The sequence below is a fragment of the Eumetopias jubatus genome, unplaced genomic scaffold, assembly GCF_037043125.1.
Source record: "Eumetopias jubatus isolate StellerSeaLion01/CBP00866 unplaced genomic scaffold, mEumJub1_p1.0 scaffold_12, whole genome shotgun sequence".
Classification (NCBI taxonomy): domain Eukaryota; kingdom Metazoa; phylum Chordata; class Mammalia; order Carnivora; family Otariidae; genus Eumetopias; species Eumetopias jubatus.
In genome coordinates, this window is record NW_028274818.1 from 100652931 (window position 1) to 100769075 (window position 116145).

At 49.1% G+C, this 116145-nt stretch overlaps 3 protein-coding genes and 1 pseudogene across 5 annotated transcripts; 2 read left to right on the forward strand and 2 right to left on the reverse strand.

The window, feature by feature from the left end:
- Window positions 1–6404: 6404 nt before the first annotated feature.
- Window positions 6405–32806, reverse strand: RCC1L (RCC1 like). 2 transcript variants are annotated; one of them, XM_028110171.2, is made up of 11 exons: window positions 32422–32806; window positions 27563–27692; window positions 25286–25414; window positions 24146–24212; window positions 23044–23095; window positions 22157–22241; window positions 19693–19874; window positions 15215–15302; window positions 14158–14331; window positions 12219–12304; window positions 6405–7143 (listed from the first exon to the last, which is right to left on the reverse strand). In XM_028110171.2, the coding sequence occupies exons 1-11, from the start codon at window positions 32740–32742 to the stop codon at window positions 7066–7068; spliced, it is 1392 nt and encodes a 463-aa protein (XP_027965972.1). In that variant the 5' UTR covers window positions 32743–32806; the 3' UTR covers window positions 6405–7065. The 2 variants fall into 2 exon arrangements, with proteins under 2 accessions (XP_027965972.1, XP_027965973.1); XM_028110172.2 differs by lacking the exons at window positions 15215–15302; window positions 19693–19874.
- A 10107-nt stretch (window positions 32807–42913) lies between these two features.
- LOC114214549 (general transcription factor II-I repeat domain-containing protein 2) lies at window positions 42914–93601 on the forward strand. 2 transcript variants are annotated; one of them, XM_028110287.2, is made up of 16 exons: window positions 42914–42992; window positions 54030–54133; window positions 57532–57670; window positions 60262–60378; window positions 62925–63108; window positions 63282–63310; window positions 65032–65086; window positions 65415–65458; window positions 67068–67145; window positions 72777–72833; window positions 76555–76617; window positions 79987–80064; window positions 81182–81265; window positions 81881–82064; window positions 82306–82334; window positions 91331–93601. In XM_028110287.2, the coding sequence occupies exons 2-16, from the start codon at window positions 54035–54037 to the stop codon at window positions 92932–92934; spliced, it is 2844 nt and encodes a 947-aa protein (XP_027966088.1). In that variant the 5' UTR covers window positions 42914–42992; window positions 54030–54034; the 3' UTR covers window positions 92935–93601. The 2 variants fall into 2 exon arrangements, with proteins under 2 accessions (XP_027966088.1, XP_027966090.1); XM_028110289.2 differs by lacking the exon at window positions 79987–80064.
- On the forward strand, window positions 48575–48656 carry LOC114214578 (U6 spliceosomal RNA; annotated as a pseudogene).
- A 2293-nt stretch (window positions 93602–95894) lies between the features above and the next one.
- NCF1 (neutrophil cytosolic factor 1) lies at window positions 95895–112811 on the reverse strand. Its single transcript, XM_028109957.2, has 11 exons — window positions 112682–112811; window positions 107422–107502; window positions 104478–104553; window positions 104187–104352; window positions 102820–102869; window positions 101106–101228; window positions 100580–100687; window positions 99661–99778; window positions 98106–98213; window positions 97418–97563; window positions 95895–97061 (listed from the first exon to the last, which is right to left on the reverse strand). The coding sequence occupies exons 1-11, from the start codon at window positions 112751–112753 to the stop codon at window positions 96940–96942; spliced, it is 1170 nt and encodes a 389-aa protein (XP_027965758.1). The 5' UTR covers window positions 112754–112811; the 3' UTR covers window positions 95895–96939.
- Window positions 112812–116145: the final 3334 nt, after the last annotated feature.

A 116145-nucleotide genomic window follows, 5' to 3' on the forward strand; every position in this document is an offset into this window, starting at 1 on the left:
GGCTGACTTCGGCGCCGTTCCTGAGAAGCTCAGAGGAGAAAGGACGTTCCCTTAGGCCAAGGGCTTGTGTGAGCCCCACTCCCCACCTTCTCCCAGCATTGTGTGACCCTCCGAGCCCGGGCAGCCCACCACGGAAGAGCCGTGGGTCTGGATCCTTGAAGATGCTCAGGGCCCAAGCACTGATTAGGAACCCACTTCTTCTTCTTCTTTTTTTTTTTTAAGTTAATTCATTTTGCACAAAGCTCCAAAACAACCAAAACGTGTCCACTGTTTGCTGGCTCCAAAACGGGGGCGGCCGAACGGGCAGGGAGGGACCCGAAGCCCTGAGTCCCCTTTCTCTCTCCTTGGAAGGCCTTGATTTTCCGTGGCGCGCCTCTCCAGACTCCCTCCTCTCGGGTCCCCTGATGGTGTCACCTCTCCGCCTTCCCTCCCTGCCGAGCAAGTGTGTCGGCGCCGTGACCCCAGAAACGTGTGCTACCCAGACCCCCCCCCGAGAACGTATCTATTGTACACACCTATAAATACCTGTGTTTTATGTTGATATAGATATATACTGTAAATAGCATATATACTTGAGCAATATATATGTTAATATATGCTGTGTGGGCATGCACACGCGTGTGTGCACAGTACGTGGACGCAGACCCCACTGTGTGTGCGCATGTGTGGGCGTGAGGGCCTCCGCCCGCCGTGTCTGCTCCGCACACAGGCACGTTTTGAGCCACCGTATATTTTTAAATCAAGTATATAGGCAATACCTTATCAGAGAAGCCGTGACTTGAGAGAGAAACAAAACCAGCAGCCCAAGAGCGGAGCCCCCGGAAAGCTGGATTCAGCCCCATCCCGCACCCGCATTTCCATGGCCAAGGCCCCTGGACACCCTTGTTTGGTCTGGGGGATGGTGGTATGGAGGGAGGAGTGTTGGCATTTCTTCTGACTCCACAGCAGAAAGACCCTCTTCCCGTTGCCGTGAGCCCAAAGACCTAGGCAGGGAGGTGGTCCCGCTCCAGCTCTCCGCCCAGCGTCCCCCCCCCGCACCCCTACATGGTTGTTCTGCGTCTTTTTCACCTGCAAGCTTAGAAACCGCAGGGTCTTTTCCCAGGCCTCCTCCTGGAGACTGGCCCTGTCTAGCCAGGAAAAGGACCAGTGCCCTTGACCTTGTGTCCAGGAGGGGCTGGGCGAGGCCTGGGCCCGAGTGGCCACCTGGAGCTTCCCCTCCCCGCTCCCCTCTTGCTGTCTGCGTGCCCGTGAGGAGCGTAGTCACAGGGACTTGGTCTCCACGGCAGTTTGGGGGGAAGAATGTCCCGCCCCGGTTTGCTGGGTTGTGGGGGGTCTCCAGGCCCACAGGGCCGAGGCTCTCTTGGCTCTGGCTGGCCGGGCCCGTGGCGGGGGCAGGGAGATGGGGCTCCTGAGCAAGGCTGCCGAGAGGAGGAGTGAGTGGTGGCCCCGGGCCTGCCACCTGGGCTCTGGGTGTGTGTGGCTTTGCCTCTGTGTCACCCCCTGGTAAGAAAAGCCCACACCAGCTAAAGGCCACCCCTTGCCCCTCGCCTGCCCCATCCCTGCACGCTACAGAGAAGCGTGACCACCCCCGTCTCCGTGGCTCAACCCTCAGGGTGGGTTCCTCTGGTTCCTGAGAAACAGCTTTCTCCCTCAGCAGCCCATCTCGACCCAGCAGAGGTGGGCGGGGCCAGCGCTGCGCCTCCTTCCTCCATGGGGGGGGTCTCCAAAGCCCAGGGCACACATCCAAGCTAGAGAGGTGTGCGGACTTCCCCACCCCGGGATCCAGGGGGTCCAGAGTCTCCCAAGCACCAGCGTTCTCCCCCTCCCACCAACTGCAGGCCACGGGCCCCTAGTGGGACCCAGAGCCGCCTGCCGTGGTCTCCCCCATCGGGCAGCATGGCCTTGGTGACCAGTGTGGTGTCCGGAAGAAGATGCGTGGTCTGGCGAGGCTTGTCCCCTGTGAGGTGACAGAGGATGGGCCTGGAGGTCAGGAGAGAAGGTTCTGGTTTGATGGCTAGGGTGAGGCCCCAGTCCCAAGCCAAGGGCACCAGTCGCCTGATAGCCAAAGATGACCTCGCCCCCCACCCCCACCCCACCCCGACCCATCCCTCCTGGCTGCATTTCTCAGGCTCACCATTAGAAGTCCCTGGGCCACCTTTCTGGGCCTCTGGATCTGCACGTGGGAACAGCTTGGGCCCTTCCCAGCCAGGGCTAAGAGGGGCCTTGAGGACTTCCCAGCTGTCAGCAGAGCACTCCTGTGCTCTGAGACCCAGGATTTTTTGATGCCACTTCCTGAGCGAAACCTGAGTGGGAGGTAGGCGGAACCCCCCCCATAGATCTGTGTCCCCCGTAAGCAGGGGCAGGGGGGCAGCTGGTCACAGCCACTGGGAAATAGAGCAGGCATCTGGCCCGGTGAGCAGAGCTTGAGGGGGGAGGATAATGGAGTCTCCCCCCCCACCCCCAAAGACGCGAGTTTTGGCTTTTCAGGTTTTCCTAGATGCTGTGCTGGGGGAAGGGCTCGGCCTGGAGAGGGCAGTAGCCTCCCCTCAAAGGGGCTGCCAGGTGCCGAGCCAACCAAGGTGGCCACGGCGGGTCAGCCCAGCCGAGGGCGGGCTTGCGGCGAGAGGCCGGGTGGTCCTGAGGGGAGTTGACCCCTGTATACCTTTTCCTACATCTCAGAGCTCCTCTCAGCTAGTTTTCTCCCCTTCGTTTTCAAATTGGAGGCAACACCAGGGCAAGCTTCACTGTCTCTCTATCCTTAGACCCTGGGAGGAAGCCACAGGGTGGGCCGTGGCCTTCAGCTTTGACATCCACGGCCTCCTATATGAAACCTGCTCTGTTGAGAAGGCGAGGCCCAGGTGGGGGAGGTGTTGGCCAAGCAGCCGGCTGTCCTTGGCGCCGATGGCACCGGGAGTGGCCCTGGGACAGAGGGAGAGGCCTGCGGCCTGGCCCGTGGCATCCGTGGCTGAGGCTCTTGGATCAAAGGTGGGGGGAGAAGGCCGGGAGTCAGGACAGTGTTGTGTGCTTGGCCGCGGTGTGTTGTGTCCTACGCATCCGTGTGTGTGCGAGCGCCTCCGTGCAGAGCCCAGATCTGAGCCACGGGCCTGGCTCGTTCAGTATTTTGAGGCCGCGGGAGCCTTGTCACCCGTGGGCCACACGGAGTAGGGTTGACAGTGCGTGGATGGCAGGCCTCGCCCTCGGGACCACCCCACATCCCTTGACCTTGTTAAAGCTGCTCGGAGGGGCGGAGGTGCCCCCAGCAGGGGCCCCAGGGGGCCAGCTCTTCAAAAGCGTCCAGTCCTGAAGACAGTATTTGCAGGGAGAGGGTTCGGGTGCGGGCGCCCCCTCACCTGCTGGGGGTCCTCTGCGAAGAGCATCCAGTGAAGTTGGGAGACCAGGGTGGGGGATGAGGAATGGGCCCAATTCGGGTCCCAAGACAGAGGGCAAGCCCGGTGCATTTTCCTGTCCTCTGCCTCAGTTTACCTATCCAGAAAATGATCCAGGAAGAACTGAGCAGGGCTGGGTCCCCAGCTGGGCGGGATGGGGTGGGGGGAGGGGGCGGACAACAAACAAAATCCCAAGTCCTCCTCTTGCTCTATGCCAAAATTATTTCCGTTATCCTGAGATGGGGGTGAGCAGATGTTGGGCGCATGATGGGGCTCTGAGGGGACTCTGCCCTGCCCAGGGCCTCGCCTTGGGGGTCTGGCCCTCACCTGGCACGCCCCGGGTCACCAGCAGTAGCAATGGCACTTACATCTGTCCCAAGCTCTGGGCAAGGGGGAGCACGGGGCCACCCGACGCCCCAGGGCCCTCACGCTTCTCCCCTCTTTGTTGAAGACACACAAAACCCTCGAGATTCATGTACTGTATGACGGAGAGAAAAAAAGTACCTAATGTTCCCCCAAAAAAGACAGTATATTTTGTACTTTGTAAAGTGTTAATTAAAACGGAGACAAAAATGGATGTTGGCTGACCAGTGTCTGATTTGGGGCTGACCCGGGACGACATGTGCAGTCTTTCCTTTCCCTGAGCCGTGGTCGGGGTTGGGGGAGCTCAGGCTGGGGGGCTTGGAGGAAGGAGAGCAAGCCTTCCAGCCCAACACCCAGAGCCTGAGAGAAGAAACACCCACCCCAGAGCGAGAGGGGCTGTAATAGTTATCTGGTGCTGCGTAACAAGCTGCCCCCAAGCTTCACAGCTTTACAAATGACTGCGTGTGTGTCGCAGTTTACGTGGGTTAGGAATTCGGGAGCAGTCTGAGCAGTTCTGGCTCAGAGCCCCTCGTGAGGCTGCAACCATCTGAAGTCTTGGCCGAGACCGGAGGATCTACATCCAAAGGCGGTTTATTCACCCTGTCTGTTGGCAGGAAGCCTGTTCCTCTCGGCATGGGTCTCCCCGCGGGGTTGTTTCCTCGCTGTAGGGTGCCTGGCTTCCCCCAGAGCAAGGGATGGGAGGGCCAAGGGAGAAGCCAAAATGGTTTGGCCTCAGAATCCACACACCATCACCCGCCCCCCTACGCTGTGGCCGTACAGCCCAGCTCTGATTTGACACAGGAGGAGACCACTCAAGGTCAAGGTCTCAGGGGCCATCTCGGAGACCGGCTACTACGCCCACCATTCCTCCCCAGACCTCTGGCGGAGGTGGGCCTGGGGTTCAGGAGGACCCGTAGACCAGGACAGAGCCCCTTCCCCAAGCCTGGAGCCCTGCTGTGGACATCACCCCCCCGCCCCCCCCGGGAAGGGCTGCCTGGTTCTGGAAGCCCAGGACCTGATGCCTCCAGACCGGATCCCCTGGCAGCAGGAGCGAGGGCACCTGCCCAGCGTCCCTCCACAAGCCTCAGGCGTCTGGCTCCTTGTCCTCTTGGCAGGTGGGCATTGGGGCTGCCCCGGCAAGAAGGAGGTCCTGGACCTCTCTGGGATTTTCCACGGAAGGCAGGTGCGAGCAGGGCAGGGCTGAAGACCTGTGTCTGCACTTGGCCCCACCCTACCTCACCCCTGCCCCTGGAGACGGAAGGGGGTGCGTGTGGGGCTGGAGCACTCTCTTACCACCCTGAGCCCCAGGAAGCTCTGCTGCTATGAAGGCTTTTCCCTCCGGGGTCTGCAGGCTGAGCGCCCTCGGGCCTTCAGATGACACACTGGAGGCAGGACTTCTATGGGGACTCAGGGGCAGCCACGAGGGGACAGAAGTGGAGACACCAGGGTGGAAGACAGCTGTGGAGAGGGTCTGGCGTGGGGCAGATGCATTCCAGCCAGCCAGGGAGACCGAGACGGACTGCAAGACACTGGGTTTTAAGACAAATCCAAGGACATCCCTTTTAGTACCCTGGCTGCTGTGTGCAAGATGGAGGTAGTTATTGGAGCTGAATCTTGGGTGTGAGGCTTAAAACCACTCCTACCTTCAGCAGAGACCCTCCCCAGCACCATCACTTCCTGGCTTTGAACACCGCTGGTGGCACCCAGGAGGCATGACCTTGACCTTCTGGGGCACTCACGCTCCGTAAATCAGTAGGTGCTCTAAGATGCCTATTGCACAGAAGATGGACTTCTGTTCTTCACCGCTGGGGTGACAGGGAACACGGCCCAGCCAGGAGTTTTGGGAAGAAAAATGACAAATCATTTTCAACTTCGACCTGGCTGGTTCCTGTGGCCTCAGCCCACAGGACTGAGACTACTCAGTGACCGTTTCACTTTCTTATTTTAAGATTTTTATGGTGGCATGGAGCCCAACTCGGGGCTCGACCCCACAACCCTGAGGTCATGCCCTGAGCTGAGATCAAGAGTCAGACGCTTAACCAACTGAGCCACCCAGGCGCCCCCTAAAGATTTTAGGTCCTCTCCCCACCCAATGTGGGACTCGAACTGACAACCCCCGAGCACCACCGACTGAGCCAGCCAGGCACCCAGACCATTCCACTTCCAGCTGCAAAGCCCCCACGTGGCCAGCGCCCTGGCCCGGCTTTGTCTCCGCGGCCCACCAAGCCATCTACCATACTCTCCGTTTTGCTCGTCAGTTGTGTTCTGCCTCCTAGAATGTAAGCTTCGTGGGACCTGCTGACGGGGGTGTCGTCCCCGAGTGACCCAGTGTGATCCACAGTGGCTGGCACGCGGGGGGCACAGAGTATCTGTTGAGTGAATGAATCAGAGACGGGGGGGGGGCGGTGCAGCCAGGGAGTGAGATCCCGGTGGGTGACATGATTACCAGTTTATTTTTAGGCTTCGTTGTTTTCTCCCAACTGAACCGTGGGAGGGGACTGTGAAGACAAATTGTTTTCAAGCAGGACTGGCTTCTGAAGTTATCTGTCACTGGCTTCTAGCTGCCTCTTTATCAAAAGCCTTGTTTTTGCAAGCGAATCTCTAAATGATCAAGTAAGATTAAAAAAAAAAAAAGACCTCTTCAGTGCTCAAAAATAAAAAGGCAGAAAATAGACTTTATTCTAAAAGGGATTTTTCAAAGACATTTTTAAACGAAAGGCCAAGTTTATGTTACTACCTCAAATTGTTTTCCACAATTTCTGAATCTCTTCTCCGAGGCTGGCCCTCCAGACAAGCTTTTGCGGGGCGTGTTCGGTGCACGAGAACCTGGCCTCGCTCTAACTCCTGCAGGGGCTTCTCAGCCCGGCTCCCTCAGTCAGGCTGGGGCTCGCCCTGATGCCCACACACCCACCATGAGCTCTGCTGTGGTCGGAGGCTTACATACAAAAGCCCACCGGGCCACTTAAGAGTCCGTCGGGCCACCTTTAAGAACAAACAAAATGGCATGCCGGAGAGCTAAGCTTCCCCCGGACCAGCTGCTCGGGTCAGGAATAGGGATCCCTCTCACTGGTGCTTGGCCTGATGAGGACAGCCATCCCGCGGTGAACGCAGCCAGTCTCACCCTCAGCCGGAGAGGGACCCTGAGTCCCGGGACTTCCCGTCCGTTCTTGCTAAGGGCACTGGCAGAGAGCATCACGTGTCACCAAGGGCCCGGATCCTCTCTGACCCCTAGCAAGAGCCCCGTCAGGGGCCTCTGCCAAGCAGTCCCAGTGGTTCTGAGGCTAGGTTCCGGGCTCAAGCAGGTCAGGGAGGGGCTTCAGACGAAAGACTTGGCCAGAGTCACCATGTGATCCACACCACACGCCACATCCACGGGCTCCCCAGGCATGGTCACCTGCAAAACAAGACCCAGCACAGCGTGAGGGGACATGGTTTGGAGGAGGCCCAACCTGGGCCTGAGCCTGGCTCTGCCTCTTGGTGGGTGACTTAACCTCCCCGAGCCTTGGCTCCCTTCCCCAGAGATGGGGATGCTTCCACCCAGCCAGCAGGGCGGTTCCGATGAGCGCACAGTCACCCCAGCGTCCCACCCAGCCAATGGCAGACATGACTCTTCCTACCCACCCGTCGGGAGAGGCTGCTGGAGCCCGCAGCTCCCCCAGAGGCTACTCCCCCCTGTGCACGACCCCGCCAGAGGTCAACACCTGCTCCCGAGCCAGGGGCTCAGTGACCTTTCCTCGACATCACCCCCAGGGCTGCCTGGAGCGCCAGAAACCCCTGCTCTGGGAAGGAGGCCCCCGGCCGGCATCTATAGCCGCGCGCGCCATCAGCCTCAGCTCCGGGCCAGGGGTTTCCCAAACGATGTGCACCCTCGAGGAGGAAGGTCTGCTGTGTCACAGAGCGGGCCACAGGCCGTGAGAGCAGTCCTGCCAACAGCGCCCACCCAAGGGAGCAGCCCTCAGGCCGATGTAGAGGCTCCGGCTGGTTGGCCTTTAAAATGACTCTCCCCGTCAAACAGGCTGGCCCTGGCGACGGCAACCGCAGCCAGCCCCGGGTGTGCCCACGATGCAAGGACTTCCACGTCCCCAGAGCCTGGCCGGTTCTCCAGAGGAGGGGTGATTGTCTTCCTCTGGTTAGACTATTACTATCGTTATTTTCAATAGGTAAGACCCTCTCGTGGCTACATTATAAAACGACATTCAGTGAAAAAGAATTAAAAGATATTAAATCCCTTTCTTTCCTGATTTTATTTTTAAGTAATCTCTACACCCGCCGTGGGGCTCGAACTCACAGCCCCGAGATCAAGAGTCACATGCTCCGCCCACTGAGCCAGCCGGGCGCCCCAGTATTAGGTACCTTTTAACCCCCACCCCCGTCGGCATCTGCCCCTTTATTCCCACCTTCCCTCTGAACTGGAATCCCCTTTTAACTGGTTTCCGCCGTCGCTCCCAAGGTTCCCGATGCAAGCACCAGCAGCACCGGCGAGAACCGTGTTTCTCAGGGGGGAGTTTGTAAGTCACTAATCCTGCCAGGCCGAGCGCTCAGACCCTTGCCGGATGCTGATGCTGCTGTTCCGTCCGCGCAGATCCCAACTCGGCCACCCTCCCCTGGTGGCCCTGCTCTGCCAGGCAGTGGGAGAGCTGGAGCGGGATCTGTCACAGCCTGTGGACTCAGTGAGCGAAGGGGCGGGGCGGGGGTGGGGGGAGGCCTCATCCAGACGGCCTGGCCTGAACACCCACGGGCAGCGGCGATGGCGGCGACCCCAGAGCCCGGGGCCCGCAGCGCGGGGAGACAGGTCCGTTAAGGGCTCCGGGCCACCAGGCAAATGGACGCTAGCAAGCGAGCCGTGCTGCCTGCCCCTCCGTCCCTAAACAAACGTGCTTAGTGACACCTATCACAGAAACCACTGAACAAACGTGCAGCAGTGGCCCCCGGTTCCTCGCCAAGGCCTGGAGGTGCAGGAAGCAGTCCAGGTTGGCCATGGAAGCAGAAGGAAACGCGCCGCCTCTGTGGTGATGGGCCCAGGTGAACTCCTAGCAACCTCCCCGGGCCATTAGAGCACGCGATCTTGACCTTCCCGGGGAGACTGCCGCCCGCGGCGCTCCCCGGGCCCCACGCTGCTGCACTTAAGCACCCCGGTCCTCGTCCCCGAGTGCTCTGGCCATTAGAGCCCCCAGCAGAGTAACCAGCTGGCCCTGGTTGGCACACTGGGAGGATGGTCGCGGCCGAGGCTGGCCTCAGAGGCCCCTGGGCCCCCGTGGTCCCCGCTCCCCCCGGCGTGTGGGCTCTCGGTCTCTGACGGTCTCCGGGGTCCAAAATGACACTGCGCTTGGTCATGGGTGTGATGTGTCCTCATCCAGGTGAAATGAAGTGTCTCTTCTAAACCAATTTACACTCGCTACATTCTTGCAAAGGGAAACAGTTCCAAAAACCGCACCACATCCAGCCTTAACACACTCTTACAAGTTTGAGCAGCATCAGGAATGTCCCTCTTCGTGACGACAAAGTCTGAAACGCCCCCAGGAGAAAGGTGGGGGGCTGAGAAGGAGCCCTGAACTGGCTGCTCCCCGACTTGGTTGCATCTGCAAGTTCCTTCGCGGCCCCGACACGTCCGCTCCCCCAGACACCCCGCCTGGGGCCCGGGGCCGTGTGGGAAGAGGCCGGGCAGCCAGAGGGCCTGCCAGCCCGTGCGCCCCAAGCGGGCCAACCCGAGGGCGCACAGCGAGGGGCTGCAGAGTCTGCAGCCAGAGCCCCACGTTCACGTTGCAGCCCCACCTGCTGCAAGGCCGTGAGACAGGGCAGCCCGGTCGATGCCTGAAGTCAGCGACCACAGCTGCAGGCCGGGGGGCGGTGGGGGGCTTCGCAGACTGTCCTGAGGATGGAACGAAAGCAAGGCGCCCGGCACGCGGGACGGCACCGCTGCCCCCTCAGACAGGCAACGATGTGCGTCTGGAAAGAGCGCAGTTGTGGGTGGGTGATGGGGGAGGGCCATTCAAACGCTTGCCCCGGGGGCCTGATCCAGCGGGGCCGCCAGGTAGGTCGGAGGGGGCCCCTGTATAGACCTGGGGGGCATGTCCCCGCCTCTTCCCCACCACTGGGGACCTGATTCTCCAGCTCCGGGCCCTCACAGAGGAGGGCACCACAGTGAAGTGTCAAAGTCAGACACACCTGAGTCTGACTCTGGGCCCTGCCTCTTACGGGATGAGTGGCCTTGAAGAGCCCACTGACCCTCGGAGCTCTGTGTCAGTGTGCGGCAGGTAACCTTCAGGAAAGCTTCCGGAAAGAGAGGTTTGAGTGGGGGGCGGGGTGCGGGGGGGGGAGTGCAGGTGTCACTCCCTGGGCCTTCAGACTTTCAAAGCAGCCCGGGCTCTGGGAGTCTGAGAATAACTAGTTCAGTGCCATTGCAGGAGCTACAGATAGGGCTTTACTCTTTTTTTTTTTTCCCTTCTTCAAATACTTCTAAAGTGATATGACAGTCCCCCCACCAAAGATTAATAAGAAAATACAAATTTTTGAAGAATAAAAATCACCTGTCATTAAAAAAAAAAAAAAAAACGAGTGCAAAAGAACAGACTGGACTAAGATCCCACTACCCAATATGAGGCAAATCTGATCTTTAAGGAATCCAACCCCACTGATCCCAAACCCGGTTTGGGCCACCACCATCCCCCAGAGCCTAGGCTGACAGCTCTGGCCCCCAGAGCACAGCAAGGGCCAGGTCCTCAGCACCATGCTGGAAGGTGTTCTCCTCGGCTGGTCCTCCCAACCCCACAAGCATGGAGGGCTCAGCCAGTGTGCCAGGGGGAGCAGCCATCGGGGACACAGCCCGGGGTGTCCCCTCCCTCACAGCAGGGGTACCGGGAGTGACGTTCCCAGAGGGCCACTTGGTGAGTAAGGAGTCTGCAGAGGGGGGGCTCCGGTCTGGACAGCAAGTGGCCTCAGCACCCGGGTGCTTCCGGCCCCACAGCCGGGACCAACCTCCGGCCATTTGGACAGGACAGCGTGATCAGATTCCAAATCTGATTGCATGGGTGATCTTCCCTGTAATGTGGGGGAGAGGGAAGCAGGTGGGGAGCCCCCCACACCCGGTAGAGCGGTCGTGCATCCAAAACCCAGCCGCTCTGCCGCTTGCCAAGCTTCCCCTCAACGAGAAGTAAGGAACTACCATGAAAGAGAGTGGGGCCTCCACATCATCGACGCTCGTGTCACCTGCCCTGCCCCCCACTGTCCACCAAGCGGCCGCCCATTCCCTCCCCGTAAGGGGGATCCGGGCTGGGGACTAGCGAGCGAGCACCAACCAGCCTGTGCCCAACTCCGGTGCACAACCATTTCTTTCCAGCAAACAGAAAGCCCCCATTCTGACCTGTTTTCTTAGAGACGGCACCTCCGGTTTTTATAAAGGGGTCAGGGCCTACCGAGGTCACTGGGAACCAGGACAGCCCACGGCCAAGGGAAACAACCCCCCAAATACGGAGGTGCCTCAAAACGTCTTACAGAGGGTTTTTGACAGACAAATCCTGATTTTATTTAAGTTATACACTGCTTTTGCATTTTCACATGAGGTTTTAAAAAAAAATGCTTTACACGATTTCAAAACACGCTATTAAAATCCAACCTTCAAAGAAGATCACTTAAGCATGTGCGTGCACACGCCTCTTGATGCAGACTACGTCTGGAAGGAAACATAAGAAACCAGTACCAGTGGCTGCCTCTGGGACAAGAGATGGGAGACTTATTTTTTATAATACCTCTTATACCACGTACATATGTTCTGTTTGCAAAAATATGAAGAGCTTTTTGTTTTGTTTTAGGAGAACTTAGTAAACAATACTGAGATAAACTATAATTTAGGAAGGAACCTTTTTCCCCTTTAATTTTGAAATGAGCCTTTTTTTGTATAACTGCATCCTCTCCCTAAGGAAAGCTTTTATTTTTTTACTTTGGTGCCTGTGGTACTCTAAATATTAAACATTCTGCTCTCTTTTCAATTCGCTGTAAAATGTTCCTCCACACAGGCCTCTGTAAACAGCTCCTGGCACACCAACTTTGTCATTTCCAATCTCTCCCTCTCGGGGCCTCACGGCGCCCGGCCTGCACGCGGCCTGCTCCTCTCTGGGGCGCTGGCGTGCCTCTGTTTCCCCACTCCACGTACCCACGGACAGCCTCTGATGAGGCTTCTTCCAGAGCGCCAAGGGACTGGAACCCTCGGCCAGGCTGCTCCCCGCTCCGGCAGGCCGTTCACTCAGCAGGCCCCGGGACAGAGCTAAGGGCAGTGAGCCATGAGCTGGGCGCCCGCTCTGGCTCCTCACCATGATGGGGGCCTCCCCTGAAGCCGCGGGGCAGGAGGGAGCAGCCAGGACCTGAGAGGGGGAGCCATTCCCAGGGCCCTGGCACTAGCCCAGCTGCACGCTGGTGGAGCCCCGGAGCCCCGCGCCGCGGGTGCGCCCTCAAGCCCACCCTGCAGAGCCTTACCCTCCATGGGAAATACTGGTCTTCCAGGCGACCGATGCCCAGGCACCCTCGGATGTTCTTGCCCCACACAAACAGTTCTCCTTTGTCTGCAAAGAAAGGAAAATGGTAGTTTGGCTGGGGCTAGACCAAGAGCAAGTCTCTAGGAGGAGGGTCATAAGAACAGGCTTTCTAGAACCAGGGACCAACAGGGCCCTCTGTTCAATTTCAATTTCTACCAGGCCTTAATGCTTTCCTTTGAATGGATGCGCGCTGCGTCCGTCACGTGGGGCACTGGCGCAGGCGCGGTGCTCTGGGGCCAGGCGGCTCCACACACAGCCCGCTCTGCTCGCCCCTTCTGCACACCCCCTCCTCAAGGCCTGACAGCTGAGCCCCCCTCAAGCCCAGGTCACGCCCTGACCGGGTGAGAAGGAGGATGACCTGTCATTCCTTGTCTGGTTTCCGTATCTCGGAACCATTGGGTCAAGAGATACAGTGACCGGCGCCTCTATGTGGCCCATAGTCTTCGTCTTCGTCCGTGTGCTAGGAGCTGGGACAGGGCAGCGACTGAACGGGCATGGCCCCTGTACTCACGGGGCTGTGGAGAGTCAAAGAGCAAGACCCAGACAAGTGAGCAAACCTCACTGTAAAAATGGTGTTTACAAATTGTAAAAAGTGCCATGAGGTTGGAAGACAGCCCAGCAGACTGAAGGCACAGGGGGCCCTGGAAATGCCACCCTGCGGGATGGGCCCCCAGCCCTGGCAGGGCACCACCTACAGTCCCTTCGTTACAAGCTGTCAGAGCCCTCTGATCTCATCATCCTCCTTGGTCCTCCCGCCTCAGATTTTTATCTGTTCGGCAGAACAAATCAGTCTGCCCCCCCCCAAAAAAAACATGAACAGACCTCAGGGTAAACCAACCAATGAGAACCCCCAGCTGGCAGGATGCAAATGCTGGGCCCACAGACAGGGCAGAAACCCCAGCTCTGACGCTCCCCCTACTGAGGGGCAGTAACTGGCACGTGGAAGGTGACCACCGGGTCCTGGGGAAAATCAACGGGAGCCACAGCAGCCACACGGCATGACAGCAAGCAGAAAACAGTCCATCCCAGTCGAACACTTCGTATGGATTTCCAAGAATGTGACTCTGCACAGAGTTTAAGCCCGGAAACATCCTGGAAAATACATCTTTGTTGCCTCCAGAATTCGGCCATACGGATTCTCACTGGCTCAAGCAAACCAGCTTCAAAAAACTCCCGTGACTCGGAACGACCCAAACTCATCATCCCAGCCCAGATGTTTCAAAAGAAAACAATTACTTCCCATGAAATGAGAAGATTTTCTAATCGCAAGGAAACCACGAATTTACTTGAGAATCACAACGTGAAATGAATTTAGCTCAACCTGACTATTCAAGTCAGCGACAGAGCGGCAAACCGAACCAGCAACGCTCACCGAGGTGGAGTAAGACACAGTGGACACACCAGCCAGACGCCCGCGAGTCACGGGACATTTTATGGCTTTGTAATCTGGCAATGCTTTGCGAAAACCTCCACCTTGGCCTCTGATCCCTCTGGAGGACTCGGGCAGACTGGCCTCCGAGAAACCACAGGATGGGCTTCCAGACCCGCCTCCTGCTGTCCCACACATCACCTCCTGGTTACCCACCGTGGATTCGCCAGACCCCTCTACTGGCTTCCTCTGGCACCCATCTCCTACCACCGACTGGCGCCCTCTTGAGAAAACTCACTTTACCGTTAGCCTGACCACAAACCAAATGAACCAAAAACACGACTCCAGGATAAAGAGAAGATGCACATCATACGACCTCAAGGCCAAGCAACTCGTGGCTTAGCCGCTCTCTGGAAGGGTCCACACAGAGAAGGGAGAGTGCAGCGTGACGCTGTACCTGACACAGCTAAGCTCTGCCAGCCCCCAGGGTCGCTCGGGCTTGGCCACTTACTGGTCAGGGCAGCAAAGTGGCTGAGGCCACATCGGATGAGGGAAACTTGGACTTCCGGGTTGAACTCCGTCAGGCCGAAGAGAGTGGGCGGGATCACCTCGGGAAGTGCACTTTCCACAAGGTTCGGTCCTTTCCCAAGAATTCCGTAGCCCCAGACGAAAACATGTCCTTCTCCTGCATTATAGCAAACACAATGGTCAGTCAGGCGAACCAAGTACAGCCCGCCCTCACTGGAAATTCAGACCGCACCACCAAGATCCACTATATCCACGCGGATGGGTTTTTTTTTCCCCCTCCCTGCTTGGCAAGAACACACGGACAGAGATCTAAAATAATGTTTCTTCTCTCCTCTTTACAATTCTTGCCTGTGGAGGACGTCTAGCCAGCTAACCCATCTCAGGACACAAACTTCCCACATCCGGAGCGTAACCGGGAGGGGCCCAGGTCATCCGTCACCCAGCAGCCGGGCGAGCACAGGGGAGGCTCAGAAGGGCGATTTTTCCCACACAGATGTTCTGCATTTCACACCGATCACGAGAGCAAGCCAAGTACACAACCAACCTCTGGCCAGATTCCTAAAAGTCTCAGAAATGAGTATTTTGGTCATAGAAGGTTTAACGCTCCTCAGCGGTGCCAGACATTTGATCCCAGGGCCACGGGCCTCGGTATCCATACCCGACGGCCCTTCTCCTCTCGGCCCTGCGTCTTCTGGCACAGCCTCCCTGGGGAAGGCAGGGCTGAGTCTCCGGCCCAGGCGAAGGAGAGGCAGGAGCAGATTCCGGAGGTCTGCTATTATTACAGAGGTTAGAAGGACTCGGTCCCGTCACTGTCTGTTTGTCTACATCTGAATCATGGCTACTATCCTTCTGTCAAGAATGTCACCCTCCGTCACCAGTCTATGATAAACTGAGCCCAGTCTAAGCAGGCCTTCCCACAGCCACGCTCCCTTCCCTCCCTCGAGCTGAGGGCTGCAGCCAAGGCTCCGGCGCACCCTGAGCCATGCCCCCATCCAACCCACCTACAGCTCCCCAGAGAACCACCCACAGGAGGGTCTCACCATTTAACACAGCGCAGCCTGTACCGCCGCACGCAGCCTGCCTCACCTTCCCCACTCCTGAGAAGGGTAAGCACCGGGGGACGTTCACCTGAATCAAAACCAGAGCCACACCGTCAGGAAGACAAAACCAGTGAGAGCTCGGAAATGCTCTATCTCGTGTACAAAGTAGAGAAGTCCCGGTTCGTTGATTCAATCTGTAAGTTATTTCCTAAATGTCCAAGATACACTAAAGATCTAACCAGGTGCTGGGATTCAACAGGGGGGAAGCGACTTGGTCCCTCTCTCAGAGTGGAGTCCACTGGAAAAGGTAAGAGGCCAGCTGAAATTAACCCCAAATTAATTTGCACTGAATGCAATGAAGGAGAGTCCAGGGTCTCAGAGAGTGAATGTCGGGGAACCTGATCTAGTTTGCGGGAAGGAGCATCAGGGAAGGACCTGGAAGGCTTCATTTTTATCCTGAGACCTCAAGGATGAGCAGGGGTGACCAGGTAAGGGGAGAGAGGACATGTGCGGGAGTGGAGCTGGCCCATGCATGGGGCAAGGGGTGAGCGGGCCGCCTTCAGGGGGCCTGAACAAGGTCAGAGAGGCTGAAGCGGAGGCCTGAGGGGCAATACAGAGCCCAGGTCGGCAGGAGGTCGTGGGGCCCGTAAGGAATTGGTCTTTCTCCTGAACACAACGGGGAGCCAGCAGGGGTACTAAGAAGAGGAGGATTTCCAGAGGCCACATGAGGGGACCTGGGACACAGTGGAGGACCGGGGTGTGGGTGATGCGCAGTTCACCGCGCCCAGAGACGGCCGAGTGGAAATGTCTGGGGATACAGACGTGTGGACCCCTGAAGAGCAGTGTGGGCGGAGAGCGGGAAGTCCACACAGGGCGTCTGCAGGTGGAGGCCGCATGGGTCGGGTGGAAGGACAGATGGGGATGGACCAGTGGAGAAAGGGAGGTTGGAGCTGCGGGGAAGAAGGCTCAGCAGATGGGGGAGGGCTCCTGGGAAGGCGGGAGGAGAATCGCATCATGGGGGAGGGCCGGAGGGTGGAGGACGCAGAGTGGGAAACTGAGGGCACCCATATCTGATAGCATATGTTTTCTCTATGAATTAGGGGCCAGATCTGCTGCCGGGAATGAGAGACACGAGGGTCAGGGGTTTGCAGAATGAAGTGTGGCCAACTCAGCTTTCCAGCGGGATTTGGTCGTGGTGCCCCTACTGAGGGATAACTCTGGAAAGACAGATTTTAAGGGCTGCAGGGGCGGCCAGGAATCTTTATAGATAGGCTTTCAAATGGGGACAGCCGGAGGGTAAGAGTCCCGAAGTTGACGCAAAAGGAGTAAGGGGCCTCACTGATCCAGGAAATGTCCGCCTGGATGGGGTGAGGCTGTCAGAGCATCTTTACCTGACCGTGCTCTGGCACGACGCCCTCAGCAAGCACCAAGAAACGCTCTAGCACAGAGCCCGCTGTCCGAGACAGGACAAGGCTCAGGCCTCGGTCGAGTCACGGCTGTGGTGGGCTGCTCCTCACAAGGTCCCCGTGACCCCCACCTCCTGCTAGTCACACCCACGTGCCCACCCTCCGCCGCTCCCCCGGGCCCTGGTGTGGGGCTCGACCTCATGACCAGCTTCTCAGGAGCAGAATGCCAGTGAAAGCCAGGGGAGGTCACTGCCAAGATTAAATGATAAAACGCTCGCTTCCGTCTCACTTGCTCTCTCATTTGCTTGCTCCGATGAAGCCAGCTGCCATATGGAGAAGCCTACATGGCCAGGAACCAAGGAAGGCTGGGCCAACAGCTAGTAGCTGCCTCACCACCAGCGAGGAACTGGGGCTCCAGTCCAAAGGTCCGCGAGGACCTGCGTCCTGCCAACAACCACCAGGGTGGTCCTGGAGGTAGAGCCTCTGCCCACTGAACCCTCAAATGACCGCAGCCTTCGAGGGACCAGGGCCAGAAGACCCAGCTAAGCCACCCCTGGATGCCTGACCCACAGAAACTGTGAGATAATAAATGTGTGTTGGGTGCAATCAGGAAGGGCTGGGGTCATTTGTTATGCAGCAGTAACTGCCACGACCCTGGATCTGTCTGCCACAGAAAGGCTGTGGGACACAGGTTCTCAGGACTTGGGAGCAGGAAGAGCAACAATTTTCCTGAACATGTTATTTGTTTATCTTATAGAAACAATGAATCATTTAAATGGGCGTGTTTTCTTCTCTGCTTTGGCTTAACTAGGAAGCTCAGAACCGTATCTGCAACGGCTTCTAGCCACTGGGCCAGACCACAGGGAATGCTTCTCCTCATCCTGTTCGCTGACCTTTAGTTTCCCTCTGGGCTGATCTCTTTATTAATACATATTTAAGGGCTGCCTGGGTGATGCTGTCAGTTAAGCAACCGACTCTTGGTTTCAGCTCAGGTCATGATCTCAGGGTCTTGGGATTGAGCCTCGTGTCAGGCTCCATGCACAGCAGGGAGTCTGCTTGAGATTCTCTCTCTCTCTTTCTTTCCCGTCTGCCCCCCACCCACTCTCTCACCCTCTCAAATGAATAATTCTTTAAAAAAATACATATTTAAAACCTTCTGTATGTTGTCAGAAGTTTGATAGTATTAAGAAATAAAATGTATTTTTTAAATAGTCCTTATATTTTAAAGAGACATATGTAAACTTTTATGGATAAAACATGACATCTGGGGGTGCCTGAATGGCTCAGTCGTTAAGCATCTGCCATCGGCTCAGGTCATGACCCCAGGGTCCTGGGATCGAGGCCCACATCGGGCTCCCTGCTTGGTAGGAAGCCTGCTTCTCCCCCTCCCACTCCCCGCTGCTTGTGTTCCTTCTCTCACTATCTCTGTCTGTCAAATAAATAAATAAAATCTTAAAAAAAAAAAATATGACGTCTGGGGTTTACCGCAAAATAATCCAGGGCAGGGGCACCTGGGTGGCTCAGTCAGTTAAGCGACCGACTCTCAGTTTCAGCTCAGGTCGTGATCTCAGGGTCTTGGGGTCAAACCCCTGTCAGGCTCTGTGCATAGCAAGTAATCTGCTTGAGATTTCCTCTCTCCCTCTCCCTCCTCGTGTTCTCTCTCTCTAAAATGATAAATCTTTAAAAAAATACATATTTAAAACCCTCTGTATATGTCAGAAGTTTGACAGTATTAAGCAATAAAATATATTTTTTAAGTAGTCCTTATCTTTTAAAGAGACATATGGAAACTTTTATGGATAAAATATGTCTGGGATTTACTGCAAAATAATCCAGGGCAGGGGCACCCGGGTGGCTCAGTCGGTTGAAGTCCGACTCTTGGTTTCAGCTCAGATCGTGATCTCAGAGTCTTGGGATCGAGCCCTGCATCAGGCTCCACACTCCGCGTGGAGCCTACCTGAGATTCTCTCTCTCTCTCTCTCTCCCCCTCTGTCCTGCCCACCCCCCATGCACATGCTCTCTCTCTCTAAAAAAAAAAATCCAGGGCAGAGAAGCAGATAGCAACAAAAACTGGCCATTAGGGGCATGGGCTTGTTTTGGGGGGGGAGAGGAGGGCAAAGAAAATGTTCTGGAATTAGATGGCTGCACAACTCATGACTACACTAAAAACCACTAAGTTCTACACTTGAAAACGGTGAATTATGTCTTGGGTTTCTGGGGGGGCGGGGGTTGGTTTTGTCTGTTCTCTTAAACAGGCCCTTAGTTGAGAACTGTTGAATGCAGGTGAGAGATATATGGAGAGTCATCATGCAGTGAGCTCTACTTTTTGTTTTTATCTGCGATTCCCCTTCATGCTTAAAACCCTGCCATACTGTAGTGAGGGTGGCTCCCTTCGGTGAGAAGGCGGGGGCGGTGACAGGCCACAGGCAGCGGCTCCTGAAGTACTGTGCGTGTCCTGCTGCCTGGGGGGCGGGGGGGAGCCAGGTGCACACTTGTGACCTGCACACTCTGCGTGGCATGTATATTACACGGCAACAGGAAGTACATGGGGACACCATGGGAACTCCCACCCCTTTCAGACTGGGACGGGGCGCACAGGCGCACCCAACAGCCTGCTCTACGGCAGGACTACCGCATCGGAGGCTGGATAACCATGGCTTTGACCCCCGGGTTTCATTCCAGACTCTGAGACACTGGCCAGGAAGAGGCGGTCTTACAGGTGGTCGGGCCTAAACAGCACGTCCCACATCACACTTCGCTGAAGAAGCTTTTGTTTTCTTTAAAGATTTATTTATTTGAGGAGAGAAAGAGAGAGAGCACGGACCCATGCACACGCACACAAGCAGGAAAGGGGCAGGGGGCAAGGGAAAGAATCTCCAGTGGACTCCCGACGGAGCACGGGGCCCACCGTGGGGCTCAACCCCACGACCCTGAGACCAGGACATGAGCTGCAATCAAGAGTCGGACACCCAACCAACTGAACTGCCCAGGCGCCCCTGAAGAGCCTCTTATAAACGCCCGTAACCCTTTGTAATTCCACACCTCCCAGGCGGCGCTGTGAGCGACCCGTACCTGTGTGGAGTCGGTAACGGCGGCCAGCTGCAGGTACTCCGAGTTCCCCCAACCGAAGAGGCCGCCCTCAGCAGACACGGCCAGGCAGCAATCACCGTGGGTGGCCACCTGCACGATGTTCACTCCGGCCAGGTCCCCGGCCAGCTTGGTGGGCACGCTGGTGATACGGTAGTGGCCCAGACCTGCCACGACGGCCAAGCGTTACTCCCAGCTACTGACTCTGGGAACAGACACTTCCACAGGCTTCCTATGTGCCGAGCACGGTGTTAAATGCTTTACAAGTATCAGCTCGGCAAGGCTGATCTGGTCCTCTGCGCACGCTACAACTTCCTTCTCCACGCTTTCTCAGAGGAGGAACAAACAGAAGAGTGAGCGTTTATTTTTAAAACCCTGGAGGCTTTCTAAGTCTGATTCAAGTTAGAAATGTTTACGAGACAGAACAGCACGACACAATGAGGCCCGGGGACCCTATGAGAATACACACATGGAATGCTGCAACAAGCGATCTCCAATGCACCATCGCTGGGCTTACCAGAGAATAAAGGAAATCTCCCAGAGCCCATCCCAACCCCCACAACACCCCCCAAAATAACAGTAAGCTTAAACTAGCCCACTGGCATGGTAGACAGTGAACAGGGGAAAAGGCAGGGCGGGCCAGAGGCTATCGGGACACATGTCACCATCTGCATGTGACAGAAGGGGAGTCTCAGGCAGCAGACCAAGGCAGATTGCACACCCCTGACTCCCTGCTTTAAACCAGGCTTCCTCAATGGGACCCAGGGCAACGTCAGACTCGAAGCACCCCTTAGCAAGAGGCAAAAGCCAACCTGAACCCCCTCCGGAGGAAAGCATCTCCATTTAGGCCCTTCCAGTTTCCGCAAGTTCAATTCAACAAAATAGGAGCCCACGGTCAAATGTTACTCAACACACAAGGAAGGACGCCCCTGTGAGTCAGAGTAAACCGAACCAACAAAATAAAAAAAAGAACTGGGGGCAATGTTTAAAGAAACAAAAGCAGGAATAAGAGATTATCGAAAATGGCCAGGTAAATCTGAAAAGGAAGTGATAAGCAATGAAAAAAACACAGTTAAAATTCAAAACTGAAGCAGATGGACAAAAAGGCAAGCCCCGCTCTGGGAAAAAACACGTGTGACACTAGAATCACAAAAAATACAGGGAGAGGATAAAGAATGCCTAAAAATCAATAGGAAAAAGATAAATAAGTCAGCAAATGGGCAAAGAACAGAGTGCATGTTTCGGAAGACAGAAAACAAGCCAGATCTGTGAACTTATAAAAAGATGGTCACCTCACTGATATGAGGAATTCTTAATCTCAGGAAACAAACTGAGTGTTACTGGAGTGGTTGGGGGGTGGGAGGGATGGGGTGGCTGGGTGATAGACATTGGGGAGGGTATGTGCTACGGTGAGCGCTGTGAATTGTGCAAGACTGTTGAATCACAGAACTGTACTTCTGAAACAAATAACGCAACATATTTTAAGAAAAAAAAAAAGAAGAAGATAACAGGAGAGGAAGAAAAGGGGAGTATGTCAGAGGGGGAGACGAACCATGAGAGATGATGGACTCTGAAAAACAAACTGAGGGTTCTAGAGGGGAGGGGGGTAGGGGGATGGGTTAGCCTGGTGATGGGTATTGAGGAGGGCACGTTCTGCATGGAGCACTGGGTGTTATGCACAAACAATGAATCATGGAACACTGCACCAAAAACTAATGATGTAATATATGGTGATTAACATAACAATAAAAAAATTAAAAAAAAAAAAAGATGGTCACTCTCAGGGGCGCCTGGGTGGCTCAGTCGGTTAAGCATCTGCCTTCGGCTCAGGTCATGATCCCAGGGTCCTGGCATCGAGCCCCGCGTCGGGCTCCCTGCTCCGCGGGGAGCCTGCTTCTCCCTCTGCCTGCCCCTCCCCCCGCTTGTGCTCGCTCTAACAAATAAATAAATAAAATCTTAAAAAAAAAAGTTTGGTTTTTTTGTTTTTGTTTTTTTTGTTTTTGTTTTTGTTTTAATAAGTCAAATTGGGAAGGAGTACAAAAGAAAGGAGCAGGATACGGAAAATCTGCAAAAGGGAGGAGGCCAGTCATTTTAGGAAAGATGGCCCAGAGAGACTTCCCAGAAGAGATGGACACCCAAGATGAGCCCTAACGGATGAGAAGGAGAGCGAAGACAGGCACTCCAGGCAAGGTCGGCTTGTGTCAAGGCCCTCGGGCTACAAGAGGAGGCCGGCTCCAGGAAGTGACTGCAGGGGGCCTGCATGGCTGGACACCAAGCCCAGCAAGCAAGGGCAGGGAGGCCACAGAAGGTGTCACCTGTGATAGCTCGTTTCTGGAGTGGCTCCAGGAAACTGTTAACCGTGGTTAGCTCCAGCAAGTGGGGCTTTCACTTTTCACCCTACAGCTCCCAGCTCCCTAGGGCACCATGGCCGGGGGGAAGGGCCCACTACCTGTTTGCCCGTCGGCGCCCCAGCCGCAAGAGTAGACTTCTCCTTTGTCCGTCAGGAACAGGCTATGGTCCTGGCCACAAACCACCTGTCAGATGAACAGCGGTGAGGCTGAAGAGAAATCCTCGGAAGCCCAGTGTCCTGGTCGATCGATGGACCCAAAGCCCCCCACATTCCCTACCACTCCCAAGCGGTGAGCCAGCTGGGCCCAACGGGCCGCCCCGCGCGGCTCCCGCATCTTATTCCTGCTTAGTCCCCTCCTCCATAAGCCTCACCCCTCCCCGCTCCCCTCCTCAGCCCCCCTACTGGCCTCCGATCTTTGTCACTAGCTCCCCATCTTCCCTTCCAGGCCCCCAGGCTGCCCCACCCTTCTGCCGTAACACCTTTCCTACCACCCAGCCCTGGTCTATCTGATACACGCCTCCGCCATCTCCCACGATGCCTCCTGCCCCTCTCACTCCACCGCTGGGAGACTTAACAATTCTCCTTCTGTGCTCTCAGGGCCCTTCCTGTAAGCATCCGCTTATGTATTTAAGTATTTATTGTACGTACTGACCACGTGCCAGGCACTGCACCAGGGATGGAAATAAAATAGCGAGCGAGATATGGACAGCCTGGGACACACACACACACACACACACAGCTAGCTTAATCTGTGCCTCCCTCTTAGAGTGTCAGCCCCCCAGACCTTATTAAACTCTGTACCCCCATAACCCTAGTGGAAACCAATACCCTCCTGACCTACAGGAGGCAGGCAATACTTTTTACTAAAATAATTTATTAATTGAGAGAACTGCCCTAACCAATTTGCCATCACCCCCCCCAACCTTTCACCCCTGCAAAGGCACCCCCAAGGGCTGGATGAGTGGCTCTCAGCATGTGCCTCTTACCTGGACCACCTGCCCATCGAAGTCCTGCATTCTGTTGACTTTGTGACTTTCGCTGAAGCCAGGAGCAATTTAGGGAGAAGCAAGAGATATGGTCAAGGTAAGTGTGGTTCAAGTGTGGTTCTGCCCCTGCCCGTCACCCCTAACTGACAGACCCCAAATGCACACAGTAATTGTTAGGGAAACTCTCAAAGTCAAATATAGGGCAGAGGTAGGCCTAGGCATGAGAGCAAAACAAAACCCTTTGGTGATTTTTTTTTTTTTAAATAGGCTCCATGCCCAATGTGGGGCTCAAACTCACAGCCCCAAGATCAAGAGTCACATGCTCTACGGACTGAGCCAACCAGGTGCCCCCCCCCCACCGCCTTGGGTGATTTTTTTTTTTAAGATTTTATTTATTTATTTGTCAGAGAGAGAGAGAGAGAGAGAGTGCACAAGCAGGGGGGAATGGCAGAGGGAGAAGCAGGCTCCCCACTGAGCAGGGAGCCCAATGCGGGGCTTGATCCCAGACCCCTGGGATCATGACCTGAGTCAAAGGCAGACGCTTAACAGACCGAGCCATCCAGGTGTCCCCCACATTTGGTGATTTTTAATATGCTGCCAGAGGTGAGACTTGTATTTAGACCCAACAGCATAATGTGAGGAAGGAGAGGGGAATTTTTTTAAAGTTCAAAATAAATTAAGGGTCTGGCTCCACGGGTAGAGCATGTGACTCTTGATCTTGGGGCTGTGAGTTTGAGCCCCACGTTGGGTGTAGAGATTACTTAAAAATAAAATCTTAGGGAAAAAAAAAGACTGAAATAAATAAGAAAGGAACAGAGAAGAATTTTTAAAGTTAATCAATTTGGTAAAAATAAAAAACTAATTCAAAAGAAGTTCTACACACCACAATCAACACCCGACCGCCCTCCCTTCCACCAAGCTACCATATAGAGTTCAACCCGCAACGGAACAATACCCTCCACAGCTTTCCAGTGACTTCTCACCGCCCCTCTCAAGCAGGGGGAAGCATGCCATTTCCTGCTCTGTGCGTCTATCACTTAGTAACCACACGAGAAATGTTAAATGCTTAACACGATTTGGGGAAGTCCTTTGGGGAACTCACCTGTAAATTTCATTTTCAACCACGTTTCTTCCGCACTGCCCATAAGAATTGTTTCCCATGCTAAAGACTGAAGAATAACACCACCAATGAAATCAGCTCTGCAGGTTCATGGGATCCCAGAACGTGAGGCCTTGCAAAGGGGGTCTCGGAAGTGGTCTTAGTCCAACCACTCCCCCTAAGCACCCGTTTCCCCAACACCCCCAGCCTCTGCAGGCTCACCCACAGGCGCGCTGGGGCCTGGCCCTGCAGCAACAGCCTGAGCCACCTTGACGGTCCCCTCTGCCTTCCCCTGCAGGTCCTCGTTCCACCTCTCACAAATGCCACGTTCCGAGGCAAGCACCCCCCGGGGAAGGCCCCAGCACCCCCACTCCCTGGACCTATCACCAGAGGTTGCCCTCCATGCCAAAGGTTTTTGTTTTTTTTTTTTTTAAAGATTTTATTTATTTATTTATTCGACAGAGAGAGACACAGCGAGAGAGGGAACACAGGCAGGGGGAGTGGGAGAGGGAGAAGCAGGCTTCCCGCTGAGCAGGGAGCCCGACGCGGGGCTCGATCCCAGGACCCTGGGATCATGACCTGAGCCGAAGGCAGACACTTAACCGACTGAGCCACCCAGGCGCCCCGCCAAAGCTGCTCTTGAAAGAGTTCCTGAACACCACCTTTGCCTTTTCCCACAAAGCACACTTAGCCAGAAAATGAAATTGGAAACATTTAGTCAAGAGGGCCTTTCCCTGGAAACAATCGCTCTTCGGGAGAGTCCGTGTTATCTGGACTCTGAAAGCTCACCAGCTGAAAAAGTGCTGGCAAACAGGCTCCTTTCGGTACAACACAAAACATCGTCTACACGCACAGCCCGGCTCAGTGACTTCACGGCAAAGGCAGTGGGTGGGAGGCCTCGCTCAGGCGGCCTGGTGTGCACTGTCACATTTATTAATACCTGAGGTTTTCGAAGAATCGCAGAGAGCAGAGAACATAAAAGAGCTGGCAGGATCTGCCCAATGTGGTGATAGTGAGCCATCCTCCCGATTTGCTCGGGAAATGCCAGGAGCCTCACTATGTGTGGTTCCATCAAACAAACCAGTTTCAAGCCAAGGCCAAGGGCTCCCCGCTGCCCCATGAACCTGGAACAGGCCAACTCACCTCCTTCGCGGTCTGTCAGGATGAGAGAGTGGGCTCTGCCGCAGGAGACCTGTAGCACCTGGGTCTCCTGAGGTCTGTCCAGGGGCAGTGGGATGGGCGAAGGCTCCAGAACATACTCGTATCCCCTGGCTGAAAGAAGAACGCGCAAGTTCACGGTGCGTCACACAGACGGAGAGTCACAGCCTCATGCTGTCCAACCGCCACAATGCCCCACAGTCACAGATCAGAGTGACTCGTCAAGGCACATAAGCTAGTGGCAGAGCTAAGACGAGAGCCCCAGGCCCCAGGCCCGGACCCGCTGCACCCCACTGGCTCCAATGAGCCTTCCCGTGTCATTAACACCATTTGCATCTAAGGAGAGTGATGGCATTTTCCTCCTGTAAGACCCACTAACCAGTAACGATACCGCTTGTATTAAAAAGTGGGGAAAAGAATATGTAGAAGCATCTGCTTGCATACGCATCACATCTTTCCAGAAGGAGAAACTGGAAACTGTTAACACAGGTTGTCTTCAGGGAGAAAAACTGTGCCGCTGGGAGGACAGAGGCAGAAAGCAGCCTTTCCACCATATACACTGCACCTGTAGGATTCTGAAGTATGCAAATAAGCTCTCTAGTCAAAACAGAAAATTTTAGGGGCCCCTGATTGGCTCGGTCGGTAGAGCATGAGACTCTTGATCTCAGGCTCGTGAGCTCGAGCCCCATGTTGAATGTAGAGATTACTTTGAAAATAAAATGAAATCTTTAAAATGAAACTTTTCTTAATTAATTTGTTAATTAATTACAGTAAGCTCTACACCCAACGTGGGGCTCAAACTCATGACCCTGAGATCCTGGAGTTGCACACTCTACCGACTGAGCCACCCAGGCGCCCCTGAAAATTTTCATTTTTAAATAAGCAAGGGGAAAGTTTTTTAGAAGTCACTCTATGGACAATGTTGTTAGCGTACACATCTCCTATTGCTCTCTGCATAGACCCCTAAGGGCCTGGGAAGCAGTAAATACGTATCATTTAAGGGGAACCTGGCTGTAAATACAGCTGTCAGGAGTTTAAATAGAACCACAGCAAACTCCAGACGGGAGAATTCTACAGGATAAACAGTGTGATTTCTTTTTTTTTTTAGTTTTTAAAGATTTTATTTTTAAGTAATCTCTACACCCACTATAGGGCTCGAACCCACAACCCCAAAATCAAGAGTCGCACACTTTACCAACTGAACCAGCCAGGTGTCCCTCTTCTCTTTTCTTTCCTTTTTTCTAAAAAAAAAGTAAGCCTTTATTTCTTTGTTTCACAAATACAGTTGGCTGAGTTGGTTGCCAATATAATTTCTTCAGTAAATAAGCTTCAAGAAAAAAAAGATTAAATAGACTTAAAAGACTTTTAAAAGTCTTAGCAACTGGGGCGCCTGGCTGGCTCGGTCGGTAGAGCATGGGACTCTTGATCTCAGGGTCCTGAGTTCAAGCCCCATGTTGGGTGAGGAACCTACTTTAAAAAAAAAATAAAAAATAAAAATCTTATCAACTGATTGCAACGTCTGGAACTTATCTGGATACTGATTCAAACAAATTTTTAAAAAATAAAATAAAAATCTAGGGTGCCAGGGTGGCTCAGTTGGTTATGCAATTGCCTTCAGCTCAGGTCATGATCCTGGAGTCCCGGGATCGAGTCCCGTGTCGGGCTCCCTGCTCAGCAGGGAGTCTGCTTCTCCCTCTGACCTCCTCCCTCTCATGCTCTCTGTCTCTCATTCTCTCTCTCTCAAATAAATAAATAAAATCTTTAAAAATCAATCAATCAATCAATCAGGCGAGGTGCCTGGGAAGCTTGGACAGTTAAGCATCCAACTCTTGATTTCAGTTTGGGTCATGTTCTCAGAATCCTGGGCTCGTGCCCCACATCAGCCTCCATGCTCAGTGCAGAGTCTGCTTTGGGATTTTCTCTCCCCTTCTCCCTCTGCGTGCACACACACACACACACACACACACACACACACACTCTCCCTCTCTCTCAAATAAATAACATCTTTAAAAAAAGTTTATAAATCAGGCACAATAAGAGGAACATTTTTACTTATCACTAAAGGCTCTTCTGCCTAAAGGTTCAGTGTTATTACCAAAGAGGCTGACAATCAATCTAGTCCAGATGGTCCCAAATAATATCCGTGTAAGACTCCATCTCTTCTGCTCTGCTAGTCTGGTTTGTGTCACCATATTCTTGAAAACCAAAGGAAATTCCCTCATACCAATCACAGCCCAGAGAAGCCAAGATGAGCACACTCACTTTTATCTTTGCGGCTCCTGTGAAATCCAAGCTGGGAATCTTTGTTGAGCCCCATACCCCAAACTTTCGTCACATCCTTAGTTTTAGAGGATAGCAGTGTGAATCCATAGCCACAGGCAACAGATGAAATCTGAAAAAGAGTTCCCATAAAGCATGAATTGATTTGTGGTATCAAGTTTTCTCTGCAATAAATGACAGGCTGTTTGCCCAATCAAAGAACACATAGTATTGGGGCACCTGGGTGGCTCAGTCGGTTAAGCATCTGCTTTTGGCTCAGGTCATGATCCCAGGATCCTGGGATCGAGCTCTGCATCAGGCTCCCTGCTCAGTGGGGAGTCTGCTTCTCCCTCTCTCTCTTCCCCTCTCCCCACTTATGTGTGTGCACGTGCAGACTCTCTCTCTCTCTCTCCCCCTCAAATAAATAAAATTAAAAAAAAAACTGGACAAACTTAAAAGAAAAAAAAACCATTTCAGGGATGGAGAAATCAAAGGCAAATAAACTGAGAAAAGTTTATTTGTGAAAGACTGCTAGAACTTCAGGTAACAGGGAGGGGCGCCTGGCTGGCTCAGTCAGAAGAGCTTGCAACTCTTAATCTCGGGGTTGTGAGTTCAATCCCCAGATTGTGTGTAGAGACTACTTAAATAAATAAAACTTAAAAAAAAAAAAGCGGGGGGAAGAAGAAGGAGAAACAAGAACTTAAGGCAACAACAGCAGGAATCTGCAGACTTCCCGTCTGGGGTGCTCCATCAACTCCAACTGAGCTAGCACATGTGTTTTTTGTGTTTTTTTTTTTTTTAAGATTTTATTTATTTATTTGTCAGAAAGAAAGAGAGCACAAGCAGGGGAAGCAGCAGACAGAGGGAGAAACAGGCTTCCCGCGGAGCAGCGAGCCCGACGAGGGACTAGATCCCGGGACCCTGGATCATGACCTGAGCCGAAGGCAGACGCTTAAACAACTGGGCCACCCAAGCGTCCCAAGCACAAATGTTTTAAAACGGCAGGGTTGACCATGAAAACCATCAACTTTGTTGCCACTTACTTTGGGGTAGAAGGTGAAAACTCATGCCCGTAGTGAACTCAGTAAGAAACAAACAAGGAAAATCCACAACTTGGCCAGTCTGAGGTTATAATCCTGACCAGGGCAAGAGGAGAGGCAGACCAGGCAGAAGTATAACGGAAAGCTCCTAGAAGTAAAATTGCCACAGAAGGCTCTGCACACATCCATGGCTGACTGGGAAACTGCGAGTGAACACGGGAGACCTGAGGACCCTGTACCAAGTAAAGCTGAAGCAGACGTGAGAACAGCCTGATCTTTGAATGTGGTACCCAACCTTTACACAGAATCAAAGGTAGAAGGCAGAAACCTTATAAGCTTAAAGTGTGCACAACCTCTGCCCAAATCATTGGCTGACCCTAAAGGTATGCAGACAGAGGGCAACACTCAAGGAGCCAAGCTAAGGAAAGGGGGGTCTGGGGAACGACACAGATCAGTAACTTGAACAAAGATATCAGCGGCCACGCACAGCATGGAAGACTGATTCTATACGTGAAGTCCACAAAAGTTACTAAAAAAAAAGAAGGAAAACCAACAAACAAAAAAAATCTCAAGGGAAAAATATCAGATTCCAAAACTATAAAATATCACCAAAAAGTCCAGTTTTCAACCAAAAAGTACAAGGCATGCAAAGAAACAAGAAAGTGTGACCTACACTGGAGGGACAAAAGCAGCCAAAAGAAACTGACATTAAGTGGACCCAGATGTTGGATTTATCAAAGACTTCAATAAACTATTGTTCAAAGAATATATTTTTTTTTAATTTTATTTATTTATTTGACAGAGAGATACACAGTGAGAGAAGGAACACAAGCAGGGGGAGAGGGAGAGGGAGAAGCAGGCTTCCCACCGAGCAGGGGAGCCCGATGCGGGGCTCCATCCCAGGACCCTGGGATCACGACTGAGCCGAAGGCAGATGCTTAACGAATGAGCTACCCAGGCGCCCCCAAAGAATATTTTTAAAACCATGTTTAGGAGGCGCCTGGGTGGCTCAGTCGGTCAGGTGTCTGTCTTCAGCTCAGGTCATGATCCCAGGGTCCTGCGATGGAGCCCCGCATCGGGCTCCCTGCTAAGCTGGGAGCCTGCTCCTCCCTCTGCCTGCTTCCTCCTCTGCCTGCCACTCCCCCTGCTTGTGCTCTCTCTCTGACAAATAAGTAAATAAAATCTTTAAAAATAAATAAATAAAATAAAATAAAATAAATAAAAAATAAAACCATGTTTAAAAAACTTAAAGAAGGAACACCTGGCTGGCTCAATCCGTAGAGCATGCAACTCTTGATCTCAGGGTTGTGAGTTCGAGCCCCACGTTGGGGGCAGAGATTACTCAAAATAAATAAATAAATAAGATCTTTAAAATACAAAATTTATAGAGACCTAAAGGAAAATATGACGACAATGTCTTCACAACTATGGAATTTGAATACAGAAATAAAAACATTAAAAAGCTAAATGGAATTTCTAGAGTTGTAAAATACAGTAACCAAAATAAAGAATTCACTAACAGGCACAGAAGCAAATTTGAGATGACAGAAGAAAGAAGCAGTTAACCTGAAGAAATATCAACTGAGATTATTCATTCTGAAGATCAGGGAAAAAAAAAAAAAAAGAACAGTGACTCAGAGACCTATGACCTATGAGACAATATCAAGTTATCAACATCTATGTAATGAGAACCCCAGGAGGGCAAGAGAGAAAGGACAAAAAAAAAAAATGCTTAAAATAATGACAGAAAACTTACCAAATTTTTTTTAATGTTTTATGTATTTATTCATGAAAGTCAGAGAGAGAGAGAGGCAGAGAGAGAGGCAGAGGGAGAAGCAGGCTCCCCACCCAGCAGGGAGCCCGATGAGGGACTCGATCCCAGGACCCTGGGAGCATGACCTGAGCCGAAGGCAGACGCTTAACCATCTGAGCCACCCAGGCGCCCAGTAAACTTATCAAATTTTATGAAAAACATAAATCTACAGATCAAAGTTACTCAACAAGTCACAGTTAAACTGTTAACAAGTCTATCGCCATACAAGCCTGAAGGCGCCGATTCTCGTCTATCTCAGAAGGAGAAAATCTTGGAAAGTATCAAAAGAAAATGGACTCATCAAGGACAAGAGAACAACAATAAGATTAATAGCTAAGTTCTTATCAGGAACAAGGGAGACCAGAAACCAGAATGACATATTCAAAGTGCTGAAAAGATAAAAACTGTCCACCAAGAATTAATTCTGTAAGCAGCAAAGCTATCCTTAAAAGAAAAGAAATAAAGGCCTTCCCAAACAAAGAGAATTCAGCAAACCTGCCTTGACAAGTACTGAAGGAGTCCTTCAGGCTGAAAGGAAATGACAGGAAATGGTAACAAAAAAAGAAAAAAAAATCAGAAGAAATGAAGAGCACCAGCTAAAGTAATTATAAAGGTAACTAGAAAACACTGCATGAATATCTTTTGTCTTTTTGTCTCTTAAATGATTCAAAAGACAACTGCATAAAATAATAACTATAAAGTTGTAGTATTAGGCTTAAAATGTAAATATATATCACAAAAACCCCACAAGGGAGAGAAGAGAAACTGGAGCTTTATTGGAACAAAGTTGCTATAGTTTGTTTTTGTTTTCAGAATTAGGTCACTAATAACCTAACATAGACTGTGCCAAATTAAGATACATATTGTAATCCCAAGAAAAACCTCAAATATACGGCAAAACACCCAACGAAGGAATTTAAAAGGTACCCAAAAATGCCTATTCAACACAAAAGAAGGCAGCAAAGGACGAGCAGAGAAACCAAAGACCTAAAGAAATAAATAGCAAGATGGCAGATGTGATCCAACCATATCAGTAATTACATTAAAAGGACATGGATTGAGTGGTATCAGTGAAAATGGTGGAGCAAAGAGAACACTGGCCAACGTCAGAATCATTTTTTTCAGAACTCTGGAAATCAACCAAAGACTTAAAACAATCTAGGGAATGTTTACTCGAGAAAAGCAGCTGAGTCTCAGTAAGAAGAGCAAGCTTTGCAGCATTTCCCCTTGACCTATTCCCATCCACCTCTGCTCAGCTCTGCAGTAGCTCTGAAAGGCAACAGCTCACAATCAGCGCAAACCGGCAGCCTAGCAGCCACTGGAAGAGGCAGAAAGGGTTTAGAAGAAAAGCTCCATTCCCAGAGCATTCTCATCCTGATCTGTCTGGTGGTTCCCTGGAAGACCCCATGCACAAGGCTCTATTTATTTGACCTGACCCAGATATCACGCAGTGCAAACAGCCTTTTTCCCCAGGGATATTTGTTGAAAACAATCAGCAGCTAACGATGAACACTGCAGCTGCCTGAGGTGGTGGACAGCAGTTGGAGCAAATAATAGGTCCACCAAGAAGTTACTAACGTGACCTGACATCAACTCCGCCCAGCCAACAGCAGAACACACATCCCTTTCAAGCACACATGGAACATTGTCCAGAGAAGACCATATGCTGGCCTATAAAACAAAGTCTCAATACTTAAAAGGGCTGAAATTAAAGAAAGTATATTCTGTAACCACAACGAAATTAAACTGCGACTGTGGTGACAACCCCGACTCCGGGGGTGACGTGCGAATGACGCCTGTCTGGCCCGACAGGGGCACGTTTCGGCCACTCGTTAAATGTGAGCAGCGCCCTAACGCCCTCCCCTCCCGGGCCTGCAGCCCCCTCGAGGGTCCTCCTCCCCGACATTGGACCACCCAGCCTCCCAACTTCTCGCAGAGGGCCTCGGGGGGGGGGGGGGCAGCGGCGGAGGCCGGAGGGCGCGACGGAGGGAGAAAGCCCCGGCCCGCACCTTCTGGTCCAGCTCCAGGCGGTAGGGCACGGGCTGGATCCTGCGGGGCGGCCGCGAGCCGGCGCGGTGCTTGGGCCCAGCGCTGGGCAGCACGAAGGTGGGCACGCCCAGCGCCCCCGAGAAGCTGAAGCCCCACACGAAGATGCGGTCGGCACGGGCCGCCCGCTCGCCCACGTACTGGAACACGGGTGCGTCCGCCTCGCACGAGCTCCGCGAGCGCCCGGCCGCCGTCCGGTGCCCTCGCCCCGGCCTCAGCCCTGGGCCCGGCCGGCTCAGCTGCCGCCCCAGCCGAGCCCCGGCCGCGAGCGCCGCCAGCGCCATCCTCCGCTCCAGGCCTCAGCGCCTCCTGGACGCCGCCATCTTGGGTGACCCTTGACCCCACGCCCCGGCGGAAGAGCCCGAGGCCACGTCGACTACTGGCTGAAGGCAAAGGCGCAGAGGGCCGCCAATGGCTAGGAGCAGGCGGGGGCGGGGCGGAGCCGGGGAGCCGCGGGCCTGCGTGGGCGGGGCGCTGCGCTCGAGCGCGCTACCTGTCTCCCGGCTCAGCTGCCGGCCCAACGCCTGCCTTCCCCGCCCCGGCTCTCGGGGGCGCGGGGCGCTTTCGTTCCGAAGGCCCTTTGCTGCTTGTCAATCAGCAGAGGTAAAACTTAGGGGTGGCCCGCTCTGCGCGGCTCCCATGTGGTGCTCTCTCCCGTCCCGGCTTACCCTCCTTGCCACGGCCCCTCGTCATTTCTTAGCTGGCCTTGTCGCAGCTTTCCCATCCGCTTCCAGGCCACTCAGTCGTGCTCCAGCCACAGCGCGCTAGAGTGCAGCTCTGCAGGTGCATCCGCTGCCCCCGACCCTGCAGGGGAGCCCTGCTACCTTCCGCAATGCATTCTCCTTCCCAGCTCACCTCGCCCGCCTAGCCGCGCACTCCACTGGAGTCAGATGGCTTTCCTTGTAATTTCCAAATCCCGGGGCTGGTTCAGGCCTGCACACAGGGCTTCGAATGTCCTTCCCGCTGCCCTCCTGCCTGCAGGTGTCTAGCCAACACCTAGTCATCTTCTGAGATCCAGCACTAATTTTGAAGTTCCGAGAAGTCAGGAACTGACGGGGAGTCTGGGGGCCTAGGTCTAGTCATGGTCCTGCTACTGACTTGATAAGTGGCTTTGGCAAGTTGTCGCCTTTCTCTGGATCGTACCCCTAATGTGAGGAGGTTAAGGGGGAAAAAAGTGAAATGAATTTTTTTAAATAAATGAGCTAGATGTGAGATGTTTGCACTTTATGACCTGATCTCCTGCAGCCCATTATGATCCATAACCGACGTTCCCAAATACTAGTCCCAAATGCTGAGGACAGAGTCCTCTGAAACTAGGCTCCCCAGAGGCTGGTAGGGTTCCAGAACGCAGAGCCAGGTGGCTGGACTTGGTAGCAAGGGCAGGGTGGCAGCCGTAGTCCCCTGACACCAGCGATCTATGGCTTGGCTGTCTGACCACGGTATTCCGAGGGATGAGGTATAAGTGCTTCCTTGATGTGTATGACCAGAAAAAAAAAAATCTGACCTACTTCTCAGACCAGAATCCAGCAACTGTAGAGGAGGCAGAATCCACTTGAGGGACCCTGCAGAGCCAGCACAAATAGAGGCAATAAATATCCTAGTCACTTCCCAAAGGAATTTGTGGTTATTTACCAGAGTTCCTATACACTGGAGAAATGAGAATAAGCAGATCTTCCAAGAGCTTGATAAAGGCTGTGAGATGACAGTGACCCAGGGGACCTGAAACACTGGCAAGGACCCCAGTTAGACGAGGAGTTTATGGAGCCAGAACAAGCATGGCTGTGGGTCAGTGTGTCCATGCACCGACCCTGTGGAAATGTCCCAGGTTCCTGAGTCCACAATTGGGACAGACATGCTTAGCAACTCATATTGGTTCCCTCATCCTGTCCTGACCCAGCCAGTATTAAATCAGAAGACATACTGCAATCCCAGGCAGAATTGCAGACCTGAGTGCCATCTTCAGAAATGCAGAGGATGAAAAAAAAAAAAAATGCAGAGGATGCAGGGTTGCTGGTTCCCATCATTATCCCATTCAGTTCACTTGCTTGGCTCCTGCAAAACCCAGACGGATTATGGCCGATAATGGTAATAAACTACGTAAACTTAGCCAAGGGCATATCCCAATCATAGCTGCTGTGTTGGGGGGAGGGTTTTACTAGAACAGATAAACACAGCTAAGGAACTTACTATGGGATATCATCTGGTAGGTGGGTTCTTTTCGATTCCAATGGTAAAGAGGCTCAAAGGTAGTTTGGTTCTATATAGGAAGGACAGTATTATTCATTAACTCTCCCTACCTTTGGCTCCTGGTACCTCCCCAATTTTTTTAAATGTTTTATTTATTTATTCATGAGAGTCAGAGAGAGAGAGAGAGGCAGAGGCAGAGGGAGAAGCAGGCTCCCCGCCTAGCAGGGAGCCCGATGCGGGGCTCGATCCCAGGACCCCAGGATCATGACCTGAGCCGAAGGCAGACGTTTAACCATCTGAGCCACCCAGGCGCCCCTTGGTACCTCCCAAATTAAGTACCTGTGTACAAGATCATGTCTCCAGCTCTGCTTTTATTTATAAATCAGGGGCTCCTGGGTGACTCAGTCTGTTAAGCATCGGACTCTTGATTTTGGCTCAGGTCATGATCTCAGGGTCATGAGATCGAGCCCCATGCCAAACTCTGTGCTGGGCGTGGAGGCTGCTTGGGATTCTCTCTTCTCCCTCCACCCCTCCCTGCTCGTGCTCTCTCTCTTAAAGGAAAAAATCTGAGACATGTATTGGTAAAGAAGAATTACATAAATGCCGTCACAATCGTGAGGGTTCTCCAGAGAAACAGAACTGATAGGAGAAATAAGAGTCCCGTGATCGGTCTGCAAGCTGGACGCTCAGGAAAGGCAGAGTATAGTTCTAGTCGGTACAAAGGTCTGAGAACCAGGGACAACAATGGTGTAAGTCCAAGACTGATGTCCCAGCTCAAACAGCCAGGCAGAGAGAGAAGTCAACCTTCCTCTGCCTTTTTTGTTCTATTCTGGCCCTCGGTGGGTTGTACATGGCCCACACACATTGGAGAAGGCAATCTTTATCCGGTATGCCAATTCAAATTCTGATATCTTCCAGAAACACCTTCACAGACACACTCAGAAACAATATTTAACCACCTCTTTGGGCATCCTATAGCCCAGTCGAGTTGACATATCTACCAGCATAACTAACTGGTAACTAATAACTAATTATTAATATCGTTATGGGATGTTTATTCATGAAATGTGTATCCAGTTTTCAACCGTTCTTGCATAAACATGGCTTTCCTTTTATCTGAATTCATGGCCTCTCTGATTTTTTGGTTTTAAGGATCAGCTCTTTTATAAACTGGCAATGATGGTAGATAGGCTTTTTAAAAATCTTCACTTGTCAGAATGTTTGTCAGAACTAAAAAATTGAGGGGCATCTGGCTGGCTTGGTCAGAAGAGTGTGCAACTCGATCTTGGGGTCGTGAGTTCAAGTCCCACATGGGGTGTAGAGATTACTTAAATAAGTTTAAAAACTTTAAAAAAAAATTTAAAAATCGATAACCCTATGTAGGTCTCTTGAATTTATTTACTTATTTTTTTAAAGATTTTGTGTTTTTAAGTAATTTCCACACCCAATGTGGGGTTCGAACCCACAACCCCGAGATCAAGAGTCACACGATCCACCAGCTGAGCCAGCCAGGTGCCCCTGGTCTCTTGAATTTATAAAATATTTGACTTTTAACAGATATCCAAAAGTCAGAACCATTGGTTGGAGATTTAGGGGACAAAGGGTACAGTGATAAAATCTGTAATGTGAAACACAGCCACTGGGTGGCGATGCTTGCCCATCAATTTTGTGTCTTGTTCATCAAGAAATAGGATAAAACAGACTAAATCGGTTTTGGCCAATGAAGAGCTGGGTTTGTAGTGACAGCTGGGCTTTTATATTTTACTATCAAAACCTGGTTGTTTTCTATACTGGTTGTATGCTGGCTAATACTTGTGTTTTTGTCCATATTGTTACTTCGTAAAGATAGTCCCATGGCAAAATACCAGCTCCCCTGGAGTATTAAAATGTCTGCTCTCCTTAACCAAGCTCAGTTTTCCCCCCACCTGTAATGACATTTTCCTGCAGACATTCTAATTTCTTTGTTACACTGGGATAGCTAAAATTCTCTGGTCTGGGAAAGAATGAACTTAACTAGTCTTAATGTATTTTAATTATTAAACTTTTAGTTATACAATGAATATATGATGAAGTGCCTTTGTAAAAAAAAAAAAATACTTTTAGTGTTCTATATGGATAAAGGGAAAGGCTCCTTTAACCACAGCCCCACATATATCCATTGAGGTAGAAAAAACATTTAAAAATTTTTGTTGTGTGTGTGTTTAAAGAAAACCATGCATCTCATTCTACAACCTCCTCTTTTCACTCAAAATTCTATTGGAGACACTTTCACAGCAATTTGTTTGCACTTAGCCCATTCTTTTTCACTCTTGCATATTAGTATGAATAAGTCTTGTTTGACCATTCTTTTGGTAGACGTTTGGGTTGTTTTCCTTTTTTTGCTATTAAAATATTACAATGAGTGTTCTTGTACCTGTTTCCTTTGGCACCTGTGTGACGGTATCTGTTGGGTAGATACAGATAAACAGAACTGCCAGGTCATAGAAAATGCTCATTTTATTATTTTATTATTTTTATTTTTAAAATTTTTTAGATATTTATTTATTTGAGAGAGAGAGAACAAGCAGGGGGAGCTGCAAAGGGTGAGGGAGAAGCAGGCTCATTGCTGAGCAGGGAGCATGACAAGGGACCCGGTCCCAGGACCCTGAGATCATAACCTGAGCCGAAGTCAGCTGCTTAACTGACTGAGCCACCCAGGTGCCCCTGATACAAACTTTTGAAATGTTTGTCAATCCGATACCTAAAGCATACCTCTTGTTGATTTTTTTTTTTTTTCTGTTTCTATAATCTCTTGGGAAGGTAGAACACCTGATGGTTATTGGCATTGCATGTTTCCTCTACCAAGAATTGTTTGGCTACTCATATCCTTGGCCATATTTCCATTGAATTGGCTGTTATTAATTTACGGGAGTACTTGATATAATCTGCGTGGAAACCTTCTGTTATGTGTTGAACTATTTTCTCTTTTCTCTTTACTTAATTTATGGTGTCCTTTTTTCTACAAAATTTTATTTTAATGAGGTCAGCATTAATCTTTTTTTTTTTTTAAGAGGGAGAGCATGTGAGGGGAGTGGAGGGGCAGAGGGAGAGGGAGAGAGAATCTTAAGCAGGCTCTATGCCCAGCACCATCTCACCACCCTGAGACCATGACCTGAGCTGAAATCAAGAGTCGGACGCTTAACCGAATGAGCCACCCAGGCGCCCTAGTCAATGTTAATCTCATCCACTAGAGCTTTCCTTTTCCTTCTTGCTTAGTAAGACTACCTATTATACAAGATATAAAGGTGTTCTATAGTATTTGTAAAACACTAAATCTAATACTGCACTTTTATTTTTTATATTTAGATATGGAGTTGATTTTTATGAGTGGTATGATTGCATATTTATTAGTATTTTATAAGATATATGATTGTCCCCAAATAATTAACTGGCTATAACAGACTTTGAAGATTTTAAAATGTCATTTATAACATGATGCGTTTCTGTATATGGGTCAATTCTGGAGTCTGTTCCTTCTGATCTATTCTTGAGCTAACTGCTACAGCTTTATATCATGCTCTGATTTTTATTCAATCAGGTCTTCTTTGTTCTTTTACAAATTGCCTTTGCTACTCATAACATTTACTTCTATATAAATTTTAAAGTCATCGTGTCGATTGAATGAAAGATCCCACTGGGATTTTTATTGGAACTGCATGAAATTGATGACCTAATTGAGATAAATTAATAAATGACATTTTACAATTTGAGTCTTCTCATATCATATAAATGTGGTGTACTCTGATATTATTATCTGCTTGAATGAATTCAGCCCCCTGCTTGTAGATGAATTCTTCTATCGGTTTTCTGAGAACAGGATCTTCCAAATTTTTAGGGCAATAATCTCCAAATTATTTTGATTACACATCCATATGGGTAAAATTTGTGAGCATGAAAAAATATGTATACATTATTTACACTCATTATTATACTAATATGTACTTTATAAAATATACAAAGATATTTAAATAATGTGATAAGATTAAGTAAACAATAATTTTTAAATGAGTGTCCTATTTTGTTTTTTAAACTATTTGCTCTGCCCCGAGAGAGAGAAACTTAAGTAGGCTTGATCTCACGACCCTGGGATCATGACCTGAGCTGAAATCAAGAGTCAGGCTCTAACCGACTGAGCCACCCAGGCGCCCCTCATTTTTCTTTTATTTATTTATTTTCTTAAGTAAACTCTATGCCCAAAATGGGGCATGAATTCATGACCCTAAGATCAAGAGTCAGATGCTCTAGGGGCACCTGGGTGGCTCAGTCGGTTAAACCGCTGCCTTCAGCTCAGGTCATGATCCCAGGGTCCTGGGATCGAGCCCCACATCGGGCTCCCTGCTGATGCAGGAAGCCTGCTTCTCCCTCTGCCTGCCGCTCCCCTTGCTTGTGCTCTCTCCCTCTCTCTCTCTCGCTATCTCTCTCTGTGTGTCAAATAAATAAATAAAATCTTTAAAAAAAAAAGAAAGAGTCAGATGCTCTACCAACTGAGCCAGTCAGTCTCCCCAGTTCATTCACTTTTTAATGCTGAGTACTATTCCGTTATATGGAATACCACAATTTGTTTCTTGATTCACCTGTTGATTGACATTTGCCTTGTTTCCTGCATTCAGATATTATGAATAAAGCTGCTATGAACATTTGCATACACATTTTTGTATTCTCATATATTCCTTTTATCATGGGTAAATTCTTGTGAGTGGCATGGCTACATCATATAGAGGCGAATTCCTACCTTTAAAAGAATGTTTGATTATGGTAAAATATACATAACATAAAATGTATCATCTTCACAGTTTTTAAGTGTACAGTTCAGTGGAGTGAATTGCATTCACAGTGTTGGGCAACCATCACCACCTCTATTTAGGAAACTTTTTCATGACCCCTAACACTGTTACAATAAAGCTACCTTTTATAACTGCTCATGTATTTACTTTTTCTGAGATCTTTATTTCTCCATATTGCTTCAAGTCTGATACCTTTTCATTTCAGCTTATAGGATTCATTTAAACATTTCTTGCAAAGCAGGAGTAACCATTCAATAGGGACAGCCTTGGGGCACCTGGGTGGCTCAGTCGTTAAGCATCTGCCTTCGGCTCAGGTCATGATCCCAGAGTCCTGGGATCAAGCCCTGCATCGGGCTCCCTGCTCCGCAAGCAAGCCTGCTTCTCCCTCTCCCACTCCCTCTGCTTGTGTTCCCTCTCTTGCTGTGTCTCTCTCTGTCAAATAAATAAATAAAATCTTTAAAAAAAAATAGGGACAGCCTTTTGTAACATTGATTTGTAACTCTGTACCTTTTCTACATGATTTAAGAGAGTAATGGATTTATTTATTTATTTATTTATTTATTTAAAGTAGGCTCCGTGGCCAAATTGGGGCTTGAACTCACACCCCTGAGATTAAGAGTCACAGGCTCTCCCAACTGAGCCAGCCAGGTGCCCCAAGAGTAATGCATTTAAAAGAATTATGAGTTTGTATATCTGGGCACACAATGTATAAAGATGTAATTTCTGTGACATTGACAGTCAAAAGGGTGGGGAGAGAGCTACAAAAGAGCAGAGTTTTCATATGTCATTGAAGTTAAGCAGGTATAAATTCAGATTGCAGTGTTATAACTTAAGGATGCTAAATGCAATCCTCATGGCAACCGCAAAGAAGGTAGCTATAGAATATACACAAAACGAAATGAGAAAGGAATTTAAACATCTCACTCTAAAAAAGCAACAAAACACAAAAGAAGACTGTAATGCAGGAAATGAGGGACAAGAAAGCTGTAAGGCATATAGAAAACAGTGTAATGACAGAAGTAAGCCCCTCCTTATCAGTAAGTACTTCATTTTTTTAAGTAATCTCTACACCCAACATGGGGCTCAAACTCACAATTCCAAGATCAAGAGTCCCACGCTCTTCCCACACAGCCAGCCAGCCACCCCGCCGTTGGCATATTTGTATCACTTGAGAGGGTGAATCCAATCCTTGTGACTTCACCTTGGCCAGAAGCATTAAGTCAGGACCTTTACTTTTCTTCTGAGATGGAAAGTTATAGGACAGTTTTGAGCAGAGGAATAAAATGAGTTACAGGCTACAGAATTTTTCCCGTTGCTGTATTAAGAATAGTCTGAAGAGTGGCTCAGTCGGTTGAGTGTCCTCTTGATTTTGGCTCAAGTCATGATCTCAGTGTCATGAGATCGAGGCCCACATCGGGCTCCACGCTGAGTGTGGAGTCTGCTTAAGATTTTCTCTCTCTCCCTCTGCTCCTCCCCAACTCACGCTTTCCCTCTCTTTCTTAAAAGAAGAAAAGAAAAGAATAGTCTGAAGGGAGTTAAGAAGAGGATCAGGGAGACTGCATCTATTGCAGGAAATGACATTGGTTTGGACCAGTGCGGTGGTAGTCGTAGTGGTCAGAGAGTGGTAGAATCTTGGGAAATTAGAGCAGTCTGACTAGGTTGTCTGAAGGATCGGTGTCAGGTATGGGAGAAGCAAAAGGATTCTTCCAAGGTTTTGGCCTGAGTAACTGGAAGACTGGTGTTTCATTGAGGTGGGAAGGAACAACAGAAGAATCTGAGGAGATGGTGGGACCAGTCTTGCTTAAGATACCTCTTCTTCTTCCACATGAAGATATCAAAGTAGGCAGCTGGTTATGCAGACTGGGGTGGAGGTGAGTGGGCAGGGCTGGAGTACATACATGAGAATCATAATAACCATACCAAAGGTGTTTAAGGACCTGAGATTGGACAAGGTCATCTAAGGAGTGAGCAAAGAGATCCAAGACAGCCCTGAGCTACAGCCCTACTCAAAAGGTTGGGGGGAAAGAAGCATCTGCAACAGACCTCGGAGAAGCAGCCGGAAAAGCAGGCAGGGCAGCACAAATGTCCCAAAGAGGACGCAGTGAATGGTTATGTCAAGTGCTGACAGATCGAGCAATTCACAAACTGAAAAAGGACTGTCAACGTGGAGGTCATTTGTGACCTTGGAGAGAACAGCTTTAGTGGAGTAGTGGGGGTTACCTGGAGCCGGCTCGAGAGAGAATGAAAGGAGAGAAATCAGAGACGGTATGTGCACACAACTCGTCTTGATGTCAGTTGTTCTTTCAAACCAATCACATGTGTATTTTGACATTTTAAACAGTTCAAAACACTGCAACTTTTCATATGGAAGTTCTTACAGCAGATGAGAAGATGAGAAAATGGTTTCCAGGTTAAGTGGTCAAGTACGAGTTTCATGCGCTTATCGTTTTTGGCAACAAAATAGAGCCAATTCTCATTATTCATCAATTTCATGTTTGTGAATTCACTTACCCACTAAAATTGATAGGTAAACCCAAAACCAGTACAGTGCTTTCCCTGCTCATTCTCGGACATGTGCGGAGTGGCAAAAAGCTTACGTTGCCTGATGCACACTCTCCCGCTGAGGTAGAACAAGGTCCCACTCCTGTTTCTGCTCTCACACTATGGAAAATGTGTATTAGAACATAAAAACTTCAAGATAGTAATTACCTCTGGGGAGGAAAGAGAACGGTGCCTTCAACTATGTCTATTTCTTAAAAATATGAAGTAAATAGGGCATGCTAGGTAAAATCTGAGTAATGGGTAAATGGTTTCTATTCTATTCTCCTTTTGGCGTACCTAAATATGTAAGTGTTTAACTGGGATGAAATAACAGTATTTTACTATTCGACTGTTTGCTGGAGTGCCACCACCATCTGATGGATAGCTCATGATCCGCTGGCGATGTCACCGACCCCGCCAAAAGGTCGCCTTTTCAGTTCCTAATAACTCGATGGCTTTAAAGCACAGCCCCAGGTCACTCAAATTGCAACCTCACCGCTTTCAAGCCACAAGTTGCAGGCGTGCAAAAATCACATTGAGCAGCTGCATGAAAGGAGGTCCGCGTCCGGGGGCGGTGTGTCGGGGTGCGAGGAGACACGTGCCAGCCGCTCATCAAAGGCTGGGGACTGAGAAGCACTCCTGGCCTGCCGCGGACCCCGGCCCAGCGTGCAAACTAATCCAGCGTGCAGTTCCACTGGATTCGACAGCACCGGAAACGGCAACTCCCACTGGGGGCGCTGCGGACACACGAGTGGAGGCTGCCTTCCAGGAAGCCAAAAAAAAAAAAAAAAAAAAAAAGAGGGGGGGAAGAAAGAAAGAGAAAAAGGAGGGATAGTGGAGAGCCGGGCCCCGGCCGCCGCCCCCACGCCGCGCCCCCGCCTCTTCGCCGCCCGGGCCGCCGCCCTCGCGCCCGGCCGCTCCCCGGCGGCCCAGCCCTCGAACCCCGAGGCCGGCCCGGCGCTGCCCGCCGGCGGGGACCTCAGGTGCGTACCCCGCCCCCGCCGCGGCCGCCATTAGGAGCGGGCGCTTCTCCTGGTACTTTCTCCGCCCGCGGGGCTGGCGAGGGGGAAGCCTGGGGAGGGAGGCCGGCCGTCCGGGTGCACGGCTGGAGGCGCCCCCGTCGCCGCCCCGCGGCCCCCGAACCCCGTTCCCCGCGGGCCGGGCCCAGGAGTGGGGGTGGGGCGGGGAAGCCCCGCCGCGGGGACAACGGTCGCGCGCACGGACGCGCAGCCCTGTCCTCTCTGATTGGCTGGGCGGGGGCCGTGGGGGCGGGCGTCTGCCGGCTCTGGGCTCTCTGGGCCCGGTGCGCGTGAGGTCACGCTCCGCCGGGCGTACGTGGGGCTCGCCCGCTGCGTGCGGACGTGCTTGATTGGGTAGGTGAGGGGGCGGGGCCGCGGCTGTTGCCTGGTAACTACGGCTCCCCGGAGGAGGCGTCGGGCTCCGCCCCCCACGTCGCTCGGGCCCGTGGGCGCTCGGCGTGGGTTTTGGAGTAGGTCGTGGCAGCGGGGTGGACTCCGGGGTCTTGTTTGTTAGCAGAAGACCAATTCGGAGGCGGAAAGAAGAGCCTCCGGTCGGGGGCCTACGATTCCTAATGGTCGTGGCTTAGAGTTAAAGCGGAGAAAGGCATTCTCAGCCCGTCAGACCCAAGCTTTGCTGTGTTCGTAACAGCTTTATTGAGATAGGCTGTAGAATGCCCCCTAATAGTGTGTGAGCCACTAGTTTTTGGTTTACTGGCAGAACTGTGCGGTTCCATTGTCGAATCGCAGAACATTTCCCGCCCCCGCCCCCTGCAACCGCTGATGTCCTTTCTGCCTTGGTGGCTCTGCCTGTTCTGGATGTTTCCCATAGATGGGGTCGTCCTAAGGGATCTTTGTGTCCCGCCTCTTTCCTTCCCTTTTATGGCTGAATAGTAATCCGTTGTATGGATAGACCACATTTTCCCCCCTACCAATTGATGGATATTTGGGTTGTTTCCACTTTTTAACTATAATGAATACCATGAACATTCATGTACATTTTTGTTGTTTGGGGCTTTTTTTTTTTTTTAAGAGGGGGAGGGGGAGAGAGAATCCCAAGCTGGCGTCACGCCCAGTACGGGCCCACATGGCTTGATCTGACAACGCTGAGATCACGACCTGAGCCAAAATCAAAAGTTCCATGCTTAACCGGCTGAGCCACCCAAGCACCTCCACATACACGTTCTTTAGTGTGGACCTGTTTTCGACTCTCTTGGGTATATACCAAGGAGTCGAATCGCTTGGCCCAACTTTGCCTTTTATGGGGAAATTTTTTCATGTTTTAGCATCCTGCTGGGAATGGTTGGTGTGACTGGCTCATGGGGCCATCAGTACCCACAGATTTGGTGCCAGGCTGTAGCAGGTGTTATTATGCAGTGGTGATTGGGACTGAGTCTCAGTTCTGCCTGTGTGCTGATTAGCCCCTGGAGTTAGCTGCCCTGAGCTCTGGGTCTTTCCCTGGACCTTCAGCCTGGACATTGCCTTGCCTCATTCTCAGGCTGCCCAACTCAGAAATAATGTTCACATTGTCTTATCCCTCTCAGTTACCGAGTCAGTTTCCACGTGCCCTGGGCCATTCAGAGATGTTCTGCTTCTCATTTTGCCTTTATTACCTGTTATTGTGCTGTGTCTATGCAGGTCTGTCCCCCTTGACAGCACTGGTGGTGGGTTTTACTCACCTTTGTTTCCTGGTGCCCTTCTTGGGAACAGTGTATGTTTTCACATCGCAGGTGCTCAAAACATAGTTTTAAATTTTTATGATTTGGGGGCGCCTGGGTGGCTCAATCGGTTAAGCGTCTCCCTTCAGCTCAGGTCATGATCCCAGAGTCCTGGGATCCAGCCCCGCATCGGGCTCCCTGCTTGGTGGGAAGTCCGCTTCTCCCTCTCCCTCTGCTCCTGCTCTTTTTCTTTCATGCATACTCTCTCTCTCTAATAAATAAAGTCTTTAAAAAATAAATGTTTATGAGTTTATTTTGACTAAGGTAAAGTTCTAGACTATTAATCATTTAAATTTAACTTTTTTAAATTTTATTATCTTGAAAATACACATTATTTCTAGTTCTTTTCCATATGCCTTGGTAAGTCCAGAATACAATACCTTGTTGTCTTGAAATTTGTTGTTCTTCTTTTAAATTTTTTTTCCGGTTTCGGGGTGCCTGGTGGCTCAGTCAGTTAAGCGGTGGACTCTTGATTTCGGCTGGGGTCATGATCTCAGGGTCCTGGGATCACGCCCCATGTAGGGCTCTGTGCTCAGCAGGGAGTCTGCTTGAGTATTCTCTTTCCCTGTCCCTCTGTTCCTCCCCCCAGCTTGCCCACACATGCTCTCTCTCTCTAAAATAAAAAAAAAAATCGGGGTGCCTGGGTGGCTCAGTCGTTAAGCGTCTGCCTTTGGACGCAGGTCATGATCCCAGGGTCCTGGAATCGAGCCCGCATCGGGCTCCCTGCTCTGCAGGAGGCCTGCTTCTCCCTCTTCTACTCCCCCTGCTCGTGTTCCCTCTCCCACTGTGTCTCTCTCTGTCAAATAAATAAATAAATAAATAAATAAATAAATCTTTTTAAAAAAAAATAAAAAATAGGGACGCCCGGGTGGCTCAGTCGGTTAAGCGGCTGCCTTCAGCCCGGGTCATGATCCCAGGGTCCTGGGATCGAGTCCCACATCGGGCTCCTTGCTCAGCAGGGCGCCTGCTTCTCCCTCTCTCTCCCTCTGCTTGTGCTCTCTCTGTCAAATAATAAAAATAAAGTCTAAAAAATAAAAAAATCTTAAAAAAAACTTTTTTAATTTAAATTATTTTCCAGTTTTATTGAGATATAATTGACATAACATTGTGTTAGTTTTAGGTATACTACATAGTGATTTAATATATGTATTGCAAAACTATCACAACTAGGTTAGTCAACATCACCTCACATAGTTACAAACTTTTGTTTTCTTGGGATGAGAACTTTTAAGATTCACCCTTTTAGCAACTTTTAAACATACAGTACGGGCACCTGGGTGGCTCAGTCGTTAAACATCTGCCTTAGGCTCAGGTCATGATCCCAGGGTCCTGGGATCGGGCTCCCTGCTCCGCGGGAAGCCTGCTTCTCCCTCTCCCAATCCCCCTGCTTGTGTTCCCTCTTTCGCTGTCTCTCTCTGCCAAATAAATAAATAAAATCTTAAAAAAAAAAAGTATACTACAGTATTGTTAATTGTAACTGCCATGCTGTGCATTACTTCCCCAGGACTTACTGACTGATTTTTTTTTTTAAAGATTTTATTTATTTATTTGAGAGAGAGAGAGAATGAGAGACAGAAAGCATGAGAGCAAAGAGGGTCAGAGGGAGAAGCAGACTCCCTGCTGAGCAGGGAGCCCGATGCAGGACTCGATCCCGGGACTCCAGGATCATGACCTGAGCTGAAGGCAGTCGCTTAACCGACTGAGCCACCCAGGCACCCTTTACTGACTGATTTTTAAGATTTTTTTCAAAAAAATTTTAAGTGATCTCTGCACCTAACGTGGGGCTCGAACTCACAACCCTGAGATAGAGAGTCACATGCTCTACCAACTGAGCCAGCCAGGCGCCCCAAGACTTACTTTTTTATGACTGGAAGTTTGTACCTTTAACGCCCTCCTCCGTACATTTCTGTGGAATGGAGAACAGGTAACCCTGAGTTTATAGCTCCCATTCACTGTGGCCCAGACTGTGGAAGAGGTGGCACCTCAGGAACTTAAATAAAATCAAGGCCTCGGAGACCTGAAAAATTCTAGGAAAACCTAGAAACGGTTTGGGGAAAAAACAAAAACAAAAAACGGGGCCTCTATTTCAAGATGTGAGAGGTTTGGTAAATGGAGCGACGACATTGCAAATGGTGGACCGTTGTCCATGACGGAAATGAACGCTAGATCACGGATGAGCAAACTTTTTCTGTGAAAGGCCAGATAATAAGTATTTTCGGTCTGGGGGACATGTGGTCTCTGTCACATGCGTGTAGCCCTGCCCTTTACAGGAAAGCAGCCACAGATGAAATGCAGACAAACGAGTATGGTTGTGTGCCAATAAAACTTTATTGACAAAAATAGGTGGCAGTCTGGATTTGACCCACAGGCTGCAGATCGTTGACCCCCGTTCTAGATGTCTGCTTTTCATTCGTAAAATATCACCTTGAAAAGGAGAGAGAAATGGTCCTCAAGGGTTCCTGGGGAAACTATGTAAGATTTGAGAAGGTTTTTGTTTTTTTAGTTTACATCTCCAGTCTTTTATTTTTTTTTTAAGATTTTATTTATTTATTTGAGAGAGAGAACGAGATAGAGAGAGAGAGCATGAGAGGGGGAAGGGTCAGAGGGAGGAGCAGACTCCCCGCTGAGCAGGGAGCCCGATGCGGGACTCAATCCCGGAACTCCAGGATCATGACCTGAGCCAAAGGCAGTTGCTTAACCAACTGAGCCACCCAGGTGCCCCACATCTCCAGTCTTTTAAAAGAGTAAAAAGTTGGGCTGGCTCAATCAGAAGAGCATCATGGGACTCTTGATCTCGAGGTTGTAAGTTCAAGCTCCACATTGGGTGTAGAGATTGCTTAAATAAATAAATAAACTTTAAAAAAGTAATAAATAAAAGAGCAAAAAGTTAAGTACTGTGTAAATCCTGTGATCCAAGTGAACATTGCTTATGCTTTAGATTTGAATAGAAAAGAAATTAATCACCCTGTAGGTTCTGGGGGATTTTACTCTGTGCTACAGGCTTTCCTTGTTAAGGATTTTTAGCTTTGAGGCGCCTGGGTGGCTCAGTCAGTTGGGCGGCTGCCTTTGGCCCAGGTCATGATCTCAGGGTCCTGGGATCGAGCCTCGCGTCGGGCTCCCTGCACAGCGGGAGAGTCCGCTTCTCTCTCTCCCCCAGCTGCTTCCCCTGCTTGTGCTCTCTCCCTCTCAAATAAAATCTTTATTTAAAAAAAGGATTTTTAGCTTTGCTAGAAAGCAGTGATTTTTTTTTTCAGGAAAATATTCTCAGGGTGGGAGACCCCAGGTCAGCTTCTAATCATGTTTCATTATTTTGTTTTAAGTCATCTCTACACCCAATGTGGGGCTTGAACTCACAACCCCAAGATCAAGAGTCCCATGCTGTATGGACTGGGCCAGGCAGGAGCTCCCACGTTTCATTATTGTTGATGTTCCATTAGTGCACGGGGTATTCTAAGTCATCAAATAGAAAAGACGAGGCTCCTGCCTCCATTTGTTGTTAAGTAAAGGATGCAACGAAGCAATAATTATACAACACTGGCTTTTTTTGTCATTGCCAGTAGCACAGTTGATACCAACTGCTAATATCTTGTTTACTTCCACCTAGCTTAATTTTGCCTGTTATTTATTCTCCGCAATAAACCAGAGTTTTGACATCACAGTCCTCTTAGGTAGGGATTACTGTGCTATAATTAACAGAAATGATACCTGTACCACTGGTGCTAGCAGATGCCAGTCAAGCAATATACTTTTGTGTTTTAGAGAAAGGCTTTGTTGAAACTTCCCTATGCAAGGAATTGTGCAAAATAATAGATACAAAGGTGCTCACTTCGGCAGCAACAATACAGAGAAGATTAGCATGGCCCCTTCGCAAGGATGACATGCAGAATAATAGGTACAGAGGTACCATACATGCATTTAACTTTTGATAGTTTAACCATGGTTGAACTGTAAACATGAAATGAGAAAAATCACTATTTCAATATCATAGGGAGAGCTTGGGTGGCTCAGTCGGTTGGGTGTCTTGACCTTGACTTAGGGCATGGTCTCAGGGGCCTGGGATTGAGCCCTGAGTTGGGATCTGTGCTCAGTGGGGGAGTCTGCTTCTCCTTCTCCTTCTCCTTCTGCCCCTCCCCCCAGTCATGCTCTGTCACCCTCTCTCTCTCTTTCTCTCTCTCTCATGAATAGATAAAATCTTTAAACAAACAAACAAATAAATAAATATTGTAGGCACTCTCTGTCATTCCAGTGGAGGAGCATGTGGGAAACGGGAGCCTGGAATATGCCAGCCCCTTTAAACGGTCTCCGTTCTCTGGGGCCTCTCAACGTGAACATCTCAAAACACCACGTGTGACTCCAGTGTTTAAAAATGTGTGTTTTTCAGGGCGCCTGGCTGGTTCAGTCGGTAGAGCGTGTGACTCTTGATCTCGGGGTTGTAAATTCGAGCCCCACGTTGGGTGTAAAGATTACTTAAAAATAAAATCTTAAGGGGTCCCTGGGTGGATCAATCGTTAAGTGTCTGCCTTCGGCTGAGGTCATGAGGGATCGAGCCCCACATCAGGTTCTCTGCTCCGCAGGAGGCCTGCTTCTCCCTCTCCCACTCCCCCTGCTTGTGTTCCCTCTCTCACTGTCTCTCTCTCTCTCTGTCAAATTAAAAAATAAATAAATAAAAATTAAAAAATAAATAAAATCTTAAAACAAAAATGTGTGTTTTTCATACATTATGGCCCTTAACCTACTTCACTGGGTGATTAATGGAAGAAACAGCCATCCATGTCTACACTGCAGGGAAAACTGGCCAGCAGGACTTGGTGAGGGGTCACCATTAGAGATGTGGTCCCAGGGAATCCAGTATTCATGCCATCAACATGCAAGTCATCAAACAAGGGCATTTCATGTTCCAGTAGCTGCTTGATGACCAGCCAAGTAGGTGATAAGAGTTTAGAGAGACAGAAAAGTATTACAGTTATGGCTGGAAGACATGAACTCCAAAGACATAGCTATTGATGGCAAAACTCTTCTTTTTTTTAAGATTTTACTTATTTATTTATTTGAGAGAGAGCGAGAGAACGATTGGGGGGAGGAGCAGAGGGAAAGGGACAAGCAGACGCTGCACTGAGCTTGGAGCCCAAAGCGGGGCTCGATACCATGACCCTGAGATCATGACCTAAGCCGAAATCAAGAGTTGGAGGCTTAACTGACTGTTGATGGCAAAATTCTAAAAGAAAAGGGAACCAAGCCCTCCCCCAAAGAAGGATGGCCTTCTGATAAACAGGTCAAATCCACCCCAGGGGGGTTGACACATTTTAGAACCACTTATGTGAAAAAATGTGCTGTGTTGGCAAAGTTGCATCTAGTGATAAAGAGGAAAATCATTTCCCTAAATAATTAAAGAAATCATAGAAGAAAAATGTTCTCTCTGGGGCAGATATTTTTTGCTTCCTAAGATGATTTTGACTATGCATGAATTTGCCCTTGGGCGTGCCTACTTCCATTGTAAGATGGGACTCTTGTATAAGAAGGGTTTTTTGGTTTGTTTTGTTTTTTAAAACAGTGTTTGAATTAGTTTACTCTGAAAGGTACTGGTCAAGAATATCAGTTTCTTAGTCACAGTTTCCTTTTTTTCTTAAGTAGGCTTCACACTCAACATGGGGCTTGAACTCATGACGCTGTTTCATCCTCTAGGGACTGAGCCAGCCAGATGCCCCTCTTAGTCACAGTTTTATTTATTTATTTTTTTAAAGATTTTATTTATTTATTTGACAGAGACAGAGCGAGAGAGGGAACACAAGCAGCGGGAATGGGAGAGGGAGAAGCAGGCTTCCCGCTGAGCAGGGAGCCCGATGCGGGGCTCGATCCCAGGACGCCGGGACCAAGACCTGAGCTGAAGGCAGACGCTCAACGACTGAGCCACCCAGGCGCCCCTTAGTCACAGTTTTAAATAGTAATGACGTATTAAAGGGTTTTGAATGCTAGTTTATTTTTAGAACAGTGCAAATTTACCCATATTAGTCCTTTTTAAAAACAAATATTCGCTTTATCTTAGATAAAAATTGAACACATGTTCAATATATTTAAAGGCTCATTTTTAAATCTTTGTAACTTCCAATGGGAAAATAATTTCACTGTTTCAACCAAGTAATGCCATTGATTTCTAAAAGTGTAGACAGGACTTTGGAGTGAAAGCTCCAGTTTCACCAACAGACTTATTTTGCATAAAATAAAAGTCATTTCAAGTTGTGCCTTTCTCATGAAAGAATTTAATCTGAATTCTTAATGGTGCATTCTAGAGACTGATTTCCCCAAAAAAGAATTACATAACCCATAGGATGGACCATAAAATTTCTGAACATAGAAATGTACAAATAATTGACACAGAGTATGGTCAGTTTCTAAAAATAATTGTTAAAATTTTGAAATAATCTTGAACTTGCTGAAAAGTTGGGAGTATGGTACAAAGAACTTTTATTTTTTCTGAACCATTTGAGAGAAATTATCAACCTGTGGCCCCATTATTCCTGAATACTTAACAGTATATATTTCCTATCAACAAAAATATTTTACATAACAGCAGTATTACAAAGTTAACCCAGGGATGCCTGGGTGGCTCAGTCGGTTAAGCATCTGCCTTCAGCTCAGGTCATGATCCCAGGGTCTTGGGATCGAGCCCCGCATCGGGCTCCCTGCTCAGTGGGGAGCCTGCTTCTCCCTCTCCCTCTTGCTGCTCCCCCTGCTTGTGCTCTCTCTCTCTCTCTCTGTCAAATAAATAAAATCTTTTTTAAAAAGTGAACTTTCCATAAAATATACCTTGATTTTAAAAATTTTGGGGGTGCCTAGGTGGCTCAGTTGGTTAAGTGGCTGGCTCTTGATTTTGACTTCAGTCATGATCTCAGGGTCCTGGGATCAAGCCCCATGGTGGGCTCCAAGGCAAGTCTACTGTGAGGATTCGCTACTCCTCTCCCTCTGCCCCTCCCCCTGCTCACATGATTTCTCTAAAATAAATAAATAAATCTTTAAAAAAATTTTTTTTAATGACATGAACAGGTATTTCAAAGAAATGAAATGTAATCCCAGTGAGGATTTAGTTTACAGCAGTTATAAAGAATTTTTTTCCCAGTGAAGGATTTAGTTTACAGCAGTTATAAAGAATTTTTTGTGAGAGATCGTGAACAGGGGTGGGGCGGTGTGGTGAGAGGCAGAGAGAAAGGGAGAGAATCTTAAGCAGGTTCCACACTCAGTGTGGAGCCCGACCCAGGGCTCAATCCCACAACCCTGAGTTCACGACCTGAGCCAAAATCAAGAGTTGGACACTCAACCAAACGAGCTACCCAGGCGCCCAGCTAAAGAATTTTTTATAATAAAAACTTTACTCAAAAGGAGACAGTGAATGATCATTTTGACCATTTTTCTTCTTGCTGGATAAAATCTGCAGACATGAACAATGTTTGAGTTCAGGGATGGGTGCTCCACTTTGCTTTTTGGTCTGCTTCATTGAGAGACTTCTGAACTTGGAGGTTATCTTAAGGACATAGAAGGCCATGTCCTAGTAATTTTTTTCATTTTATAAACTACCCACATGTAAGTGGTTTATAATGACAGACTTCTCCTTGTTCTCAAATATGGGTGTGATAAGGAAAGTCAAAGTTTTATTTTAAGATAATTATTTAAAAGCTTCAAATTGGGGACGCCTGGGTGACTCAGTGTGTTGAGCATCCAAGTCTTGATCTCAGCTCAGGTCTTGATCTCAGGGTCATGGGTTCAGGCCCCGTGTTGGGCTCCACACTGGGCAGGGAGCCTACTTAAAAAAAATAATAATAAAATAAAAAGAGAAAGTCCAAATTGAAGCGTGTGTATTTCCTTACTTGTTCATGGCCCGGTCATGCCTGGTCTGAAGTCCCATTCTCCTTTCACATTCTATTTCATAGTAGGGAGACTGATTTATTAAAAAAAAAAAAAAAAAGTTTAAGTAGGCTCCATGCTGGGAGCCTCCCAACATGGTGCTTGAACTCACGACCCCGAGATCAAGACCTGAGCTGATATCAAGAGTCAGGTGCTTAACCAAACTGAGCCACCCAGGTGCCCCAGATTTATAAAAATTTTTAACCAAAGCAATTTGATCGCCCTCTCCCTCTGCCTGCCACTCCCCCTGCTTGTGCTCTCTCCCTCTCTGTCAAATAAATAAATCTTAAAAAAAAGAGAGAGAGAGAGAGAGACTATGTGAATATTTCTGAATAACCTTATACAACCACCATAATTCACTCCCTTCGATCTATGTTTCGACTTCCTTCCATGTACCTATTCATGTTATCTGTTAATTTATCTTTTGCTTACAAATATAATTAATCCAGCTGCTTTGGGGCCATGACAGAGCTAGTAGTATTTCTTTAGAATGCTCTACTTCAAAAAATCCTCTTTATGGGGGTGCCTGGATGGCTCAGTTGGTTGGGCATCTGCCTTTGGGTTGTGATCCCGGGGTCCTCCTGTCGAGGCCTGCGTTGGGCTCCTTGGTCATTGGAGAGCCTGCTTCTCCCTCTCCCTCTGCTGCTTTCCCTGCTTGTGGTCTCTCTCTCTCTTTCTCTCAAATAAATAAATTAAAAAAAAATCCTTTTTATGGCGTTAGAGAAATTTTTTCAGAGACATCTTGGGATGCTACCTTGATTTAGAGCTCGGACGAATTTTGAGTGAGCTTTTATGCCAGAGAAATCTTAGCTGGGATCATCTCTTCCCACCTTGAGTGTACAAACCCACTTCTCTCTCTTTTGTGGCTGGGAGTCAGAATGTGGTGTCGGGCACTAACGTCCTTGGGAAGTGGTTAACATGCTTCTCCAGCAAAGTACCTGAATTTATTTTGCAAGGAGATGACGTCCAGGTTTAGTGGAAAACACCCTTCATGAAAATTAGCATTCCTAGCCAGAGATCTTGGGCAAACCACTTTACGTCTTTATTTTTATTATTATTATTTATTTGAGAGAGAGAGAGTGAGCAAGAGAGCATGCAGGAGCAGGATGGGGGGCAGAGGCAGAGGGAGAAGCAGACTCCCCGCTGAGCAGGGAGCCCGACGTGGGACTCGATCCCAGGACCCAGGGATCATGACCTGAGCCGAAGGCAGACGCTCAGCCGACTGAGTCACCCAGGCGCCCCAGACCACTTTATGTCTTTAGTTAGTTTCTTCACCCGTAAAGGGAGGTTGGAACTAGGTCATTGGTGAGGACCCTCGCAGCTCTAAACGCATGCTTAGAGGATACTGTGGATTTCCACTGCTCACTTTCTTGTTACTTCTCTTGGACAGGGATCATGGCCCAAGTGGAAGTGTCTGCCCTGCCTGTGGAAACCGAGGAGTCCTCGGAGAGCAGGATGGTGGTGACGTTCCTCGTGTCTGCTCTGGAGTCCATGGTGAGGCGGTCTGCAGTTCTATAAAATGTCCCCCAGTTGGACCACTGTCGAAATAGCAGAGCTGGGGGCGCCTGGGTGGCTCAGTCGTTGAGCATCTGCCTTCGGCTCGGGTCATGATCCCAGGGTCCTGGGATCGAGCCCCGCATCGGGCTCCCTGCTCAGCGGGGAGCCTGCTTCTCCCTCTCCCACTCCCCCTGCTGTGTTCCCTCTCTCACTGTGTCTCTCTCTGTCAAGTGAATAAATAAAATCTTAAAAAAAAAAAAAAAAAAGAAAGAAAGAAATAGCAGAGCTGGGCCACATTTCACTCTGTCTATTTAACTGTAGCCTTCTTCACAGAGGTCCCGGGCTCATCAGGTCACCGTTAAAGGCATTTCTTATGCTATGGATGTAATTATATCAACATGAGCTTTCCAGATCTGAAAATTTAACGAGGGCGCCTCTGTTCCTTTGTTTGAGAATGCTTTTGCTCTGAATTCAGAAGTAAGCTGATAGTCCATTGTTAGCTCCAACATGTAAAATGGACCTTGTGGGTGAAAACCTGGTGAGAAATGTCCATAACCTCAAGGAATCCGATCACAAGATACTTATTGATTAGAAAGGGAAAACCAGCACCTTATAAAAGTGGACAAGCCTGAGAGACGCCCCCCTCATCAGGCCCTCAGAGTGGACATCAGCAGTAATGGGACAGACTGATGTCATGTGCCTCCCAACATGATGTGCCAGGAAGGGGCTTTGCCAATTCTGTGGCATTCCTGCCAAAAACGCATGACCGGAATCTAATGGGGGAACACCAGACAAAGCCAAATTAAGGGACGTCCTACAAAATGACTGGGCTGGACTATTTTTTTTCTTTTAAGATTTTTTTCTTTATTTCGAGAGAGAGAACAAGGGGGGGTGGTGAGTGGAGGGGAGGAGCAAAGGGAGAGGAAGAGGGAGAGAGAATCTCAAGCAAACTCTGTGCTGAGCATGGAGCCTCACGTGGGGCTCGATCTCATGCCCCTGAGATCATGACCTGAGCTGAAACCAAGAGTCGGATGCTTAACCTACTGAGTCACCCAGGTGCCCACAAGAGTGATATTTTCAAGGAGCATCAAGAAGTCCAGTGACACTGAAGCAGGGGGAGAAAAGAAGAGGTGGTCAGAGGTAAGGTCCAAGAGGCCCCAGGTGGCCAGATCATGTAGAGCTCTGGGCCTTTCTCCGCAGGGTGGTGGGAAGCGTTTGGACGGTTCCGAGTGAAGGAGTCATTCGGGGGCGTGGTGCTTGTGTGGCCAGTCGGTGAACGTGGAACAAGAGTGGGATGTTGGGACACCAGTTAGCGGGCTAAGGCCATGGTCCAGGCGGGAGATTTCGGTGGCATGGACGAGGCTGGGAATGATGGAGGTGGGAAGAAGTGATGCTTCTAGAAGGATCTGTAGAGTTGACAGGACTTAGCAATAGATTGGATGTGAGTGGTGAGGTTTTCTTGGGGGGAAGATTAAGAGTTTTGGTTTTGGTTTTTATGGTGGTAAGATAGATAGAGATCATAAAATTTACCATTTTAACCACTTTAACCAGTTCAAGGGCATTAAATACATTCACCTTGTCATGTAATTGTCACCACCATCCCTCTCCAGAGCTTTTTCATTTTCCTCAACTGAAACTCTGCACTCATTGAACAAAATTACTCCCCACCCGCCCCTCCCTCAACCCTCTGGGAACTAAGAAGTTATTTTTTTGGTGGGGGGGCACCTGGATGGCACAGTCAGTTAAGCGTCCAACTCTTGATTTCGGCTCAGGTCATGATCTCCAGGTCGTGAGATTGAGCCCCGTGTTGAGCTCCACACTCAGCGGGGAGTCTGCTTGGGATTCTTTCTCCATCTGCCTCTCTCTCTCGGTCTCTCATGAATAAACAAATGAAATCTTAAAAAAAACAACACAGAAGTTCTCTCTGGTCAGGAATATACCTACCAATGTAGCATATGCAGTTATAAATACACCACACATTCTTTTCAGTCTTTGGAAGGATTTACACAAAGTAAATTTAACGGATTTCTTGTCTGTAGGACATACACGTGTAGCACTATGATGAACAGGAAGTGTGTCTTATGTATGAATTTTCACCTGTTGTGCATCCCTACCATCAAAAATAAAAACATACTCAACCAGGTTGGAGGAAATATTAAGTTATCTGTCTATTCTCTCTATGGAAAATATTATAAAATTGTTGTCGTAGGAAGAGGCAGTCAAAGAGTCTGTAGCCAAAAATATAGGGGAGAAAGACCTGTTGGAAAGGCAGGTAAAGATACTGCCCCCAGTTCTGACAAGCAACAAGAATTCTCTGACAGCCACTGGGTGTCCTACAATTTGACTCAGTTCTCACTCAGTCTATGTCGAGAGAGCATAAGATCCCGCAGGTTAAGGGCTCCACCCTCCAAGGCCACCCCTCACTTCAGACGCTAACATCAAGTCAAGGTTGTCACCTGTGCTCCAGACCTACGGCTATAGATCGGAGGTTTCCAAAGAGCGCCCCCTCCTGGGTGCGATTAATTTGCTAGAGCAGCTCACAGAACTCAGAGAAACAGTTTACTTACTGGATTACCGGTTTATTACAAAAGGATGTGACTCAGGAACAGCCAGATGGAAGAGATGCATAGGGCAAGGTATGGGGGAAAGGGTGTGGAGGCTCCATGTCCTCTCCCGGTTAACCACTCTCCCTAAATCCCCATGTGCTCACCAGCCCGGAAGCTCCCGATGCTGTCCTTTTGGGGGTTTATGGAGGCTTTATTACATAGGCACGATTGATTAAATTACTGGCCACTAGGGATTGAACTCAACTTCCAGCCCTTCTCCCCTCCCCAGAGGCCAGGGGGCAGGGCCGAAAGTGCCACTCCTCCAGTCACATAGTTGGTTCCCCTGGCAACCAGCCCCATCAGGTGCCCTCATTAACCTTGACATTAACCTTGACAAAAAGATCCCTTTGTTGCTCTCTTAGGAAATTCCAAGGGTTTTAGGAGCTCTGGGCCAGGAACAGTGGATGAAGACCAAATATATTATTTATTGTTATAAACCACAGTATCATAAGTTAATAAAAATATTAGCTTAATAAGTTAATAAAAATATGTTCTCTGGGTTTTATGATGTTTATGGTATTTGCTTGGTGGATTTGTTTCTTTGTCTTGGAGATTTTTCTCATTCTAAATGAATACTCATTTTTGTACCTAATTTTGTATTTTTCTTAAATTTAATGTCTATGCCCACCATGGGGCTCGAACTCCCAATCATGATATCAAGAGTCACATGCTCTACCGACTGAGCCAGCCAGGCGCCCCCGTGTTCTCTTCTTAAAACAGATCTCTCAGGCTCCACAAGATCTGGATCTGCCCTGGTATATAACACTGTATTCTTTGTTTCTATTTCAGTGCAAAGAGTTGGCCAAGTCCAAAGCAGAGGTGGCCTGCATTGCCATGTATGAGACAGACGTGTTTGTTGTTGGAACCGAGAAAGGACGTGCTTTTGTCAACGCCAGGACGGATTTACAGAAGGATTTTGCAAAATACTGTAGGCGTTAACAGTTTTATCCTTTGTATTCATAACTCTTAAAATATTTGCTGGGAAGACTTATGTAATGTTTTCTTTTAAGGTATCCTAAGCCTTATCCTAAAAGTGGTTCTGATACATCTCTTTTGACTTGGCATCCCAGTGAGTAGCTGCCCAACACGGAGGAGTCCAAGAAACGGGGCCACGTGTATTTTGTCCTGTGTCCTCAGCAGCACCCTGGTTTTGTCAAAGAAATGTGAGGAACATAGAGTAAATTATCTTTGACTCCTTTTATAAACCCACATTTTAAAAAAATTCTGGGGCGCCTGGGTGACTCAGTATCCGGCTCTTGGTTTCAGCTGGGGTCATGGTCTCGGGGTCGTGAGATCAAGCCCCGTGTCGGGCTCTGCACTCAGCGTCAAGTCTGCTTGAGATTCTTTCTCTCTCTGCCCCTCCCCCCCCCCACATGTGCCTTCTCTCTCTGGCTTTCTAAAATACATAAATAAAATCTTTCTAAAAATTCTTAATTTAGGGGTGGCTGGGTGGCTCAGTCGTTAAGCATCTGCCTTCGGCTCAGGTCATGATCCCATGAGCCCTCATCGGGCACCCTGCTCCGCAGGGAGTTTGCTTCTCCCTCTCCCACTCCCCCTGCTTGTGTTCCCTCTCTGGCTGTGTCTCTCTCTGTCAAATAAATAAATAAAATCTTTTTAAAAAAATTCTTAATTTACTTGTTCCCAAAGGAAAGGGAAAAACTCAGGGCTTGTTAGGTATTCCTCCGAGTTAATAACCATTTTCCCTTTTTTCCACTCTGGGCCCTTCAGAGCCTTCAATGTGTTATGAGTGGGAAGGATCACTAGTGAGCATATGGGGCCATACATGACGGAAACTAGTGTAGGGTGTTAAAGCCTACACCTTGTATAGTGATGATCTCTACCATGGTAGGTCACCTACCAAATACTGAGTTAGCACCTTAATATTTTCTGGAAGCAAGAAAGGGAAAAAAAAAAACCCACAAAGATTTATCAGAGGATATAATGTGAATGTGAGTGTGGAAAGAGAGGATGGATATAGATGTCGACGTTTCCAAAGCGTGGTCAGAGGGCGTACGGACATAAAGGTATATTTACGTACGTCAAGTTCATATACAAATGGGAAGGAGAGAGGGATTGATTGATTGAGATTGGTTTCCAAGACCAAAATTAGGGTCTCCATTCTCAGGAAGATAGTTTCAAATATGAAGCAACCTTTAAATAATACAGTGAGTGTATAATTGACGAACAGGAAGAGTATTCTCATTTCATTAATATCAGCTGCCAGTTGAATTTTTTTTAAGATTTATTTATTTATTTGAGATAGAGAATGAGCATGAGCCAGGGTTGGGGGGGGGGTGCAGAGGGAGAGAGAGAAGCAGACTCCCCGCTGACGCAGGGCTCAGTCTCACGACCCTGAGATCGTGACCTGAAATGAAACCAAGAGGCAGACGCTTAACCGACTGAGCCACCCAGACTCCCCACCAGTTGGATTTCTAATTGTTGACATTTCATGCCAGATTTTTTTCAAGTTTCACAGTTGCATGCTGATTTTTCAGATATAGGGCTATTCATGCTTTCTAATTCTTCCAGTACCCATCTCAGTAAACTTCACGTTCAACTTCATTTTTAACTAGTTCATTTCATGTAAGTTGTCAAATTTGGTGGCAAAAAATGGTTTATAACATTTGCTTTGTAATTTTAATATCTGTGTTGATGCCTCTACTTTTGTTCCATGGTGAAGGTCTTCCCATACCATGTCTGTTACTTTCAGAACTATATAGCAAATAACATTTCTGTTATCATTTCCTTTGAGCTACTACTATTCCCTGTGTGTTGAATTATTTATGGTTCTTTATCAATAGATTCATTTCAGAGGTGATCACTGTTATATTATCCTATCCATCATAAATACCCTGTTCTTTGTGTTTTTTTAATTTTTAAATTTTTATCTATCTATCATCTATCTATCTATCTATCTATCTATCTATCTATCTATCTATCTATATCTATTTTAGAGAGAGAGAGAGCATGCATTAGTGGGGGTAGGGAGGGGCAGAAGGAGAAAGAGAGACTCTTACACAGGCTCCACGCTAGGTGGAGCTGAACATGGAGCCCGAGGCGGAGCTCGATCTCACGACCCTGAGATCATGACCTGAGCTGGAATCAAGAGTTGGATGCTTAGCTAACTGAGCCACCCAGGCGCCCCCAATTTTTTTTTAAGATTTTATTTTTTAAGTTCTCTCTACACCCAACATGGGGCTTGAACTTACAACCCTGAGATCAAGAGTTGCATGCTCTACCGATTGAGCCAGCCAGGCGACCCATCTCTGTGGGTTTTCTTAATTAAAAGATCTTGTTTTGGGGCACCTGGGTGGCTCAGTCAGAAGAACATGCGACCATCTCAGGGTCGTGTGTTCAATCCCCATGTTGGGGGTAGAATTTACTAAAAAAAAAAAATCGTGTTTTATGTTTGTTCATTCTTACCCCTTTTTCCTCTACAAATACCAGAAGCATAGACATTAAGGGAGTGCACAAGACAAGTGCTTGGATAATGAGTCTGTGCCTGTCACTCACTCACAGGCATTGCCGAAGGGGCAGAGGCCAAGCCCCCATGCCCAGCGAACAGGATGCAGATCGATTCAGGAGAAGCGGAAATACTCAGAACAGCGGTCGAGGACTATTTCTGCTTTTGTTACGGTAAAGTTCAGGTCGAGCATTAATTCTCTGAATAGTTCACTCAGGAGGAGGGCAGTGTTACAGATCACCTTATTGGTGTGACCCCTTAGATGCCTCTGATGCTTAAAACTCCACATTCTCTTTAAGGGAAGAGCCAGTTCTTCAGGACCAGAATAAGTCTTTTTTTTTTTTTTTTAAGATTTTATTTTATTTATTAGAGAGAGAAAGCACAAGCAGGGGGGTGGCAGGCAGAGGGAGAGGGAGAAGCACGCTCCCCACTGAGCAGGGAGCCCGATACGGGGCTCGATCCCAGGACCCTGGGATCATGACCTGAGCCCAAGGCAGACACCTAACCCACTGAGCCACTCAGGCGCCCCAGGACTGGAGTAAGTCTTACAGAAAACAGCTTGATCTCTTGTGGTCACTGGAAAGCTCCGATTGACCAGACTTCAGTCTTCATTATTTGCTCCCGTTTTAGGGAGCCCCCAGTGGAGGTCCAATGCAATTACAGTTGACCCTTGAACAACGCAGGGGTTAGGGGCAATGACCGCCGGCACAGACAAAAATCCGTGTCTAACCTTTGACTCCCCCCCAAACTTAACTACTAATAGCCTACTGTTGACAGGAAGCATTACTGGTAACAGAAATAGTCGATTAATATGTATTTTGTGTGTTATGTGTATTATACGATGTCTTCCTACAATAAAATAAGCTTGAGAAAAGAAAGTGTTATTTAGAACATCATAAGGAGAGACTCATGAGTGGCTTAGTCGGTTGGGTGACCCCACTCTTGATTTTGGCTCAAGTCATGATCTCAGGGTCATGAGATCGAGCCCTGTGTCGAGCTCTGTGCTCAGTGGGGATTCTGAGATTCCTCTCCCTCTGCCCCCTCCCTAGAATAAATAAATAAATAAAATCCTTAAAAAAAAAAAAAAAAGAGGGGTACCTGGGTGGCTCAGTCGGTTAAGCAGCTGCCTTTGGCTCGGATCATGACCCCAGGGTCCTGGGATCAAGCCCCACGCTGGGCTCCCTGCTCGGCGGAGAGCCTGCTTCTCCTTCTCCCTCTGCCTGCCGCTCTGCCTACTTGTGCTCTTTTTCTCTCTCTCTGACAAATAAACAAATAAAATCTTTAAAAAAAAATCCTAAGGAAGAAAAACCATGTTTACAGTACTGTGCTGTATTTATTGAAAAAAATCCATATATAGGTGGACCTGTGCAGTTCCAACCCATGTTTTTCAAGGGTCAACTATGTTCGTTGCTATTTTGGGCGCCAACGTCACCGTCATTGGTCTCTCCACCTACTCATGTCTTTCACAAGCATTTAAGATGGGGAATTTTTTTTTTAAGTCTATTTATTTATTTATTTTACGTAATCTCTACACACCCAATGTGGGGCTCTCACTCATGACTCAAGGTCAAGAGTTGCATGCTCTTCTGACTGAGCCATCCAGGTGCCTCAAGATGGGGATTTTTTTTAATACCTAACACAGTATTTTCAGGGGCGCCTGGGTGACTCAGTTGTTAAGCGTCTCCCTTCGGCTCAGGTCATGGTCTCAGGGTCCTGGGATCCAGCCCCACGTCAGACTCCCCACTCTGTGGGAAGCCTGCTTCTCCCTCTCCCACTACCCCCTGCTTGTGTTCCCTCTCTCACTGTCTCTCTCTCTGTCAAATAATTAAATAAAATCTTTAAAAAAATAAAAAAAAAAGCTAGGTAACCAAGGAAAAAAAAAGCTAGGTAACCGAGAGGGGCACCTGGCTAGCTCAGTCAGAAGAGTGTGTGACTCTTGATCTCATGGTTGTGAGTTTGAGCCCCGCATTGGGGGTAGAGATTACTTAAAAATGAAATCTTAAAAAAAAAAAAAAAAAAAGGCTAGGTAACCAAATAGCTACACAGGTGTTGTATTTAGTTGCGATATAAACACCTTTCTTAGCATCTCAGGGTCTTGTTTGTCGTTTTTACAGAGATCTTCACATATTTATGGGACCTCCAGGTCCCTGTGAGCATTTGGCTGTGGGGGACCCTCAACATAGGGGATCTTGGGGTCTCAGGCTACACTTCTCTGAGAGAAATGGGGCTCCTCCCCTGGGGGGCTGGTCAGCCGGTGCGGGAAGGCTGACACGGCCCCAAGATGGTGATGTGAGGCCACGTTGACTTCATAACTTCTCTGCAGGCAAGTTGGCCTAACTCGAGCAGAGTGACATAAGGGACATAGGGACATAGGGACGGTTAAGCTTTGGGTGGGGGCTCCCATGCCTTGTCGACAGCAGCCTGAATAACCATGGGGTGCTCCCTGCAACCCTGGGTGCGCCACCTCCAACAGAATGGAGAAAAAAGACCTGTTATTCCCTCTTTCTTATGTGAAGATGTAAAGTAAAACGTTTTATACATTTTTCCTTGGGCCCTTTGGGAACTTTATTAACTTAGGTTGTAAGGAACAGGGTACTTTAGCTTTTATTTTAGCTTCAAAGCCAAGTGTCACCACCTGTATTTCTTTACTGCACAGAATGAAACAAACCGGTAGGGTTTATGTTCATTCCGTCTAAAGGCATCTGGACTCTTCCTCTAGGTAAAGCCTTGGGGACAACGGCAATGGTGCCTGTTCCATACGAGAAGATTCTGCGAGACCCTGGGGCTGTGGTCGTGCAGGGGCTTCCAGAAGGCATGGCCTTTCAACATCCTGAGAACTATGGTCTCGCCACCCTGAAATGGATCTTGGAGAACAAAGCAGGGATTTCATTCATCATAAACAGGTGGCAGGCTCTATCCCCGTCGTAACAGCTAGTTCTTTTGAGGATAAATGGGCAGCTTAATTTCAAGTTCGTTTGTTCATTAAGTCCTGTTACACTTAGAAGCTGGTTATTCAGAATTTTGATCTGTCTTGCTTGTGTGTTCATGTCGGGTAATAGTATCGGTTTTCTTGCAGACCTTTCCTAGGTCCAGCGAGTCAGCTAGGTAAGTGACAGCTTCTCATACTTGGTGACTGTCCTTGGCTGCTAAGCCAGTTCTGCTTTTCTTTTCTTTTTTTTTTTTTAATTTTTAAAAATTTTTCTTTTTTATTTCAATTTATTTTATTTTTTTAAAGATTTTATTTATTTGACAGAGAGAGACACAGCGAGAGAGGGAACACAAGCAGGGGGAGTGGGAGAGGGAGAAGCAGGCTTCCCGCTGAGCAGGGAGCCCGATGTGGGGCTCGATCCCAGGACCCTGGGATCATGACCTGAGCCGAAGGCAGATGCCTAACCCACTGAGCCACCCAGGTGCCCCCAGTTCTGCTTTTCTTAATTAAAATGCAAGTTTGGCACATTCTAAAACTTGTGTATTCCTTGCCTTCTCCCCATGAAGGAAGCAACCTCTGACACTCCAGGGTTGGGGGGTCGTGCTGTTGGCAGGGTGTGCAGCTCAGGGAAGGACCCCCCCCCGCCCCCCAACAAGAGCTGAGACAGGATTCTGCTCCCAGGTCTCAGCCCGGCAAGCTTCCACAGCCCACACATGGAGGGCAGTAGAGCCGACCTTGTCCTTGAGGGCAGGAACATGAGGATGCTGGGTCACTTCATGGTCTTTGAGCAGCAACCATGGGCTAGGCATTGTTGGATTCGGGAGTGGGTCTAGGAGGTATGACCATTCCTGCGCTTCTGAGACTTACAGTCTAAAAAGAACCAGACTGTCCAACAGAGAAGCAGCAATGACCCATGATCTTCTCAGGATGGCTGGTGGTCATCCCCAGAATCCTGGGAAGAGGTTAGAATTTTGTGATCAGAAGGGCTTTCATGGAGGACGAGGCTCTCAAGCTAAGCAGGGTCTCAACATGTTGGTTCTGCCAGGAAGCCCATCCCATGTGCTCAGGCAGAAAGCAACATGGGTGGTGGGTGTTGGAGGCCACGGTTCAGAACCCACGACCCTTCATAATCTTAACTTATGATGTTGAAGGGACCAAAAAATGAGAATTTTGTCAGAAGCATTTGGAGATCCACCTCTGCCCACTTCTTATTTCCTTATTCTGGAACATAGTTGGAAATGGCGGGCCATGGCTGTCCTCGAGACACTAGGTCTAAGAGTCCGAGACTACATAGGTACAGAAACAAAAGGCCCTGGGGAGGTGTGGGGTAGAGTTCACAAGGCACATACAGGGTACACAGGGCAATGTGACGTTGTCCCGAGCCTGAACTACTCACAGAGCAAAACCCATTTCCAGAGCAATTGTAAGTTCCTAGAATTCCCTAGCTGCTGTTAAAGCAGGAACCTGAGGGTGAGGGGCGGCAGGTGACCAGGTGACCATTGTCCCAGATGGCTTGTATTTTTATTATAGCACAAGACTAGCAGCTCACTTACTCAGCACGTAGGCTGTACCAGGCACGATCCTAAGCACTTTGTACGTATTAAATGATCCTCACCCAACCACCATTTTCAGACAAGGAAACTGAGGCCCAGGAAGGTTCAGTGACTTGTGTGGGGTCGCTGCAGCCCCAGTCTATTCCTCGGCCCCCATTCTGCCCACACACATGGCCCCAGGACCTGAGGGCCGCTCTGAGTTGGTCTCTGCCCAGTAGGATTTCGTAAGGCCTGGAGCTGGAGTTCTGTTCTCTCTACCTTTGCTTTCACCCTATGTGCCTTTGAATGTTGGCATTTTCAAGGTGCAGAAAGACGCTAGCATGTGTCTTTTTACTCTTGCACAGGTGGGCCTGTGGTGGGCGCAGATGCTAAGAGGTCGGTGACATCGCCAAGCGAAAGGTAAGGGAAATAAAAAATAAAATCCACACATAACCCCGAAGTGTTAGTTTTTAGACCATGGGAAGTTTCCCTTGTTTTGTTAGATATTCTTTATTCGAAAGGATTTGGGGATTTTAAGACTATGTTCAATTGACACCTTTAATTGTATAGCAAACTACTAAGAACGTTAATATTAAATTAACTAGTTAGTTTTGTGTTCAGTCGCTAGTGGGAAAGGGGGTTAGGATGGCATGGATATTGGGGGATTCGAGTACAGCGTGTTCCGATGCCTGTGGTCACTTCTCACCCCACCCGGCTTGTCCTGACAAGGGTTCCCTTCTCTTTTCAGCTGTGGCCCCATCAGTGTGAAAACTGAGCCCATGGAAGATACGGGTATGTATACACCGATGCCTTCCGGAATCAAGTATTTAGCACGTTATCATTTGACTCCTTTCTTTTGTTTTACTTCTAAAAAATGAGACTTTCAGTAAAGTAGAAAGGGTGGGGCACTTTCTCAATGGGACAAAAAAAAAAAAAATCTACAAAAAGCTAACAGCTAACATCACACTTAGTGAGAAACTAGAACTTTTCAGGGGCACCTGGGTGGCTCAGTTGGCTAAGCATCTCCCTTCGGCTCAGGTCATGGTCCCGGAGTTCCAGGACTGAGTCCCACATCGGGCTCCCTGCTCCGCGGGAAGCCTGCTTCTCCCTCTGCCACTCCCCCTGCTTGTGTTCCCTCTCTCGCTGTGTGTCTCTCTGTCAATTAAATAAATAGAATTAAAAAAAAAATAACAAAAAATAACAATTAGTCTTTCTCCCAGTTCCACGTGTTGGCTGGGCGGTCCCTCCACTCTGGGCTGGCCTCGCTCCTGGGTCTGAGGCCTCTGCCGGGAGAGCTGGGCCTCTCTCCTCACGGTCTCACACCCTCCGGGAGGCTAGCCCAAACTCATTCACATGGCCACTCAGTTCCTGAGCAGGAGCCCGGATGCACCAGCACTTTCCAGGCCTCGGCTTTTGCATCCTGTTGGCCCCTGGCCCATTGGCCAAAGCGAGCCACATGACCAGGCCCAGTTTTATTTTATTTTTTTTTTTAAGATTTTTTTTATTTATTTGACAGAGAGACACAGCAAGAGAGGTTAACACAAGCAGGGGGAGTGGGAGAGGGAGAAGCAGGCTTCCCGCGGAGCAGGGAGCCTGATGCGGGGCTGGATCCCAGGACCCTGGGATCATGACCTGAGCTGAAGGCAGACGCCTAACGACTGAGCCACCCAGGCGCCCCAGGCCCAGTTTTAAAGGGTGGAGAAGTAGCCTCCACGTCTAGAAAAGGGGGAGAGACATTGCAGACAAGCCAGGCTTGCACTTTTGGGATGGGGGAGAAGCCTGTGGCTAGTTTTGCAGCCTACCACACTTTTCCCTGATGAAAGGCTTTTGGTTTCACTAAGGTGGTTCCCTCCAGGGTTTGCAATTTTGAAATCCACTCCATTGTAGTAGGTGAGTTGAGATTACATGTGCCACCGGGTGATGTACAGAAGTATTAAATCACTATGTGGTATACCTGAAACTAATATTACACTGTATGTTAACTAACTGGAATTTAAATAAAAACTAAAAAAAAAATGTACATATATATATATATATATATATATGCGCCAGTTTAGGTCCCATTACAGAATATTTACTGCGGTTTTGCATAAACACAGGGGTATATGCCCTGTCTTGAAAGGGAACATTTTTCTCAAGCTGGGAGCTCGGCCTTCTTCCCTTCCTTCTCTCCCTCCCTCCTTCTTGCCCTTTTAGATTGAGTTTTATGTTGTTTTGTTGCTATGACTTATATTTTTACATGGGTTACCCGTATGCTCAGAGAGCGTCAGCTCCATGTCATTTTGCTGACTCCCGGGTCCCCATGTTAATCAAGACAGAGCCTGGAGTTTCAACAGCTCACAGTTCTCTGTGGGTTGCTGTGGCCTAACACATGGTTTTATCATTTTCATTGCATCCAAAGGCACGGCGGTGAAAGAGGTGGCTGTGTCGGTCAAGAAGGAATCGGAAGATCCTAATTACTATCGATATAACATACAAGGTAATACCATTTTGTCCTCATTTTCTTCCCTAAGAGTTATTGGTGATGGAAAATTGTAATTAGCCCCTATCCAAAAAACAGGCAGAGAGTAATACAAAAAGACCCATGTTCCTGGGATCTAGCGTAGAGCCATTTGATGTAAAGCATTTTTTTTAGGATTTTATTTATTTATTTGAGAGGGAGAGAGAGAGCACGAGAGGAAGGAGAAGCAGACTCCCCGCTGAGTAGGGAGCCCGATGCGGGGCTCAATCCTGGGACTCCAGGATCATGACCTGAGCCGAAGGCAGACACTTAACTGACTGAGCCACCCAGGCACCCCTGGTGTAAAGCATTTTACAGTCATGAAATAGATCCCGTGTAACTTAAACCCACATGCTTCAAGGCAAATGTGAGGGTAAAGGCAATCCAGGGTTTTTGTTACTTGAGTTTGTCTGTTAGGTATTCTTATTTTGTGTGTCCAGTAATATTGGCCCGGGCGGCTCTGTCGGGGAAGCATCCGATTCTTGATCTCGGCTCAGGTCTTGATCTCGGGGTCGTGAGTTCGAGCCCTGCCCTGGGCTCCGCGCTGGGCGTGGAGCCTACTTTAAAAAAAAAAATAGACAAAACAACTTTTCTCTGATCCTCTCCTATCCGGTCTGTTCCCTAAGTTACTGGGAAAGTATCAGAAGTTAAAAGACATGAATATGAGAGTGAAGAAATTCAGGTGCCCGTTCTTAATAATATTTGCTTCATTGACCTCATACAAATTAAACGGGGAACAGAAGACACAGATTACCAGAGATGCACACTTTTCACACGGGGCACAGGTAGGTGGTCTGTGTAGTTGCCTGGCTAGGCTCTCTCCCCAGAGACCAGAATCCTGCTGGACCCCCCAGCGTGATGCCAGTTTGACGACAGGACGTTGTAGCATCATCAATGGGAACGGATCCTGTCTCACCTTTGACTCCTCTGTGAATGCAGGCAGACTGTGGGACCTTTCCCAATTAATTCCTCAAACATGACCAGGTTTGAAATGTTTCCTACAGAAATCTTACCTTTGAAATATTCCTGCAACATTACCGAGCTCTGTAACTTACAGTAAAAAAAACTTTTTCAAAAACTAAAGACCAATGAGAGTGTTGGTTGTCATCGCTCTGTCCTGGGCCGGTCCCCCCCACCCCACCCCACCCCACACACAGCTGGTCTGCTGCGGTCCCTTAGGATCCCTTTTCAATCCATCCTACCCCCTGTCCCCCAATCATTTATTCCTAGACAACGGGGTCTGTCACCTGCCTCCCCTGCTCACACACCGTGTGTGGCTCCTCATCACCGGCGTCTTCCATCGCTGTTTCTAGCCTCCCTTCCTATTCTGTCTGCCTCCCACCATGATCACCCTTCCTCAGTTCTTCGGACACCCTGCTCAGGGTGATTCCTGAAACATGCCCTGAATCCTCCTTCCACCGGCTTTTATATAAGCCGATCCCTCCGTGTGATTCTCTTCTGGCTCTGCAGGCTTCCAGCCAGTTCCACCCCTTTCTGGGCACAATCAGAATCTCAAGTAGAGCAGGGAGCCTTCAGCTCCCGAAGTGCACACAGTCTTTAGCGCTGCCTGCTTGTGTGGTATTTATGCTTTTGCTGCAGACAGACGGCCCCAGCCAGGGGCGGGCTCCTGGGGGGAGGACACAGCGGTCTTCCCCCAGCTTGGAGCCCCAGGGCCCCAAGCCCAGGGCCGTGCACACAGCAGGCACTCACGTGTGCTTGCTGAACTGAGCGCGTCCCTCACAAAGAATCCGTGTAACCTGTTTCTCAGTCACTCCCGTTTTGAAAAAAAGTTCGTATGATTACATCTTGACTCCCAAGAATATCCTTTTCGACTTAAATGACCTTGAGGTTTATCAAAATGTATACAGTTGGGGGAATCTAGGTTACTTACCGAGTCTGCTCCCAAAGGCAGCCGTGAAATAAATAAATGATTAGATAGACATACCTGCAATCATTCTATTGCAGTTTTTCAGAAAGAAGCACATTATTTGAAGAACAACCCTTAGGCTAAGTATATAATTTATAATCTTTCTCCTGCTTGGCTTGGAAATGACAGGACTCAAGACATCTTCTTTGTACAAAAGCTCCTTAAGTGGGGCCCCTTGCTTCTTGATGCCCAAAGGGTAAAAACTGCCTGACATCATGGACTGTATTCCACGGTACTGAATGTTTTTGCAACCATTTAGATAAAATCCTCACATGTTGAAGTACTGACGTAAGTAAGGGAGAAATGTTTAAATTCATAAAGGCAACAAGTGCCCCCTGCTCCGAATGTCAACTAGCCTTTGTGGAGCTCCCAGTGACCTCAGCTGTGGCTCCACCAGGGCCCAGGGGCTTGTGGAAGGTTTATATGAAAGTCTGACTCCCCATCCCACCCCAGCCCACCTGGACCTCGCCATCCACCTGCAACACAGACCTCTCGGAAGACCCCTGAGTCACATGCACACATCCATGACTTGGCCAACATGGAGACCATGGACGTCCCATGAGGTCTTTTATATGTGCAGGGACCCCACCTCCGGGGCCCCTGGGAATGGAGAATGCACAGGACCAGCTTTGCTGAGATACACTGCGCCCAGGTTCCCTTGACATTGGCAGAGGTAAGAGTCTCAACGCCATTGCAGTTTTCTTCCCAGCTGACACTGCACGATCTGGGAGAGAAGCCTTCCAGGCAGAGGGGAAAGTGGATACAAAAGCCCAAGATCAAGGAACTGACACTGTCTTTCCCACATCCCATCACTGACATGGACTCCTGTACTTCCCTGTTCTACACATAAATGCCCCTCTGATTATGTTGAGCCCAGATAATGCAGGATAATCTCCTTTTGTGAAGGTCAGCTGGCGAGCAAACTTAATTCCATCTACCACCTTAATTGCCTCTTGCCCCGTACCATACAAGACTCACAGGTTTTGGATATCCGTGGGAGGCCATCTGCCTACCACAAATTCAGAAAATTGAATGCCAGCGTTAAGTAACCTAGATTAAACAGACAAGAATAAGAATAAGAACTGTTTTAACTCAACAACAAAAACACAAACTACCCGATTTAAAAATGGCTAAATGAGGGTGCCTGGCTGGCTCGGTTGGTGGAGCATGGGACTCTTGACCTCGGGGTCATGAGTTTAAGCCCCACATTGGGCATAGAGCTTACTTTAAAAAAAAAAAAAAAGAATTTTGGGGGAAAAAACAAGGCTTTTAAAAAGTCATAAAGTGTCCCCATTTTACAACCCCCAATGAAGCCATGCATCTTGGCAATAATCATCAGTGGCCAGTAAAGCCACTCATAAAACGTTGATGGGGACGTTATCACAAATGGATTCGGCTGACATTTCCTGAACTTACTGGTCCAAAGTTCACATCACAGAGGTTTGGAGGTGAGCAGACTTCGTGTGCCTCCTGACGGGATCGAGTAGGAGGTGCACCTTGGGGATGCTTGCCCCCCCCCCCCCCGGCAAAATCAAACCTAAGTCTGATCCAGCCTCTAGATCTACCCACCAGTTTTTTTTTTTTTTTAAGATTTTATTTATTTATTTGACAGAGACATAGCAAGAGAGGGAACACAAGCAGGGGGAGTGGGAGAGGGAGAAGCAGGCTTCCCACTGAGCGGGGAGCCCGACGTGGGGCCCGATCCCAGGACCCCGGGATCATGACCTGAGCCGAAGGCAGACACTCAACAACTGAGCCACGCAGGCGCCCCTTGATCTACCCACCAGTTTGCAGGAAACACGGGGGATAGAGGAACTATATGAAGACACCACGAGGATGCAGGCAGGAAACTCCAGAAGGGAAGGAACACAACAAGGTGGATTTCTTCATCGAATGATGGCAAGTTAAAAAAAAGAAATGGAGAGAAAACTGTTTTATAGTAAAAGATATATTTGAGACATTTCAGCCAAATGCAGCATGTGGGCTCTGTTGGGGTCTTGATTTGAACAAACCAGCTACAGAAAGACATTTATGGATTCCTGTGGAATGCCAAGTGCTGGGTAGGAGTGCTGAAATTGGAAAACAGCCATTTTGTAACCATTGTGATAAAAGACCGGGTCAAGCAGGAGTCACCAGTGGATACGGCATCTAGAGAGAAATCTAGAAAAGGAGTGGAATACTTAAACAACCTTAACATTTCTCCACCCACAAGCTGCTTGTTAGTTGCAAGAGGGAGGAAGAAATGGTAATTATCCAGTGGAGAAATCAAGCAACACCCTGACCCAGCGATCAAGGTTCACATCACCGGTGAGGGGCAGGTGGACACCGCCTTAGTCCGTTCAGGCTGCTAAAACAGAATACCATAGACTGGGGACAGGTTGGCCGGGGTGGGGGGGGCGGGGAATGATAAACAACAGAAGTGTATGTCTCACCACTCTGGAGGCCGTGAAGTCTAAGACCAAGGTGCTGGCAGTCTGGTGAGGACCCCCCTCCTGGTGCATAGATGAACATCTTCTTGCTGTGTCCTCACATGGTGGAAGGGGTGAGGGAGCTCTCTGGGGGGCCCCTTTCCAAGGGCACTAATTCCATTCCTGAGGGCTCCACCCTCGTTTCGTAAGCACCTCCCAGCGGCGCCATCACCAATACCAACACGTTGGGGGTTAAGATTCCAACTCATGAATTTCAGGATGACCCACACATATCTGCCTCCACACGTGGTACCCTGGGGAGGACACACCGTCATCTCAGCAGTAGTAGTCTGGCCAAGAATGCAAAACTTGAATCTTTGCACGAGGAAACATCAGACCAACTCAAAATAAGGTTAAATGAGAAGAAAGAGAAAAGAGAACAAAATGAGAAGAAAGAGCAATGAGTCTGGCCCCAAACTGGATCCCGCACTGGAGGAGGGAAAGCTATTAAGCATTCAGAGGTGAAGGGCCACGGTCTATATAACTTTGCTCAGATGGGTCAGAGAAAGAGAAAAGGATGTCCTGTATACCTACATCGATCTGTCTACATAGGAAAATGGGGGCAGGGGGGCAAAGATTGAACATGATCAAGGGAAACCGTAAACTGTCTCCCATATGTCATGTGAGTAGAGGGTATGTGGCTCCTCTCTGTACTTTTTACTTTTTGTGACTTTTCTGTAAATTTGAAACTATGTCCAAATATGACATTAAAAAAAAGAGATATTTACAAGACAATTGAAGAAATTTGCACAGTGACTAGATATGAGCTAATGATAGAGAAGAGTTGTTGGTTTGGGGGGAATCGTGATGTGGTGAAGGTGAAGGACGAGGCATTACGTCTTACTTGCACATGCGCAGTCTGTGCACCCCGACCCTGCCGGACCTGGGATTGACTTCAACAGCAGGTGTGGGGGCATGCCGAAAAAGAGGATATGGAGCTGGTGGCTGTTGGCCCTGGGGATGGACACATGGCATCATTCTACCGTCTCTGCTTTTGTAGGTTTGAAACTTCACCAAAGTGCAGATAAAACAACAAAGAAAAAGTGCAAAGAAGGTCTCATTTGTGTGAATTTTATTTCAAGGACTCGGAGTATTTCTCACGTACATTCCTGTGTGGGTCTTGAACTGTTGGCTTGGTTTTAAATGAATTCTTGTTTACATTTTCTATTTTGGCCTTTTTTTTTTTTTTTAATATATTGTTTCCTTCCCTTTCAGAAAACCAGCATCCTTGTGTAAGCAGCGAAGTAATAGAAATGGAATTACCAATGGAAGGTTAGAGAAGCCAGGCGTTTTAGCCTCTTTTTGGTTTTGTTGTTCTAGTTTACAGTGTTTTGCAGAGAACATGGTCTTTTAAACACCCATGACACATGTCTGAAAATAAGGCAGCTTCCCGGCTTGCCACCTTAGAAAACCGGCCGATCTTAGCGCTAAAATGTGGTCTTACTGTCACTCTTACCTTTCTGATCTGTGAGTGATTCTCCTTAAAGCACCTGGATTAGAAGTTGTGTGGTAAGAAAACTTTACATCTGGGCCATTTGTTGCTTTATTCCATTTGTCTGCTTGCTGGTCATACCAAATATCCTTTTCTTTTTTTTAATTTCTTTTTTTTTTTTCAATTTTAAGTAAACTCTACACCACACATGGGGCTCAAACTCACGACCCCACCATCAAGAGTTGCACACTCCACTGACAGCCAGCCAGGTGCACCCCCCCCCCCCGCCCCCGCCAAATTCTTTTGAACAGGGTTGAAAAGTATTTTAGGAAATTTTTTTTAAGAGTTTATTTATTTATTTGAGAGAGAGCAGGAGTGGGGGGAGCGGGGGCAGAGGAAGAGGGAAAAGCAGACTCCTTGCTGGGCAGGGAGCCCGAGGATGTGGGGCTGAATCCCAAGACCCCAGGATCATGACCTGAGCCGAAGGCAGACACTTAATCGACTGAGCCACGCAGGCAACCCTAGGAAATTCTTGAATCAGAAGTAAAATTTGATAGTACTTCCCTCCCCGTGTGTATAAATCTTGAGCATCGTGTATAAGGCCTGAACTCTTAAAATGGTTTATACATGTCCAAGGTAAAATGAATAAAGGAAATTTCCTCCCCAAACCTAGAGGCATGGGACATCTTTGTCAGTTTACAGGCAAGAAGACCTTGCTTTTAGGAGTCGGATGTCTATCTTGGTTCCAAAATGATTTGTATTTTTCTCTAAGTCAGAGGCATTCTCCAGGGAGCTAATGTGTGGTCATTTTTAATAGCTCCTGTGATTTGGGGGCATCTGGGGTTCTTTATCGTAGGGGACAGTTCCACTGGCTACCTGAACATTTGGTTCAATTCTCTGACCTAAAAGAGTTTTGATATATTTTACCAGAGAACATACTATGTTCTGGTGCAGGGTTAGAATCATTCATTCACTCACAGAATTAATCTTCTTAAACTTAATTGCTTTAAACCAAGAGGACAAGCCCCTCTGTCATTATTCAACTTCCATTTACTTTTCTAAATTATACATTTTTTTTTACTGTGGTTTAAAAAACACACCACAGGACTACATCAAAAACTAATGATGTAATGTATGGTGATTAACATAACAATAAAAACTTATTTAAAAAATAAATAAATAAAATAACATAAAAAACACACCACAGGGATGCCTGGGTGGCTCAGTCGGTTAAGCATCTGCCTTCGGCTCAGGTCGTGATCTCAGGGTCCTGGGATCAAGCCGCACATCCTGGTGTGACACATGCCCCTGGGGTTCATCCATGTCATAACGTGTGACAGGATTCTGCCATTTATTTTTCGTTGTTTTTTACTCAACCCCGTCTCTGACCTTCTCTGGATGTTGGGGAGGACAGGGATTTCAAATTCAGTTTAAATCTGTTCCTCCCTTGCATCATTTTCTTTCCCTTGGTTGAAGCCCGTTGAGACATGTTCTGTGGGGGCACCCGGCAGGCTCAGTCAGCCAACTCCACGCACAACTCTGGATCTCAGGGTCGTGAGTTCAAGCCCCACACTGGACGCGGAGCCTACTTAAAATAAAAATAAAAATAAATAAAAATGAAAAAAAAAAACATTGTTCTGTCATTCTTTTTAAAAGAATAGAACATATTTAGGAGGAGGAAGACATGAGAGTCCAGGTAGAGCTGGTGTGGAGTGACAGAAAGATGTCACTGGATGTTGGTCTTTGAAATACCTTGTTTCTGAAGAGGTTTTCTTTAAGTGTATTGATTTATTTTTTTAGTAATCTCTACACCCAATGCGGGGCTCGAACTCACAATCCCCTGAGATCAGGAGTCACGCGCTCCGCCGACTGAGCCAGCCAGGCGCCCCCAAGAGATTTCTATTATTACAATATAGCGGGAAGCCTATTTGTGATACAACCAAATTAGTTTGATTTTTTTTTTTTGTAAACTTTTTATGTTGAAGCAATTAAAGATTGTCAAGAAGCTGCAAGAACAGTCAGAGAGGTCTGGTGTGTCTTCACCCATTTTCCCCCCAGACGTTACATCTTACCTTCCAATAGTCCAATATCCAACAGCTAATTAGTTTAGAGTCTTTCTTCCTCTACGAACAATTGATGGAAGAATGCCATCAGGCTCAGAGGAGAGTGGTCTCCAAAGGTCTGGGCTGATGGAAGCTTTCTAAAATGAGCCAGAGTTAGGCGAGAATGTTCCAGCCAGGCTTATGTCTGTGTGTCATAATTCTGGCAAACTAGAAAAATCAGTTGTGCCTCTAGTGTGATAGCAGACTGAACCCCAGGGGATTGCTGGCAGGGGAACCGCCCCCCAAAGCACCCGGCTTTCTTTTATCCAAGTGATTTCTGGTGAGAGCAAGAAAATGCTTATGACCAGAGAAATTCCATTACCTCCAATAGAAGGACATTCCGTGTCCACTAATGTGGGTAACTGGGTACTGTTTCACAGTATCTGAGAGTTTCTTGCCTCCCCTTGTCCCTTATAAGGTTACCCTTTCTTACCCTATGATCCCTCTTAAAGTTAAAATTACCTTCACATTTAGGGACGCCTGGGCTGGCTCAGTCAAAAGAGCATGAGGCCCTTGATCTCAGGGTCACGAGTTCGAGCCCCACGTTGGGTGTAGAGATTACTACAAAATAAAAAGTAAAAATAAATATTTAGGTCTTTCACCCATTTTGAGTTTATCTCTGTGCATGGTGTAAGAAAACAGTCCAGTTTCATTCTTCTGCATGTGGCTGTCCAATTTTCCCAACACCATTTGTGGAAGAGACTGTCTTTTTTTTCCATTGGATATTCTTTCCCGCTTTGTCAAAGATTAGTTGACCATAGAGTTGAGGGTCCATTTCTGGGCTCTCTATTCTGTTCATTGATCTATGTGTCTGTTTTTGTGCCAGTACCATACTGTCTTGATGATGACAGCTTTGTAATAGAGCTGGAAGTCCGGAATTGTGATGCCGCCAGCTTTGCTTTTCTTTTTCAACAATCCTCTGGAGGGGGGATTATGCTGAGCAAAATAAGTCAATCAGAGAAAGACAATTATCATATGGTTTCACTCATAGGAGGAATATAAGAAACGGTGCAGGGGATCATAGGGGAAGGGAGGGAAAACTAAATGGGAAGAAATCAGAGAGGGAGACAAATCATGAGAGACTCTTAACTCTAGGAAATAAACTGGGGGTTGCTGGAGGGGAGATGGGTGGGGGGATCGGGTAACTGGGTGATGGGCATTAAGGAGGGCATGTGATGTGAGGAGCACTGGGTGTTAATATCAACTGATGAGTCACTGACCTCTACCTCTGAAATGATGTACTATATGTCGGCTAACTGAATTAAAATTTTAAAAATAGAAGTAAATAAAAATTTTAAAAAAATAAAATTACTTTCACATTTATACTTTTACATTGTTGTTAAGTATGAAATGTGTTTTAAATGCCAGGCTAAGCTACTGTTTGGGTACAGGAGCAGTAAAAGGTTGGAACATGAGAATACATAATAATGAATGTCATTTTAGAAATTTTTTTTTCAAGATTCCATTCCGCGTGTCACTTCAGAAACGGGTGAGGACCCCGAAGCCGAGGTGAAAATTGAAGGTTGGTTGTCAAAAAACTCGTCAGAGTGAGGCTGTTGAGTGTGGCTTTCACTTCTTCTTAAAGGGTTATTGTGGGGAAAAGATTGAAACTGGCTTCGGGGTGTGCGTGTGTTTTAGGCCATGCAGATCAGCACTGGCCAGGGAGCAGACTGTGCTCCATGCCAAGTGAGAGAAGAAAGAAGGGGCTTGGACCAGGGCCTAGAAGCCATGAACTCAGTTTAACTGCAAGGATCTAAAGGAAGTCAAGTTCAAAGTGTGGTTTTAGCAAGATTTATTTTTTAAGAGCCACTATGTAAGATAATTTTCTTTAAAAGACTGACAGACTGACGTGTAATCTGTTTGGTTTTTGTTTGGATGTCTGTTTAAAAACCACATCCGATAGTTACAAACATATTCTAAGGATATTCTTTACAGTTGAAAGGTTTTTAAAACATTTTTGACTTTTCATAGAAATGAATGACACCATTGATCCTGGAACTTGTGGATTTTGAACCCATTTAGTTGAAAGAATGTGCCTATTTTCTTTCATTGTGATCCACTTGGTCATCTGCTAAGAAATATTTTCTTTTTTTTAAGATTTTATTTATTTATTTGAGAGAGAGAGAGAACACAAGCAGGGAGAAGGGGCAGAGGGGGAGGGAGCAGACTCCCCACTGAGCAGAGAGCCCAATTCAGGGCTCGATCCCAGGACCCCGTGATCATGACCTGAGCCAAAGGCAGACGTTTAGCCTGCTGAGCCACCCAGGTGCCCTTGCTAAGAAATATTTTCATCTCTGCTGCTGGAATATGAGCTGGTCCCTAGTGTCTCTCTAATATGAGAAGGAGAAGTTTTTATTTTCCATATTTATTAATGTTATGGATCTCAGAATTACTGTCATTAAGTATATGTTTTGTTTTTCAAGACTTCTTTGGCTACTTGGGGTCTTTTATTTGGATTCCATACAAATTTTAGGATTATTTGTTCTAGTTCTGTGAAAAATGTTGTTGGTATTTTGATAGGGATTGCACTGAATGTGTAGAGTGCTCTGGGTAGTACGGACTTTTTAACAATATTTGTTCTTCCAACCCATAAGCATGGAACGTCTGTCCATTTTTGTGTCATCTTGAATCTCTTTCATCGGTGTTAGTTTTCAGAGTACAGGTCGTTCACCTCTTCGGTTAAGTTTATCCCTAGCTCTTTTATTGTTTTTGGTGCAACTGTAAATGGGATTGTTTTCTTAATTTCACTTCCGCTCCTTCATTATTAGTGTATGGGAACGCAACAGATTTCTATCGTTGATTTTGTATCCTGCGACTTCACTGAATTCATTTATCAGTTCTAGTAATTCTTCGGTGGAGTCTAGGGTTTTCTACATGTAGTCTCGTGTCGTCTGCAAATAGTGAGAGCTTTACTTCTTCCTTACCAATTTGGATGACTTTCATTTCTTTATGTTGTTTAATTGCTATGGGAGTCCTTTTATTTTTTTTTTAAAGATTTTATCTATGTGGGCGCCTGGGTGGCTCAGTTGGTTAAGCGACCGCCTTCAGCTCAGGTCATGATCCTGGAGTCCCGGGATCGAGTCCCACATCGGGCTCCCTGCTCGGCAGGGAGTCTGCTTCTCCTTCTGACCCTCTTCCCTCTCGTGCTCTCTGTCTCTCATTCTCTCTCTCTCAAATAAATAAATAAAATCTTTAAAAAATTAAAAAAAAAAAAGAAAAGATTTTATCTATGTATTTGAGAGAGCGAGAGCACGGGGGAGAGGGAGGGGCAGGGGTGGGGGCAGGGGGCAGGGGGCAAAAAGCAAACTCCCCACTGAGCAGGGAGCCCGACCTGGGGCTCGATCCCAGGACCCTGAGATCATAACCCGGGCCAAAGGCAGATGCTGAACTGGCTAAGTCACCCAGGCGCCCTGGGAGTGTTTTTATTTAGAGACTCTTTAAAAATTAACCATTTTGGAGTGAATGATTCAGTAGCTTTTGTACATTCTCAGTGTTGGGTAACCACCACCTCTATCTAGTTCGAAAACATTTTCATCTCCCCAAAAGAAGATCCCATACCCATTACCAGTCCCTCCCGTTCTTCCCTCCCCCAGCCCCCGGTACCCACCAGTCTACTCTCTGTCTGTATGGATTTGCCTTTTCTACATATTTCATACAGGTGGGATTGTACAATGTGTGCCCTTTGGGGCCTGGCTTCTTTCACTTAAAATCTCCAGGGGCATCTCAGGGTCGTAAAATCGAGCCCTGTGTCGGGCTCCGTGCTGAGCGTGGAACCTGCTTAGGATTCTCTCTTTCCCTCTCCCTCTCCCTCTGCCCCTCCCCCCCCCGCTCATGCGCACTCGTGTGCTCTCTCACTCAAAAAAAATTAAAAATAGGGCGCCTGGGCGGCTCAGTTGGTTAAGCGTCTGCCTTCGGCTCAGGTCACGATCCTGGAGTCCCGGGATGGAGCCCTGCATCAGGCTCCCTGCTCAGCGGGGAGTCGGCTTCTCCCTCTGCCCCTCACCCTGCTTGCACTCTTTCTCTCTTTGACAAATAAATAAATAGATAAAATCCTTTTAAAAGGGGGGGGGGCGTTAAAAAAAAAGAATATAACTTGTCAAACCACTATGTTGTACACCTGAAACTAATTCAACATTGAATGTCCACTCTATTTTAACGAGAAAAAGGAAGAAAAAGAAACAATATAAAGAATCCCATGTTAGAATCCAAGTCCAGCAGTGATTTGAATGCAGGTTGATGGAAATGTTCTCCAAGATGGCCTCTCCACTCTGCTCTTCTCTTGTGGGGCATCATGCATGTACAGGGACTACAAGCCCAATCACCTTTTTGTTCTGGAGAGCAGTTTTCCAAAGGATTCACTATAAAGTATTTGGTAGATAATGACCATGCCTCTAGCAACAGACTGTGACATTTGGAAGCCCATCTGTTGGTGTATTCTTGTCCTTTATCTGACAACGGTTATTATGATGGCTTATGGAATATGGAACCAGATGAGCACTTTTATTTTTTAAAAGATTTATTTATTTATTTGATAGAGAGAAAGCATGCAGGGCGGAGGGGCAGAGGGAGAAGGAGAGACTCTTAAGCAGGCTCTGCACTGAGCATGGAGCCCAACTTCCTACAGCCAATTGTTCTCTGAAGCTTTTTTTTTTTTTTTAAGATTTTATTCATTTATTTGACAGAGAGACACAGCAAGAGAGGGAACACAAGCAGGGGGAGTGGGAGAGGGAGAAGCAGGCTTCCCGCTTAACGACTGAGCCACCCAGGCGCCCCTGTTCTCTGAAGCTTTAAAAGTTGAGTCTGTGCCTCTGATCAGAGTGGCACATGGACATTTTTAGAGGAGAATTAACCTAATTTTCTTTAAGTTCTAAATTTCAGTTTCTGTTTTTAGGAAGCACAAATTCATCCAGTATTACAAATTCTGCGGCAGGTGTGGAAGATCTTAACATTGTTCAGGTGACAATTCCAGGTATGGAAGTCTATCTGGTGTTATCATAATTGACTATATATTTTTCTTTTTGTTATATTTTAACCATTATATAACATGGGTCATAAACCCTTGGAACTTTATTTTTTTTGCTTAGTTTACCCTTTCAACTAAGAAATGACAATTCAGGAATATAAAATACACTACAGATTGTCAGACACTGAATATCTTGCTTATCTCAGAGATCGTTAATCAGATATATTACTTATCACAGCCATGCCTTGGCATTACTAGAAAATACACCTCAGGGCAGACAACTCCAAGCACCAGCTCCCATTAAATAAGAATTGGCCGGGGCGCCTGGGTGGCTCAGTTGGTTAGGCGACTGCCTTTGGCTGAGGTCATGATCCTGGAGCCCCGGGATCGAGTCCCGCATCAGGCTCCCTGCTCAGTGGGGAGTCTGCTTCTCCCTCTGACCCTCCCCCCTCTCATGTGTGTGCGCTCTCTCTCTCTCATTCTCTCTCTTTCAAATAAATAAATAAATCTTAAAAAAAAATAAGAATTGGCCACAGAGGTGGAATTTATCTGCTGCCCATCAAGCAGTCTTTTCTAAAATATGTGTATATAAAATAGCTGGAAAGATACAAAAGAATCTGATAACATAATTTCCCCAAGGAAGGAAACAGAGCTGAGAGAGGGATGTGAGAGAAATGTTTCACTGTGCGTTGTTCTAGGTCTTGTGAGTTTTGAAACATGTAATTGCTTTAGTTATTCAAAATTAAATACAATAAAAATGTTAAGTATTGAAAAATATTCCCTTCTAATCCTACTACCTCTTCTTCCTTTTACTTGTCATATTGCATTGACTGAGATTGCTATTATAATGTTGAAGAGTAGAGGTGAAAGTGGACATCCTGGTCCTACATAATGTTGAAAATGTTCCCTAAGGTAGTATGGAGTGTGTTTACATGGATTTATAATTTGGGGAATTCTCTGTCATCTCTAATGGCGTCCATTTGCACATTTCCAAAAAACTAAACTGGATGACAAGCCAGGTGAAGTGCTTTTTTCAGGTGCTGTCAGGCACTTCCTCCAACAGCTTTTTTGGAGGTAAATTTATCAATAACCCCAGTCTGCTTGATTGTCTAATTGTTTTTAGATAACGAGAAGGAAAGATTATCCAGCATTGAAAAGATAAAACAACTAAGGGAACAAGTCAATGACCTCTTTAGCCGAAAATTTGGTAAGTTTTTACATTGTTACGTATCCAAAATGTATATATTTGAGGTATTTCTTTTTAATGGAATACTTTATTGATCTTTCTGGGAGCACCTGGCTGGCTCAGTCAGAAGAATGTGCGACTCTTGATCTAGGGGTCGTGAGTTCGAGCCCCATGCTGGGTGTAGAGCTTACTAAAAAAATTTTTTTAATAAAATAATTATACATAAAAAAAGAAATTGATCTTTCTGGGGAAGGAGCTATGATCAAAATCAGCGTGTATTTTTCCTGAAGAGCTTTTACATGGACACACTAATCGCAATAATAATATCTAACTTTGATTTACCAAGTTCTTACCATGGCTGAGCATTGCTTTCAGCACTCACATGTGAATCATTATTTAATCTTCATAAAACCCTTTTTCAGGTAGATGCCAGCATCGTTTCTCCTTCCTGGAGAGAGAAATGGAATCTGTTTTACTGCCCGTTGCCAATGTCAAAGTCAGTAAGACTGTCCGTGAAGTAACAATGGCCAATGGCCCACGTTGTCACTGGACGGGAAGGATTTTAACATCTCGGCACTGGTCTGGGAAAAGCAGGTGACACACTTAAGCGGTCTTCTGTTGTTTGTCTCCTCGCAGGTGAAGCCATCGGGGTGGACTTCCCTGTGAAAGTTCCCTACAGGAAGATCACATTCAACCCTGGCTGTGTGGTTATCGACGGCATGCCCCCGGGCGTGGTCTTCAAAGCCCCTGGTTACCTAGAAATCAGCTCCATGAGAAGGATCTTGGACGCTGCAGAATTTATCAAATTCACAGTCATTAGGTAGGTGAGCGCTCCCTGCTTGGTCATGAGAATGAACCTGAAGGTCGCCACCTGATCGAGGTGGGGGAGGGGCGCGGTGGGTTTTTTTTTTTTTTTTTTTTTTTTTTTTAACCAGGAGGTGGGCCGTGGGGCTCCAAAGCCCAGTGCCTCTCACACTCCTTGTCTCGTATCCCGCTTCTGGGAGCTGTGTGTCCCTGGACAAACGAACTTTGTTGCATTCATCGTGTCTCTTTCTCCTCAGACCGCTTCCAGGCCTGGAGCTTAGCAATGGTGAGTATCCTGGGTGGGTGGCAAGAAAGTCGTCCCAGCACCCACTGTGCGGGGCCACATGTCTTTGCAGGCCCTCCCCGTAGGGGGCCTTGCTTCTCAAGCCTTGAGCCTTAGAGCAAAGCATGGTGCTCTTTAGATGCAGTTTATCTGTCCTGCTCGTTATAAATTCTGGTGCTTCACCAGAATTCTCATGCGACAGTTTGAAGGAGCTTGCTGGCACACTGGAATTTGGGAGCCCTTTATGGCAGGGGTGGGGGGCTAGGAACATTTTACTGAACTAGCCCAGCTCAGTGGGTTAATAGCTCCTGCCTGGTAGCCCAGCTCCATCCCCCAGGACACCCCTCCAGCAGCCCCCGCCTGGCCCGATCTCCCCCCAGTTCAGAGCCTAAAGGGTGCCACCTGGCACAGAAGGGGCTCCCAGGACCCCCTCCGGTGCTGAGGTCAACGTCTGTTCTGACTGAGCACTGCCCTGTCCACTGAGCCTGTTCAGTATTCTGAACGTGGCCCCCGGAGTCATTGCAAGCAAGTCATCAGCATCCTGTGGGGTGAGTAAAGCAGATGTAGGGATGTTCTCGGGAGTCTGAGTCACTAGGGCGCCTCCTCAGTTCAAGTTGGAAAAACTAAAATATTCTTTGAAAATGCCCGATTGATTATTCTTCCTAAACTCGTCTTGTTGCTGAACGGTTTTCTTTTTCTTTCTTTCTTTTTTTTTTTTTTTGTAGCTTTATTGAGGCACGAGTTACATACCATAAAATTCCCTTGTGTGAGGTATACACCTGTCAGGGATTTTTAATAAATTTACAGAGTTCGGCAAACTGTCACCACAATCTAATATTAGGATGTTTCCATCACCCCCCAAAAGATCCCTCCTACCCATTTTTCTCTCATTTCCTGTTCCTGCCCCCAGCCCCAGACAACCACTGAATTTACTTACTTTCTTTTCTCTGCCCACATTTTTTTTTAAGATTTTATTTATTTATTTGACAGAAAGAGACACAGCAAGAGAGGGAACACAAGCAGGGGGAGTGGGAGAGGGGGAAGCAGGCTTCCCATGGAGCAGGGACCCCGATGCGGGGCTCGATCCCAGGACCCTGGGACCATGACCTGAGCAGAAAGAAGGCAGCCACTTAACGACTGAGCCACCCAGGCGACCCCTCTGCCCACATTTTTTTTCTTTAAATTTTTTATTGTTATGTTAATTACCATACATTACATCATTAGATTTTGATGTAGTGTTCCATGATTCATTGTTTGTGCATAACACCCAGTGCTCCACGCAGAACGTGCCCTCCTCAATACCCATCACCAGGCTAACCCATCCCCCCACACCCCTCCCCTCTAGAAACCTCAGTTTGTTTTTCAGAGTCCATCGTCTCTCATGGTTCGTCTCCCCCTCCGATTTACTCCCCTTCATTCTTCCCCTCCTGCTATCTTCTTCTTCTTCTTCTTTTTTTTCTTAACATATGTTGCATTATTTGTTTCAGAGGTACAGATCTGTGATTCAACAGTCTTGCACAATTCACAGCGCTCACCATAGCACATACCCTCCCCAATGTCTATCACCCAGCCACCCCATCCCTCCCACCCCCCACCACTCCAGCAACCCTCAGTTTGTTTCCTGAGATTAAGAATTCCTCATATCAGTGAGGTCATATGATACATGTCTTTCTCTGATGGACTTATTTCACTCAGCATAACACCCTCCAGTTCCATCCACGTCGTTGCAAATGGCAAGATCTCATTCCTTTTGATGGCTGCATAATATTCCATTGTGTATATATACCACCTCTTCTTTATCCATTCATCTGTCGATGGACATCTTGGCTCTTTCCACAGTTTGGCTATTGTGGACATTGCTGCTATAACCATCGGGGTGCACGTACCCCTTTGGATCCCGACATTTGTATCTTTGTGGTAAATACCCAGTAGTGCAATTGCTGGATCGTGTGGTAGCTCTTTCAACTTTTTGAGGAACCTCCATACTGTTTTCCAGAGTGGTTGCACCAGCTTGCATCCCCACCAACAGTGTAGGAGGGTTCCCCTTTCTCCACATCCCCGCCAGCATCTGTCGTTTCCTGACTGGTTAATTCTAGCCATTCTGACGGGTGTGAGGTGGTATCTCATGGAGGTTTTGATTTGCATTTCCCTGATGCCGAGCGAGGTTGAGCACTTTTTCATGTGTCTGTTGGCCATTTGGATGTCTTCTTTGGAAAAATGTCTGTTCATGTCTTCTGCCCATTTCTTGATTGGATTATTTGTTCTTTGGGTGTTGAGTTTGATAAGTTCTTTATAGATTTTAAATACTAGCCCTTTATCTGATATGTCATTTGCAAATATCTTCTCCCATTCTGTCGGTTGTCTTTTGGTTTTGTGGACTGTTTCTTTTGCTGTGCAAAAGCTTTTTATCTTGATGAAATCCCAATAGTTCATTTTTGCCCTTGCTTCCCTTGCCTTTGGCGATGTTTCTAGGAAGAAGTTGCTGTGGCTGAGGTCGAAGAGGTTGCTGCCTGTGTTCTCCTTTAGGATTTTAATGGACTCCTGTCTCACATTGAGGTCTTTCAACCATTTGAAGTCTATTTTCGTGTGTGGTGTAAGGAAATATTCCAGTTTCATTCTTCTGCATGTGGCTGTCCAATTTTCCCAACACCATTTGTGGAAGAGACTGTCTTTTTTCCATTGGACATACGTTCCTGCTTTGTCAAAGATGAGTTGACCATAGAGTTGAGGGTCCATCTCTGGGCTCTCTATTCTGTTCCATTGATCTAATGTGTCTGTTTTTGTGCCAGTACCATACTGTCTTGATGATGACAGCTTTGTAATAGAGCTGGAAGTCCAGAATTGTGATGCCGCCAGCTTTGCTTTTCTTTTTCAAGATTCCTCTGGCTATTCGGGGTCTCTTCTGGTTCCATACAAATTTTAGGATTATTTGTTCCATTTCCTTGAAAAAAGTGGATGGTATTTTGATGGGGATTGCATTGACTGTGTAGATTGCTCTAGGTAGCATTGACTTCTTCACAATGTTTGTTCTTCCAATCCATGAGCATGGAACGTTTTTCCATTTCTTTGCGTCTTCCTCAATTTCTTTCATGAGTATTTTATAGTTTTCTGAGTACAGATCCTTTGCTTCTTTGGTTAGATTTATTCCTAGATATCTTATGGTTTTGGGTGCAATTGTAAGTGGGATCAACTCCTTGATTGGTCTCTCTTCTGTCTTGTTGTTGGTGTATAGGAATGCCACTGATTTCTGTGCATTGATTTTATATCCTGCCACTTTACTGAAATCCTGTATGAGTTCTAGCAGTTTTGGGGTGGAGTCTTTTGGGTTTTTCACATAAAGTATCATATCATCTGCAAAGGGTGAGAGTTTGACTTCTTCTTTGCCGATTTGGATGCCTTTGATTTCTTTTTGTTGTCTGATTGCTGTGGCTAGGACTTCTAATACTATGTTGAACAGCAGTGGTGATAGTGGACATCCCTGCCGCGTTCCTGACCTTAGGGGGAAAGCGCTCAGCTTTTCCCCATTGAGAATGATATTCGCTGTAGGTTTTTCATAGATGGCTTTTATGATATTGAGGTATGTACCCTCTATCCCTATACTCTGAAGAGTTTTGATCAAGAAAGGATGCTGTACTTTGTCAAATGCTTTTTCTGCATCTTTTGAGAGGATCATATGATTCTTGTTCTTTCTTTTGTTAATATATTGTATCACGTTGATTGATTTGCAGATGTTGAACCAACCTTGCAGCCCAGGGATAAATCCCACATGGTCATGGTGAATAATCCTTTCAATGTACTGTTGGATCCTATTGGCTAGTATTTTGGTGAGAATTTTTGCATCCATGTTCATCAAGGATATTGGTCTGTAATTCTCCTTTTTGATGGGGTCTTTGTCTGGTTTGGGGATCAAGGTAATGGTGGCCTCCTAAAATGAGTTTGGAAGTTTTCCTTCCATTTCTATTTTTTGGAACAGTTTCCGGAGAATAGGTATTAATTCTTTAAATGTTTGGTAGAATTCCCCTGGGAAGCCATCTGGCCCTGGGCTTTTGTTTGTTGGGAGATTTTTGATGACTGCTTCAATTTCCTTAGTGGTTATAGGTCTGTTCAGGTTTTCTATTTCTTCCTGGTTCAGTTTTGGTAGTTGATACATCTCTAGGAATGCACCCATTTCTTCCAGGTTATCTAATTTGCTGGCATAGAGTTGCTCATAATATGTTCTTATAATTGTTTGTATTTCTTTGCTGTTGATTGTGATCGCTCCTCTTTCATTCATGATTTTGTTGATTTGGGCCATTTCTCATTTCTTTTTGGTAAGTCTGGCCAGGGGTTTATCAATCTTGTTAATTCTTTCAAAGAACCAGCTCCTAGTTTCGTTGATCTGTTCTACTCTTCTTTTGGTTTCTATTTCATTGATTTCTGCTCTGATCTTCATTATTTCTTTTCTCCTGCTGGGTTTAGGCTTTATTTGCTTTTTTCTCTAGCTTTTTGCTTTTTTTCTCTAGCTCCTTTAGGTGTAGGGTTAGGTTGTATATTTGAGACCTTTCTTGTTTCTTGAGAAAGGCTTGTATTGCTATATACTTTCCTCTTAGGACTGCCTTTGCTGTATCCCAAAGATTTTGAACAGTTGTGTTTTCATTTTCATTGGTTTCCATGAATTTTTTTAATTCTTCTTTAATTTCCTGGTTGACCCATTCATTCTTTAGTAGGATGCTCTTTAGCCTCCATGTATTTGAGTTCTTTCCAACTTTCCTCTTGTGATTGAGTTCTAGTTTCAAAGCATTGTGGTCTGAAAATATGCAGGGAATAATCCCAATCTTTTGGTACCAGTTGAGACCTGATTTGTGACCTGGGATGTGATCTATTCTGGAGAATGTTCCATGGGCACTAGAGAAGAATGTGTATTCCGTTGCTTTGGGATGGAATGTTCTGAATATGTCTGTGAAGTCCATTTGGTCCAGTGTGTCATTTAAAGTCTTTATTTCCTTGTTGATCTTTTGCTTAGATGATCTGTCCATTTCAGTCAGGGGAGTGTTAAAATCCCCCACTATTATTGTATTGTTGTCAGTGTGTTTCTTTGCTTTTGTTATTAATTGCCTTATATAATTGGCTGCTCCCATGTTAGGGGCATAGATATTTACAATTGTTAGATCTTCTTGTTGGATAGACCCTTTAAGTAGGATATAGTGTCCTTCCTCATCTCTTATTACAGTCTTTGTTTTAAAATCTAATTTGTCTGATATAAGGATTGCCACCCCAGCTTTCTTTTGGTGTCCATTAGCATGGTAAATGGTTTTCCACCCCCTCACTTTCAATCTGGGGTGTCTTTGGGTCTAAAATGAGTCTCTTGCAGACAGCATATCGATGGGTCTTGTTTTTTCATCCAATCTGATAGCCTGTGTCTTTTGATTGGGGCACTGAGCCCATTTACATTCAGGGTAACTATTGAAAGATATGAATTTAGTGTCATTGTATTGCCTGTAAGGTGACTGTTACTGTATGTTGTCTGTGTTCCTTTCTGATCTTTGCTGCTTTTAGGCTCTCTCTTTGCTTAGAGGACCTGCTTCAATATTTCTTGGAGGACTGGTTTCGTGTTTGCAAATTCCTTTAGTTTTTGTCTGTCCTGGAAGCTTTTTATCTCTCCTTCTATTTTCAATGACAGCCTAGCTGGATATAGTATTCTTGGCTGCATATTTTTCTCATTTAGTGCCCTGAAGATATCATGCCAGCCCTTTCTGGCCTGCCAGGTCTCTGTGGATAGGTCTGTTGCCAATCTAATGTTTCTACCATTATAGGTTACATATCTCTTCTCCCGAGCTGCTTTCAAGATTTTCTCTGTCTCTGAGACTCGTAAGTTTTACTATGAGATGTCGGGATGTTGACCTATTTTTATTGATTTTGAGAGGGGTTCTCTGTGCCACCTGGATTTTGATGCCTGTTTCCTTCCCCACATTAGGGAAGTTCTCTGCTATAATTTGCTCCAATATACCTTCTGCCCCCCTCTCTCTTTCTTCTTCTTCTGGGATCCCAATTATTCTAATGTTGTTTTGTCTTATGGTATCGCTTATCTCTCGAATTCTGCCCTCGTGATCCAGTAGTTGTTTATCTCTCTTTTTCTCAGCCTCTTTATTTTCCATCATTTGGTCTTCTATATCGCTGATTCTCTCTTCTGCCTCATTTATCCTAGCAGTTTAGAACCCCCATTTTTTATTGCACCTCATGAATAGCCTTTTTGATTTCGACTTGGTTAGATTTTAGTTCTTTTATTTCTCCAGGAAGGGTTTCTCTAATAACTTCCATGCTTTTTTCAAGCCAGCTAGTATCTTTAAAATCATGATTCTGAACTCTAGGTCCGACATCGTACTAATGTCCGTATTGAGTAGGTCCCTGGAAGATGGTACTACCTCTTGTTCTTTTTGCTGAGGTGATTTTCTTTGTCTTGTCATTTCGTCCAGAGGAGAATAGATGAATGAGAGAACAAAATACTAACAGGTTAACAACGTCCCCAGAAAATATACTCTAAACAAACCAGAAAAGACCTGAAACCAGGGGAAAAGAAAGGGAAAGAAAGAAAAAAGAAAGAGGAAAAAAAAAGAAAAAGATAAAAACAAACAAAAAACAGAACAAAACAAAACAAAAAACAATATGATCAAATATGATCAGGCTGGTGCATAGATCAGTGCCACACACTAGATTTGGGGTGTATTTTGGTCTGTTAGAAGAAAGTGCCTCCTAAAATTTTAAAGAAAGAAAGACATATATGTACAAAATAAGGGTAAATATGATGAAGGGATGGAAGATGACTGTAAAGATGAAAAGTATAAAAGATTTTATAAAAGGAATTGATAAGGTGCTTGAAAAAAGAAAGAAGAGGATTAAAAGAAAGAAAGAAAAAAGGGAGAGACTGTGATCAGGCGGGAGACTAGAACAAAGCCATACACTAGAGATTTAGGGTATATTTTGATCTGTTAGAAGAAACTGTATCTCAAAATCTTAAAGAGAGAACAACTTATATATATGCCAAAAATAAGGGTAACTACTATGAAGGGATAGAATCTGACTCTAAAAATGAAAAATAAAAAAAATTTTTTTTAAAAAGGGATTGATAAGATGTAGGTTGAAAAGGGGAAAAAGAAAAATTAAAAAAAAAAAAAAACAGTTAAAAAATTAACTTTGAAAGACTAAAGAATCATGGTAAAAAAAAAAAGCCATGAATTCTATGTGCAGTATTCCCCCAGCGCTGGAGTTCTCCCGTTCTCCTTGATCGGTAAACTTGGTCTTGGCTTGCTGACTGTTCACGCTGATCTTCTGGGGGAGGGGCCTGTTGCCGTGGTTCCCAAATGTCTTTGCCGGAGGCGGAATCGCCCCGCCCTTGTCGGTCGGGCAAAGCAAGCTGCTCGGGTGTGCTCTCGGGAGCTTTTGTTCCCTGCAAGCTCTCGGCACAGCTTTGGAGGACCAGGGTGAAAATGGTGGCCTCCCAATCTCCACCCGGAGGAGCTGAGAACTCGGGGACCCGCTCCTCAGTGCGCCCCCAGAGAAAAGCAGTCACTCCCATGTCCCCGGTCTCGGGCCGCACTCCGTGCTCACCCGGCCTGTGACCGAGCGTTTCTATCTCTGGCCCCGACCCCGTGTGGAGTCTCCAAACCCAGCAGATCCCTGCGGTGTGCTCCCGCGCTGCTCCTCCCCGGGGGAGGGAGGGGAGTCTCCCCGGCTCTGCTGCTTGTTGGGTCCCCGCTGGAGGAGCAGTGACCCAACTGGGCCGCGGATCACAGTTTATGGCAACCCCGGGCTGAGAGCCCGCGCCTCGGCTCCGTCTCTGCTGCCGGCTTCCCCGCTCCAATACCTGGGAGCTCTGCCGCACTCAGGCACCCCCCGTCTTTCTGTGACCCCGAGGGTCCTGAGACCACACTGTCCCGCGAGGGTTCCACCCCCCGCTTAGCCACTGGAGCGACGTCCCTCAGCGGAGCCGGCTTCTAAAAGTTCCGATTTTGTGCTCCGCGGCTCTATCACTTGCCAGAAGCGGCCGACGGAGGCCCCCTCCCCCGCCGTCTATCCTCCCGAATATCGCCTCGGAGTCACTTCTCCGCACGTCCTACCTTCCAGTAAGTGGTCGCTTCTCTGTTCAGAGAGTTGTTGCTACTCTCCTCTTCGATCTCCTGTTGAGTTCGTAGGTGTTCAGAATGGTTTGATCCCTATTCAGCTGAATTCCTGAGACCAGACGAAATCCAGGTCTCCTACTCGTCCCCCATCTTGCTCCGCCTCCTGCCCACATTTTCTTTAAAGTGAATGTTTAGACCTGTCTTCTCTCCAAGTAGAGCTCTTACCTGCTTCGTGGTCAGATTTCTTTAAATTTAAAACAAGTGAGTTTTGTGCAGTTCCGTGGCTATGACCAAGGCCCTTGCGCCTCACAGCAGGTAAATCACACGCCTTTTGTGGTCATCCCCCTTCCCTGTTACTTCAAAGTTCTCTTGAGACACAAATGAAAAAATATACATTAAAATGCAAACATACTGCCAGATCATTCTTGCTTAAAGCAGATGGGGCAAACATAGGTACTTGCTGAATCACAAAAGATGCCTTTCATTGGGCTAGTGTACCTTTAGAAATGGAAAAGAGTGGCCAACATTGAAAAGCCAGGGATATTTTCAAGAAAAAGAAAGAAAAGCCAGGGACGTTTTCAGTGGGTAGAGCAAGTGACTCTTGATCTCAGGGTTGTGAGTTCAAGCCCCACGAGTGGCGTAGAGTTTACCTTAAAAAAAAAAAAAAAGTCAATTTCTAAGTTTTCTTGGAATCTGAAGATCTGGCCCCAGATCCCACATTCCCTCCAGCAGCCTGTTGCTGGAGCTGAGAGTCAGCCATCCCTCTCTGCAGGGGTGGGTTAACCATACCCCCCCAACCCAGCCGCTTTACCCCTGACGTTTATCATCACGTTTTTGCTGTCGTTTTTCATATAGTAAAGAGAAAAAGTGAAATATTTCTTGTCTCCATGTCTCTATCAAAAGTGGGAAAAAGAAAGATAGACCAGGAGGGCCGTGTCTTTCAAGAGAAGTGGGAGAGAGCGTATTTCTTCGTGGAAGTGCAGAATATTCCTACGTGTTTAATATGCAAACAAAGCATGTCTGTGTCCAAAGAGTACAACCTCCGGCGTCATTATCAAACGAACCACAGCAAGCACTACGACCAGTATACCGAGAAGATGCGGGACGAAAAGCTCCACGAGCTGAAGAAAGGACTCAGGAAGTACCTCCTGGGGTCATCCGAGATCGTGGGCCCCGAGCAGAAACAGGCGTTTGCAAATGTGAGCCCAAATGAAACTGCGGCCGTGCAACCCATAGAAGACATGGCTGGGAACTTATGGGAGAAGTTACGCGAAAAAATCAAGTCGTTCGTGGCATACTCTATCGCAATCGATGAGATCACGGATATCAATAATACCACCCAGCTGGCCATATTCATCCGAGGCGTTGACGAGAATTTCGATGTGTCGGAAGAGCTCTTGGATACGGTGCCCATGACAGGTACAAAATCTGGCAACGAGATATTTCTGCGTGTCGAGAAGAGTCTGAAGAAGTTTAATATCGACTGGTCAAAACTGGTCAGCGTGGCCTCTACGGGCACCCCCGCCATGGTCGATGTGAACGACGGGCTGGTGACGAAACTTAAGTCCAAGGTGGCCATGATTTGCAAGGACTCGGATCTGAAGTCGGTTTGTTGCATCATTCACCCGGAATCGCTTTGTGCGCAAAAGTTGAAGATGGACCACGTCATGAGTGTGGTGGTTAACTCCGTGAACTGGATATGCTCCCGTGGGCTGAACCACAGTGAGTTCACGACCTTGCTGTATGAACTGGACAGCCAATATGGCAGCCTCCTCTACTACACCGAGATTAAGTGGCTCAGTCGCGGGCTGGTGCTCAAGAGATTTTTTGAATCGTTGGAAGAAATTGATTCCTTCATGTCGTCCAGAGGGAAGCCCCTGCCTCAGCTGAGCTCTCAAGATTGGATCAGAGACTTGGCCTTCTTGGTCGATATGACAATGCATCTGAACACTTTGAACATCTCGCTCCAAGGGCACTCACAGGTCGTCACGCAGATGTATGACCTGATCCGGGCGTTCCTAGCCAAACTGTGCCTTTGGGAAACTCACTTGGCAAGGAATAACCTGGCCCACTTCCCCACGCTGAAGTCGGTTTCCAGAAATGAAAGCGACGGCCTGAACTACATTCCCAAAATCGTGGAACTGAAGACTGAGTTCCAGAAGAGGTTGTCCGATTTCAAACTCTATGAAAGTGACCTGACCCTGTTCAGCTCCCCTTTCTCGGTGAAGATCGAGAGCGTGCACGAGGCGCTCCAGATGGAGGTCATTGACCTGCAGTGCAACACGGTGCTAAAGACTAAATATGACAAGGTCGGGGTCCCCGAGTTCTACAAATACCTGTGGAGTAGCTACCCGAAGTACAGAATCCACTGCGCAAAGATTCTCTCCATGTTCGGGAGCACCTACATTTGCGAACAGCTGTTTTCCATTATGAAACTGAGCAAAACGAAATACTGCTCACAGTTAAAGGACTCGCAGTGGGATTCCATGCTCCACATCGCAACATGATTTACAACACAGGGCGGTGCAAGAGGAGAATCCTCTGGGCCCCAGGGATTGCAAGATGAGAAGACGAGTTATAAACTTTCTGTTTTCCAGTTTTTTCCACTTTGACTCGGAAATGTAACTTGCAGTATCCTACCCGTTTGTATGACATTTTATGCCTCACCATAGTCCAGTAAAGATCAAGACCGTTTTATTGTATTTCTGGTGGTTGCTTCTCCTTATGGCTGGCGGGTTTCACTCACCCCTGAGGCCAACACGCTGAAGTTTTAAATCAGCCAACAGAGAAACAGAGAGAGCGAGGTGTGTGTTCGTGGAGGAGGGTAAATGCACACACGTCTGTCTGCCCACTTTCTGCGTGGTGTCCCCTGTGATCTAACATGTTTGCAAGGCTGGGGACAGTCCCTTGGAGACACATTCACCAACCATAGTACCCCTGTGTGATCTGTCTCTGCCTCCCGGCCAACCCACGAAAGTAGAAGTTGAAAAGGGAGAACTCCAGATAACAAATAACATGAGCTTTCAAAGGCCAAGGCAGCTGAGGTTTGGAGGTTGTTTCGGTTTTTTTTTTTTTGGTAAACTTTTTTTTTGAGGGGCTCCTGGCTGGCTCAGTCAGTAGAGCATCTGACTCTTGATCTCTGGGTGGTGAGTTTGAGCTCCATGTTGGGTGCGGTGATGACTTAAGAAATAAATAAACTGTATTTTGAAATAATTTCAAATTTACAGAGAAGTTGCGGAAATGAGAAAGGTATGAAGAACACTTACATGTCCTCTTGGCAAATTCTCATTGAAATTTTACCGCTATGCTCTATCCCTTGTTTGCTTGGCGTTCTTCTCTCTCTCGTGTGTGCACGCGTGTTTGTGTGTGTGTGTGTGTGTGTGTGTGTGTGTGTGTGTGTGTGTGTACCACGTTGCCTGTGGGCCTGTATACCTGAATGTCTGAGTATAATGTGTGTATAAATGCATGCGCCTAATTTTTTTTTTTTTCTGAACCATTTGAGGGGGTTACATACATCCTTTCCCCCTGACTACGTTAGGGAATATTTTCCAAGAATAAGGATATTCTCTAACCATGACTTACTTAGTGACCAGCTCCAGTAAATCGAACACTGATGTAATACTTTGATCTCGTTTAGCATAAATGACACTGTGCATGGTGTCCCTTGTGTTCTAACATGTTTGCAAGCTGGGGACAGTCCCTCGGAGACTGTCCTGATGTCCTTCCCTTTATAGCACTTAACCCCCGGAGAGCTGGCATTTGAAAGCGCGAGCGCACGCCCCTGCGCGCGCGCGCACGCACGCACACACGCACACGCGCACACGCACACACACAGTGTTCTTAATCTGTATTAGCCACTGGAATTAATGACCCCAAATTGTGAATACTTTCCAGGTTGGAGGAATTAATCTGACTAGGGAACAAAAAGGCTAAAGATCCCGACCTGGTGATGACCCATTCAGGCAGCAATGGACAAAACACTTTGATAAAAATGAAGGCAGGCTGCAGGAGAAAGAGACCAACCTCCAGGCGGTTTCCTGCGCCAGGCACCTGCCCCCAGCTGAAGCCCCAGGGCATGTCCTCAGACACAGGGAAAATGACCCCACCCTGGCTGTTCCTGTCCTTGGGGGGTGGACTGCAGGTACAGCTGGGTCTGGCTAGCTCAGAGGCTCACTCCCTGCGGGGAGGAATGGGCTGGTTTACCACGGGGTCAGGGGAGACCCACCCCTGGTGCACCTGAGCTGATGCCGACACTGAGTATCAGAGGTCGCCGTGTGGACTCTGCAGGGAAAGGTCAGCCCCCTCATGTGATAGACGGAGGGCTAGGGCTCAGAGTGATTAAGTGAGCTGCCAAGGTAACACAGCAGAGATGGGGTCAGGATTCAAACTAGGTCTGTGTGACTCCCAAGTCCGTGTTATTCCATGACAGGAGGCTGTCATGTGTGGCTTTCTGGTGGTTAGCCCATCGGATGATGCTGAGGGGACAGCAGGGTTCAGCCTGGGCTGCCTTCTGTGATCCGACTATTCATGGGCTGTTCTGCTTTGAACCAACTCCTACGGCTTCCTTCTTTATCGGGCAAGTGTGTTGGGACCGTGGTGGCCCGGCACCATCACTCAGATGACAGAGCCAAGCCTGGGAGAACTGACTGAGCAAGCAGGTGGTTTTCTGGGGTCGTCGATTGATGGGGTGTCTGCAAATGAGAGCACTTAGGAGCGGGGTGGTGGGGCCCAGGCCAGGAGCCAAGGGCTGTATTTGGTGGTCCCCATCAGTTTCTAGGAGCAAAGAGTACACAGCATTTCCCCCAAGGCCCTGTCTTCCTATCCCAGGGTGGACAGAGGACACTGGTCACTCCTCCAACACAGGCCTGGGGTGGGGGTGGGGGGTTGGAGCTCTGGAAGCCAGGCCCCTGTCACCTCCCTCCTCGGGGCGCCCATTGGCCAGAGCACCTGCCACTTGGACTGAGCCACAGAGCAGGAACTCTGCGGGGTCAGGAGAATGTAATGGATCTAGTAGGGCTTTGGAACCAAAAAGAAAAAGCTCTGTCACCCACTTGACATATTACCCTAAAAACTTGCTTACATTTTCTGAAGCTTGGTTTCCTCCACCATAGACCTACCTGCCAGGGTTGTTCTCAAACCAGAAAAAGGTAAAGAAAGAGCCCAGCATTGTGCCTAGCCTCAAGAAAATCGTCTGCACACACACTGCAGCCATAACTCAGACGCAGGCCCCTCCAGGCGTGCCTGCCCGGTGCTCTCTATTGGCTCCCCTGAGGGGACAGCAGAGGCCCCCCGGGCAGGCCCCTGGCCCTCAGGCCCACGCACCATCCGGGCCTCCTCCTCAGCAGGAAACAGTGGGGCCAGCGCAGGGCCACCTCCAGGGGACCAGAAATGCAGAAAAATGTGAGGAAAACGTTGGATCGGGACCTTAGCTTGGAAAAAATGAAACTAAAAATTATGAAAATCAGTATTTTATCTCACACAGTTTGTTTTTTTAATTATACTTGCAACTGAACAAGCAAAGGGGTTGGGATGGTCGGTGATTAATTCTCCCACAGCTTTGCATGATAGCGTTTGAGGGGCTGGATTTTTCCAGCAAACTGAGTGTGCAAAAAGCAAACAAAGGGCCCAGTGGTGTTCTCAAGGCCTCTTTCAATCGTTGCGCTGGTCAAATTATTCTCTTGAGAAGCATCAGTCCCCTTATCTCGAAGGAACCAGCCTTGTCCATCCGCTTGTGCCACCTCCCACATAGGTGGGGTAGCTGCCACCCACCGCCTTCCTGATACGGTGCCGCTTTAGCAAGATTTGCAGCTCCAGGTTGCACCCTGGTTGGTGTCTTTGCATTTTGCAAAAGATCCACCGGCAACAAAGACTTTGAGCCATGGTCTGGCAGCAGGGCTGGTGGGGGCGGTGAGGGTCTGTTCATGAATGAGTAATTGCTTTCTGCTACAACCTCGTAACTGGGCAGCGAATAATCAGAGGTGCTCCCTCCCTATACCTAGATGACAATTTTTCTTTGTCACCGAACTAGGGTGCACACGCCGCGCGCTGTGGCACCCTTCTTCAGAACTCATCTTCAGTGGGACCAAAGTTTTAGCAGGCAGCTTCTGTCCAAACAGCCAGCGCGGGGGGGGGGGGGGAGGGGGGTTGGTGCGGGGGATTCCTATTGCATTTGGCCCCGTGCAAACTTAGTCTCGGCCAAGGCCAGGGCAGTGTGCAACCGGACCTTGGTTCTTGCAACTTCCCCCAACCTCCTGCCCCAGCAGAACTCACAGCCCTCAGTCCTAATTCTATAAACACCCCCAAGGGCGAGCCCAGCCCAGCCCAGCCCGCCCGGCTGCTCTGCAGGACCTCTGTCCACTCCAAGCAACATTTATTGAGAGCGCTGAATAGTTAGCCGGGGAGGCCGGGACTGCCGGAGGCATCCAGACTTCTGGATCTATACACATGTACACAAGGATGGGGCGGGACAGGGCGGAGAGGCCAGGACGCCATCTAGGGGAGGCGGCCCGGCCTCAGACGGCGGACGCCAGCTTCCGTTTGGTGCTCTCGCTGCAGCGGTGCAGGATGAGGTCCGCGCTGGGCCGCGGGGGCACCGCGGGCTGTGGCTTTGCGCTCTCGGTCTGAGGCTGCTCCCCTACGGCGGAAAGCGAGGCCGGGTGAGAGGCCCCGCCCCACCCCTCAGGCCCCACCCCCTCACCGCCCAGGCCCCGCCCCGGAAAGCCCCGCCTCCAGACCGCTACGGACACTCACGCCGCGGGCTCCCAGCACAAGGGCGGCCCGGGCCGACCCTGGCCCCGCTTCTAGCCCCGCCCCGTCTTCAAGGCCCCGCCCCAAGAAAGCCCGCCCCCAGGCCGCTGCCGGCACTCACCCGCGCCGGCTGGCGGCCCTCCGCGGGCCCGGGCACGCCTGACCACGCCCATGGCCACGCCCCATTCTCCCGGCCCCGCCCCAGGGAGCCCCGCCCCGCCCCCGGGCACCGCCCGCACTCACGGCGCGGGCTCCCCGCTCTCCGCGGTCCCGGCCGCCCTTGGCGTCGACGCTGCTCCAGAAAACGAACACTGTTGCGCCGATAGGTGTCCTGGCTGAGGCGCTTCCGCGACCGCTGGTGGATGCTGTGCGCGTTGCGGATGGACGACCTGGGCGCAGCGGGACGGGGGCGTTGCTCAGCGCCTGGCCGTCCCCGCTGCGCCCGCGTCCCTGCTTGAGGGGACGCGCATGACAGGCGCTGGGGTCCAACGACTGGCCCGGGACAGTGCGGAGCGGGGCGGGGACCCCGCACGACGGGGCGGACCATGCATGCCACTCCCCCGCGCCAACACGGACTCCTGGGTGGCAGAGCCCAGGTCCATTTCCCACGCCCCTCGCCAGCCTTCAGCCCGGCCCCTCCCCAGGAAGCCCTCTGGACTGCTGCAGCCCTCGTGGGCCGTCCCCAAGGACGCCCGGCGTCGACGTCTTCACCTCCACTTCACGCCCCTGCTGTCCCACCGCCCCCGTGCCAGCCCCACGATGTGGGAGGGCACGTCCTGCCTCGATCCAGTGAGGGTGCTGTCTACCCCGCCTGCTGGGGAGCCCCCGTCCAGAGCCCCCTCCCCAGCACTGACAATCCAGGGCCTGGACCGACAGAGGGGACCCGTCGTACCTCCTCCTCAGGCCCGTCCAGTCCGGGGCCCTGGCTCACCTGCGGGGCGGTGCCCCTCGGCTCTTGATCTGGCGTTGGGCCTGGGCTATATCCTGCCCGGACTTCTGTAGGTACATGGATGGGAAGTAGCCTGTGATGTCGTCTTTCCTGCAACAGAGGCAGCCCTTGAAGCCCCCACAGTCACAGGGTGGGAGTAGGGGCCTCAGATGTAGGGGGCTCAGGGATCTCTCTAAACAGTTGGGGACGGGGCACCTGGGTAGCTCAGTGGTTAAGAGTCTGCCTTCCGCTCAGGTCATGATCCCAGGGTCCTGGGATCGAGCCCTGCATGGGGCTCCCTGCTCAGTGGGAAGCCTGCTTCTCTCTCTCCCACTCCCCCTGCTTGTGTTCCCTCTCTTGCTGTGTCTCTCTCTGTCAAATAAATAAATAAAATCTTTAAAAAATTAAAAAAAAAATAAACAGCTGGGGTTGAGGCAAGTCGGGAGTTGCAGACACCCTGAAGCCTGGCCAACACCAGACCCTGTCCCGCTGGGCCTCAGTTTCTTCATCTGGGGCAACATAGGCCCCCCCGGCCATGATGTTGGTAGTGGGAGAAATTAGCAGGTCCAACTTGCCCCCCCACCCAGAGACATGTCTTTGTAATAAAACATCTGCAACAGTGTATTTGTCGGTTTTTTCTTTTACAGGGTGTCTAAGAAATCTTTGTCTCCCTCCAGGTCACCAAGTTCCCCTATTCCTTCTTCCGAAAGCTTTTTAGTTTGGGGTTTTGTGCTTGGTCAAACCCGTGACGCATCCCGAATAAATGTGCGTGGTGTGAGGGAGGGGTCTACGTACCTTTCCTCCATGTGGACGCCCAGCTGTTCGGGCACCACTTGCTGAAAAGACTTTTCTCTCCATTCTCACTACTATAATTTGGGGAGTGAGAAAACTTTGCATTTTACAAAGTTCACTCAGTAAAACTCTGATCCTTCTTGGCTGGTGGGAGAATCACAAGCAGATTCTTAGGGGTACATGATGGGTGGTTAAGTGAAGGTCAAAAAAGGTTAACAAATATCTTCCTCCCTCAGAGCCTCCAACCTGGGGCCATGCTGATGGTGGGTGCTGTGGCGACGAGCTCACTGGGGCCATGGACTGGCCCTATGACTCGAGGCTCTGAAAGGGTGTACAAGGACCTGGGGGGGGGGGCCCAGTGGGTCCGAGAAGATGACTCTACAAGCCCCCAGGGTTCTGCTCTCCCCAGGAGGAATGACCAGATAAGAATCAAGGACAACCGAAGATTTAAAAGGAAAAAGGATGGCAGGGTCTGCTCTACCAGTTCTCAAGAAAAATAATTAACGCAACAATTAATTGTGTTGTAGAAGGAATAACAGATGGCAAGTGACCCTAAGTCACAAAGAACAAGGACATTGAACACTGAGAGCCAGGTGGGGTGGGATAGTCATTGATCTGCTACCAAAACGGAAACTGAGTCCAGAGAGAGGTGGTGGCTTATCCAGAGTCCCACACCTGAGTCAGCACTGAGCCCAAACAGACCGGGCCCCAGGCCAGGGCTGACACTCAGGGTGGGCACAGTGGGGAGGGAGGGGTGCTCTCCTACCTGATGACCCACCAACCATCCAGGAGCTTATGAATGACCTCAATGGCTTCGCCCTCCTGCAGAGACACTTCATCCTCCATCTGGGCAGTATAGGCTTTGATGGAGACATAGGGCTCACCTGGTCGGCCGTGGGGGCAGGGGCACGGTGTGAGGGTCCGCCCAGCGCTGGCCTGCCTCCCCTCCTCTCCTCTCTGGGCCCCAAGGCTTTCTCCAGCTAGAGCCCAGGACCACCCTCCCCCCTCCTCCCTGCCTGCTCCTTACTGGTCTCCCTCTGCAGGCTCCGGCCACCCACTCTTAGGGCACCCTGGAGTTCCGCCCTCTGCCCACTACCCGTGGGGGAGCTGGCCCATCCCACCCCCCACCATCCACATCAGGGGCCAGGCACCTAAATAGGACACTTGGCCAGACAGGCGGTGCAGGGGTGGAGCACCTGTCCACACGGCACCTGAGCCACTTGACTCCGGCGTCCACACCTTTTTCAGTTTTTCCAGAGATGCCATAAATCCGCATACAGTTGTGGAATCTCTCCATTTTAAAATACGGGCAATCAACTCTAACTTACTTAGCTCCAGCCCGCGGGCTGCCGGTTCTCCCCTTGCAGTCAGTGAGGATGCCCCTGCCCGCAGGCAGCGCTCCTTCCTGAACCTCAGATCTGCTCCTCAGTTGGCTTCCCACTGGACCTGGCCTGGGCTGGACCCACCTCTACTCTGCCTCCTGGTTCTCTGTCCTGACCAAGGGCACCACCTCCTACCTGGGCCCCTCAAGCCAGACTATGGGGTCTCCAACCTGACCCCACTGTGCACCCCACAATCATATCCAACCCCAAAGTGGATATGATTGTATCTGGCTTCTCAATATCCCAGGGCCCCTCTGGTCCCTTCCCCTCATATCCTTATGGCCATGGAGGGCAAGGCCGCACCTTCGTAGTTGGGCTCTGGGTCCTCTGTCTCATCAGGACTGTCCAGGGGCTCCAAGTAGGACGCTGGGACCCAACCTCGCTTTGTCTTCATTTGGCAGAACCACCAGCCTGTGCAGGGACGGGAGCGGGGGGGAGGTGAGGCAGGAAGTCTGGGCGGGCCTGGCAGCCTCCCTCGGCCACCAGGCTGGTAAGGACACCCGAACATAGACACAGACATCCAACACTCAGATTCAGAAATGTCACCTTCACCACACTCCGTGCACACAGGTTACAGGATTACAGCTCAGAATCTGCTTCCCACACAGCACACCCAGAGGCTCACCTGGCCTCCTGGACCTAACCCCCGGGGATGCACAGATGCCCACAGCCTCCCCTGGGGGGGTGCCCTCAGCGTGGGGAGGCCAGTTGGGGTCCCCGGAGGAGACACAAGCCTGTCAGTGGACCAGGCAGGGAGGAAGCCGGGGGCTGTCTGAGGGTCAGAGCCTTGGTAGGGGGCTTGAGGTCCCAGCAGGGCAGGGAGACTGACCACTCTCACTCTTCTCCACGACGTCTACCACATCACCCGTGGCCAGAGCCATCTGGGAACCCGAGGTCTTCTCAAAGTCAGCGATGGCCCGGTACGTCTGCAGGATGATGGGGCCTGTGATGTCTGGACAGAGGGAGGGCGGGGTGAGGGCACAGTGCAGGGATGGGCTGCCTCCTCCAGGCAGTCCCCTGCGCGGGCCACCAGAACCAGGTGCGCTGGAGGTAGATGTCCCCTGCCAACTAGAAAGCAGCAGAGACCAGCTAGTTTCACAGCCCCACATTTATGGAGCACCTAGTGTGTTCCAGATACTAGTCACACACCTTACACACCCTCTTTCTCACTTGATCAGGTTAGTGAGCAGCCCTCCTGCGCCCTAATGTGCACACCAATCACCCCAGGATCTTGCTGGAACACGGGTTCTGATTCCATAGGTCAGCAATGGGACCTGAGAGTCTGCATTTCTAACCAGCCCCCAGGTCTTGCTACTGCACCATGTTATAGACTGGAATACCTCTCTTCTCCCCTCCCCAAAATTCACATGTTGAAGTCTTAAGCCCCGGTACCTTAGAATCTGTATTTGGAGTTAGAGCCTTTAAGGAGGTGATAAGGGTGGGGCCCTGACCCCATAGGACTGACGTCCTTATAAGACGAGGAGGAGACACCAGGGGGGTATGTGCACAGAGGGAAGGCCGGCTGAGGGCACAAGAAGGAGGCAGCCATCTGCATGCCAAGGGGAGAGGCCTCGGCAGAGCCCAGCCCTGCCCACACCCTGATCTCGGACTCCCAGCCTCCAGAACTGTGAGAGAACTCATTTCAGTTGTTTAAGACCCTCCCTCCCCCCTCCCCCGGTCTGCGGTGCTTTGGCCTGCATAGACACTGCTGGTCCCTGGACTCAACACTGTTGAGAGGCCCATAGCCCCGTCCGGGCATCCCACTCACTGGTTGAAATCCTGCTCCACATTTCGTGGCTGTGTGGCCCTTGACCTGAGTCCCAGCTTAAATCAAGCTTCAGTGTGTCCAGCTGTGAAATGGGGCTAATAGCACTTTGGTCCCTACTTCATATTTGTTTAGAGATGATTCCATGTGTTAATATGTACAAGACATTTAAAATAGGGCCTGGGGGGCCCCTGGCTGGCTCAGTCGTTAAGCGTCTGCCTTCAGCTCAGGTCGTGATCCCGGGGTCCTGGGATCGAGCCCCACATCGGGCTCCCTGCTCAGCGGGAAGCCTGCTTCTCCCTCTCCCACTCCCCCTGCTTGTGTTCCCTCTCTCGCTCTGTCTCTCTCTGTCAAATAAATAAAATCTTTAAAAAAAATAAATAATCATTTAAAAAATAAAATAATAAATAAATAAAATAGGGCCTGGGACAGAATAAGTCCTTAATAAATGTCAGGCTGTATTATTAACAATTATCGTGCACAACAGATCAGACACCGTCAGGCCCCTCTGCCCCCAAACACGTTCATTCAGTCAGCCACGACGTCGCGGGCTGTTGGGAGCCGGGGTCGGGCTGGGCTCTGCGGCCACAGACATGAACTTCGAAAGCTTCACTGACCAGTGACCCCACCCCCCCGCCAAGATCCTCAGTCTTTAGTGCAAGCCACCAAGATAACTCCCCCCCCCCGGCTCCTTTGCCTGCACGGCCTGTGCTCAGGACCCCCATCACGTTCCCAGTCCCTGCAGGGTGACCTACAGGTGGCTGCCCCCGGCTCTCACCCGTAATGTTCTTGTCTTTAGGCACCAGGTAGGTTTCTGGCTTTTTCACCCTGCAGGAAAGAAGAGTCTGGGTTAGGCTTGCGGCTTCCCACTGGGGAGGCAGAGGCTCCGGGCAGACCTACAGAAGAACTTCCCAAGAGGAAAAGGAACGTGGGATGTGGGGGCCGCTGCGGGGTGGGGGAAGGGAGCCACGGGGACATGCAACGAAAGCCCCCCACCCCTACCTTCTGCAGACCCAAAGAAGGAGCCAACTGTTTTGGGGGGTTTTTTTTTAGAGATTTTATTTATTTATTTATTTGACAGAGAGACAGCGAGAGAGAGAGAGAGAGAGAGAGAGAGAGAGAGAGAGAGAGAGAGAACACAGGCAGGGGGAGCTGTAGGCAGAGGGAGAGGGAGAAGCAGGCTCCCCGCTGAGCAGGGAGCCCGACATGGGGCTCGAGCCCAGCACCCTGGGACCATGACCTGAGCCGAAGCTAGCCGCTTAATGACTGAGCCACCCGGGCGCCCCAAGGAGCCAACTGTTAAAGAGAACACAGGTGATGCACTCCGGTCTGGGAAAGGCTCTTGTCACCTCGGTGGGGCTAGCTCCCCTCTTCTGGGGGCTCAGGAGAGCGGCCGACAGGGAGGGGGCATCCCCACCACCCAGGCCCCTGGGTGCTGCACTGTCCTGCCCCTGGGCCAGGGGGGATGTTCAGCAGTACTGTGTGTTCTCCAGGCCTCACCAGTACTCAGCAAGCCGCAGGAGACAGAGAGAGGGACCTTCCCCAGCAGGACAGCCCATTCCCCTGAGACCTCCCTCAGCTTCTCAGATGCTTTCCAGGCTGGACCCTGAGTACAGGAGTCCCCTGGCGCTGGGGCAGGCAGAGAATGAGGGGGCAAAGCGGAGGCGTGCTCAGCGATTAACAGTGGCCACCAGCCCTCCCATCTCCCCCGCACTGGGGCTCTGCACTTCACAGTCTGTAAGCGCTCCCCACGGCCCCCATTACTCCATCTGGCCCTTCCCACCCCGTTACAGACGGGAAACTGGCTTTCAGAAGGCAAGCTGAGGCTGAGGACCTAGGATCTCACACTCCCAGCCCAGAGAGCCCCCCCCCCCCCCCGCCCGCAGCACCGTGAGGCTCAGAGGCTCCAGGTGGAGACTTGGCAGGGACGCTGGGGCGGGGGTGGGCGGGGTTCCAGGTCACACAGGCCAGAGTTGGAATCCTTCCTCCTTCTCTTTTGGGCTGTGTGACTTCAGGCAAGTCGCCTCCCCTGTCTGAGCTTTAGTTATCTGTCACAGGGGGGATATCCTGCACCCCCTCCCCAGGCAGAGCTCACCACTGCCCTTCCCTCTTCCACTTCGGGACCAGAATGCGGGGGCCACTCACTGGCTGTCCGTGGGGAGCTTGAGGTCGTCGGGGCGCACCTGGAAGAAGTTGAGGAGGTGGGGGCAGCGAGAGATCTTGACAGGCAGGCTCATGAGCGCATTGCAGTATTCGGTGAGGGTGCCCTGGCGACTCTCGGCGACCCGCTGCCCATCGAACCACCGTGGGGCTGGAGGGGCCCGGGAGGGACACCAGTGAGCACACTCCCAGGTCAAGTCCCAGAGAGGGTGGGAGTAGGGGGCACAGATCGCAGGGCAGGCGAGTGGAGCCAGGACAGGTGACCCTGCTCCTTACCTGGCAGGTGGGGGATGATCCTGTTCTGTGGGTTGATGTCCCCCGCCTCGATAGGAAACATTTCCTTTAACATTTTCTAGACACAAAAGAAAAGGCAAAGGCACATCCTTTATTACAACGCTGTCAAAGCATCAAATCGGAAATGACTGTTCTAATCACGTGGGCTAGAGACTCCGGCTGCCGTCCTTGGTCCTCTCTTTCTCTCCCACCTTACATTCATGCCGCCAGCAGATCCTTCTGGTTCTGCTCCTAAAATCCATCCAGAATCTGACCCTTCTCACTGCCCACACAGCCGCCACCTCGGGCTGAGCTTCCAATGAACCTGGATGATCACATCCTACGCCCCCTTCCATTTTTGTCCTCAACCCAGCACCCTCTTCACACTTAAATTGGATCATGTCTCTCCTCTGCTCAGAGACTTCCCTGGCTCTCAGCTCACTCAGAATGGAAGCCAAAGGCTTCACATTAGTCTACAAGGCCCCGCAGACCTGTCCTGCCGGCCTCACTCACCTCCTCTGCCACCGCCCTTGTTCACTCTGCTCCAGCCATCTCTGAATCCTGCAGGCCTACTCCTGCCCCAGGGCCTTTGCACTTGCTCTTCCCGTTCTTCCCCTGTATTTGTCAATAGCGCTTTCTCTTTCTCTTTGTCCTTTTTCAAGTCTTTGCTCAGATATCACCCCCTCAGTGAAACCTTCTCCCTGACAATTTCCCCTCCTAACTCAGTCCTCCCATCCACCACCACCCCCTGCTTTATTTTCTCTATAGTTCTAACGACTAACATACTATGTAAATTACTTATGTTTTGTTTGTCTGTTATCCTGACTCCTCCGCTAGAACTTAAGGTCCACAAGGGAGGGCAAGAACTTGGATCTTTTTTATGCCCCTGTCACCTTCAGAGCATTTCCTGCTCACCAAGTAGGACGCACCTGGGGCTTAGTAGGTGCTCGATAAATAGTTGTTAAATGAATGCATGAGTCCACCAATTAGTAAAAGGGGCTAATCCTACACTGGAACAAGCCAGAACAGTTTAAAGAGGAGAGATGGAGTCGCGCACATATCAGCAATGGACAGGTCTCAACAACGTGACCCAGTGACAGGAACAAGGCAGAGCAAGGAACAGCGGCATGCTGACGGCCTCTAGAAAGCCTGCGGAAAACGCACACTCAACACTACGGCATCTTGTTCTTAGATGTGTGTGTGTGCGCACGCACAGGTATAGTCACCCAGGCCTGGAGCTGGGACAGGACATGGGATAAAGGGTGTTTTCCACTTCTTTTGTAATGTTTCCTTTTCTTTTTATTTTTTTTTTTAAGATTTTATTTATTTATTTGACAGAGACACAGCGAGAGAGGGAACACAAGCAGGGGGAGTGGGAGAGGGAGAAGCAGGCTTCCCGCGGAGCAGGGAGCCCGATGCGGGGCTGGATCCCAGGACCCCGGGATCACGACCTGAGCCGAAGGCAGACGCTTAACTGACTGAGCCACCCAGGCGCCCCATGTTTTATTTTTTTTATCTTAAAAAAAGCCTTGTGGGGCGCCTGGCTGGCTCAGTCGGCGGAGCTCATGACTCCGGATCTCGGGATTGTGAGTTCAAGCCCCACGCTGGGCATAGAGTTGACATTTAAAAAAAAAAAAAAAAAAAGCGTTGTAGCAAACAGCACAGTGACATCAATTGTGACTCAGGGTCCTGGGTGTGTGGGGCTGCTTATAGTCTTCACATTGATCTGCATTTTGCTTTTATTTATTTATTTACTTACTTACTTTTTTTTTTTAGGTAGGCTCCTCAGATCATGACCTGAGCTGAGATCAGGAGTCAGAAACCGACTGAGCCACCCAGGTGCCCCTGCATTTTGCTTTAAATTTTTCATACAAGAGGGGCGTCTGGCCGGCTCAATCAGTAGAGCGGGCAACCTTTGATCTCGGGATTGTGAGTTTGAGCCCCACGTTGGGTGTGGAGATTCCTTAGAAATAAAAAAAATATAAAAAAAAAATTCTGGGGCGCGCCTGGGTCTGCTTCTCCCTCTGCCTGCCATTCCCCCTGCTTGTCGTTGCTCTCTCCCTGTGTCAGATACACAAATAAATCTTTAAAAAAATTCTAAGTTTGGGAGCCTGGGTGGCTCAGTCAGTTAAGCGACTGCCTTCGGCTCAGGTCATGATCCTGGAGTCCCGGGATCGAGTCCCATATCGGGCTCCCTGCTCGGCGGGGAGTCTGCTTCTCCCTCTGACCCTCTTCCCTCTCGTGCTCTCTATCTCTCATTCTCTCTCTCTCTCAAATAAATAAATAAAATCTTTAAAAAAATTCTAAGTTTATGTTCTGTGTATTTTACCACATTAAAACATACTTTAAGGAAATCTTACCACTTGCAACGATGTGGATGGAAGTAGAGGGTATTATGTTAACTAAGAGAAATAGTCAGAGAAAGACAATTATATCATCTCACTCATATGTGGAATTTAAGAAACAAGACAGAGGATCATAGGGGAAGGGGGGGGAAGAAAATAAGACGAAATCAGAGACGGAGATAGACCATAAGAGACTCTTAACTCTAGGAAACAAACAGGGTCGCTGGAGGGGAGATGGGCGGGGAGATGGGGTAACTGGGTGATGGACACGAAGGAGGGCACTTGATGTGATGAGCACTGGGTGTTCTGTGCAACTGATGAATTATTGAACACTACATCTGAAACTAATAATACACTATATGTTAATCAATTGAATTTAAATTAAAAAACAAAAAATAAAAATAAAACATACCTTAAGGAAATATTCTTTTAACTTAAGGAATAAATAAAGCACCCTCAACTGTGGGCTGGGGGTGCTGTGGGTTCCTCACTTCCTGGCCAGCACCTGGGCCACCCTCGCCCTGGAAGGGCAGAGCTGGGACTGGGTGTGGCATCCCCCCCTCCCCGACACACACACACACACAAGTGCACAGGGCACTCACGTGGAACTCGTAGATCTCCGTGAACCGCCGGTATACCACCTTCTCAGACAGGTCCTGCCACTTCACCAGAAACATGTACACCTGGGGGGGTGACAGGGCAGGGACGTTCAGCTTCCTGGGGGAAGCCCACGGGACTCAGGGGCAGGGGCAGGGGTGGGGTGGAGAGAGCACTCTTTGGGGCGACCTGAGCCACGGAGAGGGCACTGACTTCATGGACCCCAGAGCTCCTGCTCTCCAGCCTTAGGACCCAGGGCGAGATGTTCAGCTTCTCTCAAATGAACTCAAATTCCTCATCTGTAAATTGGAGATAGAGGGGCTCCTGGGGCTGGTAGGAGAGTTACGGGAGGTGAGACTTAAGCCTGGGCTCAGACCATATGAGAACTCAGGGAGAGAGTGTAGGGTCCCATTTCTTTTTTTTTTTTTTTTAAAGATTTTATTTATTTATTTGACAGAGAGAGACATAGCGAGAGAGGGAACACAAGCAGGGGGAGTGGGAGAGGGGGAAGCAGGCTTCCCACCGAGCATGGAGCCTGATGCGGGGCTCGGTCCCAGGACCCTGGGATCATGACCTGAGCCGAAGGCAGACGCTTAACGACTGAGCCACCCAGGTGCCCTAGGGTCCCATTTCTACCAAACGTCCAGAATAGACAATCTACACAGACAGAAAGTAGACTAGTGGTTGTGGGGACTGGGCTGAGAATGGGAAGTTCCTAACAGGTCTGGGGTTTCTTTTGGGTGGTGATGAAAATCTAATCTAATATTAGGGGCACCCGGGTGGTGAAGTCAGTTAAGCGACCGACTCTTCGATGTGGCTCAGGTCGTGATCTCAGGGGCGTGAGATCGAGTCCCACGTTGGGCTCCATGCTCAGCTCGAAGTCTGCTTGAGATTCTCTCCCCTTCTCCCTCTGCCCCTCCTGCTCATGCTCTCTCTCTCAAATAAATAAACACATCTTTAAAATATGTGTATATATATTGATTGTATGATGGTTGCACAACTCTGTGAATACTAAAAACCATTGTACACTTTATATGTACACTTTATATAGGTGAATTATATCTCCATGAAGCCATTATTAGGAAGAAAAAAAAAAAAGAAGGAAAGAAACCTGGTAAGGCGAAACCATAAGAGAGCTAGGAGAATTCTACTCAGCCACAAAAAGGAACAAATTACTGACAGATGCATCCACACGGATGAATCTCAAAAGCATTCTGCTAAGTAAAAGAAGCCAGACACGAGAGGCCACACATGTGATTGGTAGGATTCCATATCTGTGATAGTCTAGAACAAGCGTGACTAACTAAAGGTGGAGGGAAATCAGAACAGAGGTAGCGTCCGGGGGATGGTGGAGGAATGACTGGGGAGTGACAGAATCTGGGGATGATGGTAACAATCTATACCTTGATGAGGGTTTAGATTATGTAGGGACATGTACCATCAAAATTCGGCAAATATATCTCTAAGACTGGTGGATTTCATTTTACATAAATTTTACATCAAAAGAGAAAAAAACTAGGGGCACCTGGCTGACTCCATCAGTGGAGTCTGCAACTCTTGATCTCAGGGTTGTGAGTTCAAGCCCCATGTTGCGTGTAGAGGCTTCTTACAAATAAAATCTTAAAAAATGTTTTTAAGATAAAATTTAAAAAGAGAAAAAAATAAACAAATACGACCCCTAGGTAGTGATATGCATGCTTAAGTATTTAGGGCAAAGTGTACAGATGTTTGCAATTTGCTTTGAAATGCACCAAAGGGACGCCTGGGTGGCTCAGTCAGGTAAGCTAGCCAGACACCCCAAGAAAACGTTTATACGTTTTTTTCTCTTTCCCTTTTTTCAGATTTTATTTGTCAGAGAGAGAGAGCACAAACAGGGGGAGAGGAGGGAGCCTGATGTGGGGCTCGATCCCAGGACCCAGAGATCATGACCTGAACCAAAGGCAGACGCTTAACTGACTGAGCCACCCAGCCATCTGGCTTCTTTCCTTCCTTCCTCCTTCCCTCCCTCTCTCTCTCTTTTTTTCTCTCTCTTTCTTCTTTTCTTTCTGTTTTTTAAAAAGATTTTATTTATTTATTTGACAGAGAGAGACACAGCAAGAGAGGGAACACAAGCAGGGGGAAGTGGGAGAGGGAGAAGCAAACTCCCCGCTGAGCAGGGAGCCCGATGCGGGGCTCGATCCCAGGACCCCGGGATGACGACCTGAGCCGAAGGCAGAAGCTTAACAACTGAGCCACCCAGGTGCCCTCTTTCTTTCTTTTTTAAACATTTTATTTTTAGGGGCGCCTGACTGGCTCAGGCAGTTAAGCATCTGACTCTTGATTTTGGCTCAGGTCATGGTCTCAGGGTCGTGAGATGGAGCCCCACATCAGGCTCCATGCTCAGCATGGAGTCTACTTGAGATTCTCTCCATTTCCCTCTATCCCTGCCCCCCAGCTCATGTGCTCTCTATTAAAAAAAAAATATTTTAAACAATCTCTACACCCAATGTGTGGCTTGAACTCATGACCCCAAGATCGAGAGTTGCATGCTCCACTGATGAAGCCAGCCACCCCCTCTTTTTTTTTTTTTTGCAAAGAGAAATACAGGAAAGATAAACCAGAATGAGTCTTTGAACACATCTTTTTATAAAGTTTCGATGTTTGATCACATCAAACATGTTAATATTACACACACACACACACAAAATATTACACATTTAAAAGTAAACTTAGATCAACAAGGATTTTTTTTTTTAACTTCAAATTGGGAACAAACGAAAACATATGAACTTCACTATCTATCAGATGGAAAACAACCATATTAAAGAAAACTGGAAAAGAAAAAAAATCCAAGTAACTCTTAGTTACAGTATTTCTACCTTCAATCCAAAGGGGAAAAAAAAAACCGCAAAGAGACTTAAATTTGACCTAACAGGTTGATTGTTCATAATGGCGTGGGTGCTGTAATTCTGATAGAACTAGCTTATGTGGATTGCAGAAATGAGCAAAGGAGTCAAGATGTTAATTCAGCTGGGAGGCAGGGTAATCATGGAGAGAGAAAGGATCTATGACTATAAAGTGGTACAAGGAGAAGGAGATGGAATGGCTCTTTTCCCCGGTCTGAAAGGCCACGGGCAAAGACATCCGAAAGACAATGAGCATGCTCAGCTTCCAAATCTAGAGTTCTAACCTCACTCCCCACTGCAGAGAAACAGGGGAAACGGCAGAGCCCAGGGCTCCCGCTGGAGAGCACAGGATCAGCCTGGAACATCTCGGTACCAGAAGTAAGAATAATGCTGAGAAAATGACAGACTAGGTCAAAAAACGCAGGAGCCAGCTTGAAGGGGCTCCCAGTAGCCAGATCTGGTACGATCGGAGCATGAAATGAGTTATGATAGTGATGGATCGTAACCCACTGAATAAAAGAGAAATCCACGCATCCGTAGTGACCTAAGTGAATAGTAAGGACGAGGGGAAGAACCTTACGGTACAATGTTAACTAATAAATGCAGAAGGAACGGTAGAGTTTTAAAAAATCACCGTTTGGCAATCATTATAGTAATTTGACTCAGGCAAGAGTCATCCAGGTGCTGTAGAGGGAACAGGATATTCATTTAGTTTCAGAAAATCTCCCCGCAGTTTCATTATTAATCACAAGGGGAAAACTAGTCACTTTACAGTAGAGACATCTGGTGATCCAAATTAACATCACCAACACAGGAACCAGCAAAAAATCTCCCGCCAGCTGATAGGATCAGTGAGGCGAACACCGTGTCCCTTCTGGGCTATTCCTGCCACCAATACATAATCCCAATCTAATGAAGAAGGATTAGACAAATCCTTTTGCAGAAGGGACGTCCTACAAAATGACTGGCCCATGCTCTTCAAAATGTCAAAGTTGAGAAGGACAAAAAAAGATTAAGACTGACCCATGGGCGCCTGGCTGGCTCAGTCGGAGGAGGGTGTGACTCTTGATCTCGGGATCATGAGTTCGAGCCCCGTGTTGGGTGCAGAGATTAAATAAATAAAACTTAAAAAAAGACTGACCCAGATTAAGGAAGTCTGAAGAGTCACGACATGTGAAATGCAGCAGGTGGTCCTGGGTTGGATCCCAGACCGTGAACATTTTTACTACAAAGGACAAGTAAGGGAAATGGTGAAATCTGAGTGAAATCCGTGGGTTGGAGAAGGGTGTTTCGTCTATTAATTTGCTGATGTTGACACATTTGCATTGCGGTGGTGTAAGAGAATGCCCCTGATTTTAAGAAATACACAATAGAGGGGCACCTGGGTGGTGCAGTCGGTAAAGCATCCGACTCGGCTTCCGCTCAGGTCATGATCTTGGGGTGGTGAGGCTGAGCCCCGTGCTCAGCAGGGAGTCTGCTTGAGATTCTCTCTCCCTCTCCCCTCCTGTGCTCGCTCTCTCTCTCTCTCTCAAATAAAAAAATAAATCCTTTAAAAAGTACACAGTAGTGTTCAGGAGTAAAGAAACACAATGTCTCCAATTTACTCTAGAATGATTCAGAGAGAGAGAAAGAGATGGGGAAGAAGAGAGACAGAGAGAGAGAGAAAGAAAGAGACGGAGGGAGGGGACAGGGAGGGAGGGGAGAGAGGGAGCACAGATGTGGGGGTTGGAGGGATATTGGGGTCATTGGTGCTTTGGGGGCAACCTTTCTGTAAGTTTGAAATTATTTCAAAATCAGAAGTGAAGAAAAAGAAGAAAGGTCTTGGCAAAGGATACTGAATGTGCCCTACAAATACCATACAATTGACAAAGCAGAGTTCCTCCCTGGCCTTCCTCTGGCCTTGGGGACCCTATGGTGGGGTGGGGTGGACATGTCTGGGCAGCCTCCCGGGACAGGGCACGGGAGAAGGGGACATTTTTGGCCCCTTGGTGGTGTCACCCTACCGGAGGGGATCCGACTGGAATGTAACTGATCCCAGGGCCGGCTTGGGGAGACAGAGGGTTGCCGCCAGTCCTCTCCTGGAGGACGGCTCCCTGAAAGCTGGGATGGTCAGGGAGGGCTGCCAGGGTATGAACGGGGCGCTGACAGGGGCCTCCTGGCTGGGGTGGGGGAGCAAGGAGTGAGGTGGGCTGGCAGGGGCCAGGGGCCAAGCCGCTTGTCCTCCCAGCGAGGGCCCCGGGGTGCCAGGGCGCACATCCACGGCGCGCCCCGACGGGCCAGTGGTCCTGGGAGCCGCGCGGCTACAGCGCTGCCTGGCACCTGCGCTCCCGCGACAGGCCTGTCCCTGCACGCTCGCAGGGCCCTCCCGCGGGCTACTCACGTAGTGCTGGCTGGGGACGAAGCGCTTCTCGAAGCCCAGAAGGGCGATGTGGCGTATGAAGGTGTCCCCCATGGCCGGACTGCGGGGCCTCCCCTTCTGAGGGGGTGCTCCTGGCTGGGCCTTAAATGCGGCAGAAAGAGGAAGTCACTCTGGTCTCGGCAGGGGTGGGGGCAGGAGGGGGCAGGGAGGACACAGGGAGGGCTCCGCTTCTTCTTTCAGTTTCTGGGATTCCTCTGACTCCCGTGGCACGGACGTGGGCGGCTGCATGCAGGCATGTGGATGGGAGAGCTTGCCAGGTCGTCCCCATGGTCAGCGAGCCCCACAGTTTGGGGGGGGCACCCATCCCCCACCCCTCCCTCCAGCAACCTGTGGACCAGCCACACTGGCCTCTCTGCAGTTCCTGGAACACACCAAGCTGCTCCCACCAACTGCAGGGTCTTTGCTCTTGCGGGGCCACCTGGACCGTCTCCCACTTGTCTGTAACTCCCTCCCTAGGTTTTCAGGTTTCTGCTCAGATGGCTCCCCCTCCAAGAAGCCTTTCTTGATAATTTCACAAAAGAGCAAAACTTCATGCCTCCCCCCCACACACACATCTTTCCTGTTTCGATTCAGAGCACTTACGACGACAGACATATTGCCCATTTCGTTTTTTTTTTTTTTTTACGATGTCTCTCCTTACCAGGATGTGAGCCGCATGGGAGTAAGGGCTTGGCCTGCTATGACAGGGCTCTGGCCCCAAGCCCTAGCCTGGTGGCTGGCTTGCAGAGAGCCCTCCCTAAATATTTGGGTAGTGGCCACGCCAGTCCCCTCCATAGGAGAGGTGCATATCTGCAGGGGTGCGTAACTGAGCGCCAGTGGCTGTGGGGACAGGCTCTGAGTGAGACCTGCGTTCAAGTGGACCCTCGGGGCTGACTCAGTTTCCTCCTGAGTGAAATGGGACCACAGGCTCTGCTGAGAGGCATGTGGGGTGAAGAGGTGAGGAGGGAGCCGTGTGCTGGTGGGTGAGGGAAGGGGCTGGGGCCTCTCACACGGTGGTGGTGGTGGTGGTGGTGGGGTGCCTGGGAGGCTCACAGGTTACAGCGCTGGTCCAAGGTCACAGGGCAGGTGGCCTCCACCGACCCAGGCAGTCCGGCTGCAGGCTCAGGTTGGCGGGGCCGGTTGGTGGCCCAGATGCACAGATTCCAAGACCCAGAGGCCACGGCAAAGGCCACCAGCGCTCTGAGAGCCACGGGTCCCCCTGGACTCCTGGGGTCGTGAGGTGGCGTCTGGCAGAGGGGAGCCAAAATGTGCTGTTTTGTGACTGTTACCGTGACCGGTCAAGTTGGTGGTTGTTCCTGGTTTTGTCTAGTAAGAAGGGCAGGGGCCACATCCTCTGCACTGAGGGATTTGCTTCGCACATCCCCTGTGGTCACTAGGAGGTCACTGCCCCTGGGTGTGGCCAGCCTTGCAAGGCCCTTCTCTGGTCATCTCCATTATGTATCTAGAATCTTCCCAAGGCGCACCTGGGTGGCTCGGGCGGTTAAGTGTCTGCCTTCGGCTCAGGTCATGATCCCAGGGGCCTGGGATCGAGACCCACATCGCATCGGGCTCCCTGCTCGGCCGGGAGCCTGCTTCTCCCTCTGCCCCTTCCCCCTCCCCCTAACTCTCACAAATAAATAAAATCTTAAAAAAAAATAGAACCTTCCTGCATAGGAGGATACGGTGCTCAGCAACAAGGAGCTGCCGCACACAACACGGGAGGGGGAACCCTCTAGACACAGGTGGACAACAGAGCACACCTTTGGCAGGACGCCATGTAGACCAAGCTGAAAAACCCTTGCCAGGCTCCACAGTTGGAAGGCAGGGTGACCTCCAGGGTGGAGACAGCGGTGGCCGTTAGGGAGCAGGAGGTGGTAGCTGGGCCGCCCCTTCCTGATCAGGCTGCTGGTTCTGCAAGCGTGCTCACTCTCCAATAATCCGCCCAGCCCTGGCACGCGGGGTCGCCTGCAGGGTCACGCGTGGCCCTTTGCTGTGGGTATGTCGTGCTTGAATGACAACTGCCACATGAGGAATAGGCTGGGGTCGTGGGATGGATGGCAGCGCCTGGTAGCACAGCACGCTTGGCTCACTGCAAGTGCGCCCGCTCCTCCCCGTTCCCACGCGGTGCTGCCCTGAGGTCTCCGCATGCGCGGCCCCCAGTCTGGCTCACCTGGGAGCAGTGAGGACAAGGGCCGGGGAAACCAGCAGAGCCCGCGGCCAGAGGCGCTTCCCTCCCTCCCTCCTGTGGCCTTTCCACTCTTGTGTAACAGGCCCCGGGCCCCGGGGCCGCGGGCGGCGTGCCCAGTCGTGCAGACACCACCTTGCCACTTCCCTCCTGTGGCCTCCCCGGACCTCCTCCCGCGGCTCCCACGGCCCCCGTGGCCCCCACGGCCAGGAACATCCACAGCAAGTCCTGTTGTTGTCGCTTGGCAGTGAGCCCTGTTGCTCGGCAGGCCCAAAGCCTTTGTGAGGCTGCGCAGGCCTGACTTGAATGCACGGGGGAGACAAGCAAGTGACCAAAGGATTCAAACAAAAAAAAAAGGGAATGAGCAAATTGAAGGAATGAGACAATAAACGGATACAAGGGTTGTTTTTTTTGCGGGGGGGGTGAGATTTAAACTTTTTTTTTTAAAGATTTTATTTATTTGACAGAGACACAGCGAGAGACGGAACACGAGCAGGGGGAGCAGCAGAGGGAGAGGGAGAAGCAGGCCTCCCACTGAGCAGGGAGCCCGATGTGGGGCTCGATCCCAGGACCCTGGGATCATGACCCGAGCAGAAGGCCGATGCTTAATGACTGAGCCACCCAGGCGCCCCCAAGATTCAAACTTTTAGAGAAAAGTTTTAAGACTTTTATTGTGAAATACACAGAAAATTGCAGAAAAACGTACAGTTTGTGATTATCAGATCATAATGATGAGGAAGTCGGTATTGCGGGGGCCTGGTCAGCTGCGTATTACAACCACAGCTCAGAGTGCCCCCCACGGCCCCTCGACGGCTGGCTGGAGGGCCTCGGCCTGGGGCGGAGCGCTTTGTATTTACGAACACCTTATCATCACGAGGAAGCTGTCAGGTAGGTGCTGTTATTTCCCCCCACTTTACAGACGCGAAAACTGAGGCACAGAGTCGTAAATCGGTTGTAAGGGAAGAGCTGGGATTTGAACCCAGGCAGTCGGGACCCCAGGCCATGCTCTCAACTACTGGGCTGCCCTGCTCTGCCCTTCATCATGTGAGTGAATGATGAACACGACTGGGGTTCACGAGGAAGGAGTCGGCCTGCACGAACACCCCAAAGCAGGAGATTCTCAAATTGGGCCAGGCTGGGAAGGAGGCGGGTCTTTACCTCATTCTCCAACACCAGGCCTTCCCCACATGGGCTGGGCTGGCCAGTTCCTCCACCAGGAAATCCCCGGGGCTGGGCCGCGCTGACGAGTGGAGAAGGATGT

What these genes read in the sequence shown, in the direction of transcription:
- RCC1L (XM_028110171.2), bottom strand. Translation starts at nt 32,742, where the DNA reads ATGGCGCTGGCGGCGCTCGCGGCCGGGGCTCGGCTGGGGCGGCAGCTG. An exon ending in CCGTTACCGACTCCACACAG is followed by an intron (nt 15,303 to 19,692) that starts GTACGGGTCGCT and finishes GTTTTGATTCAG; the next exon opens with GTGAACGTCCCCCGGTGCTT. An exon ending in AGGCTGCGCTGTGTTAAATG is followed by an intron (nt 14,332 to 15,214) that starts GTGAGACCCTCC and finishes GCTATAATGCAG; the next exon opens with GAGAAGGACATGTTTTCGTC.
- LOC114214549 (XM_028110287.2), top strand. Translation starts at nt 54,035, where the DNA reads ATGGCCCAAGTGGAAGTGTCTGCCCTGCCTGTGGAAACCGAGGAGTCC. An exon ending in AGCCGAGGTGAAAATTGAAG is followed by an intron (nt 76,618 to 79,986) that starts GTTGGTTGTCAA and finishes TTCTGTTTTTAG; the next exon opens with GAAGCACAAATTCATCCAGT. An exon ending in CCTCTTTAGCCGAAAATTTG is followed by an intron (nt 81,266 to 81,880) that starts GTAAGTTTTTAC and finishes GTCTCCTCGCAG; the next exon opens with GTGAAGCCATCGGGGTGGAC.
- NCF1 (XM_028109957.2), bottom strand. Translation starts at nt 112,753, where the DNA reads ATGGGGGACACCTTCATACGCCACATCGCCCTTCTGGGCTTCGAGAAG. An exon ending in TAAAGACAAGAACATTACGG is followed by an intron (nt 101,229 to 102,819) that starts GTGAGAGCCGGG and finishes CCCTCTGTCCAG; the next exon opens with ACATCACAGGCCCCATCATC. An exon ending in GATGGTTGGTGGGTCATCAG is followed by an intron (nt 98,214 to 99,660) that starts GTAGGAGAGCAC and finishes CCTCTGTTGCAG; the next exon opens with GAAAGACGACATCACAGGCT.